The 144179-nt window shown below is 44.7% G+C and overlaps 4 protein-coding genes and 1 long non-coding RNA gene across 6 annotated transcripts; 3 read left to right on the top strand and 2 right to left on the bottom strand.

The window, feature by feature from the left end:
- The first annotated feature begins 2961 nt into the window (after positions 1 to 2961).
- TRIB3 (tribbles pseudokinase 3) lies at positions 2962 to 14407 on the top strand. Its single transcript, XM_067707738.1, has 4 exons — positions 2962 to 3204; positions 6585 to 6875; positions 9965 to 10257; positions 13064 to 14407. Exons 2-4 carry the CDS (start codon positions 6585 to 6587, stop codon positions 13551 to 13553), a joined length of 1074 nt encoding a protein of 357 aa, XP_067563839.1. The 5' UTR covers positions 2962 to 3204; the 3' UTR covers positions 13554 to 14407.
- Positions 14408 to 21746: 7339 nt separating this feature from the next.
- Positions 21747 to 40316, top strand: RBCK1 (RANBP2-type and C3HC4-type zinc finger containing 1). 2 transcript variants are annotated; one of them, XM_067707735.1, is made up of 13 exons: positions 21747 to 21814; positions 22411 to 22503; positions 23573 to 23717; positions 29953 to 30046; positions 30158 to 30356; positions 31547 to 31668; positions 31748 to 31921; positions 33126 to 33406; positions 34357 to 34468; positions 37108 to 37287; positions 38020 to 38118; positions 38463 to 38606; positions 39611 to 40316. In XM_067707735.1, exons 2-13 carry the CDS (start codon positions 22482 to 22484, stop codon positions 39689 to 39691), a joined length of 1653 nt encoding a protein of 550 aa, XP_067563836.1. In that variant the 5' UTR covers positions 21747 to 21814; positions 22411 to 22481; the 3' UTR covers positions 39692 to 40316. The 2 variants fall into 2 exon arrangements, with proteins under 2 accessions (XP_067563836.1, XP_067563837.1); XM_067707736.1 differs by lacking the exon at positions 21747 to 21814 and having other exon boundaries at positions 21836 to 22503; positions 33126 to 33286.
- Positions 40317 to 44576: 4260 nt separating this feature from the next.
- On the bottom strand, positions 44577 to 62187 carry TBC1D20 (TBC1 domain family member 20). The gene is made up of 8 exons (XM_067707737.1): positions 62052 to 62187; positions 55470 to 55655; positions 52023 to 52103; positions 49520 to 49706; positions 49238 to 49339; positions 48155 to 48296; positions 47138 to 47325; positions 44577 to 46875 (listed from the first exon to the last, which is right to left on the bottom strand). Exons 1-8 carry the CDS (start codon positions 62119 to 62121, stop codon positions 46620 to 46622), a joined length of 1212 nt encoding a protein of 403 aa, XP_067563838.1. The 5' UTR covers positions 62122 to 62187; the 3' UTR covers positions 44577 to 46619.
- Positions 62086 to 63852, top strand: LOC137207659 (uncharacterized). The gene is made up of 3 exons (XR_010935200.1): positions 62086 to 62217; positions 62649 to 62759; positions 63577 to 63852. It is a non-coding gene; the product is annotated as an uncharacterized lncRNA (long non-coding RNA).
- Positions 63853 to 72779: 8927 nt separating this feature from the next.
- Positions 72780 to 127430, bottom strand: CSNK2A1 (casein kinase 2 alpha 1). Its single transcript, XM_067707734.1, is given in 14 exon segments — positions 72780 to 74063; positions 74065 to 74141; positions 76329 to 76415; positions 77463 to 77611; positions 78442 to 78542; positions 80046 to 80147; positions 81058 to 81168; positions 85804 to 85887; positions 87382 to 87441; positions 89592 to 89642; positions 90157 to 90258; positions 94799 to 94910; positions 96928 to 97137; positions 127288 to 127430. Coding segments are annotated over 13 exon segments (1194 nt in total). The 5' UTR covers positions 97029 to 97137; positions 127288 to 127430; the 3' UTR covers positions 72780 to 74006.
- Between the last annotated feature and the right edge of the window lie 16749 nt (positions 127431 to 144179).

Below are 144179 nucleotides of genomic sequence, written 5' to 3'. Positions count from 1 at the left end.
TTCGTTGCAGTGCATGTGCTTCTCATTGCGGTGGCTTCTCTTGTTGCGGAGCACGGGCTCTAGGTGCGCGGGCTTCAGTAGTTGTGGCTCGCGGGCTCTAGAGCACAGGTTCAGTAGTTGTGGCGCACGGACTTAGCTGCTCTGCGGCATGTGGGATCTTCCTGGACCAGGGCTTGAACCCGTGTCCCCTGCATTGGCAGGCGTATTCTTAACCACTGCACCATCACGGAAGTCCCATTATATAGCATTTATATTCCAGGCACTTCACAAACATTGTCATTTAATCCTCATGACAAACCAATGAAGTAGATACTATTAAAATCTCCATTTTACAGATGAGGAAACTGAGGCACAGAGAGCTTAAGTAAATTACCCAAAATCTCCCTACTCGGCAGTGGTAAGATTTGAACCCAGGAAATGTGGTTTGACTATGACATAAGGATGTTTCAGTACATTTAATCATTTAATCCTGAAGACTACAATGCAAGGAAGGTATAATTAATCCCATTTTATAGATGCAGAAGCTGAGGCTCAAGGCTATTTGGCAGCTTTGTTGTAGACCCAACAGGCTCTTCACTTCTTTGCTATACTTGCTGGACCCTGTGCCGGAGATTCTTGGTCTAGGGTGGTGCTACTCCGTATGGTAGCCATTTGCCGCAGGTAGCTATTGACCATTTAAAAGTGTGTCTAGGGTGACTGAGGAACTGAATTTTTCATTTTTTTTAATTTTAATTTTAAAACAGGTAAAACATTTTCTCCATTAAACAAACCTTAATTGTTTTGATACTTTAACATTCTTTACCCACTGACAATTTTACTTTAACCACTGACAATTTCGCTTCCATGCTGATTTGTGTCCAAACTAAGCATAAAATATATGCCAGATTTTGAAGATATTAGTATGAAAAAAATTTAGGTTATCTCATTAACAATTTTTTACTATCTGTTGAAATTATAATATGCTATATATATTGGATTAAATAAACTATATTATTAAAATTAATTTCACCTGTTTCCTTTTATGCTTCTTTAATGCATAACTAGAAAATCTGAAACTACATATTTGGTTTTGTTATGTTCTATTGAAAAGTGCTGGTCTAGAGAATTGGGATTTGATACCCCTAACAGTGATAAGGTCCCCAAACCTGGGGTCCATGCCCAAGGTACAGTTCCAGTGACCATACCCACAAGTCTTGGAGGAGGCTTCTGGGTTGCAAAGATTGTGAAATGTCCCTGGACATTGTGGGCACTGGAGTCAGCTGCCCCAGTTTCAAATCTCAAATCTGCTTCATATACTAAGCTGGGTGGTCGTGGGTAAGCCCCTCACCTTGACTCATCTATAGAATAGAAGTGACATTGCCCTTTTCACAGTTCCTTAAGTGTCCCAGGGCCTTTGCACTTACTCTTTCCTCCGTCTTCTCTCACATCTTTGCACTCCTCACCCCTTCTCTTCCTTAAGATCTTAGTTTAAACATCAACTTCCTGATGAGCCTTACTGAAAATAGCCAGCCCTCAGTCATATCTGATAGAGAATAAATTTATGCTATTCAAGAAAATACATGACACATGACCTATTTTAAATGATCTTGGTTTATTGATTTTATTTTCCTGAGAATGGTCTGTCTCCCCACTGATTTATAAGATCCGTGAGGGCAGGGATTAGTCAGTCTTGTTACTGCTGAGTTCCCAGCACTTAGAACAGGGTCTGACACAGCATGAAACAAAGTTAGGAATGTATAAGCAAACGCAGCCACAGTCTGGCTTCAGAGAGGTGCTGGGAAAACAACATCCCAGCCTTTCCTTGTCCCCTACAGCTGTGGGAGGGTCCAGCTGAGTCTAGGTCCTGGTGTAGAAAATGAGTTCATTCATCCCTCCCAGGCATGGGAGTCTCCAGGGTTAAATGAGATCCCAGAACCCCTTGCTGTGCCCTGAAGGCTCTGAGACACAGGTGAGCTGGTCCCTGGAGTTCTGCAACCAAGGAAACAAAGGTGACTCCACCTGCCTCCCATCAACCTCTGCCTGGAGGAGTTATTTTTCGACACTGGTGAATTCAGACATCAAGGCCTTAAAGGGATTGGACCCCCGGGGCTGCAGAGGGATGCTTCACCAAACAGTGAGTGGCACCTGGGCTTCCCACACCTGGGGTGCAAGTCCTGTTACGGGTGCCGTCCCTCTCTGAGCCTCCACTGTCTCCACTCTGTTTACTGAGCATCTACCATGTGCCACGCATTCTAAGCATTTAACATTTGTTAACTTATTTAATCCATTTCCTGAGGTAGCACAGTGGGTCTGGGCACAGTGGGTCTGGGCACACTTAGGCAGACCGGTTCCAGGGGACTTGCTCTTAACTACCAGGCTGCACTGCCTCTATTAAATGAGTGCTGTGAAGCCCACCAGAGCCCAGGCCTCCCCAGGGCACCACAGTGGTTCTGTTGAGCCCAGAGTCAGCTCCTAAGTCCGCGGTCTTTGCAAAGCTCCTGGGTTGCTTTCCCATAGCTGGGCCTCAGGCTGCCCCTTAGCAGAATGCGGGAGAATGGAGTTTCCTGCCTGCCCAGGGTTCTCCTAAACGCTTAATAAAGCAATGGTGGGCAAGTGCTTTATTACCGCGGGGGGGGGGGCACCCAGAAAACTGTCACGGTTTGCTCTTTTTCTCCTCCGCCCCGTCCTGAGAAAGAAGGATGTTCTTCTATTTCACAGATGGGAAAACTGAGACTCAGAAAAGCAAAATGCTTTTTCCAAGGTGATAGGGAGAGCCAGCCACCGGCATCGCTTTGAATCTTCGAATACGGGGCGGGAGGGGTAGGCAGGGGGCGGGGGTGGAAACAAGACACCCCTAGAGGGCCGGGAGGGGTTCCGGGACCGCAAGCTGACCGCACGGAAGGGGTGGGGCGGGGCGCCCGCGGAGGTGACCCCGGGGGGCGGGGCTCAGGGGATGGTGCAATCCCGGGCCTGAGGGCATCAGGCAGTGGCTGATTAGCTCAGGTTTACATCACCCGGGTCGGAGCTGTAGCCCGGCGCTCGGCGTCCCCGAGATATTTGCAGCAGAAGCGGCGGCGGCTCCGCACGCGTCCGGCTGCTGGGGACCGAAGCCAGAGCCCGACCCGGAGCCGAGCTCAGCCACGACGGAGCAGCGCGGGCCACCCGCGGGTGCCTGGGGACTCTGAGCTTGGCCGGCACCAGGACTTCGTCGCGCGCGAGGGCAGGGTACCCAGCGGGGGCGTGAGGCTGCGGCCGGAGGGGCTGAGGGGCGGCCGGGAGCCTCGGGGCGGCTGGGGTTGTCGCGTGTCACACGTACACACACACACATACACACAACTTTTAAGGAAACCCACGGTCCGGGGAGCGACCTGGGCTGAGTGTTCCCGCCGGGCCCAGGTGACGCGGCCCCACAGGGCGTGGGGTCGCCGAGCGTGGCCGATCAGGCTGGCGGGAGGATGCGTACCCACCGGGCGTGGCAGCGTGTCCCGGGGGCGGAGGGTGTGTAGTGTCCGCATTTGTGTGAGTGTGCGGTGGGCAGGGGAGTTGTGTGGCTGGGTGCGGGGAGGTCTGTGGGGGTCACTGGGGGAGCCTGTCTACCTGTGGAATGTGTCCTTGCGGATCTGCTGGGGTCCGCGTAGGCCAGTGGGGTCCGGGTGGGGCTGTGTCTCCGGGGACCTTGCGAGCTATGCGGAGGGCTGAGTACCGGGCGGCAGGTGCGGGCCGTGCGGGGACGGCGGTGCCCGTGGTGGGCGGGGGGGGGGGGCGGCGCAGGGTCAAAGGCAGCCAGGACGTGGCGTGAGGGCATGGACCACGGGTGTGACGGGCCTGACGGCTACCGGTTTGCGAGCTGTAGGATGCGCGCGTATTCTGTTGTTGCCGACTGTGTGTGTTGTACCTGTTGATTCTGGGGTGTGGGGGCGAGGCCTCTTATCTCAGCCCAGGGGCCCAGCCTCCTTGCCTTTGCCCGCCCCTCCCAGGCCCCTCGCCGGCCCTCGGTTTCCGCTGAACCTTCTGCTCCGGGACCCCCGCCCCTCCGCCGCTTCCTCTCCCACGGCTTCCGATCCCGGCTGCCGAGGACGGGGCGAGGCCGCCCACTGCCTTCGCTGTGGGGGCGTGGGGGCGGGGTGGGCGGGGGGTCAGACTGAGCGTGTGGCCTTGTTGGTATCCGTCCTGCAGTCGTGAGTATGATAGTTGGGAGAGCTCTGTGCGTGTGCGTGCAAGCTTGCCGGTGGAGGGCGAGGTGTGTGTCTCTTAATAATGTGGGTGCCCCTCTCTGCCTTGTATGTGTGCCTTGGCTGGCTGGCTTGGACAGAGTGTGTTTTGAGGGGGCGTGTGTACACCCGTCTGCCCTGGGTTGTGTGAGTGTGTGTGTTTGGTATGACCCGTCCTTATTCCCCTGGGAGTGTCAGGGAACAGCAAGAGGTAGAAATTAGGGGCTGCCTCCATCCTACTGCAGAGATTTTAGTCTTGCCCTGTGGCATGCAAATTCCCTTGTTCACCTATAGACTCAGTTACCCCATCTGTCCAATGGAGCTCATCCCAGGCCCTACCAGGCTCTGAGCCCTGGATAGGGCAAAAGCAGCCTGGGGTGCCGATGTGGCCACGGGAGAGCCACTCCAGGGAGTCTCAGGCTTTGCAGGGCACGAAGCATCTACACAGACAGGGATCATCTTGCTCTACTCTCTGAATAGCCAGTGCAGTAAGGAGTGTCATCCTAACCTCATCCCTGCAGAAGTTTCTGAGACTCCCAAGGGTAGCACTTCAGCATCTTCAGCTGTGAGTAATAATGATAATAATAATAACAAACCAACAGTAGTGACCATTTCCTGACACCTACCCTGCAACAGGGCCATGTTAATTTATTTGTATTTTCATTTCATCATTACAAAAATCTTATGGGGTTTGCATCCACTTTACAGATGAGGGAATGGAGGCTCAGGAATTTTGAAGAACTTGCCTAGGGCTCGCCAGCCAGGAAGGGTCTGAGCCAGGATGACATCCAGGGAATATCTGATTACGGTCACCCCCTAATGCATTCTTACCAAGATGGGATTATGGTCTTTCATTCGAGATGGGGGCTCCCTCCCTCCCAAGGCAGCCCATGCATTTGGGAGCCCATGCATTTGGCATGATTGGAGAGATGGGCTTCAGTCAGAGAACTGACTGAGTGATGTTTCCCCCTAATCCTGCCTAGGACTGTTGGGAAGGTCTTCACATGGCTGAAGTCTATCTCCCTCTCACACCTCATACCTGGGCCTCCTTGTTCCTCATCTGGAGCCTGGATGGGTGGGCAGACGGGTCCTGGAGAGAACCTTTCCTCCCTGACATGCCTTTGCACTCTCCTCCACCCACCACACACACGGTGACACAGCTGTACCCGGGGTGGGGGTGCGGGGTGCTTCCTCTGAAGTTGAATGAGTGAATCTTGGGGCTTTGAGAGACCTCCCCTCCCTGCCTCATTCTCACCTGATGGTAAAACTGAGCTGGCTGGTGGACTAACTCTGCATGTAAACAAAGTTCACATTTTAAAAAAGAAATAACACCTCATCTGTTTTGAAATACTCAAGCACTAAGTGAATGTGGAATCTTTATTTTAAATTATTGAAATTGAAAATTCCCTTGCGTCCCTACCAAATCCCTTCCTCTTCTGGAGTCTCTCAGGAGGCCAGAAGCTACTGAATTTAGTCTGGGTCCTTCCAGACCTTTTCCTGTGCATTTACACACCTATATATACAAATATGCAGATACATCATATTACATGCTGGTGGGTTTTTTTACATAAATGAGATCATCTTGGGTACACTGTTCAGCAGCTAGCTTTGTTCACTTGACAATAAGTATATTCATTCCAGAACATCCATTCATATGTAAATTCAGTATACACTTCATTGATTCATCATCCTTCATCATCCCTACTCCCCCTCCCCCTCCTTGCATCCCTCCCTACCTTTCAGAGGTAATAGCTGCCTATACTACAGCACTCAACAGATACAGTGCAAAGTCTCTCTTCCTCCCTCTCACCAACCATCAAATCTACCTCTCCACTGTGCTTTTTTTTCACTTAACATTTCACTCTGGAGATCTTTCCAATTAGCACATAAAGAATTTCCTCAGTCTTTTATATGGCTACAACTGTTCCACATATAGAGAAATATAATGTATTTAACCAGTCTCCTAATGATGGGCATTTAATTGTTTCTATCACATGGGCTGTAGGGATAACCTTGTACTTGCATCATTGCATCAGTATGTAGAGAGTTCCTGGTCTTTTTCAGAGCTGTATAGTATTCCACTGTGTGGCTCTACCGTGATGTTTTAACCAGTCTTCTACTGCTGGACATCTGGGGGAATTTCCTGCTTTTTGCTGGTAGACGCAAGGCTCTGATTAGCAGCCTTTCACATGTTTAATTTTTTGGTAGGCATTTAAATTGGAGGATAAATTCCCAGAAGTGGGACACCCAGCCAAGGGTATATGCATTTGTCCATTTAATGCATACCGCCAAGTCACCCTTCATAAAGCCTGTGCCAGTGTATCCTCCACCAGCAGACGAAAAGAGGGGACACCGAGCAGCCTCATTTTAGTGCTTTTCTCCCCTTCTTTCTAGATGCAAGCCACCTCTCTGGCTGTTCCTGAGGGTGCCCCCTCCAGGAAGAAGCGGTTGGAGTTGGATGATGACCTAGACACTGAGTGTCCCACCCAGAAACATGCTCGATGTGGGCCCCAGCCCGGGCTGCCCTCCTGCCAACTGCCCCTGAGCCCACCCCCTGCTCCAGTTCACACCCCTGCTGTGACCACTGCCTCCAGGCTTGGACCCTATGTTCTCCTGGAGCCTGAGGAGGGCAGCCGGACCTACCGCACCCTGCACTGCCCCACAGGCACGGAGTACATCTGCAAGGTACATGCCCCAGGGACCACTGTCCCCAAGCATCACAGGGGGCTGGGAAAGGATTGCCAGGGCTGAGGGACCCTTATATTAATTTAGTTCTGTTTTTGTTGGGGAAGCAACCAGTGAATCCCCAGCTCTCTGTCAAGCTCCAGGCTGGGCTGAAACCGAGAGGTAAACCAGATGGTCCCAGCCCTGGGGGAGTTCACAGCTTAGGCCCCATAGTATGATAAATGTTGCTGGGGTGGAGCTTAGGGGCCATGAGAGCACAGAGAAGCCTCTAGTGTATTCAAAGGCAGAGTCAGAAAAGGCTGAGTAGGAGTCAGCCAGGGAAAAGTGGGAGAAGGGAGTTCCAGGCAGGGGAAACAGAGGCCTACAGGATTGAGGGCAAGGCACTTCAGAGAATTAAAAGGACTTCATTGTGGCCGGAGTGGAGAGGGGGTGCAGACAGGGCCAGCAGATGAGAGCTTGCAGCCACTGGTTGTGAAAGCATTAGGAAGAAGCCCCCACTAGGCTGTGGGGAGCCATTTAAAGTATTTGCACAGGGTAAGATGAGATATGGTAGACATCAGAACTCCTGGGAACCTGGAGGTCATTGGGCCTACCAGTGGCCATTTTACAGATGGAAAGACTGAGGTCAAGAGGAGAAGGGCCATGCATGAAGCCACATGGCATCAAGCCTGGATCCTAGGGCACAGTCCAGGGTTCCTGACAGAAATCAGAGTTCTTGGCAGAATTCAGGCAACAGGCAGGGCCAAGTGACCCATACAGGACACTGCCAGGTCTCAGCTCACAAGGACAGAGATGAGAAAGCATAATCGTAGGTGTTTACTGTGCACCAGGTACTATGTTGATTGTCTAGTCTGCATCACTCCTCTAATCTTCACATAGTCTATGAGGTAGCTACTATTATTGGGCCCATTCTAGAGATAGAGGACAGGCTCTGAGGTTCAGAAAGCTGTGGTTACTTGCCACCTCACAAAGCCAAGAGGTGTCAGAGCTGAGATTGGGCCCAAGCAGGTTAAGCCCAGAGCCGTGGGCCTCATGCTAGGACAGGTGGTTCAGATACAGGCAGGGCAGGTTTGCTCTGGTGGGCAGGGGTAAGGAGGATAGGGAGACCCAGGTACACAGGGAGGGGTAGAAGGGGGCTGGGTCCCCTTGGGAAGGCACAGAGAGGCAGAGGGACTGAAGCCTCCATCCAACTGGGAGGAGCAGCAACGGTGGCTCCAGCTCCTGTTGATGGGGGTGCAGCGGGCAGGGCCAGATCTGGACATCACACTGGGCTCTGGGCTGCCTGATGCTGGTCCCCAGGGCTACCCCAGGTGCTCTAAGGAACCCCTGAACTCTGGGTCCCCTTCCTGCAGCACCACAGGTTTTTTTCTGTTCCCCTGGGGAGGGAGGTCCATGCTGAGAGGAACGACCATGGCAAGCTGGAGCCAGAAGCACCGTGCTTTCACATGGCCCTGGACATTTAGGAACATGTAAAGAAATCTTCTGGGATGTGCCTGTTCCTATGTCCAGCGTGAGCTGTGGGGGCCGACCTGCCGTTTCCACATTGCCTAGGCTTTTCTGGTCGGTGTGTAGAAAGATCTACATCCTGTCTTCCTAGATTATTGCCTTATTCATTAATTCAGCAAACTCTCAGTGAGCACTTGTACGTGCCGTGCACCATGCACCATGTACCATGCTGTGGCTCAAAAGTAGACCAAGCTCTGCCCCCACAGTTCGCGCTGGGGGTGAATGAGTAAAATATACATCAGGTGATCTTAACTGCTATGGAGAAAAACTAGGAGATGGGAGAGAAGGGAGTGGGGAGGGGAGGGGGTGAAGGTGATCTTAGCTGGGAAGTCCAGAAAGACCTCTTTGAGGAGGTGACTTTGAGCAGTGACTAGTGCACTGGGGGAGCCAGCCCTGTGGGTATCTAGAGGAGAACATTCAGGTGGCAGGAAAAGCAAGTGCAAATGCTCAGAGGCAGGGATGCGCTTGCCCTGACTTTTAAAAACGTCTCCGTTTTTGGATTATTGCCTCCAAGCCACCCCAACTGTTTTGTTTTAACACATCTACTTACATTTTTTCATGGATTAAATATATATATGCTTTAGTTATTTATTTTTACTTTCTGTGTGTCACAGACAAAATAACAAGCAAAGGGTTTAAAGGCAGATAAACCAAAGTGAGTAGACTGCTCTACCACTGATTAGCTGTGTGGCTTCCAAGTCACCTTCCTCTGAACATCCTTTCAGGAATATGGCAAGGTTTCCATCTAATGTCCATAAAGCCCCTAGCATCTTTCCCCACAACCTCCCCACTCTCACCACGGGCCCCACCCTCCTCCCCCACCCCATTCTAGCCATACTGATCTTTGGCTGGGTTTCTAGAGCAGCTCAGGTTCTTTCCTGCCTCAGGGCCTTTGCACTTCCTGTGCCTCCCACCTAGAAAGCTTATCCCTTGGGCACCTCAGTCATTCAGGTCACTTCCTCAGAGTCCCTTCCAGACTACACTTTCTAAAATAGGTGCCTCCTGCCAGAATGCTCTTTATTCCAGCATTCCTTTGCAATTCTTATCAGAATTTGTAAGCATTTAGTTTTTTTGGCCTGTTTACTGTCTCATGTATTGGACTATGGGCACCAGGAGGGCGGGGACCATGGCTGTCAGTCAAGTTAGCGCCCCAGTGGCTGGTACAGGTAGGCATTCAATGCCTGCTTGTGGAATAAAGGAAAGGGTGGGTGGGCAGTGAATCCTAGAGAATGGTAGCCATATTGATGATGAGGGGAAGGATGAGTTACTTCTGCATGATCTCCTCTTTTGGATGCCCTCTGTTTGCGGGGGTTATTTTTGTTCAGGTTACCTGTTATTTTAAATTATCTGAGGTTTAAGGCCATATGAGCTCGCAGCTAAGAGCCCGGATGATGGAGAACAGGGATTCAGTCTCAGCTCTGTCCCTTGCTGGCCGTGTGGCCCTCCGCTTGGTCAGGATTGAGTGACCTGCTGCTGAAGTGCTGGGGCACAAGGCCCAGCACACAGTAGTTGGCTGTGACTGGCTGCAAGGCCGACCTGGGCCCCACGGGGTCCCCACCCGTGTTCACACCATGCTCCCACAGGTGTACCCGGCCTGTGAGGCCCTGGCGGTGCTGGAGCCATACTTGCGGCTGCCCCACCACTGCCATGTGGCCCGGCCGGTGGAGGTCCTGACAGGCACGCGGCACCTCTACGCCTTCTTCCCACGGCCGCATGGGGACATGCACAGCCTGGTGCGGCGCCGGCGGCGCCTCCTGGAGCCCGAGGCCGCAGCTCTCTTCCGCCAGATGGCCACCATCCTGGCACACTGCCACCAGCACGGGCTGGTCCTGCGCGACCTCAAGCTGCAGCGCTTCATCTTTACTGACCCGGAGAGGTGAGCGTGGCCACGGATAAGGCCTTGACTGATGTTCTGGTCACAGTTAGATTGAGGTTATGCATTTTTGGCAAGAATACCACAGAAGCCATAGGGTCTTCTCAGCCCATCCTATCAGGAGATATGGGCCGCTGATACGGATTGCTGTGATGTTAACCTCAATCTTTGGTTAACTTGGCTTCTGCCGAGTTTCTCCACTGGAAGTTTCCTAATTTACCATTTATAATTAATAAATACCTTGGGGGCTTCCCTGGTGGCGCAGTGGTTGAGAGTCCGCCTGCCAATGCAGGGGACACTGGTTCGTGCCCCAGTCCGGGAAGATCCCACATGCCGTGGAGCGGCTGGGCCCGTGAGCCATGGCCACTGAGCCTGCACGTCCGGAGACTGTGCTCCACAACGGGAGAGGTCACAACAGTGAGAGGCCCGCGTACCGCCAAAAAAAAATTAAAATTAAAAAAAATAATAATAAATACCTTGGGCAATACCTTGTAATTAATCTGTACTATGAGGTTCTTTAGGGCTCTGCATGTAAATATCCTGTTTCTCCTTAAACTTTCACCCACTAATTTCAGCCACCATCCATTCTGCCTGTAGCAGTTATTCCTAGGATGTTTGCCTAAGGGTGGTTTTCTAATTCCTTTTACATTCTATACTAAAATGAACATGCTTTTAGTAAGAAGTAGAATGTAAATTTTATAATGATTTTTAAGCTAATACACAGCTTCAAATAATTTTGAGCTTAGGGTAAGTACAACACCCCCAGACCACCCAGAAGTGAGAAAAGTACTTTCTTCCCTTTTCAAGGCAATAGTTTGAGAAGCACCATCAGAAGAGAGATGGTGGAATCAAAGAAACCTGGGTTCAAATTCTGGTTCTACTTTTTAACTTGCAATTTGTCCTTGAGCAATGGCTTCACCTGACTGAAGCTTGACTTCTTTTTTTTTTTTTTTTTTTTTTGCGGTACGCGGGCCTCTCACTGTTGTGGTCTCTCCCGTTGCGGAGCACAGGCTCCGGACGCGCAGGCTCAGCGGCCAGGCTCATGGGCCCAGTTGCTCCGCGGCATGTGGGATCTTCCTGGACCGGGGCACGAACCCGTGTCCCCTGCATCGGCAGGCGGACTCTCAATCACTGCGCCACCAGGGAAGCCCCGAACCTTGACTTCTTTATCTGAAAAATGGGCCAATAGTGCTAACACCTCAGCCCACCCCCTGTGCAGTGATTCACAGGACTAGTCAGCATTTTCAGACAGGCACCCAGGAAGTGGTGTCATGGGAACAAGATTAAAGCAGTGGTAATAGTATGCTTCCTATTAAAGTAGTCTAGAGTGCTCGGTGGGAGTTATTTATTTATTTATAATTTATTTATTTATTTATTTATGGCTGCGTTGGGTCTTCATTGCTGCACACGGGCTTTCTCTAGTTGTGGCTAGCGGGGGCTACTATTTGTTGCGGTGCGCGGGCTCCTCATTGTGGTGGCTTCTCTTGTTGCCAAGCACAGGCTCTAGGCACGTGGGCTTCAATAGTTGTGGCACGCAGTCTCAGTAGTTATGGCACACGGGCTTAGTTGCTCTTCAGCATGTGGGATCGTCCCAGACCAGGGCTCGAACCCACGTCCCCTGCAGTGGCAGGCAGATTCTTAACCACGGTGCCACCAGGGAAGCGCCGTGGGAGTTATTTAAAGCAGAAGTTGCAAATGGGGGTCTACACACCCTTTTTTTTTGCCCCACATTCCTGTTCGTTTGTGTTTTTAATTAAAATTGGTTGCGGGAATCCGCGGGTGGTCCAGTGGTTGGGACTCTAGGCTTCCACTGCGGGGGCCCCAAGTTTGATCCCTGGTCAGGGAACTGGAATCCCACAGGCCACGCGGCATGGCCAAAAAATTTTAAAAAAGAAGGGACTTTCCTGGTGGTCCAATGGTTATCCACGCTCCCAATGCAGGGGCCCCCCGTTCGATCCCTGGTCAGGGAACTAAGATCCTACATACCTCAACTAAGCCCGCGTGCCGCAACTACTGAGCCTGCACCACAACTAGAGAGCCCGTGTACCACAATAAAGACCCAGTGCAGCCAAAATTAATTAATTAAAAAAATAAATAAAATTGGTTGCTAACTTTTTAAAAGCTGGGATTTTTTTCATTAAACTATGATCTCTGACTTCTCTTGTGGAAAAGGGGGCCATGGAGCCACCTGGGAACTACATAAGCAGCTCGTAGCGCTGGCTCTGGGCCGGAGAGAGCTTCAGTCCCAGCCCTGCTTCCCGCGGCTGCAAAATGGCCTCTTCCTCATCGGTTGTATGAGGGTGAAATGACATACGCCAGGCAGAAGCTCAGCCCAGGGTCAGGTTCGCAGTGGCCACTCCAAATACTGACTGTAATGTTGTTAGTGGCGCCCTTTTTAGGCAGGGTTTGTGCTGAGATAGTTGGCACAGTCCCCACTTCCTACTTCTAATTTTGTTACCTGCCTAGACCCTAAGTTTGCATCTAGCTTAATAGAGGCTTAATGCCCTCAGCCACCTCACGCACCTCCCCACACCGGGCCCCCGCCCCACAGACTGTTGGGAAATGTGTTCCTCTCAGAGTCCTAGTTCAAATTTAATTGCTCTGTGACCTTAAGACATGACTTAATCTCTCTGAGCCTAGACTTCCTCATGTGTAATACGGCATTAATCAATCATCCAGCCTCACAGGACTGGCTCATGTCTGGCAAATGCCAGCAGGCACTTGGGAAATGGATGCCATTAAGTGTGACAATGTGGGGTGGTGGCGTGGGGGTCCCACTATCTGACCCCCTGTCTCTCCCCCTGCACAGGACAAAGCTGGTGCTGGAGAACCTGGAGGACGCCTGTGTGCTGACCGGGCCTGACGACTCCTTGTGGGACAAGCACGCGTGCCCAGCCTATGTGGGCCCCGAGATCCTCAGTTCCCAGCCATCCTACTCCGGCAAGGCGGCAGACGTCTGGAGCCTGGGCGTGGCCCTCTTCACCATGCTGGCTGGCCACTACCCCTTCCAGGACTCAGAGCCTGCTCTGCTCTTCGGCAAGATCCGCCGTGGGGCCTTCGCCCTGCCCGAGGGCCTCTCGGCCCCGGCCCGCTGCCTGGTCCGCTGCCTCCTCCGAAGGGAGCCAGCTGAGCGGCTCACGGCCTCAGGCATCCTGCTGCACCCTTGGCTGCGGGAGAATGTGGTCCCTACACCCCCCTCGCGATCCAGCGTCTGCGAGGCTGACCAGGTGGTCCCAGAAGGGCTGGGGCTGGAGGAGGCAGAGGAGGAGGGAGAGAGAGATGTGTGTCTCTACGGCTAACGCGACCCTACTGGACTCTCAGCCCCAGACTGCCAGTTGAGGCTGGGGTATCTCTAAGCTCTCTCCTGCCTCTTTGAACTGAGCCGAACCTTAAGTGCCTTCTGGGAGGGAGAGAGGAGGAGGTGTGCGTGGAGCGTGCTGGACGCACACACCTGTGCACATGAGCTCGTGCCTCACCGAGTCCTCGGGAGCTCACTGTGCCAAGTGCCACTCCCAGTGCTGGGAACACAGCAGTGAACGACAGAGACAAAACTCCTGCTCACAGAGTTGACAACACTTTCCAGGCCCACTGGGCAGTGTCTACACTGAGCACCCACAGTGCAGGTATCGGCATCCACTCATGCTGATGCCCAGGTACCTCTGACATGGGACAGTCCCTTACACAAACAACCGAGCTGCCTTTGTATCTTGCACCTTTTCAGAGAAAGGGAAGCATCCCTGTGCCAAAGGCTCCAGGCCCCTCCCCTGTAACTCAGGACTCTAGAGCCCAGACCATGCTGGGAATTGTGCCCCCAGCAGCTCTGTCCTCTTGGTCAAGGGCTTCTCCATCCAGGCCTGAGCCAAGGATTTGGGCTGGAAGATCAAGAGTGCAAATGGTGAGGCTGGTCTTCATCTAACTCAAAGAGTAGTTTGGAGTGAAGGGCCAGGCCTGTCCACCTCAGTGGCCCCTGACCTGAGCACCAGAGTTGGGGGCCGGGATCAGGCAGGTTCTGTCCCCTGACCTCCTGAAAAGTCCCAAGCTCTGTTCTGGGGACACTTGGGGTCCAGGACCCTATGTCAACACTGTGGGATTTGGATGCCATGAGTATATGTTTTTATCTTGTGCCTAATAAAGGAATTATGAAGTACTGTCATTTCTCCTGGTTATTTCATCCATCTTCTCCTCCCCATCTCTTATGAGTTTTGTCTGCCTCCAAACCAGCCCCAGGGTGAAAGGCCAGAGGCCTTGTGTGTCAATCTCAGCTTGAGTGGTTCATGAGAACAGAAGACCCAGTAGGTCTTCCCTCATTCCCTCTGTTCCTTCTGGATGTCTTGGTGTCTCAGGATACTTTTTGGCTGCATGTAACTGAAACCGTGAGTTAAAGTGGCTTTGAAAAGAAGAAAACGTATTTCACACAAAGCAAGAGGTCGACAGGCGGGGAATGGGCTTCACGCTGGTTGATTCGGCTCTCAGAGCTGTTAGCAAGGACCTGGCTCCCTAGGCTCATTCTGTCTCTTTGCTCTGTTGTCCCAGGTAACCGCTCGTACAATGGCTACGGCAGCCCCAGGTGTCACATAAGAGAGACCCATGACCAGAGGAAGAAGGAGGGTGGCGTGGTAGTACTTGAGAACTCAGTACTCTGGAGTCAGGTTACCTGGAATTAAATCCTGGCTCCAACACTCACTAGCTGTTTGACCCTCAGCAAGTTTCTGAATCACTCTATACCTCAGATTCTTAATCTGTAAAATGAGGGATAATAATACCTAACTCAGGAGAATCAAATGGGTTATTTTAGCTAAAGCACTTCGAATAAACAGCGGCTGGCATAAGAAGTCCTCAGTCAGAGTTAGTTGTTCTCTCTCTAGCTTTTCCATGGGATGGGGAAGTCTTTCCCAGGAGCACTCCTAACAGACGTTTTGGCCAGAACTGGGCCACTGTGACCTCCTGGCCAATCACCAGCAAGGGAAATGCAGTTATGTTAATTAATCATGCCAGTTCTCCAGCTGTAGGTGGGAGCAGCCTCCCTGAGGCTCATGCTACGTGTGGGGGGTTGGGAGGGTGGGGTAGTGATAAATGAACAAAATCAAATTCTGAGAAGGAGGAGGTAGCGGGAGAAAGCACGAGGAAGAGAACTGTGGTAGCTCAGCCAATAGCCTGCTAACCGCAGACAGGTGAAGGAAGCTATCCTAGATCCTCCAGCCACCAGTTGACCCCCCAGCTGGCTACAAATGCAGAGTTCAGTCAGGCTGACCCAGACCAGAAGAATTCCCCAACTGACCCACAGGATCATGGGCTAAATAAAATGATCATCGTTTTAAGCCATTAAGTTTTAGGATGTTTTGTTACACAGCAAATGCTAACTAATATAGACAGGGACAAGTCAGCCTCCTCTCTGTGCACCCAGCATCACCCAGAACAGGGCCTAGCTCTGTCTAGGGTCTCATGGAGCAGTCCCCAACTTCCACCCTTCCCCCAAGCCCTCCCATAGATCCTGCCCCAGCTCCCTCACAAGCTGTGTTCTCCCTGGTGCCTGTGGAACAAGGGCAAGGGGGGGCAGCTTATAGAAAACGGGGGCTGCCAAGTGAAAGGTCTTTATCTACATTACACGGAGAGACTCATCCAAGCCTCACGACAACTCTATGAGGCAGGTGCTCTTGTCATTTCACAGACAAGAAAAATGAGGTTTACTATTTATTTTGGCCACACCACGTGGCTTGCGGGGTCTTAGTTCCCCGACCAGGGATTGAACCCAGGCCCATGGCAGTGAAAGCATGGAGTCCTGACCACTGGACAGCCACTGAATTCCTGAAAAATGAGGTTTAGAGAGAGCAAAAGATTCATCCAAAACCACACAACAGAGAGAACAACTCACCTGGTTTTGCCTTGAAGCAGGAACTCTTGCCAAGGCCACGCTGAGGCAGCCACGAGAAAACTGTCACATAAAAATGCAAATCAAAATAAAAAATACACATCCACTCTCACCAAGCAATACAATGCGCATAACCACACCCCCGACTGCAATTAGTGGGGACTTTCATGTTCTCTTTGTATTCATTGAATGATCACTGTATAAGAGTTTTACAATATCAAAGGTAATACATATATATTACTTTATATATTACAGGGAGAGAGGGACTGTTAGAAATTTAACTGGGGATTTTACATGCAATTGGGAGCTCAACACAAAATATCACACTGTGGCCTGCCCGATTATTCATTCACCTAGCAATTCAACAACTATTCCTAATGCCAACCAACGGTAGAGCAGGTCCCGTGCAAGACGGATGCAACGTGGTCCCTGCCCTCATGGACTTCAGTCTAACAGAGGAGACAGATGTTAAACAGATAACCACACAAATGAAGAAATTAATTATACCTGGTATGTTCTTTGTGGCAAAGACAAGCGTCACCAATAAGTCCCATGCTCCCCTACGTGCCCTAGCCTCCCTTACAGTCACAGGACTAGTTCTGACCAATGGTATGTGTGTAGAAGTGACATGGGGTGGTCACTTCTGGGCTGAAGCAACTGAAAGCTGATGGGCCTCAATTCCCTGCCTTTCCCTTCCACAACTACTTGAGGCCATGCGTTCCCTTAGCTACAAGATAGAGGAGGACCACCAGATCCACGCTAGATTTTACTGAGCAAGAAATGAAGCTTCCTATGTTAAGTCTTTGCAATTTGCAGTTTGTCTGTTGGGCAGTTAGTGTTAATTACCATGACTAAGAAAAACTTGCCACAAGAGAAGGAAGGAAAATTCTCTTCCCCAGTAACTAGGCTGTATCAGTCTTTGCTGCATTACAAACCCCCAAACATAGTGGTTCGTGACTGTCTGTGTCAGCAGTTTGGGCTGGGCTCAGCTGGTCACTCATGCGGCTGCAGGCAAAGGGTGGCTCACCAGGACAGCTCAGCTTCACTCACTTGTCTGCCGATTGGCAGGCTCCAGGGAGCCTCGGCTAGGATGGGTCATCTCGGCTCTACGTGGTCTCAGCCTCCAACAGACTCAGCGCTGGCTCCTTCCTGTGGTGGTCTTGGGGTTTCAAAAAGCAACAAGAACAAACCCCAGTGCCCCAGCTGTGCTTCTGTCACATCGGCATGTCCCACAGACAGATCCAGGAGGTGGGGAAATTAATTCTCCCTCTCAGTGGGAGGACCTGAATATAATATGTGGCCTTTTTTTCTTTCTTCAATATACTACACGAGGTATACTTGATCAAGTGAGTTGACTACAGTGCACCTAAAACTGAACCTTGCAGGTACTAGATCCCTGGGCCAACTGCTTGGTGTCTCTGGGCCTCAGACTGTTCCCTTCCTTTTGTGTAGTTAAGCCCTGCCCTTCCCTTGAGGCTGGACCTAGAGACTCTTCAGAGTGGGCATGCACCCCCCTACATGCTGAAGCCCGAAGAACAGGGTTCTCGGAGGTGGTCAGTCAGTCCCCTAGGGTGCTTGTTTAAAATGCAGATCCCTGGACACTGCGCAGACCTAGTGAGTTAGAACACTCGGGGTTCTGCATCTTAACAACCACCCTGGGTTGGAGAACCTCTGTGTTTGGAGAAATCCTGCCTCCTTGGGGACTCAGAGAGCTCATGTTAGCGCCTCCCTGGTTTGTTTGCAAATGGGTATAAAAAGGGCATAAATTCTACCTGCCTGTAATGCTAGGATGGGCTCACAGATGTTGGGGGGGCTTTATCAGGTCAAAATCTCAGCCACCACCTAAGTTGTACCAGCATCCTGGGGAGAGACATGTAGCCCTCTTTCCCTCCTTGTTCTCTCTCCCCTCACCTGGCCTTGTGGCTCTGCACAGCACTTAGCACCACCTGGCAGGACATTCTCTATCATTTGTTTGCGGGAGTTTCGTAAGTCCAAGGATATGCTCTGTTTACAACTGTCTCCCTGGCTCCAAGAACAGTGCCTGGCACACAGAGCTGCTCAATAAGTGTTTGTAAATTAAAGTGGTTGCTGTGTAGACCCTACATGCCTAGAGCAGAGCCAGGACACTTATTAGGGATGGTTAATGTTTACGGGCACATACTACATGCCAGGCATGCTTCTAAGTGCTTTATATCCACTATCTCATTTGATACATGATAGCCAGATGGCCCTCGATGATCTGCAACACCTGGTATCCATGCCCTTGTATACAGTTCCCTCCTACCCTGAGCTGGGCTGACAGTGTAACTAATAGGAAACTGTGAAAATAAACGAGTATGACTTTAAGTACAGGCCATAAAATATATTTTGGCTTCTGCCTTATTCTTCTGGATCATCTGTTCTGGGAAAAGCCAGCTGCCATGTTGCTAGGACACTCAAGTACCCTAGGGAGACATACATGTGGTAAGGAACTTACACATTCTGCAAATAACCAGCACCAACCAGGCCTATGAGTGGGCTTTCTTGAACATCAATCCTCCAGCCTCAGTCAGGCCTTCAGATAACTGAAGCTCCAGCCAACATCTTAACTACAACCTCTGAGAGACCTTGAGCCAAAAACTACCTAAGAAACTGTTCCTGAATTCCTAACCCATAGAAACTCTGTGAGATCTACATGTTTATATCGTTTTAAGATGCTAAGTTTTGGGGTAATTTGCTATGTATCAATAACCAATACCTGATACAGATCCTAAAAACAGCCCTATGAGGGAGGGACAATGATGATCACCATTGTACAGAGGGAGAAACTGAGGCCCAGAGAGGGGAAATCTTTTGTCCAGGGCCACACAGATAGTGTAACTATGGGACTGAACCCAGGTTTGAATGACTACAGAGTCTACCCACTGGAATGAAAAATGTCCAAAGTGAATGCCAGCTCTGCGCTTGAAGGACGAAGGCTAAGACCAGAACACTGAAAGAACGTATCTGCCTCCAGTACAAATTTGTGCTGGTGAATTCAGGGCTCAGGTGAACGTGACCATTATAAAACTGCAGGCTCAGAAGAAGAAAACAAGGCAATAGGAGTGAAAACCAGCAGAAACAGACACTCAGAGTTCAGACAGCAATACTATCAGATAGACATTATAAAACAGAAACGTTTAATGTGCTTAAATAAATATATAACAAGTTTGAAACTATGGCCAAAGTATAGGAAACTATATCAAGTAACAAAGTGGATTTGAAAACGTAAAAGAACTTCTAAAATGAAAAATACAATAAACAAAATAAAAAATTCAACAGATGGGTTAAACCACAGATTAGATGTGGCTAAAGAGGGAACTAGTGAGATAGAAAGCTGACATTAATCACAGAGGCAAGAGACTCCATAAATTTTTACACTCAGACACATCATAGTGAAAATGTGAAAAGACAAAGAAAAAAATCTTAAAAGCATTCAGAGGGAAAAAAACCAGAGAGATTACTTTCAAGAGAACAGCAGTACAACATGGATGAACCTCAAAAGCATTATGCTAAATGGAAGAAATCAATCACAAAGAACCACATATTGTAAGACTAAATTTATATAAAGTGTCCAGAATAGGAAAATCTATAGAGACCAAAAGTAGACTAGTGCAGAGGGGGTTAGAGAGTAGGAGATAGTGTCTGCTATGGGTACAGGGTTTCTTTGGGGGGTGGTAAAAATGTTCTAAAATTAGGGACTTCCCTGGTGGTCCCGTGGTTAAGAATCTGCTTTCCAATGCAGGGGAAGTGGGTTCAACCCCTGTTCGGGGAATTAAGATCCCACATGCCGCAGGGCAACTAAGCTCACACGCTCTAGAGCCCGTGCGCCACAACTAGAAAGCCCATGTGCCGAAACTACTAAGCCTGCATGCCAAAACTAGAGAGCCCACGTGCCGCAACAAAGAGCCCGTGCGCCGCAACGAAAGATCCCGCATGCTGCAACAAAGATCCCGCATGCCACAACTAAGACTCGACGCAGCCAAATAAATATTTTTTTAAAATGTTCTAAAATTAGATCATGGTGATAGTTGCACAACTCTGTACTAAAAACTATTAAATTGTACACTTTAAATGGGTGGATCTTATAGTATATAAATTATTTCTCAATAAAGCTATTTAAAGAAAGAACAGCAGTTAGATTGACAGGTGAAGATGTTTTAACAGCAACAATGGAAGCCAGAAGACAATGGAATGCTGTCTTTAAGGTGCTGAAATGCCAGCTAGAATTCTATACCCAGCAAGAACGTCTCTCAAGAGTGAGGTCTAAATAAAGATTTTTCAAACAAAAACCAAGAAAGTTTGTCACGAGAAGACTCACCCTTACAGGGACTTCTAATACAACAGTTCTCAAACTTGGCTTCTCATTACACTCACCAAAGAGTTTAAAAACTCCTGATACCTGTACCCACCCCAGATATTCCGAATCAATTGATCTGAGATGTGACCTGGGCATAGGATTTTTAAAAGTTCCCCAGGTGATTCAAACATACAGCTCAGGCTGAGAACCTCTGCCTTATGGGATATATTTCAGGCAAAAAGAAATTGATCCCAGATGAAAGTCTGAGATTCCTTCATTCATTTAACGTAATCCATGGGCAACTATTATGTGTTCGAAACTGTTCTAGACACCAGGAACACAGCAATGAGCAAAACACCAAAAGTCCCCACCCTCTGGAAGAGGGAAACAGCCAAAAGATAACCAAGATAAAGAAGTAAAATATGCTGTTAGATAGTAATACATGCTTTGGGAAAAAATGAAGCCAGGAAGGAGAATATAAAATGCTAGATTTAGGTGCATGTGTGTGAAATTTCAGATAGAGTGGACAGGGAAGACTTTTGGCTAAAGCCCAAAATAAAGGGCAAGAGCAATCCATGAAGATATTTGGGCTATGGCAAGTGCAAAGGCCCTGAGGTGGGAGTGTGTCTGCCTTGTTCCAGGATCTGGAGGCCAATGGGTCTTGAGTGGAGTGAGCCAAGAGGATAGTACTCAGAGAAGGAGCGGCGGCAGTTGCAGGCCTTGGGGGGACCTCAGCTTTTACTTTGAGTGAGATGGGAGCTATTGGGAGTGTTTTGAGGAGTGGCATGGCTTGATTCTAACAGGGCCCTCTGGCAGCTGGGTGGAAAATGGATTGTAGTGACCAAAAGGGGAAGCCAGGAGCCCAATGAGGAGGCTGGTGCAGTACGCCGGAGGAGAAAGGATGGAGGTGGATTGGGATGGGGTGTGGAGGAGGTGAGAGGTGACAGATTCTGGAACTGTCGTGCAGGCCAAGCCCATAGGATCTGTTGATCTATGGGATGAGGGGTGGGAGAAAAGTTCAGGGGTGGGAAGACTGGAGGATGCAAAGAGCTTCCAGCCTGTGCCCGGAGAAAATAAACTTCATTAGTGGCCCAATCAAAAGGTGGAGAGTGACCGCCGAGAGGCAGCGTCCGGCTGGCTACGGGTGGGTTCCTGAGGCCGTCCGGCCTGGATTTAAATCCGGCTGCGTAGCCTCGGACAGATCAGAAACAAACAGAGCCTCTATTTCTTCTGCAAAAGGAGCAAGGACCGGCCTGCCCGCCGCAGACCTGGCAGCTGGACTGAGCAGGGGCGGTCTCCACGTCGCTCCCCGCCCCTCCCGGCCCCGCCCACTCCCCCACCCCTCCCGCGGCGCTGCTGGCTAAGCTGCTCCGGTGAGTGAGGGTCTAGGAGTCCGGGTCCGGCCGGGGGAGGGGTGGGAACGCCTCGGACTGCGGGACAGAGCGCCCCTGACCGCGGAGATCCGGAGTACGGACCGCCGCCGGGTCGCCGGAACGGCGGGGAGACCCGGATCCCGCGAGACTCTTCCGCCCCACTTCCGGGGCCGCCACTTTCACTTTCTTTTCCGTGGAGGCTGCTCCCCTCCGTCTCCTGACTGACAGGGGCCGCTGCGCCTTGGAGGGAGTTGGGCTGAAATCCCGCGCCCCGGAGGGCGCTTTTCCCCAGCAGGGAAAAGGGGAGGCCCTCCTCGGGGACTCCCAGCGCCGCGGCTGTGCGTCGTCCCTCCCCGCAGCCAGGCCTGTCCCGTTTCCTCTGTTGCCCTTTGCGGGCTTGCCGTGGTGCCCCCTTTCACCTCCCACGCGGGGTCCCGGCCCGTTCCCTACCCCAGGCCCCATCCCCGGTCCTCGGGTAGTGTGATGCTACCCGACTGCCACCGGGGACACCGGGGACACCGAGGCACAAAGAAGGCTTGGGCCGCACCAGAGGTCACCGGCCTGGACTGAGTTGCTCGTGGTCGCCCGTCCTCTAGCGAGTGACCGGGAGGTGGCATTTCCCCGGAGCTGCAGCCCCTGCCTGGGGGGATGGGCACAACCACGCCAGATGGACGAGAAGATCAAGAAAGGTGGGCACAGCCTGGACTGTGAAACTTCGGGAGGGGGGAGGGGCATTAACCCTGTCGTCCCTCTACCCACCTGCCCCTCAGTTTCCTCCCTTGGGGCCTGGTTCGTTCCAGGGGCCTCTTGTCATTCATTTATTTGATGCCCCTGAGGCCTCAGTGGGCCAGCTGTGCTGGGAAGGGTGTAGGGAGCTCCCAGAGGATACAGGAGACCACCCAGGCTGGTGAGGGAGCAGACCTCAAGGGTCATTGCCTTCCCCCTGGCCCCTTCCACCTAGCGCGGGAGAACTTAAGTTAGGTCATGTCACCAACCTGCTCACATACCCTCCTGTGCTCCTTGTTCTTAGAACAAAGCCCAGAGCAGTTGGGTAGCCCACAGGCCTGCTGGCTTCGCTGACTTCTGCCTTCCCCCATTGGGCCCCTTGGTCATTCTGCTTGGAGCCCCACAGGTTTCTGTTCTAATCCAGCCATTGCTTGCCCAAGGCCTTTCCCCTTCCCTTTCTCTGTACCTGGAACACTTTTGCCCAACCAGGTCTTGACATACCCAACTTCTCCTCCTTCACTTCTCAGCTTCAATGTCACCTCCTCCTAGAGGCTTTCCTGATTTCCTTACCCTGTTCATTTCCTTGGCAGCGTGGATCACAATCTGAATCTTTTCCTTTTGTTAAATTTGTTAATTGTCTTCTTACTGGGCTGGGAGGTCCATGAGAAGAGGGACCCTGTTTATCTTATTCACTGTTGAAGACCAGTTTCTGAGACAGTGATTGGCACACAGTAAGAATTCAGTAAATGTTTGTTGTATAAATGAGCGGAAGTATGGGGGGACCTGGGAGTATGAAGGGAAAACAGAACCAAATGAGCAGGGAGGGGGAGTGGGGAGTGGGAATGGGGAGTGACAAAGAAGGCCTCCCAGAGAAAAGGGACTTTTAAGCTGGGTGCTGAAAGATATGTAGGAGTTCACCAGGAAGACAGAGAGGAAGCAGCATGTACAAAGGATCACCTCCTTCCTCACCCCCTTAACCCCAGCTCCTGAAAAATAAACCCTGTGCTAACCTGCTTCCACTGTGGATTTCAGCTGAGGAGGTGGCCCAGAGACTCACCCGAGCAGTGGCTGGCGGGGATGAACAGGTGGCTATGCAGTGTGCCATATGGCTGGCAGAGCAACGGGTGCCCCTGAACGTGCAACTGAAGCCTGAGGTCTCCCTGACACAGGATATCAGGTGAGGAGTACGTAGCTGACCAGGGACTTAGGGCTTCCTGAACCCCAGTGGGCTGTGATATAGCCCGTTAAGTTATTCTTAATGGCAGGTTCTGGTGTCAGGAGACCTAGCTTCAAACCCCAGCTCTGTTACAAATCAACTCTGAGATCTAGGGCAGGTCACTTCACCTCTCAGAGTTTGTTTTTTTCATTTAAAAAATGGGGCAGGGCTTCCCTGGTGGCGCAGTGGTTGAGAGTCCGCCTGCCGATGCAGGGGACACGGGTTCGTGCCCTGGTCCTGGAAGATCCCACATGCCGCGGAGCGGCTGGGCCCGTGAGCCATGGCCGCTGAGCCTGTGCATCTGGAGCCTGTGCTCCACAACGGGAGAGGCCACAAAACAACAGTGAGAGGCCCGCATACCGCAAAAAAATAAATAAATAAATAAAAATAAAAAATGGGGCAATATCAGTAGCTGTTCTTAGAATTGTTAGGAGGTGTATTAGGGTGTTAGGTCTCATATAACAGAAAGAGACATATTAACAGTGGTATCAACAAGTTTGATGGTACACAGTCCAGATGTGGAGGCTCTGCTTCCTGCAGTCCTCAGAGACTCGTGCTTTTGTCTTGTTATGCCATTCATGGCCTCCATTCTGAGGTTCACCTTATGGTCCAAAATGGCTGTTCCAGTTCCAGCCATTGCATCAGCATTCTTGTCAGCAGGAAGGAAGAAGGGAAGAAGGGCACCCCCTCCCACTCTCCTCTTAAGAACAGAGCTCAGAAAGTTGTGCACACTTCTTCCACTTAACTCCCAAGGCCAGAACTTATTCTCACAGCCACACTCAGCTTGAAGGGAGGCTGTGAAATACAGCCAGGTGTTGCACTAGAATTCAAGGCAAGGGTTAACGGATACTGTTAGTCTGCCCCAGGAGGCTTAAACTTGATACTGAAATGCTTAGCGCAGTGCCTGGCACATGTTAATCACTCATTAAACATTGTTTTTTTCCTGCTTTTTTCCTGCTGTGTAGTAAGACAATAGTTTCACAGTTTCTAATTTTCAATGGTGGATCCCATTTGATTTTGTTTTATTGAGATATAATTGACAGACCATATTCAACAATTTAAACAGTTCACCAATTTAAAGTTTATAGTTCAAGGCTTTTAGTATATTCACGGTTGTGCAACCATCACTGTAACCAATTCTAGAACATTTTTTAAGAAACCCTGTAACCGTACTTTTTTTTTTTTTTTTTTTAATTTTTTTGGCTGCTCTGTGCCCTTTGAACCCATGCCCCTTGCAGTGGAAGCTTGGAGTCTCAACCACTGGCCACCAGGGAAGTCCCAAAACCCCATACCTGCTAATAGTCACTCCTTATCTCCCTACCTTTTTTTCCCCAATCCCCCCAACCTTAGGCAAACACTAATTTACTTTCTATCTCTAGCAATTTGCCTATTCTGGAAATTTCATATAAGTGGAGTCATACACTATATAACCTTTTGTGTCTGGCTTCTTTCACTTAGCATCATGTTTTCTAGATTCATCCATGTTGTAGCACGTATCAAAACTTCATTCCTCTTTATGACTGAATAATAATCCGTTGTACGGATATACCATATTTTCTTTATTAATCAGTTGATGGACACCTGGGTTGTTTCTACTTTTTCGGCTAACATGTACAACGCTGCTATGAACATTTGTGCCCAAGTTTTTATATGGACATATTTTTTCCCCAGTTTTTTATGGCTGTGTTGGGTCTTCGTTGCTGTACCTGGGCTTCTCATTGTGGTGGCTTCTTGTGTTGCGGAGCATGGGCTCTAGGCGCGCGGACTTCAGTAGTTGTGGCTCGAAGGCTGTAGAGCTCAGGCTCAGTAGTTGTGGCGCACGGGCTTAGTTGCTCTGCGGCATGTGGGATCTTTCCGGACCAGGGCTCGAACCCGTGTCCCTTGCGTTGGCAGGCGGCTTCTTAACCTCTGCGTCACCAGGGAAGCCCTCCCCAGTTTTACTGAGATATAATTGACATATATAGTTAGTTTAAGGTATTGTGACTTTTATAATAAGAAATATATATTTGTCTTCTTCCTGTTCTTGGTACAGAACTCCTAAAACACTTGGAATTTCTTAAGTGATGAGAATGATAAAGGTGCCTTTTGTTATGTTAGTGAGGTGACTCTTGGACTGCCCCTAGATCACCTAAGTATGGGGGCTGGTCATCAGAGGAACCAATCCTGTGATTAGAGGATTGGAACCTTCAGTCCCATCACCCTGATCTCGGGGGAGAGGAAAAGGGCTGGAGGTTGAATCGATCATCAGTGGCCAATGGATTAATCAATCATGCCCATGTAATGAAGCCTCCATAAACACTCAAAAAGGGTTTGAAGAGCTTCCAGGTTGGAGATTTGGAGAGAATTGCACCCCTTCTCACATACCTTGGCTATGCGTCTCTTCTATCTGGCTGTTATAGGCTTTTATAATAAACCAGTAATATAGAAAGTAAATATTTCTCTGAGTTCTGTGAGCTGCTCTAGCAAAATAATCAAACCCAAGGAGGAGGTCGTTGGAATCCCTAACCTATAACCAGTCAGTCAGAGAACAGGTGACAACTTGGGCTTTCAATTGGTGTGTGAAGTGGTGGGGCAGTCTTGTAGGACTGAGCCCTCAACCTGTGGAAGCTGACGCTGTCTCTGGGTAGAGAGTGCCAGAATTGAGGCCTGCTGCTGTCTGAAAATTGCTTAGTGGTGTGTGGGAAGCCTTCCCCCTCCTCCCCTTTCCACAGGTTGGAAATTGAGCCTCAGAACCATTTTAGGTGTATGACATAATGATTTAATATATGTATGTATTGTGGAATGATTACCACAGTAAGTTTACTTAACATCCATTGCCTCACATAGTGATAAATTATTTTTTCTTGTGATGACAACTTTTAAGATTTACTCTCTTAGCAATTTTCAAATGTATGATACAATATTGTTAACTATGGTCACCATGCTGTACATCACTTCCCCAGAACTTATTTATCTTAAAACAGGAAGTTGTACCTTTTGACCACCTTCACCCCCCTCCCTGCCAACCAGTCTATTCTTTTTCTCTGACATCGGTTTTTTTTAAATCCACAAATAAGTGAGATCATACAGTATTTGTCTTTCTCTGTCTGACTTATTTCACTTAGCATAATGACCTCAAGGCCCATGTTGTTGCAAAGGGAAGGATTTCCTTCTTTTTATGGCTGAATAATATTCCATTGTGTATATATACTGTACATGGAAACAACCTAAGTAACCATGAATGAATAAAGAAAATGTGGTGTATATGTATACAGTGGACACATATTTTCATTTCCCATTCTGTGGGTTGTCTTTTCACTGTATCGATAGTGTCCTTTGAAGCACAAGTTTTTAATTTTGATGAAGGACTGTTTATCTGTTTTCTTTTGTTGTTTGCGCTTTTGACGTCATCTAAGAAACCACTGCCTCATACATGGTCATAAAGGTGTATCCCTATTTATTTTTTTAAGATGTTTATAGTTATAGCTCTTACATTTAAGTCTTTGATCCCTTTTGAGTTAATTTTAGTATATGGTGTGAGGTGCAACCAACTTCATTTTTTTGCTTGTGAATATCTAGTTATCACAGCATTATTTTTTTTTAATTAATTAATTTATTTATTTATTTTTGGTTGCATTGGGTCTTCGTTGCTGCACACAGGCTTTCTCTAGTTGCGGTGAGCGGGGGCTGCTCTTCGTTGCAGTGCATGGGCTTAATTGCGGTGCGCGGGCTTCTCTTTGTGGTACGCAGGCTTCTCATTGCGGTGGCTTCTCTTGTTGCGGAGCACGGGCTCTAGGCTCTAGGCACTTGGGCTTCAGTAGTTGCGGCTCAGTAGTTGTGGCTTGTGGGCTCTAGAGCACAGGCTTAGTAGCTGTGGCACACGAGCGTGTGCTCCGCAACGGGAGAGGCCACAACAGTGAAAGACGCCCGCGTACCACACACACAAAACAACAATAACAAAAAAAACCCATACCACTACACACAGCTTGTTTACATCAGTTATGCTTGTTACTGCCACAGCATAATTTAATTAGCTGTTACATCAATCAATAAAACATGAGTGCTAAAAGAGAATTGTGTCTATGAAAACTAAGTTGATTGCTTTAGAAAGACAAGATAGAGATGAGGCACCAAAAAAAACTGTTATCATTTTAGGGTGGGACAGTTGTAAAAAAATATGGTAAAAATCCAGAAGAGCTCTGTACTCAGATGCTTTGAGAGTGTAAGTTTTTGCTCCACTTTAAAGAAGCTGATACTGGAAGTCATAGACCATGTATAAGGCGTGTGGTTCATACAAAAAGAAACAATCATGGGGAACTCCAGTAGCAGATTTGTACTCAAGAAAAGCCATTGACCTTTTACCTAGAGATTGGCCATTGAATGTGCATTTGTATCCTGTAAGGTAAAATTGTTAAAGTCTGCAGCTGTTTTTGCAGTTCTCTGCTTTAACGATTTTTCTGACTAACTGATCACCACTGATCCTGATGACATTAGATATAAGGGTTCCAACTGTATTTTTCTGTTATTGGTGTTAAGGTTATAGCTTTTAGATTTTGTTTCCTAAGTAAAATTCAGGCTTCTGTGCTTTGCCACTAGGTTGATTCTAAAAATGTAAACCCACTAAAATAGCATTTATAGTATTTTGATTATGGAAATATTACTCAGTATAGAATAAGTAGTGCAGTTGAAACTTTATGCACTTTCATGTTTCAAAACCCCTGTTGCTTGAAGAAGAATGTCTTGAAGGTTAACATCTCGTCCTTCTTTAAATTTCCTTTTACTTTTCTTCCATTCTCCTGCATCAGCCTCAGCTATTCTTTTTTTTTTTTTCTTGTATTTCAAAAACTTTTCACGTGGAGAGGTGGATGGTAAACTTTTGGTGTCTATACATGTCTAAAAATTTCTTATTTCCCTGTTAGTTGGCTGGGTGTTGAAAATCATTATCCTGAGGAATTTTGAGGTATTTTCTGGAGTATTTTTAAAGCAAGTCTCAGATTTTAGTTCATTCATAAGTAATTTGATATGTCTTTAAAAAATGACTTAAAAAAAACCCCTCAATACCATTATTACACCTAAAAAATTAACAATAATTACTTAAAATTCCCTAATACTGTATTTATATTCAACTTCCCTTGATTATCTTGTTAGTGTTTTTTTGGGGGTTTTTTTTGGCCATACCACATGGCTTGCAGGATCTAGTTCCCCAACCAGGGATTAAACCTGGGTCCCCAGAGTCCTGACCACTTGTAACTCCCTCGTTAGTGTTTGTTATAGTTGGTTTGTTCCAGTCAGGAGCCAAACGATATCAAATAGCATTTCTTAATGTTGTCTGAGTCTCTTTTATTCACTTTCTCTATTTTTAGTGCCATTAATTTTTTTGAAGAAACCTGGTCTTTGACCTCCAGAATTCTCCCACATTCTGAGTTTATGAATTGCCTCCTCATGGTGTAATTTAATATCTCTCATTTTCCTTGGGAACTTGTAGTTTGACCTGAAGGTTAGGATAGTAAGGAGTCACTGTTACATTCACAGGAATTCTTCCTCATTTTCTGATTGTTTCTTGCTGTTCTTGCTTTAAGGATGCGGCGTTTTCCCAAATCACTCTGGAGGTTCTAAGTGGGCTTTCCTGTTATTGTTCTGCACCCTAATTTTTCTGTGTCTTGGGATCAGTTCTGTTTTTTTTTGTCTTAGCCCTCCCTTTTCATGCTTTTGGTCTTCCAAAAAAGTTTGAGCATCTTTGAGAAGGTTGGTGTTTAAAACCGCTTTCTGTGGAATAATACTGTTTGGGTTGAAATCCTGCCTCTAACAGTTATTAATTGTTTACTTGGCAGAGCCACTGTAACCTATCTGTGCCTCCTGTTTTCATCTCTAAAATAGGGGTGACAACAGTACCTGCCTCATGTGTTCACTGAGAGGATTACATGAGTTAATACATGTTAAGTGTTTTGAAGAGTCTTGGCATACAGTTAATAACTGTTGTGGTTTGGCTAAGGAGCCAATAATAGCCAATAATAGAAGAGGTTGGAGAGCTTGGGAGGGGCCAGAGCATGGAGGCCCTTGCCATGCCACAGTGAGTTTGGATTTTATTCTGAGAGCCATGTGGAGCCATTGCAGGGGCCTAAGCAGCGAGTTCTGACACAGGAATCACAGGGGAGTGGGAATCCAGGAGCTGGCTGGCGGCTGAGGTTGGACCTGCGGCCCCTTGCCCTCCCCGCAGGCTGTGGGTGAGCGTGGAGGATGCGCAGTTGCACACGGTCACTATCTGGCTCACGGTGCGGCCTGACATGACGGTGGCCTCCCTCAAGGACATGGTGAGTGAGGGGGCACAAGGAAGACGCGTCAGGGCGGAGGTCCCCCTTTTGTCCTGCCCCTCTCTACTCTGCGCCTCCCTCCCCACACTCCCTCTGCATCCTCCCTGCCAGGTGTTCCTGGACTATGGCTTTCCGCCAACCCTGCAGCAGTGGGTGATTGGGCAGCGCTTGGCCCGGGACCAGGAGACCCTGCACTCCCACGGGGTGCGGCGGAACGGGGCCAGTGCCTACCTCTATCTGCTGTCAGCCTGCAACACCTCACTCAACCCTCAGGAGCTGCAGCGGGAGCGGCAGCTGCGGATGCTGGAGGGTGAGGCTCTGCTCCAGAGCGGCATGCACTCTCCTGAGGTTGTAGGGGAGAGGGAGCAGGGAGCAGAGCCCAGGGGCTTTCGTCAGGAACGTGCCTGGAAGACCTTATCCGTAGTGGGGAAGAGAGGACAAAGGACACCCCAGGAAGGAGCCATTTGGGGAACCATTTAGAGAACAGCTGGTCTAGGGGAGAGGGGCTGAGTTCAGTCCCTGCCCTGGCATTTATCAGCTGTGTGACCTCAGGCAAGTCTCTTCTCATCTCTGCTCTTCAGTTTTCTAAATCTGTAAATTGGATATGATAATAGCTAGTTTTTATTCTAAATTTTTTACTTCTTATTCTGAAATATTTCAGACCTACAGAAAAGTTGCAAAATTGTATAAAGAATTGTATAACGAATTCCCATGTGCTTTTCATGTGGATTCCCCAGATATTAACATTTGACTATATTTGTTTTGCTTTATCATTCTCTCAGTATTTATTTATGCATAAGTAATTTTTTGGAACTGTTATGAGAGTAAGTTGCAGACACGTTGTCCCTTTCCCCCAAATACTTGTGTGTATTTCCTTTAAAAAAAAAAAAAGGCTCATTTTCTCACTACATACACCTATCAAACTTAGGAAATTAACATTGATACGGTCCATTGATCTAATGGACAGATCTTGCTCAAATTTTACCAGTTGTCTCACTAATGTCGTTTATAGTGAAAGACCTGGCCCTTGGCCTCCGTGTCTCACAGTCTTTTTCAATCTTTGGTCTCCTGTCTTCCCTTGGCTCTCCTGTTGTTTGAAGAGTCCAGGCCAGTTTTGTTTTTTGTTTTTCTGTCCCATGTGCCCTCATGAATGGATTCAGATTCAGTATTTTGGCAGGACTACCTCAGAAGTGGTGTTCGACCTTCTAGGTGCTACACTTAGGAGCACAGGAGATCAGTTTTCAAACAGGGTTTTTAAGCTGGGAGGCCCCAGGAGCAGTCGTGGGTGGCGGAGGGGCTCTGACCCCTGGGAGCCAGGACACTCGGCCAGGTCTGGACCCACCCGGCAGGACCACCGAGCTGGAGACTCCTCCGGAAGGAGGGAGATAGAAGGGGGCGGGGTAGGGGGGTGGTCAGTGCAGAGCCCGGGGTTCCTGGCTGGCCCAGGGTGTGGATGAAATGGGCTGCAGGGATCCGCCACCCCTGAACCCTCCTCCCCAGATCTGGGCTTCAAGGACCTCACGCTGCAGCCACGGGGCCCCCTGGAACCAGTCCCCCTGAAGCCCGGGGGCCCCCAGGAGCCGGGGCGGGGGCAGAATGACGCCGCGCCAGAGCCCCCGCCGGTAAGCTGCCCAGTGCGCGCCCCTGCGCCCCTGACCTGCCCGTCTCGTCTCCCTGCGCTCACCGCCCCTCTGCCCCCAGGTGGGCTGGCAGTGCCCTGGCTGCACTTTCATCAACAAGCCCACGCGGCCCGGCTGCGAGATGTGCTGCCGGGCGCGGCCCGAGGCCTACCAGGTCCCTGCCTCGTACCAGCCGGACGAGGAGGAGCGAGCGCGTCTGGCCGGTGAGGAGGAGGCGCTGCGCCAGTACCAGCAGGTGGGCGCGGACCCCGGACAGACACCTGCAGACTGGACGGGGGAGGTGTAGGCCAGGAAGGGAGGCACCTCCACATTGCCTCTCCTCCCCCTGTTGCTGCCCCCTCCTGATCACACCACTGGTGGTGACCCTGCACTTGACTGTGACCGGCCTCTCCCTGAGCTCATCCTGTCGCTAGGACCCTGCTCCCCGGCTGTGATGCACATCCAAGCTTATCTGACACCCCCCCCCCCACAGTGGGCTGTGGCGCTGCCCCTGGCTTTGACTTACACTCTCACTGTGCACACGAGAGTACCGGGCTCTGACCCCAACATCCTAGCTGAGACCCTGACCACTCCCCCATCCGCCGCCCCTTTGTCCGCCTGTGACCTCGCTCTTGCTCCACTCAGCCCTGACCTCATTCTGAATCCTACTATTCCTGACCTCCCCTTCCTCCCTGGCTGTGGCCCACCCAGACTTCCTAGGATCTTGGACCTAGCCCTTCACCGCTCCCTGGGAGGTTGACCCAGCCCTCCGTCCTGCTCCTCCCACAGTCCCAACCCCATCATGTTACGCACGCATTGATTACACAGATACCTAACCCTGAGCATTCGCCCATTCTGATCGGATGCTCCCATCCCCCACTTGGACCCAGTCTGCCCTTGTCCCATCCCGGCCATGACCTCACTGCTGGTCCCATCTACAGCTTTGGCCCGGACCCTGTTCTCTCTCCCACCTTGCTCAGCTCCCTCGCTTTATCACCACCTCCCATACCCCTGACCTATTCTGTGGCCTCGACCCGGCTCTGCCTTCACCCCCCTGGCCCTAGCCCTGCCCTGCTTCTTGGCAGAGATGGGAGCCCTGCTACTCCTGACTCCCTGCTCAGACCCTGGCCCCTTCCTTTCCAAACGCCATCGCTCCCTGGCTTGACACTTGGTTGCAGCCTTAACCTGCCAGTGCCTGGCCCGCCTCCTGCCCCACCCCCACCCCACCCCCCCTGTTTCCTCGCCTCCCGCCCCGCCCTGCTCCCGGCCCCTCCCTTCCCAGCATCGCCTGCGCCTAACCTCAGCCTGCCCAGTCCCACCCCCACCGCAGGATTCTGCTTCGCCCCCCCCCCCCACCCTCCCCGCCAGCCGGCAGGTTTGACCCATCCCCTGGTCCTGCGACCTTCTGGCCCGCCCCTGAGACCCTGACCCGCCCCGCGGCCCCACCCCCGTGTGCCCAGCGGAAGCAGCAGCAGCAGGAGGGGAACTACCTGCAGCACGTGCAACTGGATCAGCGGAGCCTGGTGCTGAACACCGAGCCTACCGAGTGTCCCGTATGCTACTCGGTGCTGGCGCCCGGCGAGGCCGTGGTGCTGCGTGAGTGTCTGCACACCTTCTGCAGGTGCGGCCCTGACCCCACCCCCAGCGATGTAGTTGCTCACGGCTGCGCAGTACCCATGGCTGAAAGGGGGTGGGGCGCAGTGCTCTTACAGCTCCTTGGACGCCCACAGAAACCTGCGAGGTAGGCACTCTCTCCCCTTTTTGCAGAGGAGGAATGTGAGGTACAGAGAGGCCAGCAACTTGCTCAAGGCCACACAGCTCAGGCATTCTGTCGCCAGAGCATGCGACCTTCCACACAACCGCCAGGCCCATGTAAGGCCTGGGTTCTGGCCTGGCAGCCCGTGCCAACCCCGCCCTGACCCTCGCTGGTGGACAGTCTGCCCTCTGAGGCTCCACACCTGGCCCTGGGCTGTGGAGAACGTGTCCTTCTTCACAGCACACATTTGATGAGTTTTCCTGGGTGCCAGGGACTGGGCTAGGCCTGGGGATCCAGGAGTGAACAAAAAAGCTCATTTTCCGCCTCCTGAAGCTTACATTCCTGTGGGCAGGCCGATGTTAATCAAATAATCACTGATATAATTGTAAATTGTGCCAAATGCTAAGTACCAGTGGATTATGGTAAAAGTAACAGAGGCCCTGCCCTACAAGAGGTCTGGGAAGCCCCTAGGGAGGCTGCACTTGAGCAGACCAGGGGGTCCAAAGTGGGTATGTGCCTGGCCTGCCTGTGGCAGCAAGGGGTCAGTGTAGCTGGAGCAGAGGGATGGAGGGGGTTAGGGGATGGGGACAGAGAGGTATTAGGGAGGGTGAGTCACCGGGGCTCTCAGGTTTGCTCTGGGTGGGATGGGATGGGAGGCTGCGGGGAGGGACATGGTAGACCCAGGGAGCCCAGTGAGGAGGCTCCTGCAGTCCTGCAGGTGAGGTGATGGGACCTGGGCCGGAGTGATAAGGGTGGCAGTGGGGGGGACAGAAGTGATGGGTTGGTGGAAGGGATCGGAAGGAAGGGAGGTATTGAGAAGAAGCCCGCCTGGGGTCAGGCCTCACCATGTGAGGGCTGGAGTTCTGGGGGCTGGAGTCCTGGGGGATGGGGTTCAGATGACCCCTAACCTCCCCACCCTTTCATACCTCTCCCAGGGAGTGTCTACAGGGCACCATCCGCAACAGCCAGGAGGCTGAGGTTGCCTGCCCCTTCATTGACAACACCTACTCATGCTCGGGCAAGCTGCTGGAGAGGGAGATCCGGGCGGTAAGACCTGGGGGAGGAAGGGGCACACCCCCTGTCCCAGGGAACTGGGCCCTGAGCTGGCAGGTGGGAACTGGTTTGAGAGTCCCAGTCTCAGGCACCGGTCATTTATCAAGAGCTTTTTCCATGTGGGATGCTGGAAGCCCAAGGGATGGGCAGGACAGGAACTAGGGGAAATAGCTAGTAAAGAAAACACCCTTATGAAGAAAAGACAGCAGAGCAGTTAGCAGGGGGGAATTCTGGGGCCAGATGGCCTGGTGACCTCAGGTCAGATACGCAGCCTCTCTGTGCCTCGGTTTTCTCATCTTGGTTGGGGTCAGAGACTTAGTTTCTATTTCAAGCGTTGTGAAGATTATAGTGGAAGACACGTGTAAAGAATTTGGAGTAGTGCTTGATACGTGGTATCAGTTAGCCCTTGTATCAGTTAGCTTCTGCTGTGTAACAGATTACTCCAGACTCAAAACAACCGCCATTTATTTAGCTTATGAATCTTCAGGTTAGCAATTTGGGTTGGGCTTAGCTGGACTGGTGTGATGGTCTTATCTGTGATGGCTGGGATGACAGGGCCTCTTTCCACTTTGGTCTCATCCACCCCAGGCTGGCCAGGGCCTGCTCATGTGCTGGTGTCTCAAGGATCCAAGAGCAGCCAGTGCAGGGGCGCTTTCCAAGGCTGCTCACTTGCTCCTGTCCCTTTGGCCAAAGCAGGTCACATGCTTAAGCCCAGAGTTTGTGTGGGAGGGAACCACCCAAGGGTGTGGAGTTGGGGAAACATGAACAAATAGGGGCCACTCCTCCAGCAACCTTTCACAGGGCTGTATGTGTCTGCATGTGTGTGTTTTCTGTTATTATTAATGTTATTATTATCGAGTTATGCCCCTGACTGCTGGTCATCTTGAACAAGTGCTCTCCCTTCTCTGCGCCTCCATTTACCCATCTGTAAAGTGGACTGTTGGACTTGATCATTGGTTTTTAAACTGCTGGGGAATGGCCTTCCCAGAATTGGGCGTCTTGGAATTCCCAGGCCAACATGGAGGCAGGGCCAGAGGTGGCTGAGGTCCAAATGAGAGACCCCCATCACCGCATATACAAGACCCCGTTTCTCCACATCACTTCTGCCTATTTCCCACGATGCTGCTTCTCCGAACCCCCTAAACTTTACCGAGTATTTCCTGGCACCTAAGGGGTTCTGCCTCAGGGGAAAGAGGGCAGACAGAAGGGGTGGACCTTTGGGAACTCGCAGCCTTTACACTAAGAGAAGCCCCATTTTTAACTGTTGTTTGTGGGGCAGCTGAGAAGGGCAGCTCTGGCTTCCTTACTCTTGCCTGGAGAGGCCCCAAGACATAGATCATTCCATATGTCCTGGCACCCACAGTCGCTGCCCAGAGGCTTTCCCTATAAAACCCACCTCTTCCAAGGGGCATTGTGATGGGGCCAGAGTTCATGCCAAGGAGCTGCAGGGCTCATGCTTCCCTGGAGCCCCTGGACGTTGACCGAAGCCTCGGAGAATAGTCAAGTGTGGCAGAGAAAGAGGAAGGGGCAGGGATCAGCAGAGTAATGCAGTGGAGGTTGTTTTACAAAAAACATGCCTAAACCACAAGAACCAGAACAGAAATCAAAGAGGAAAATCACGCACCGACTCTGCCATCCCAGAGAATCTCTGATGGCATTTTCTCCTGTTTCCTTTGGTGTCTCTGGATAGACATGTTTTTTTTTCTTTTTAAATTAACTATTAAGGTATACCTTGCACACAATAAAATTTGTCCGTTGTAAGGATGCAGTTAGATGAGTTTTGACAAATGTAACTCTTAAGACTATCACTCAGTGAAGATATAGAACATAGGCATGATTTTTACCTCATTGTAACCAGTGTAGGGACAACAGCTTTTGCTATTTTGCTTCAAAACCTTCCTAAAGATTATTATAAATCTCTATGGCATACATCCTGTTTAGTTCTCCTCTCTTAATAATTCCAGTTTCTGGAATTATTAATAATTAATATCAATAATTATTAATTATTATTAATAGTTCCTTCCAGTTTGTAAGGAATGCTTCAGGGAACATTTTGCATGGTGTCTCTTCCTTCTTATGTATTATTTTCTTAGGATAAACTTGTAGAAGTAGAATAAGCCTCAAAGGGTCAGAAAAGTTTGGGATGGTTGAAACATTATTGCCACGTGGCTTTCTCAGAGTGCTGTGTACCAGGATGCTAGTTTAACCACATCTTCCTGGAATTGCTTGTTATTGTCCACTTTTTTCCCTTTTTAAAAGATTGTGGTAAAATATGTATAACATTTACCATTTAACCATTTTTTAAGTGTACAGTTCTGTGGCATTGGGTGTAGCCACATTGCTGTGCAATCATCCATCTCCAGGACTTTTAACCTACTTTTTTTTTTCCTTTTTTTTTTTTGGCTGAGCCATTCGGCTTGCGGAATCGAACCCATGCCCCATGCAGTGGAAGCACAGAGTCCTAACCACTGGACTGCCAGGGAATTCCCTTAACCCACTTTTTGAATGGAGTTTTTAACACTGCTATGTTGGACTTTATGGGTTGGGGGCTTCCTGAGGGATATTTGGTGGCCAGGAGGGCACATTGTCAGGTGTTCTGAACCCAGAGCACCAAGGTTGTGGTCTGCTGGCAGCTCCTGAGCCCTGAAGATTACCAGCGATTTCTGGACCTGGGCATCTCCATTGCAGAAAACCGCAGTGCCTTCAGCTACCACTGCAAGACCCCGGACTGCAAAGGATGGTGCTTCTTTGAGGATGACGTCAACGAGTTCGCCTGCCCTGTGTGTTTCCACATCAACTGCCTGCTTTGCAAGGTGGGGACAGGGACCCACACTGCCCAGTCACTCTGGTCCTGCCAGGAGCTCACTGCCATTCCGAGTTTGTTCTCCTGGGAAGGGAGCTGGGATACTGACCTGGTTGCAATGACTTAGAGCTGTGTGTCAGTGGCCAGGCTTGGCTTGGGCCCTGGTCTGAGCCTAAGCCTTAGACTGAGCCCTGAATCTGGACTGAGCCTCTGAATAATCCTGGCCCCAGACTGAGCCCCGATCCTGGCCTCTGATGAACCCCGATCCCTCACAGACCAACCCCAGCCCTAGCCCCAGACCGAGTGTCAACTCCTGTCCTGAACTGAGCCCTGCCTGACCCTCACCTCAGGCCGTCCCTGCCCTCATCCTCTCAGCAGGTGACCACAGTAGAGACTGGTCTTGGGCGAGTAGGCAGGGCTGAGCCTGCTCGCAGCCCTGCAAGCTCACTCTCAGAGCATTAGGCCTACAGCCAGGGCAGAGCACAGCCGGCGACGAGGGGCTGCGGTTTAGGGATTTCTGTGCCTGTCAGGACTTAAAATAAATAGGTATATATGATTATTATCATATGTGCTGACCCTGGCTTCACCTCCCTGGCCTCAGGGTGTGTGTGGTTTACAAAGGAAGGCTCTGTCACTGACACCACGTAGAAGCATTAAGTGCTTATGTGGATGCCTGCTCCGGCCCTCACCTCTCTAACTCCCTGGGGAACTTTCTCACCTCGAGCCCCTCATCCTGCTGCAGGCCATCCACGAGCAGATGAACTGCAAGGAGTACCAAGACGACCTGGCCCTGCGGGCTCAGAACGATGTGGCTGCCTGGCAGACGACGGAGATGCTGAAGGTGAGGCTGGGTCAAGGCTGAGGGCCGGGGATCTGAGTTTTGGGGAGGGATGGGGGACTTCTCTGAAAGGACTGTGGTTCATCCAGCCCTGGAGGCTTGAGCTCCTGCTGGCATCACTCCCATCCAGAGATGGAACTCAGGACAAGTGGCGAGCAGCAGGGAGTGTCCGGGTGGAGAGAGGAGACTGCAGACGCATGGGAGAGGAGGCTGCATGCAGCCGGGCCTGGGTGGAGCAGCATGGGAGAGTGATTCTGCGACTCAGGGGGGTGGCCGGTTTCTCTCTGCAGTGGGGCGGGCGCCAGGGAGCGGGGCTGGGCCTAAGGTCAGCACCTGCTCTGCTGCAGACCATGCTGCAGCAGGGCGAGGCCATGCACTGCCCACAGTGCCAGATCGTGGTGCAGAAGAAGGATGGCTGTGACTGGATCCGCTGCACTGTCTGCCACACCGAGATCTGCTGGGTCACCAAGGGTCCTCGCTGGGGCCCCGGGGTGAGTCCCCAGGGAGCAGAGGTCTCGGGGTGCTGTGGGAGAGTGCCTGAGAGTAGAGATTGGACAGGTCAGCCCATGGGCCAGTTCTAACCCCACTGCCTGCATTTGTGTAGCTCGTGAACTAAGAACGTTTTTTACATCTTTTAAAGTGGTTGAACATATCAAAAGAAGAATATTTCATGACATGTAAAAATTATATGAAAGCCGAATTCTAGTGTCCACAAGTAAAGTTCTGTGCGAGCGCCGCTCATTCGTTTGCATACTGTCTGTGGCTGCTTTGGCACTACAAAGGCAGAGACCGACTGGCCGGCAAAAACTCAGGGAACTGTCTTGCCCTTTACAGAAATGTTGGCCCAGCCCAGCCCTAGAGGACAGCGACCAAGGGTGCGGGTGGGAGTCGGAGGTAGAGGGGTGGGTCCCTGGCTCTGGCACACACTGACCATGTGGTTAGGCTGTTACTCCCTTCTCTGAGTCACAGCTTCTTCGTCTGTGAAGTGGAGATGATAGCTGGGCCTCAGGTTTATTGTCAGAATCAAATGAAAAAATGCAAGAGCAGTGCTTAGCACGGGGCATCTGTCACATGGTGAGCACGCGCATGGTGGCTCATGGTGGCTGTCGTTGGGAGGAGTGTGCCTGGAATTGGGGCTCGGCGTTATCCGTACAGGCAGACAGTGAGACAGGTGGAGGCTGAAGGAACACACACTCATACCGCCAGTGTGCTGACCCACCCCGAATATGCAAAAATCCATCAAGTCCTCTCTGTCTCCAGACCACAGAATTGAGGCTGCTACGGGAGCCCAGAAAGGCCGCCCAGAAAGGCCTTAACGGCTGCCTCCATCCGGTAGCTGGGGCTGAGAGGGTCATCTTAGCAGGGGGGTGTGCCCGACCCAAGGCCCAGGGTGGGAGTCTGTGCTTTGGGGGTGTGATGGAGTGCATGGCGGAGGGGGAGGGGCCCGCTGTCTTCACTGTCCTGACCTTTTCTCCTCTCCCCGCTCATCCTCTAGGGCCCGGGAGACACCAGCGGGGGCTGCCGCTGCCGGGTGAATGGGTCTCCTTGCCACCCCCGCTGTCAGAACTGCCACTGAGCTGAGGATGGCCTGGTCCGCATGCTGACCCAGTCCCACATCTGCAAGCTGCTGTGGGACAGGGCTGGTGCTTTGGCTCTGATTTCTGGCCTGGGAGATGCCTTTGCGCTTGGCTGAGACAGGGGCCCTGAAGAGGCCAAGGCCTCAGAGCTGTGTGGATGGACTTGTTTGCTGTGGGCATTGCAGAGGCCCTGCCTGAGCTGGCCATTGTCCGCGGCTGTATCTGCCCCAGTGCCTTTGCCCTTCCTCTGGGGCTTGCCAGCTAGACCTTTCATCTCCTCTCTGTGGCTCCCATCTCTGCCTAACCCAGCTTTAAACACAGCCCTGGCCGGAGGCCTTGCTGGATGGAGCCTCAGAGCCCCGTGTGAGTCCACACTTCCCTCATCCACCTCCCTCGTCTGCAGGACGCTGAGCACTCACAGCCTCCCACCTCCCCTGTTGGCTTTCTGGGGGTGACTTTTCTCTGGCTTTGCTGTTGGAGGCCTGGGGCTTCTTAGAATTGCTGCTAATTCTGCTCAGAGCCAAGAGGGAGACCTGGCAGTTTCTAAAGACAGCCCAGCCGGCCCAGCTTCCGTATCTCCCTCTTTGCCGCCTGTGTAAACTAATTAAAATGGTTTCCCAGGAAGGGATGAGTGTGATGTCGTGCGAGGGAGCAAAAGGGTCATGGGCTGTGACTCCACACGGAGACAGGCAGGATCCAAGCTCTCTGGGAATTGCAGCCAAAAGTTGATGTGTTGGCCCCTGTCGGTGTAGAACGAAGGTGCGGCTGAGCACTGGGATACCTGCACTGGACTGAGCACCCCTGCGCCCACTCGAGGGGCAGGATGCTCTGGGTCAACGTTGGCCTGGACAGGCAGCTTGCAGTGTTGAGAGTCCACAAGGCGGGGTCTGCAGGTCAGCGTGGGCTTCAGGGGGAGGGAGGGAGGGGCCGAGGCAGCAGCTACAGGCTGGCAGGAAATTCTTGCTGCAAACTTCTGACCTCTCAGTGGGCACCCAGTATTGGAGAAGAGATATTTCAGGAAGAGGTGAACCTGCAGTTGCGGGTGAGATTGTGATCCTAATTTTTAACATCTCAGACAAGATGGCACAGTATTGGTCCAGTGCTGTTTACTATGCCCACTCCGCTGGTCAGAGATTAATAAAACACGGTTCTGGGCATCCATTCTGTTTTTACCTCATCCTCTGACCCCTCCAACACCCCTCCCACCCCCCACTTTGAAGGCCAGCACACTGTCTGAGCCGGGATGTGGACCATCATTACAACAGGCGGAGGGCGTCTCTGCGACTCAAGGTGTGGCCTCCAGGTTCCAGGAGTTGGGGCATGTCATTGGGGCGGGGCGGAAAGGGCTTATTCTAGACCCTGGAAGGCACCCTGTCGTTGGGTGCCAAGGCTCAAGAGTTGACCCCAGGCTCTGTGAGCAGAGAGGTGAGAGAACGTGAGTGCCTGCCTGCTCTGCATTGGCTGATGAGGGGCACCCCCGCCCCGGGAGCAGGAAAGTCAGGCAGAGCCACGACTGGAGGAAACGGCAAGCTGAGCAGAGCTGCCAGAGCTGTGATGCAGGAGAGCGCGGGGCCCAGGTCAGGGCTAACCGCTTGCTCTCACCGGCTCCTCCCTCCTCCCTCTCCTGCCAGGGCCTGTAGGGGAAGAAAGCAGACCATTCTTTTGGTGCACAGGTATAAACCAGCAAGCCACAGTATTGTTTTAGAAATTTGAATTGGTTGTATTTTTAAATTGGAGATGATACATTAAAATCTAGATGCCCAAGTTCTCTTGCAAAAGTCGAAGCTTGGTAATCCTGGCTTCTCATTTCCACATGGCAGGTCCAGGGTCACGTGATGTTCCTGATCTAGTTCACCACAGTCCTCGTCACCCCCAGCTCTCCTCACACGGCCTTTCCTGTGCCCTTGCACCATTCTTTCTCCCATGAGTACTAAGAAGTGTTGAGACATTTCTCTACCCATGGCTGTATCAACTGAGGCTGGCAGAGGGGGGGGACCACATGGGCTGCGTGTGTCTTTCACTTGGCCCACTCCATCTACACCAAGGCGGGCATCGAGTTTATGTCTGCTGCAGCCAAATGGGTCAGGAGGGCAAATGGAGGGGCGCAGGGCTGTCCCGGGGTTCTGACCTTCAGCGCCATACTTCACATGCCAGTGGGTGAAGGATCTAAGATGGGCAGGCTCACAAGTGCTCCCTACTGCAGGGTCAAGTGGAGGTGCCTCCCCCTCCCAAGGGGTCACCCCAAACTGGGCCCCAGCACCAACTCTCCAGGGCGGACTTGAAACCAAACCCCACAGGCTCTGGACTCAGACCATCTACCTGAGGAAGCAGCCGGAGGTCCCAAATGTGCTTGTGTGACACAATCTTTTTCTCCAGGGATGGGGAAGGCAAGGGGAAGCACGTTGCTCAGATAAAGAGCAGCTGCTAATGTGGGCAGGAAGCGGTGGATGGGCCCCACAGCCCATGCCAGAGTAACATGTGTCTTCTAGTGTCCGGGGCTGCCGTGAAAGCCACTCACTTAAAAAGCAGGAAGCTGGAGGCAAGCCCACAGCCTTGCCAGCTCACAAAAGCTGCTCGGCAGGGCTTCCCTGGTGGCGCAGTGCTTGAGAGTCCGCCTGCCGATGCAGGGGACACGGGTTTGTGCCCCGGTCCGGGAGGATCCCACATGCCGCGGAGCAGCTGGGCCCGTGAGCCAGGGCCGCTGAGCCTGCGCGTCCGGAGCCTGTGTTCCGCTGCAAGAGAGGCCACAACAGTGAGAGGCCCGCGTACCGCAAAAAAAAAAAAAAAAAAAAAATAGCTGCTTGGCAAATTCCAACCAACTGTAAATCTGCAGAAAAGACAACTAGCAAGTAAAGGGCCTTTGTGAGGAAAAGGCAGCAGGGAGTCACCAGCAGCAAAAGGAAGAAAGCAAGCAGGCTGAGCCTCAGGCCCCATCATCCTTTAGTTGGATTTGGCAAAAGCCTCTGGCCTATTCTTCCTTTCAGTCACCACTTAATCCGGGGATGAGCTCCCCGGGCCCAAGTGCAGGGCTGGCTTAAGGCATTTATTGATCCATTAATGTTCACTGAAATGGAATCAAAACACTTGCACAACTTCAGTTTGTAAAGCATTTTCACAAACATCAGTTCATTAAAGCGTCCATGTGGGATGGGACCATCCCTATTTTACTGTCATTGACAGTTCTAGAGATGTAGTGACTTGAAGAAGCTCATATAACCAGGAAGGAACACACTTGCCATCATGTCACCAGGAACTCTCTCCAAACCCAGTTTTGGTCATGGCCCATCCTCATCCCCCAAATTGCCTACAGAGAGTCCCAACTCCCTTCCACAGAGCTCAAAGCTCTCCCTGGCCTGACCCCCAAGTACCCTTCCATTGCCATTGCCCACTCCATCTTTCTACAAAACACCCACACTTGTTATTCAGCTTTTTTTTTTTTTTTTTTTTTTTTGAGGTACACGGGCCTCTCACTGTTGTGGCCTCTTCCGTTGCGGAGCACAGGCTCTGGACGTGCAGGCTCAGCGGCCATGGCTCATGGGCCCAGCCGCTCTGCAGCACACGGGATCCTCCCAGACCGGGGCACGAACCCGTGTCCCCTGCATCAGCAGGCAGACCCCCAACCACTGCGCCACCAGGGAAGCCCTTCAGCTATTATTTTTACACTAATTTCCCCTCAGCCTTGCGTGTTGTGCAGTATTTTCTGACACCACTTCTCTGATTTCCAACACCAACTGAGTGTCCAACAATTCAATTCAGTTCTGACACTAACTACCTGGAATTAGCATCTGATGCCACAAGTTAAAGGGCTCAGTCCCACAAGACTGTCCCACTTCAGACCCAGCTGCAAATGCGGTGCCCAGACTACTCACACTTCTGCCTGGCCAACTACAAGTTCAGTGGTTTCTACAAAACCCTCTCAGTTTCAGTAATTTGCTATAAGTACTGACAGAACTCAAGAGAACACTTTACTTACATGTACTGATTTATTATAAAGGACACAACTCAGGAACAGCCAAATAAAAGAGATGAATAGGGCAAGGAACGGGGGGGAAGAGGGTGCAGTGTTCCCAAGCCCTCTCGGGCCATGCCACCCTCCCAGCACCTTGATGTGTGTGCCAACCCAGCGGCTCTCCCGATCTCTGAATCAAGAGTTTTTGCAGTGCTCAATGTCCAGCCTCCCCTCCCCTCCCAGGAGGTCAGTGGTGGGGCTCAAAGTTCTCACGCTCTAATCACTTGGTCTTTCCGGTGACCTGTGCCATCCAGGGGTCCCACCTTAAGTCACTTCATTAGCATAAACTCAGGTGGGATCAAAAGGAAATCATTATGAACAAAAGACAATCCTATCACTCAGAAAATTCTAAGGGTTTCAGGGTAAGTGGGGACAAAACCCAAATATTTATTTCACCACACATACCCTTCCTTCAGTTTTCTATTTATCAAAATTCTCTTTACATTCAATCAACTATGAAACTGCCACTGAAAACCAATTGCTCCTTCAATGCAGTTCTCTGGTGAGGTCCCAGAGGCAGGGCGGTGTCCTGGCCAGCCCTGTGTCCTCCACAAGTCAAATCAAAGGACAGCATGGGCAGCTGGCCTACGGTGATGGGACACGGTCGGGGAGCTGAGTGATGCCTGCTCAGCCTTCAGCCCCCTTACGTCTCCCCTCTGGGCCAAGGAAACAGTGGACCCAGGCAACGTGGGTTCTTGCCTCGGGAAAAACAGAAACAGGACTGCAGGTACTGTCCAAGCTCTCTGGGCAAGTCAAGGCCAACCAGGAGTCCACAGATACAGCACATCTCCAGGTCAGGGGTGGAAGGGAGGGAGCATCAAGGCCAGATGTCTAAAGCTAAAGCCACTCCAACAAGGAAAGAATGACAGAAGCGATTAGTAGCCACATATGGCTGTTTATTTCATACAGGGCTCTGTACAAAATATTTACACATATTCCTTACAGAATAGTAAACCACTTGAAGGTAAAAAGATAATGATTTCTTCTCATTGGCAGGGGATAATCCTGATGTCAGAAAAGCTATAAAACAAATGAACTTCCTCCTTCCTAGGCCACAACAAAAGTCAATGCCACCTGCTTCCTGGGATCCAAAAAGCCATGGCCTTGGGACCCTGATCACATGCACCTCCCTTCCTCTTCCCCATCAATTCCTTCAGTATTTACAGACACGCCCAAGGGCCTGTGGCAGGAGGGGCCGATGCTGCCCATTTGGAAAGATGACAAGAGGACAAATTTGTTGCGGGAGAAGACTGGGAACTTCTGTCACGTCATCTGGATCCTGGAAGAATTTCCTTTGTCTTGATAAATCTACCACTTTCTAGACTCATCCATCCACATCACGCTAACCCCAGGTGGGACTCCTGCTATGGAGAATGACCTGCCACTTTGAGCTTGTTTTGGTTGTAAAGTGCTTAGTGTAACTCGGTGTGGACAGATGCCTCTCCTAACCACTCTGCACACCGTGGGCATATGGGGAGGACGTGGAGGTCTGGGTGTGGTGGGGTGGAGTGCTTCTGGCATGTTTACTTTAAGAAAACACCTGCCAAGAGAGAACAGTGCCTGCAACAGACCAGGAAAATAAAAATACATGGCTGCTTCACACTATACACCCCAGTTCTTCAGAGCAGCAAAAGGCACTTTTTTTCAAGCCACAGTTAATCTAAAACAAACCTGGCTTCGCTTATAGGAAAAGCTGTACCAGAGGAAGTGAATATCCATCTTGTCCTTAAGACCTGGAGAGTCCTTAGGAAGCCTCGGTCTGGCTGTCCCAGGCTCCCGCCACACGCTTCAGGATGCGGTTTGTCCCCTTCTGGGTGCGGACGAGTTCCCAGTGACATTTCCTACCAGGAAGGAGAGACCAGCAGCTGAGGAGATAAGTTAAACCCACAAAACAAAGCCAAGGTTGTGAGTGGATGCCTATTTGGGAGTAGAAGGGTGACTGGAGGAAAACAGGAGGGAAGGAAGGGAAGCTGGAGAAGAAGAGGGCACGATGGAAGTGTGGGGCTGCTTACAAACAGCAACTCTGACTAAAGTGAAACGTTAAATATCTAGTGGAAAGGAAACTTCAGGGTTTTAGAAGCTCATCCTTCTGACGAGAACGATTTTTTTTTCCATGAAGGAACTATTACTTTAAAAGTGCGGGTACTTTACATGTTGGGTGTGTGTAATTCTAAAAATAGTAGTAAAAGTGTCTTTTATATGCATTGTCATGTGGCTTGTGGAAGAGAATAAGGAGAAAAAAAAAAAAAAGGCAGGCAAAAACCAGCCTATGTCTGCGCCCTAAAACGTAACATTCCTTCCTGTTTGACTGGAAATGCCCAAGTGATTTCTAGCCTGAAAATAGGTAGGATTTACCTAGTAACCTAGTTCACATGTGTCTCTTAGATTTCTGACCAGCTAATGGAGCTGTTCTTAAAAGGGGGCCAATCTTGCTCCCAGGCTGGCCTTCTCTGCCCCTTCGCCTTCATTCCAAGGTCTGACTTCTTTAGCAGCAGCTCCGTCCTTCTTTGTCTGGCTGAAGCAGTCAGAACGGGAGGAGCTGCCAGGAGGGCATTCAGTGGTCCAGCTTACTACGAGCAGCCAAGATGCTCCCCAGTGACCAGGCCCAGCGGGTTCCTAAGGCAGCCGGGAGCTGCAGAAACCCACTTCCCTCAACACAAGAGGAGGCAGCAGAGAGCCCACTCAGAAGCCCACTGTGAGGCAGAAAGAGTTCTGTGCTCAGGACCCGAGTGCCCAGCGTCACGCAGGCTCTGCTACTGGCCTCTGAGGCAAAGGCATCCACGGACGGGGGGAAGGGTGCAGAAATAGAAAACCCTCGACAGAAACCCTTTTAATAAAGGAAATTCCACTCCCTCCCAATCTGTCCATGGAAGGGTGAGACCTTGATGTCATGTAAGAGGAAGTGTCTTCTCAGGCATTTAGGGAAACAGCTGCAGCTGAAACTTTGGGGCCCACTCCAGGGCACTTTTCACCACAGCCAGAGCGGCTGCTCCAAGTGCCACCGTCAGTCCCATCACTGCCAGCTTCACAAAGCGGTTGGTCCTTGGTTTGGTCAGGACATCTTTTGTTCGCTCCTCAGGCCGCAGAAGTCCCCGAAACCGCTGCCGCAGTACCATGTCAGGCCTCTGCTGGGCTGATGCCAGCTCAAAGTCTTTGAAGGTAGAGGCTGCCGTTCTGCAGAGGAGAAGGAGACAGAAGGGAATGGGATGAGAGAAGGAGGGAAAAAACTAGATTAAATAGGCTGAGGGCAGAGACATCCATTGCTCAGAAAACTCTTCTTATAAAGACCCATGAAGTCTCAAGTGGGGATTCCACTAGCATAAGCATAGGTCTCTGGAAACACCACTCCCAGCCCCGTCCCCACCAGACACAGTCTTCCATCATTTCTGCTCACTAATGAACACCCCTGTTCAACCGGTGCCGTGGCCCCACTCACTTCTCAGCTTGCTGTTGGGCAGCTGCCTCCCGAGCAAGTTCGGACGGGGGGAACTGAACAAAGAGGTCTCCTGCTCTACTGATCAGTGTCTCATAGGGCAGGTCCTGAGGGATCTGGGACAACAGGTGGTGGACTGAGGCCATGTCGCAGTCACAATCCAGGACTTCCTGCTCTCGATACAACACGATCTGTGGGGAGCAAGGCCTTGCATCAGAGACCAGAACATACAGGGCCTTGGCCACTTCATTTCATTCTCCTTAGAGGTGAATTTCAATTGGTACCAAACAGGGCTCACCCCAAAGGTTCAGCAAATTCTTGTATTCATCTAGGAAATAATGATGTACACATCTGAGCACTTTTCCCACTGGGAAAACCCTTCCTGCTGAGGCAAACTTCCACCCCATAACGTGAAAGGCTGACCAATTAAATGAAGGAGGTTCTTTTAGGAGGAAGGAAAGAAGAAGGATTACTGGAGATTCCTAGCTCCAGCACAGAAGAAATGGTTCAAAACAGCAGAAAGAATGGTCTTGCTCTCTTTAAAGGACAATGAAGAGTGCTGTGAGTGCCCACCTCCACCCTCACGCCGGATGGTTCAGGCCCCTCTGATAACCAGGGCCCCTCAACCCCGACTAAAAGCCATCTCAACTTTCTATCATAATGCCACACTTCTGCTTTTCTTAAACCCGGAGTTGGGGTTGTACGAGCTCCAGGAGTTGTCAACAGAAACCCTGATAATTCACAATGCACACGAGCATTTTAAAGGTTCAGAAGAATCAAGCAGTAAACAAATCTAACAATTCTGTTTAACTAGCAGTTCCCAAACTTACTGTTACACAGAACATTTTTTTCTCCCATGACTCTCCCATTAACACTCCACAGAACAGTGTCCAGAGACGCCAGCCTGGGGAAGTGCTGTCTTTGGCATCTTTCCATAATCACCAGGTTTCCCTTTAGGGAACACGATCACGCTGGATTTGAGGATGCACACCAAGCTGCTGGCTCATGGTCTATACCTACCACAGCTGCAAAGTAAATGGGCATCAGTGGGTGGCAGGCCAGGAAGAAGTCGTATAACCGCACGACGTGCCTGAAGTCAGACAGGACGTGCCCAAACCAGGTGATGAGCCAGCTGAGCGCAAAGATGGTCCCCACCTCGGCACTAGGAGCAAGGAAGTCCAGATGTTAGGTTCCCTGCTGAGTCATCCCTTCCCCCTCCCTGGGCCTTCTTTGTCCTCAGTGCTGTGTGAAGAAAGCATTTGAGAAACATGCTTTTTGGAAAATTCAGCCACCTACAAATTCAGCATCTTCTCCTCACAACACAGAAAGTCCTTACAATATACCCAACATCATGACACTAATACCACAATTGGGTCCTGGTGGCCTTATCTCCCTGGGTGCTCTCCTAATGGCCAACAAACGTCAACTAAAGCAACAAGAATTAGCTGTTTTCAGAGAACTACACCACCATTTTCCTTCTGAGAAAGTCCATGCTTTGGGGGGGCACAGGCACATATTCTCAGGCTTGAAAACACAACTGTATTAATTTTACAGTTAACATGAGGTGACTGAAACACCTTAAGACACAGCCTTTTTTTTTTTTCTTTTTTAAAGAGAGGCAGGCATTGGCCAAGGACACATTTCCAACTAAACAGAAGAGAAAAATCATATGAGGACTGCAAAGTGTATTTCTTCCCCTTGGCATGTGGTGAATAAAACCACCCACAGATGGCCTTGTCTTTCTCACCTCTGGATCCTACAGAACTCTGAACTTCTGTTGCAGCAGTAACCTCAAAGTCTACCTTGGTGTACTTACCTTGTCCACCTCCCTCCACTAGAGGTAAGCTCCTCAAGGGCATGGGCTGTGACCTCTCTTATATCCCCCAAGAAGCACAGCACCCAAAGAGTGTTCCAAGACTGTGCACAGAACTGAATTATCCAGACTGCTGATGACTGGAAAGGACAACTCGGAAGAACGTAACACTACTCGACATAAGATGATGATGCAACTGAGCTACACTTGTGAAGAATAGACAAAGGCTAGGAGAAAGCCGAAGAGGGGTGTGTGTGTACGTACACACATAAATGTAGACACATATATACCTCTGCATGAAGTCATGGAGGTCTGGATTCACCTGGTCAATGATGGGCATCAGATAGTTTAATATATGCTTGGTGTTGTCCATTGTTGGATCCATGAAATCCCTAGAAGGAGATAATTCAATGAGCTTGGTCAGACCAAATACTGGGATCAGGGTTTGGGGGCAGTAAGGTGGAGTGGGGTTCAAACCACTGAAAACACTGACTAGGAAATGGGCTGAGGAGTTATCCCCAGGGGGACTTGAGGAGTGATACCCATCCTCTTACGCTGCTTTGTGCTGGTACCTGAGGTGATGGGTAGACAATTTTTCTACCAGGGATGTTGCCAGCTTCTCGCCTACCACCAGCAAAAATGTGACCACGATGTCGTGGTAGCCCTGGTAGTAGTGCAGCTGAGGGTTGCGCTCCAAGATGAGGAGGATGATGTCGATCAGTTCTTCCTGGAGCCCTTCTCTCTGTTCTTGTGGCATGCCTGGGGAGGGGAGGGCAGGGGAGATGCGCTTGAACATGGCAAGCAGTCTAGTAACACAGAGGTTAGGAAGACGGTCAGCAGTGGATTAGCAGAGAAAGTGTTTAATAAAAGAAAATTAATTACAACAATCTGGCAACACATTCAAGATACACACACTGTTGATACTGCCTGACATGTAGGAAAGAGCCACAGACTGGCTACCTTACAGTGGGGGAACCCAACCAACACCATCTTAAAACCCGGGTCACCACAGGTCATGCTACCAACAGTGTGACTAGTGGACAGCACGTGCCTCCTGATGTGCTGCAGGGAAAACTCAGCACCACTTTGGTGGAATTCCTATCAAGAGTTCATCACCTGAACCTTAAAAGGAGGAAACACCAGATAAACCGAAACTGAGAGAGATTTTATAAAATAACTGGCCTGTCATAAAATACAAAGGGACTATTCCAGAATAAAGGAAGCTAAAGAGATATGAAGACTGAATGGAAAATGCATGAATTTGTATCTCCTTTTCCTATAAAGAACATTATTGGAATAAATGGTGAAATCTGAATAAAATCTGTATTAGCAGTAAATACTGTCAATGTGATACTGATTTTAAGTGTGATTATGTAATAAGAGCCGTGTTTTAAAAAAATATACCCTGAAATATTTAGGGATAAAGGGGCACCATGTGTGTAATTTATTCTTAATAGTTCAGAAAAAAATTTGCGTGTGTGTACCACAAAGGAGAGAGAGAAAGCAATACTAAGGTAAATATAGTAAAAGGTTGACATATAAGAAAATCTGTGTAAAAGCCACCTGGGGAATTCCTTGTCCTACTTTTGCAACTTTTCTGTAGGTATGAAATTATATAAAAACAAAAAATGTAAGAGATGCATGTTGCCCTCAGAAACAAACTAAATATCACAGGAAGTACTGATGTCCTTGATCCAAAGACGCAGCTGGAAACAGAAAAGGCTGTCTCGGGAGACCTTCTGGCGCGCGCGCCTAGTTCTGGCAGCGGTCAGTGTGGCTCCTCGGCTCATCTGGCTTTTAGTATAAAAATGCCAACCCTTGGCCTCATGACCTGTTTTAGAAGAACGGCACACAGCACAGATTTCCTACACCATTAGGTTTTCCAGTCAAAAACAGATCTTACGAGAGAAAACAGCTAATACAAGAGCCCAGACTAAACCGAACAAAGGTTTTTAGGTGAGAGTGAAGCTCATCTCTTGCCCGTTTCTACCTACCCCTTCTCAAAAAGGCACACTCTAAAAGATAAAAAAGAACATGGAGTAAACCAACTACTATGGATAGGTAAAGTAATGAAAGTAGCGAGAGAAAAAAAGTAAACCTTATTTGAATTTTCAGTATAAAAGAGGTCAGCTAAGCTCAGAAGAACGTGAATGTAAAAAAATATGAAACCACATGGAAAGTTCAGCCTACAAGAATAATATCATAGACTGATGTCACATAAGTGGAAGAGGAATAAAGGGCTCAGAGGAAAAACAGGTTACCTAGGGAAAAATATGGAATGCATCTGTCTATGTGGTCTCCTCAAGACCAGCAGGATAGGAAAAGAGCCTTTCCAGGAACCAAGGGTGCAAGCAGGAAAGAGGCCCTTTAACAGACAAAATCCAATGCCAGAGCATGGGTTCTGAAGAGTGAGAAAATGGGTTTAGAGGTTCTTGTTCCCTCCAGCAATTCTCCTCTCTTCATGGACCTAAGGTGGAGTTGCCAAAGGAAGAGAAATAGATGAGGTTTGCTGGCCAGTTTCCTTCATTGTGAAACTGGAGACAATGGTTATTCTTCTCATTATTCCTGGGAATGGGGAGACAATTTTAGGAACAGACTCTTTAAACATGTAGTGATTGGCCTTCCTTCCAGTCCAAGGGCCCCAATATACGTATATGCAAGATACCGCTATGTATAAATGAAGATATTAATAGTTCTTGTTATAGTGACCACTTCCAAACCAATCGGCTCTTTAAAGCCAGACCGATGGCTCTAGCAATCCCTATAAAGTCTCCTCTAAGGCTCTGAAGGGGGAAAAACCCTCTTCTCTCATCTACCACCTCTAGGCCAAAAGACATTATTTTAGGCTCAGGCCTTCACAGTGCGGTTCTGAACTGACTGAGACAGTGAAAGAATGACGCGGCAGATGAGGAGCACAATGGGTCCCTGAGGAGGTAGGGTCCTGCATGTGGTCACGCTCTGTGCTGGGATGGAAGCTTCCTGGGACAAGCAAGCACCAACACAAGAAAGTAAGTGCAACTGGGACAGAAGCCACCCCGCCACCCCCGACCCAGGAAGACCGAGAGCGCGTCTCACCAGGAGGGAACCTCCGTAAAGACCGCCTGACATCCAGGAGCACTTGTTGGTAGTCCTTGCTCATCTGTCGTAGGTCGTTCCCTATTGAAGGAAAAAGAACATGTTATTACAAGAACGTCTGGGAAGCCACATCAGGAGCAAAACATCCTGGCATGACATAAAAGGCCTGAAAGACATACTCGGGCTTTTCTTGAAGGGGACATGACTCAAGATACAACATTTGGAGAGGAATCCCTGGTTTAGTTCCAAACACGCTGTTTCACGCAAGTCATGATGACCATAAGAGGAGGGAACACAGATTATCCAGGAGGCTACAGGGTGCAAAGAGCAGCAGAGGAGAAGTCAGGAGGCCAGGAGTTGCATGCAGGCTGCTACTGTGTGTCACCGGGAGTTGCTCTGAATTTCAAAGCCCACATCTGTACAATGGGGATTACTCCCTTCCGTGTGTACCTCTCAGATTACTGTAAGGATCAAATAAGATCATGAATGTGGAAACCACAGACCACTGGAAAAACTCTAACATCTGTAAAGTCTAGGGAACACTGAGCTGTTCAGAAAGGAGTATTAAGATAAACTCACATAAAAAAGAACCTAACCTCTCTTGACCCTGCAATTCTAAAACTAAGACACTGCAAGCAGGAGACAGTACTTGTGTTCAGTTGTTAAGCCCAACTGAAAGTAAGGAGGCAGTCTCTAGCTGTTATATATATAAAAGTGTACATTTCCTTCATAACCGAAATCAAAACTTACTAGAGGAGCCTGTACAATACTTCCGCATACACAGACTTCATCTTATAAAGATATGGGAAATCTGGAATCTGATGGAACACCATCTCAGGATTTAGAGTGTGAATACAGCAATGCCTTTTCCTTCCAACAAAAAGATCACTGCTCTGAGGCGGCCCGGTTCCAAAGATAATAACAAGGGGCAACTTAAAACATCTACTCAGGAGGCTTCCCTGGTGGCGCAGTGGTTGAGAGTCCGCCTGCCGATGCAGGGGACACGGGTTCGTGCCCTGGTCCAGGAGGATCCCACATGCCGCGGAGCAGCTGGGCCCGTGAGCCATGGCCACTGAGCCTGCGTGTCTGGAGCCTGTGCTCCACAACGGGAGAGACCACAACAGTGAGAGGCCCGCATACCGCAAAAACAAAACAAAACAAAACAAAAAAACATCTACTCAGGGACTTCCCTGATGGTCCAGTGTTAAAGAATCCGCCTTCCAGTGCAGGGGATGTGGGTTTGATCCCTGGTCGGGGAACTAAGATCCCCCATGCTGTGGGGCAACTAAGCCCACACGCTACAACTACCAAGCCCGCGTGCCTCAACTAGGGAGCCTGAGTGCCGCAAACTAGAGCCCTCACCCTCTGGAGCCCACGTACCACAACCAGAATGAGAAAACCTGTACGCCACAACTAGAGAGAAGGCTGCATGCTGAAACAGAGCCTGTGTGATGCAATGAAGAAGAAACCAGCGCTGCAACAAAAGATCCTGCGTGCTGCAACTAAGACTCGACGCAGCCATAAATAAATAAATTAATTTTAAAAACCCATAAAATAAATAGGTATACTAAAAAATAAAACAAAAATACCATCTACTCGGCTGTACCACAACACTGTGAACTTTTTTCAGCAGAGGCTGTTTTAATCATCTCTAGTACCTGGCTCACATTAGGAGCACAAATAGTACTTGCCAAATGAATGAAAGAATCCCCAGCACCTGGACTTTTGCCAAACATAGCAGGAAAGCAATAAATTTTTGTGGAGTGAATAAATGACAAAGTGGATTCACTGTTTTGCTGTACTTTCTTTTGTATTCTGCGGAAGTTTTTTTTTTTTTTACTACACGGGCCTTGCAAATAAGTACAGTTGCCCCTCAGTATTCAAGGCGGATTGGTTCCAGGACCCCCAAGGATACCAAAATCCACAGATGCTCAAGTCCCATGTATTAAGTGGTCTAATATTTGCATATAACCCATGCACATCCTCCCATATACTTTTTAATTAATTATTATTTTTTTTTTATTGGGGTATAGTTGTTTTACAACTCCCGTATATTTTAAATCACCTCTAGATTACTTATAAAACCTAATACAGGACTTCCCTGGTGGCACAGTGGTTAAGAATCCGCCTACCAATGCAGGGGACATGGGTTTGATCCCTGGTCCAGGAAGATCCCACATGCCATGGAGCAACTAAGCCCGTGTGCCACAACTACTGAGCCTGTGCTCTAGAGCCCGCGAGCCACAACTACTGAGCCCATGCACCACAACTACTGAAGCCCACATGCCTAGAGCCCATTCTCCGCAACAAGAGAAGCCACTGCAATGAGAAGCATGCACACCATAGCAGAGTAGTCCCTGCTAGCAGCAACTAGAGAAAGCCCGTGCGGAGCAACAAAGAACCAACGTGGCCAAAAATAAATAAATTAAATATAAATAAATTAAAAAAAAAACCTAATACAATGTAAATGCTATGTAAATAGTTGGAGAGCACAGCAAATTCAAGTTTTGCTTTTGGAAATTTCTGGAGGTTTTTTTTTTTTTTTTTTACAGAATATATTTGATCCATGGTTGGTTGAATCCTTGGACTTGGAGGGGCCAACTGTAACAGTTTTTCATAGAATTACAGAATTTTAGAATTCAAAATGGTCTTAGTATTTCCTCATAAAAAGTTTTTTTGTTTTTATAAGGACCGTAGAGGTATTACCTCTTCCTATAGCCCCACGTTTCTCAAAATGCAGTCCATGTGTGTCAGAATTAGGTGGGATTCTTGTTAAAATACATATTCCTACAACCCACTTCTAAGTGAATGTAAACTGGAATATACATTTTTGTTTGTTTGTTTCTTGGCCATGCCATGCAGCTTGTGGGATCTTAGTTCTCTGACCAGGGATCAAACCCGGGCCCTCGGCAGTGAAAGCATGGAGTCCTAACCACTGGACCACCAGGGAATTCCCAGAATATACATTTTTTTTTTTTTTTTTTTTTGCTGTATGCAGGCCTCTCACTGTTGTGGCCTCTTCCGTTGCAGAGCACAGGCTCCTGACGCGCGGGCTCAGTGGCCATGGCTCACGGGCCCAGCCGCTCCGCCGCATGTGGGATCTTCCCGGACCGGGGCCCGAACCCGTGTCCCCTGCATCGGCAGGCGGACTCTCAACCACTGTGCCACCAGGGAAGCCCCAGAATATACATTTTTAATAAACTCCCCTAACTAGCCAGTAATAGCTAGCTACCTACCTACCTAATAAAAACTCATTCCATTTTTTATTAAAATTCTACTTACCAGTTTGGTCTTATTTTCAGAGTAGGCTCAAGCATATCCTAAAATGCTTTAGGTGTTTACTCATCTACTCTTGGTTTGAAATGAGCATAAAAATCAAAGACCCTGGCATTCTTTTTCCCTGCCTCCTAGACAAGCTCCCCTTCACAGCACCTCACCCCTAATTACCTGATATAGGAGGTGGATCATTGGTGTTGACATTGAGGAGCTTGGGCCACACTTTCCGCCTGATCTCATCAGTCAGGAGCCCTCCTTCACTGATAGCCATACGTCTAAGGGCAGCCACATCAGTGGGATCACTGTTCAGAGCCTGGTAGATCTCTGCCACTTTCTTTTTCCTTTTGGCATTAAAGTCTGCAAAACAGAAGGGAAAAGGGCATTAGGCACATATTCAGCATTTGTACATTTTCTCTTCAGGGCTCAATCTCCTTGCTTGGTTTGAGGTAAGGTAGGTATATTTGAAGTCAATCTACCGATATTTCACTAGCACATAGTGTACAAAACACTAAGGAGATATGCCATATAAGTAACAAAAAAGGACATACAATTATAATAAATGCCCAGTACATTCAGATATATCTAACAGGTTTTCCTAATAGAATGACTGTGCTTTCTTAATGCTAAACTTTACAGAGCATACATCTCTCTCTCTCTTTTTAAAATAAATTTATTTATTTATTTTTGGCTGCGTTGGATCTTCGTTGCTGCCCACAGGTTTTCTCTAGTTGTGGAGAACGGGGGCTACTCTTCATTGCGGTGTGTGGGCTTCTCATTGCAGTGGCTTCTCTTGTTGCAGAGAATGGGCTCTGGCACGTGGGCTTCAGTAGTTGTGGCACATGGGCTCAGTAGTTGTGGCATACGGGCTTAGTTGCTCCACAGCATGCGGGATCTTCCCAGACCAGGGCTCGAACCCATGTCCCCTGCATTGGCAGGGGAATTCTTAACCACTGCGCTACCAGGGAAGTCCTCAATTTTACTTTTTTAAACAAAACCACACGTGGAAAAAGTCTCCGGTTACACACTAATACAACTGGTAAAACATCAGAATCACATGGAGATATTTTCAAAAGTAGAATGTCAAAGGGTATACTTGGGTCTCCAGTGTGGCTAGTGGTAAGAGAGGCATGATACTGCATACAAAGCAACGGTTTCTCAAGAACCATATTAATTACTGATGATCAGGAAGTACTGTTTTAAGGATCTTATATCCTTATGTGGTAGTCTCTTATTTATACACAGGCATTTTGCTGTGTTTAAATTACTTTTTTAGGAGACTGGTCGAGAGTTTGTGGTTAATGTGCATCAAATTATAATGTTTCTATCTAAAATAATGGGGTAATAATAGGCTGTCAGAGTTTTCACCAGAATGGCTGAGTTTAGGAACAGCAAACACAAGAAAAGTTAAACTAGACAACACCAAAGAGATGTCACAAAGCAGTGCACTATAATTGCCCAAAAAAGGTATGTGCAGACACCAAGAGTTCAGACAGCTGTGGGTCAGGCTAATCTGAGAATGCATTACTGAAGAGTGCAATTTAAAAAGAAAGGGGAGGATTCTGAGAGGCTGGGAGGAGAGCTGAAGAAAGGCGTGGAGACAGAAGCACAGGCCCTTTCATTTAACAGTAAATGAACTCATTAAAAAATATTTATGGGGACTTCCCTGGTGGTCCAGTGGATAAGGCTCCATGCTCCCAATGCAGGGGGATGGGGTTCAATCCCTGGTCGGGGAACTAGATCCTGCACGCATGCTGCAACTAAGAGTCCTCACGCCACAACTAAGAAGCCCACATGATACAACTAAAAGAGTCCGCATGCCTCAACTAAAGATCCCGCATGCTGCAATGAAGATCCCGTGTGCTGTAACTAAGACCCAGAGCAGCCAAAATAAATAAACAAATAATTTTTAAAATAAAAATAATAAGTATTTATGTAGCATATACTAGGTACAGGGCACTGGAGTTAATGTAAAGTGGAAGATAACACTGGAAGGTAGGTTAGGCTTTAGAGAGGAATAACAGTGGAAGTAGGTTAGGCTTTAGAAGGGACTAACATCAGAAGGTAGATGTCTGTTTTAGAACAGACACTAAGCGGCTTTCCTCAGTACTGTTCTATTCTGAGGCAACAGTCTACAAATTGTTTCCATGATAACAAAACAAAAAACAAACAAACAAACAAACTGTTTCCATGATAAAGCTGCACATTATTAACGCAAATGAAAGTTGGTACTAATGGCCCTGGTTACCTATCTATGAGAACTGTGACATAAACCATATAAACAGAGGCACCAACTGGTTTGGAGTTAACGTGCAATTGGAGGTGCAGACAGGACCAGGTGCTTTTTCACCCCGGCAAACCTGTTCTCCTGGCTAGACTGTTATTTTCCTTGGTGACCTAGTAGGGGACCATCTGTTCCAGTTTGTCTGAGAGATTTCTGGTTTACACCTATAGTCCTGGCATAACTGTTCATAGCAAACTCTTCTTCCCATCCACACTCTCAAAAATGTCCCAGGTTGGATGCTAAATTAAATGGTTACTCTACCTAGAAATCATGAAAAATCAAGTCTCAATTTCCTGTCAGCACAGCACCTAACTAGTCAAATGTTTATTTACAAAGTGCTTCAAGTTCTTGGCTTGGGCGTGTCTTACCATCCATCCATCTGTCCATTGATCTATCCATTCATCAGTCGATCATTTAATGAGCAACTACTTGTAGTAAGCACCATACTGGGATAAAAACATGAATATGACTCTCTCCCAGCCCTTGAGAGGCTCACAGTAGGGAGCGACATAATTATTACACATGATATAACAGAACCATGAAGAATCATGAAAACCCAGAGGAAAGAATAACTACTTCTGAGGCAATCAGGAAAGGCTTCACCAAGAATATATTGTGGTACCTCCTTAAAGAAAAGTTTGCACATGGAAGAGTGTGCTGAAGGGAGAGCATTCCAGAGAGTATGTGCAAAGACCTTGTCACATGAAAGAAACATCATGCCCTGAAAACAAAAATTCCAAGAGGCTGAAGTGTTAGGTAAAGGAAGAGAGGCTGGAAGGACTGCAGTAAATGCAGCTAATAGAAGAGTCTGGACTGGATTTATCCTCCACTGAAGGGGAAGACAGGGAGGGATTTTACTTTGGGTCAAAGGGCCATCCTTTGGAAGAGAAGGCTCTATGTTCCCAAAGAGGGATCACTGAGACACAGAAAACAGAAAAGACTTTATATAACAACATAGGCTGAGACAAAATATGTGCAGGAATTGAATTAATTTCCAACAAAGAAAAAAATCAGATATTAAAAAATTTTTTTAATTTAGAGTGCTCTTGTACTTTCCACACATCATAAATTAAGAACACTTAAATGGTAATACTAAATATTTACCGAGGCAGCTGACATTCAGAAACCTTGTTAACCTATTTTCTAAGAGTATGGAAAATTTTCCTCAAATTTTCAAGACATATATCCACCCTACCCCTCTTTCCACTTAAGCTATTCAGCGATCTGGGGGAAAAGGAAAATCACTGTTTATATCTTGGAGGAAATAAAACTGTTTGCAATCAGCTGGATTTCCAGTAGGTTTTGGTAAATAATATGCCAAAATTTTAACTAAGTCTGAACCCAAACCACAGCTCCAATACTTATTTCTCTAAAAACTCTGTTTGGATTCTACTTAAATCCTGCATTTCAAAATTTACTGCTATCATCTGGATTCTGATGCTCTGTGGGAACTCAACACATACGAGCGGAACAGAACAAATAATTTAGCTTAGCTATTGTTCCTCTGGAAAAATTGGCCTATAGTAAATGGCATTATTTTCCCCATATTACTGTTAAGAATATCCACACCAGAAAACTCTACATAGATTTGTAGGCACTTTGAACTTTTTCTAAAGCTATTGGTGATTCCCAGAGTAGAATGCTGCTCAATTGTGGATTTTAGTAGCTGTCTGTTCAGACCCCAATATCGCCTTTCTCAATCCCATATTCTAGCAATTAAATGTTAGTGGCAGATGAAGAAGGCACTCCTACGTGTGCTACACCCACAAATATTTCATTGCACCTAACGTACATACAGGCTTTGACTGTGACATAAAAAGGGAGGAGAAAACAGCAAACTCAAGTGAGCTAGAGATGTATAAATTACATAGTGATGAATTCAACTGCTAGACTACACAATGAGGGAGAAGAGGTTCTGCAGAGTCTCAAATGCACAACTAATTTACACGTCATATCCTCTTCACCTCAGAAAAAGGAAAGTCAGAGCTATTCTTGGGATGCTTGGAAAAAAGGTTAAATTAATGTCTAACTATTTTAAGATAAATTTTACATATGGATTTTGGGGTAGGACACATTGCTGGACTTGAGAATACGATATTTGGGCTTGGGATAAAAGCCCACATTTTCAAATCCCCTTGAATCCTTTCTTCTCCAATTTTTTAATTGCTCCCCTTATAAGGGAGATGTATTATATATTCCAAAGCTGATATCTTCCAAATTTCTTTATAATAAAGGTCTTGGCTTTCGTAACCATGACAGAATGAAATGACTATTCTAGAGCCGGCTGCAAAATATAAGACGCTGCTATAAATAAATCCCTGCTGCCTGAAAAGTAATTCATTCAACAAAGGAAAAAGGAATGACATTGGTACTACTTGGCCTGCTCTCTATTAAAACGATCATTTAAATAAGGAGCACTGAAACAGTATTTCTTAATAACTCAGATAAAGATGGCTGAGTCTGTTATTGTCTCAAACCTCTCCCTACTCTGGCTACGGAACTCAGGTAGAGATTTCTGCTTCCTTAGAGCAACAGGTATCTTCAAAAGCATCTGGCTTGGGGAACTTAATACACAGGAAAGGGCAATGGCTAAAAATGAGCACTAGCTATGCTTCCTCTAAAAGTTTTTCCATATCAGCAAAATACACATCAGTGACTTAGATCAGGTAAATGATCTACACGCTTTATAAGTGAATCTTATGTGCAAGAATAAAATTCCATAATGATTATTTGGTTTAAGTTTGCATGTCAAGAAAGCTTTACAGACTTTAAACAGAAGTTAAACTTAAATAGGCAGAGCTAGCCTTAATCAAAACCATGAAAGAGCAAGTCAGAAAGAGATCCTCCCAGACAGACACCCCCTGCTCCACCCTTGAACTCCTGATGTTGACATTGGAAATTAACTTAAAAATTTATGCTTGAAAAAAAAATTTATGCCTGAACTTCATATCTGTACCAGAGAAATACAGTGGGAGAGGAAAACCTTACCTTATTCTGAGTAAGGTTCCTATTAAAAACAAAGTAAAAGAAACTCTGTTTTTGGAGGTACTAATTAGTTTCAACAAACAGTACCCAAATTATCAGAGATTCATTAACTACCTGAAAAATTAAGACATGCACATATGAAGAAAGACTACCCCCAAAATGGAGAAAAATATTCTAGACAGTAAACCAATCTAATCGTAACCTCTACAAAAGAGAGTTAATAGTATTAGTAACTTTGTCAATTCTCCTATGATTAAAAACAAAACAAAAACAAACAAGAAAAACAGAAAAACAAACTCCTCTCATCTCTAAATTCCTCCCACTTATCCAAAGAAGCAAAATCAAGCAAACAAGGATAAAGTCTCGCAACCTAGGCACAGCTGCACTACATCATGTCACAAGACCCATACCACTTGAGGCAATGACTATTATGCCATGAAGACAGATGTTATATAAACATCAGCAAAGGGTTACAAGGCCAAAGGGCCTAGAGGAGTAATACGAGGAATGAGCTCCATTTCCATGCAGCATTAGAATAGGAGAAAAGGGCAATAACAAAATGAACCCAGAGAAACAAAATGTGAAGAACCAGGTGCTTCATCAAAACGTGGGTTGAATATGTGGTTGGTTCTATTATGGGCACCACCCACCAGAAGATGGAAAAGTGGGAAAGTTACCTTAGTCTTCTCCATTTATTAACTGTATGTAAAAGATATTTGAAAACAGCGCACAACGAAACCATGATTTCATGGAAATTAGTATAAGACAGTATAAAAAAATAGAGAGACTCGTTTTTTACACAATTAAACATTAAAATAGGTGGCACAGGATGAGACAGTAGATTGGTAGTTGCCAGGAGCTGTGGAGAATGGGGCCTGGGGAATGATGGCCTTTCTTTTTGGCATTAGAAATGCTCTGGAATTAAGACAGTGCGATGGTTGCCCCACCTTGTAAAAATGTACTAAGAACCACTGAACTGTACACTTTAAAGAGTGAATTTCGAGGTAATTAAAAGAAATATGTGGTCCACGGTCACCGCGTCACTCCAGACTGCGACCGATGAATGAAGTTTGGGAAACCGGCCTGACCACTACTAGGGAGGCGGCCCCCGGAGCCTGCGGACGTGGCCGGACAGTCTCGGTCGGGGGAGAGGCTTGGCCTCGGTTCTCAGGGAGACCCAATTCTCCTCTCCAGATGCGACGAGGTGGGACGCGGGGCCCCCGCCCGCCCCGTCCTTCCCACTGGGGGTGCGGGTCTGCAGCCAGGGTTCCTCCGGTCCCCTCAGCATCCGCTAACCCCCAATTCCAGGATCTCTTCCACTTCAGACGTGACCCGGGTCTTCAGCCTTTTCCTCTCTCGCACCTCGCGCGGTCGTCCCGGGTCCCCCGGCCCCCTACTCCGGCAGCTGTCCCCTGACCCTAAGGCCGCCCCTGTCCCTCAGGCCGTCCTCGCAGGCCGCTTCCCGGCGCCCCGGCCGGCTTCCGTACCTGCCTTCCCCGCGCCGCCGTCCCAGCGGCTGGAGGTGGGGCCATCATCCTGCGCACTCCGGACGGCCATGTCCCGGGGGCCCGGGCCCGGGCCCGAGCCCCGGCTGGCGGCGGAGCCGACAGAAGACGCGGCAGCGGCCGCGGGATCCAGCGCCGGCTCCGCAGGGTAAGCTCGGCTTGGTCAGCCCGCGGCGCGCAGGCGTCCCCGCGCGGGCTCCGCCCCGTGCCAGCACGTGACCCCGCTACGCCGGGCGGGCGGCGGCGGCGGCGGCGGCGGGGGCAGCCGGCGGTCACCCGGGCCCGCGCGCAGGCGCCCTAAGCGGGGAGAGGAAGAGCGCGGGGAGCGCGCCTCGGAGAGTTAGTTGCAACTGAATTTGCAGAGCGTGGCACTCTTGAAGAAATGTGTTCAGGAGCAGATTTAATCATTTCTTTTGTTTCTCTTATCTGTAAAATGATACTGATGATAATAAAACTACTGAACTCACAAGAGTTCTTGGGAAGTGCTCAGAACACTACCAAGCATATAGTAAGCACTCCATAATTGTTCACTCTGTTTTTGCTTACCAAGAATTTTACCTGCTGTCTCATTCCCCACAGGTACTCCTGTCATCGTACTTGGTGACTTCAGGGTTTAGCAGAACCATCGCATACGGTTATGCAGATTGTGCACCGCACAATGCCAAAGACGCTGTTCACATAGACGGTTATGTAAGCAGTATTCCCTTTGAGTTATACAAAACTGGCCATTCATCCAAAAGGAGCGTCTGTCTTATCAGGTCGTTGACCGCCTCGTCTCCAATGACAGTCCTTTCTCTTCAATAGGCCACTCATTCCCTTGGTCACACCCCTATCGTTGTGGCCAGAAACTGCCCCACCTCTTAAATCTCCAGTGCTAGGCCTCCCTCACTGAAACTCCCCGTGATTCTGGTTGCTGGATGACCCCTACCATGACAATTCTTTATTCTGAGGCGTCTAGCACATGGAACCCATTACTCCGGGCCCGTCTTGGTTTCATTCAGGTTGCATGGTCCACCATCACATTTTAAGTCTTCTTTTATGTCCTCTGGGTAGCATTCATGAGCAGAAATTACTCTGAAGTTCATTTGATTTTTAAAACTAATACTCAATGTATTAAATTTAGAAATCCCCAAACCTTGTTTTTCCTTCAACTGACAAATTTTACAATTCCATTCATAAATCTAGTAAATTTTAACAATCACTTTGGTACTGTAACTGAGCAGGACCCTATGGGGCCTTCCCAGGACAGACTCCCCCACCATCCCCAACCCACCAACCATGTCCTCTGCCTGCCCCTTGTCTGTAGAAAAACTTTAGCCTCCTAGGCCTTCCTCAAGTTCCAAAAAACAAATTTAATCTGAGAAGTGAGAAAAATACAGAAAGAAAGGAAAACAGTCAAACGAGGCAAAATAATAATAGTTTAGCCATTGAACAAAGTCAAGGCCCTTTAGTTCCTCCTCAAGGGCTGTAGATAATATTGAGCCATATCCTTTGAGTTGTTTTGCAGATACTGAAACCCCCACGAGGTGGAAGAAGTTAACTGTATGCTGTCCATAGACCAGTTGGAACTAAAAGGTTGATGATGTTGACTCCCGATCATCTCACCACCAACCAATCAGAAGAATGTCCATGAGCTGATCAAGCACTGCACAACCCCCCTCCCTCACCCTGTCTTTAAAAACCTTTCCCTGAAACCCATCAGGGCATTTGTCTTTTAAGCACCAGCTGCCTGGATTCCTTGCTTGGCACCCTGCAATAAATGCTGTACTTTCTTTCACCACAACTTGGTGTCAGTAGATTGGCTTTACTGTGCACGGGCAAGCAGACCCAAGTTTGGGTTGGTAACAGTACCATTAATAAACTTAGTCAATTAAGTTCCTTTGAACATTTGTAGTCAATTGATGTAGGTCAGTTGATGTAGGGAAGAGCATTCTAGTCTGAGAAAATAGCACAGGCACCATCTTGAAGCTAACAGAAAGCAAATCATAGTCTAGAAACTACAAGTGGTTTAGTGTTCTTATAGCACAGCATGAAAGACAAAGTGAACTTTGACACTAGTGAGGGCAGAGAAGTGTGCAGGGACAAGTTAGACAGAACCTCTTAAACCATATTCAAAGAGTTTGGACTGGATGGAGTCAGCAGGGTGAATTAACGAATTTTTTAGCATTGAATGTGGTCTTTGATGTCATCTAGATTAATCCTTATCTCCAATAAGAATCACCTCCACTTATCCATACAATGTTTATGGCCCAAACCAGTGCTAGGCTATGAGGTGGGCCGTAGAGTGACAAATGTTGAGTTGCTCAACTTCTAAAGGGGAAGAGACAAGTAACCAGGCAATTGCAAAGCCAAGTGAAAAGAGGTCAGACAGAGGCAACCTAGAAATCTGGGAGAACATGGAAAATCCCAGAAACCAAGAGATTCATGATTGAGTACAGGGCACAGGGGCATCTTAGGTCACTCTGGCAGGCAGGATTCTAAGATGGTCCCTAAGATTCCCACCCCATGGTATACGTGCCTAATTAATTCCCTCCCCTTGAGTGTGGGCAGGTCTTGTGACTATCACAGGATCTCAGTCTCATGATTCCAGTGATGTTATACGGCAAAGATGAAAGGATTCTGCAGAGGTAATGAAGGTCTCAAATCAGTTGACCCTGTAGTCAAAAGAAAGATTGGCCTGGGTGGACCTAATCGATCAAGTCCTTTGAACAGGGGTCCCCAACCCTCGGGCCACGGACGGGTACTGGTCCATGGCCTGTTAGGAAGCGGGCCGCACAGCAGGAGGTGATCAGTGGGTGAGCGAGCGAAGCTTCATCTGTATTTACAGCTGCTCCCGATCGCTCACATTACCGCCTGAGCTCTGCCTCCTGTCAGCATTATGGTGAGTTGTATAATTATTTTATTATTTCTATTATTACACTGTAATATATAAAGCGCACAATAAATTTAATGTGCTTGAATCATCCCGAAACCATCCCTCCCCACTGGTCCGTGGAAAAATTGTCTTCCATGAAACCGGTCCCTGGTGCCAAAAAGGTTGGGGACTGCTGCTTTAAAAGAAGGTGCAGGCCTTACCTGGAGAAATTCAAAGCAGCAGATATTCTCCTGTAGGCCTTTAATCAATTTGTGGTATTTTGTTAAACAGCAAGTGACGGGAAATTTTACCCCCCCCACCCCCCAAAAAAAGCACAGGCAAAAAGATTTACTGGCTCAAGTAACTGAAAAGTTCTTGCCCTTCTGCGTCCCCTCTCTCTCTCTCTCAGCTGCCCATTTCTTCACGTTGACTGCATTCTCCCACAGGCCCTGGGTTCATGACTCTGGCAGCCCCAGCTCTCACATACTTTCTGCATCTGACCCTGTGAAATATAGCTGAATCGTCTTTGTCTCAGAATTTCCAAGAAAAGTCCCCAGACCCTGGGACTGAGAGTAGGCAAGAGGTGGAGATTAATTTGTGATTGCCCTAGGGTTTACAATACACATTTTAAATTAACCAATTTGCCTTCAAATATCCTGCTTTCATGGATAGTATAAAGACCTTACAACTGTAGATTCCCATTTCCTCCCTTCTGTTCTCCATGCTGTTGTCACATGCTTTGCTTCAATTCTGAAATCCTTCCTTCTCTTCCCCTTCTACCCGGAACCCCGCCTCACCTCACACTTGCAGACAACCGCTTAACTACATTCTGTCACTAGTTAGTTTGCATTATCTAGAATATTATATGGATGGAATGTATGTAGTCTTTTTTGTCTGGTATTCACTCAGCATAATTATTTTAAGATTGACCCATGTTGTTGCACTTATCAAGTTAATTACTTTTTATTGTTTAGTATTTCATCATATGGATATATCAATTCATTTATTCACATTTAAAAAATTTAACGTACACTATAAATACACAATTCATTGCTAGTTTTTTTGCTTTAGACCTGGGGCCAGCAAAGGATGACCCACATGCATGCCAAAACCAGCTCACTGACTGCTTTTGTATGGCCCCTGAGCTAAGAATGGCTTTTACAATTTTAAATTATTGGCAAAAAAATCAAAGTAGAATAATTTGCGGCACATAAAAATTATATGAAATCCAAATCTGAGTCCATAGTTTTACTGAAACACAACCATGCTCACTTACCTATTGTCTAAGACTGCTTTCATGCCACAAACAGTAGATTGCTTGCAAGAGATCATATAACCTGCAAAACCTAAACTATTTATCTGTTCCTTTACAGAAAGTTTGATGACCTCCTACTTTAGACTTCAATTATTTTTTTAAGGCAATTAAATTTTTTAAAAAAATTTACTTTCATTTATTCCATTTCCAGTACTCTTAATTTCACTGTGTAGATGCAAGTTTCTGTCTGGCATCATATTCCGTCTGTCTGAAGAACTTCCTCTAATATTTAATATTCCTTTAATATTTCTTCTGGCAATATATTCCCTCAGTTTTTCTTTGAGAAAAAGCTTTATTTCTTCTTCATTTTGAGAGATATTTTCAGTGGGTATAGGATTCTAAATTGACTTTTGTTTTTCTTTCAGCACTAAAGTCACTCCATTGTCTTCTAGCTTGCATGGTCTCTGATAATTCTTAGCTTCCTCTGTAGGCAATGTCATTTTTTCCTCTGAGCTGCCTTTAAGATTTTTGTCTTCTGTTTTAGCATTTTGAATATGATATGCCTAGTTGTGTATAAGTTTGCTTGGTGTTCTTAGAGCTTCTTGGATTTCTCTCTGGCTTGGTGTCTGTCCTTTGGCCTCTTGTGCCCCAGCAATCCACCAGAACATGCCCTGGGTAGCTGCCGCAACTTTGGTATGGGACCCAGAAGGAACTACGTGGAGCAAACCTGAAACCAATCAACACAGGAGCCCAGTCCAGCCCAGTCAATCCTCAACCTGAAGCAGAGCTGCTTGGCTGAACCAGTTTAGGTCAGTTGAACTATAGCTGACCTAGAGATCTGTGTGAGGATAAATGTGTTTTTTGTTGAAAGGACCAGAGAGCAAAAAGCAAGAGAAAGAAAGTTTATCTATAATGATTCGTTAGAAACCTGGACAGGGATTCCTGGAAGCACAGCTATGAAAAGGCAGTCCAGGAAGCAGAACTAAGCAAGAGACGTGGGTTCTGATGGCAAGTGCGGGCTCTGGCAGCTCGAACCTGCTAAGGCTGGACCTCTCTCAAGCCAGCTCCAGCAGTCCCTCCTCTGGGAAGGCTTTCCTGACCATTCTTCCTCCCCCAAGAGTTCAGGACTTCTTTCTTCCTAAGGAGTTTTTGTACAACATCACAAACTCCCTTCCCAGAAGCAACTACAGCTAATATTTTGTTTTCCTCTAATCTTTTTACCCAGAAGCAGCCTTTTCTTTCAAGTGCCAGGGGATTCTTTGTTTTTACCTTCAAAGGCACTGAGGCTGTCTCCTATCTCCCTGGGGGCATTCAAACCTTAGCCCCTATGCTCTGAGGCCCATCTGTATCCAAGCCTTGTGTTGGGGGCTCACTGTGACTTCAATACCCACTTACCTTCAGAATGAATGCTGTCTTCCTTTCTGCCACCTGGGAATTTCCACTTTTTTCTTTGAAATTGGCTATTTATTTGAAAGTAAATTATGTCAGTCAGCATCCTCACATATTTGGAGCAGGAGGTGGGTACTTACGAGTTAGCTCAATCCACCATGCTGACTAGCAATATGATTTTTTCCTGGGGAACAATTTGTTTCCTGCCTTTCTGCTTGTGTCTCATCTCTCCCAATCTCCAGTGTTTAGCGTAGGACCAGGCTCGCAGACATCAACACGTTTGTTGAGCGGCATATTTTATAAACGAATTCTGGAAAGACCAGTCAAGAAAATGAGTCCATAAGAAACTCTGATTCTGGGCTGAGGGGACAGAGCTGAGTGGGTGAGCAGGGAAAAGAATGAGGTGTGGAGAGCTGTGGGTATTTAGGTTTCTTCATAGGAAGCTCACCATGGAGTTCCCAGAACTGTTCAACACAGAGGAGCAAAGTGCTCCCTTTCTAGATAAGTCTACAAATGTTTAGCTGTAGCCGAGACTCTGACTCACAGGGTGAAATCAGGAAACCAGCTGCCAGCTGCTGCTGCTTTTCCTTTTCATCATTAGAGGAGCCAAGAAAATTCTGTCCAAGCAGATGATGCAAGAGTAAAGCTGACTCAGAAATACCCAATCCCCTCGGGAACTTCCCTAAGAAAGGGACTGTCCATCCTATAAACTCCCATCTGGAGGTGCCTGGGGAAGAGCTTCTTACATTGAGACCACTAAGAATCTCTGGTGATTATGACCACAGGGAGGCAAATCCAGACTGTAATTTGCTATAGTGCAAAAATATTTGGCTTTCAGTAGAGAAATTAAAAATTCAGAGGAGATAAGAGTGATAGACTCTTAGAGGAGAAGAGTGAGAGGGGGTGAGAACAGGGCAATGCTGGCCTTCATGGAAATTAGAAACAACCTGCATCTGTTGAAAACCTGTCATTTAATGCATGGATTTTTTTCTTCTAGAACCAGGTATTTTACTGCCATCTACTGTAAAACTGTGGAAATAAATGCACAAGTCTATGGCATTCCTATAGACATGGAATCTTTTTCTGCACGTAACCTGCACAACTATACAGTTCAGAGTGGAAGTGAATATTTAGCCCAACTCTACTGTGTGCCAGGCACTTTCCAAACATTTATCATCTAATCTTATAACCACCTTGTAAAATAGGTATTAACACCCCAATTTTACATATGAAGAAGATATTAGAACCTCTGGGGCAGGGAGGAAGAGAAGAGGGGCAAAAGGGGCTTCGTCTGTATTGGTAATATAGACTTAACTTGGGCAGTGGGTTCATGGGTGTGTTACAGCCTCTTTACAACTTGGTACATCTAAAATGTTTTACAATAATAATTTAAGTCAGTTTTGAAGATTCAGAGAGGTTAAATTACTGAGCCAGAACTACACAGCCAGCCATAACTCTTATCAGAACCAGGGCATTTATAGTTCTACTAGGTTGCTTCTCTGAAGTGGTAAATTTAGCACAGAATCCTAGTAGAGTTATGAAATCTAGAAAGCACTCGTCCACATCGACTCCAGAACCAGACTACCTTGTGACACCCTCTGTATCTGTTCTACTTGGAGAACAGCCTGAATTTCATATTGTTATATACCAATGGTGGAAAGCAGGGGATATTGTAGCACCTAATTCTACTAAATTGGTCAGGATCGTTGCTCAGCCTTCAGCCACTCAAGGTTTCACCAAGGGCTCATTAAATTATTAAATAATTAAAATAAATTAGTAAACATTAAATAAACATTTTGTCATGTTAATCCAGTCTGGCCTGTGGCTCATAATTATAGCTGCACATCTACGAACAAGGCTCTTCTCATCTTGAGATGTCCTTTATTCAACAACGCTCCCACTAATTTATTGTGTGTGGAGGAGGGGGAAGGTGGAACTGGGAGTGGAGGATGGAATTACTATTTATTGAGCATCTATTATGAGGCTGGTATGATGCTAAGCATTTTCCTCGTGCTACTCCATTTGATCCTCTTCAATTCTGAAGGATATTAACACACTTAAAAGTTTTTTATGAGGATGCACAGATTAGTAAGACATACAAGGTCATCAGGGACTTTACATGCAGGTGGGGAGAGAGACAAAAATAACATAAGGTCAGGTGTTATAAGGAAAAAGGGTGCAGGGGTAGTGACAGCAGTGGGGGAAGCAGAGAGAGGTGACCTTTACATAGGATGGAGCATCAATCAGCACAAGGGAGGAGGAAATTACCAGCAGGGAAGTACAGGCAAGGACTGTTACGATTAAACAACTACTCAAACCCAGTTCTAATCTCAGGAGAGAAATCTGCTAGTGGGAGTGGTGACAAAACTAGATGTTTTCAAGAGATACGCAAAAGGTCAGTTCTAATTGTAACCACACTTGACAACAGGTGAAACAAGATGAAATTTAAAGATTGAGAGGAAATAAAAATGTCCAAATCTGTCAACCAATCCACAGTTTTCTCTACTACTGTAGGACTACAGTAATTAGCCATACCCTGAAGATCTAATTTTACCAAATATATTCCTCTGTCTCTAATAGGCCCACTCCAACAACTTAATCTTCCTATCTGTCTCATGGATAAAATAAGAGTAAATGTGAGAAATTAATGTTCATGTAAGTTAGGCATTTCAGATATAAGATATTACACAATGGTTCCTTTTATCTAAACCACACTTCTCAACTCCCAATATTATTAACATACGGATGCACTGAACATTTAAAGGAAACTAAGAATTTGGGATAACGGCATTTCCTGATTTCAACTTTTCAACTGTTGTTAAATGAGAAAGAATAAATGAAAATTCAAGTATATACTGTTGTAGAATTTACTCATTTGACATTAATAAGCAAGTAAACTCTGTTCACCTCTTTTACCAGCCCTTTTGGTAGTTTCTATTAAAGCTGCCAAGTATGTCCCCATTTGCTCACCAGCATATGCCTTCATTCCAGGCACCAAGACTGCACGTTGCCTCCTGCACTGGAGGTCTCTCCAAGGCTGACCTTCCACAGGGCTTACTGCCATTCACTGAGCACTGGCCTTTTCTGCTAACAAACCAACTGTCTCCATGGACCTCTGTATTTACGCACCAACTCAAACTTTCTAAAATCAGTGTCAGAGCTGAAAAGGAACTCAGAAGACATCTCATCCAGACTCCCCTGACTGAACACACACTGGTCCCAAGAGAGCCAGAGGAGAGATCATACTGTGAATTACTTGCAAAATCAGGGCCAAGGACTAATCCCCCATACCAGGGGCCAGGGGTATTAGGTTGAACAAGGGCATAACAGGTGCCAGACACTTGACATTCACTCTCATTTAATCCCAAAGAAGCAGTGGCTCCATTTTATAGATGATGAAACAGATTCAGAAGTAACTTGCCAAGTAGCCAAGTATGTGACGAGGGCAGGAATGAAACCAGTCCTGTTTAGCAACAACATCATGCTCTCTTCACTGTCTCTCAATGTCAAAAACTCCTACACTTCAGTGCTCCTCAACCAACCTTAATTCATCCCATTTCACATCTCCATCAGCCCAGTATTAAATTCAAAGCACTTGAGAACTAAGCCATCTGTCACACACACGGTGTCGGTTGGAGAAGCATATTGCTCAGGCTGCAGGGACATTTCATTTGTTTAAATGTTTTTATTAAAAAAAAATTAAAGACCTTCATGGCACAACTTCTTCCCAGCACAGTTATGTTTTAGTTATACCAAATACAATACAATTACAACCAATAAATCATCAAGGTGGGGAGGGGGAACTTATGACTTCAAACTTAAAAGGGGGGAGGGAGCACTTCAAACAAAGTTAAAAAAATACTTAACCTTTCAGAGTAATTGCCAACACAAGTGTCTTAGATTGGCTTTCCATTTCCTGCCATCTAATCAATGCAGACACAGGTAGTGCTGAGAAATGAAGTGTCCCAATACAAGGTATACAGATGAGGTAATTTACAACAACACAGAAGTTGTTACTCTGTAAACCCTTGCCCCCCACCCACCCACCCAATTGGGTCTTTTTTTTTTTTTTTCATGCTTCTGCAGTGACTCCTTAAGTAGCATTTTAAATACTTCTATTTCTTTTAAAAGGCTCTTGGGTGGCATTTCAGAGTCCTCTGCATTCACCTTACGTTTCTTGCAAGGTCTGATGCATGTTAGGAGGTCCAGCTGTTTGCAGCTCCCCACATCAGCCTCAGCTACACCTAGGTTCTCTGAGCTACAAGGGTGGGATGTGAAGTCTTGATTTACAGCCCTCCTCCCCACCTCAAAAGAAATAATTCATCAGTCATAAGTGTCCTGTTCAAATCACAATCCAGTGCAAACGTAATCTCAAACTGCATCTCTGGCACATCTGGTGCTTTGAGGTTCTACACAAATTCAACATGGTAACCCCCACAGCATTCTAGGGCATAAAAGGGTCGAGAACAATAAATATCCACTGTAAGTGGCCACGAAGAAGATCACCCTGCCACATAGAATGTTTTCCCTATGGTTGAGAAGCACTATAAAAGGAGGCTTTAGCTTCCTCTAAAGTTTACCATTATATTCACTAAAGCCACCACCTCTGATAAAGTTACTAGAGCTAAGATGGGTTACAAAGTTAGATAAGTTCATTAAATTCAACTCCTCAAACAATTATGTTTATCTATGACGCCCAGGTGAGAAAGACTTGTGAATCTATAAAGGTAGGAGAATGGGGAACTAAGACTTCAGGCCTTAAAATATGTTGGAAGAATTTTTCCTAGTCCCCACAAGCAGCTACGGTAATGAAGCAACAGGAGAAAATACAGAGCTGATGGTTTTGCTATTGTGCTTAAAAAACTAGGCTTCCTCAGTGAAGCACCTGATAAACTTAGGTGGCTGGATTACAGTGGAAAATCCACTTTACACACACAAACACACAAAAACTGGCGACTCTTCCCATCCCCAATCCCTGCACTGCTGAGACACAAAATGAATTTATGGCAAACGATCCTTAATCCCCAGAGACGCTTTGGCTTGTGGAGCTTTTTTAAGGCCTCTCTGCCCGCCTGGTACCATGGGTTGAACGAGGGTTGTATAAAAATGGGGGGCTTGGGAAGCCTCCACGGTACAGGGCTGCAGGCCCCTCAGATGTGAACGTGAGCCACCCACCCAGCGAGACCTTTACACAGGGAACTTAAATCTAACCTTGATAAATAAAACCAAACGTTTATTTACACCAAAGAATTCCAACACTGGATCTTTCACATATGAAGGACAAAGTATTATATATATACACACAGCAAGGGGTGGCAGGGCTGTAACAAGAGAGTTTAGTTTTCCCACAATTACAGGTCTACCATTTCAGTTTCACTGGAGATAGTGGCTCTGCTCCTACCTCTCAGGTACATTTACAAGACTGAGGGGCAGGTCTTCTCAATGGATGGCATGTGAGGGAAGGGGAAGGTAGGAGGAAAAGGTAGAAAGCTTAAAATAAAATGCAGTGGCCACATCTCTCACTAGCTCTTCAAGAGTTACTAGCATGAAACCAACATAGACAATGTTTTTTTCTTTTGTAAATTATACCCAGTAACTAACTGAATTCAAAAGGGCCAAGTCAAAGAAAATTGAAAAAGACTTTGCCTTCCCCCTCCTACCAGCTATAGAGCATGTTGGGAGATGAAAGGGGAAGAGGACCAAGGTAAGGAGCCTGGGAGGGACAGTATTAAAGTTTTAAACTGAACTGAAACTAAATTATAAGTGAGTTGGATTTAGGTTAGGTCAATAAGACATGATTCATACTGAACAGACGTTTTCAGGACCTGTCTGCACTTTGGGTAGATTTTCAGCATCTCAGTGTAACTAAGACATATTTCCACTAGATTCACCAGTATAACCCCACTGAAGCACTTTTGGAGTAAAGTGATATAAGTGACTAGCAGTACACTGCTCTTATAGGTTGGGTCCTTCCTTCCTCCTTCCTTCCCACTCCCTTCAAGAAGCTACATTTTTGTAATCTCTGGAGGAGAGCATGAAATACAAACCCCTCGAAGTGTGGGATGGTAGGGGAGCAATGGTGGGCATGGGAAGAGATCTCCACCCAAGCGCAGCAGCCAGATTGAGGCTGGTTTATCTTTGTTCTTTAGTGGTGAGGAACTGAATTTGGAAGGGGAGAAAAAAATTTGTCCGTGAAATATTCCACCTGCAGATAATTTTTCAGGGAATCCCCTGAGTTATGAAAAGTTCGAGTTAAAAAAAAAAGAAAGAAAAAAAGAAAATCAGCCTATTATAATTTTTTTTTTTTTATGACTGAACTACTATAAATCCACAAGCAACAGTTCAGACAACGGTGCTTCTGAAGTCTTTCACCCCCCCCCCGCCCGCAGGCGCAAGCTGCATCGAGGGAGTGAGTGACTCCCCAGCCTCTGCTCAGGCATCAGGAGACAGAAGGGCCATTACTGCTGAGCGCCAGCGGCAGCTGGAACAGGCATCCCGAGGGGGTTGGCAGCAGCAATCACTGGTGAGCCTGCCAGAGGTCCAAGGGGTGAAGGGGTTGGCACTGAAGAAATCCCTGAAAGACAACAGCTGACAGTGAGCTAGAGACACCATGGAAATCTTAGTCACCAGTTTTTCAGAGCACCTATCGCAAAAGTGACACAAATTCTCATTTTATTAAAGGCCTCTCCTTAGATTTTTACAAAGTAAATCTAATTTCAAATTAAATCTTCACAAATTAAAATGACAAGCTCCAATAAATTTAGTAGACAGGTAAAGAAATCTAAGTTTGGAGAGTTTAAGCGGTTTGTCCAAGGTGCATGGCTAGTAAGTGGCATCTATGCTTGGATTCCAACCCAAGCCTGTCTAGGGCAGCATGTCCAACCAAACTTTATGCTCTGTAATCTGTACTAACGGCCACTAGCCATATGTGACTACTGAGCACTTGCAATGTGGCTAGTGTAGCTAAGCAACTGATTTTACAATTTTATTTGATTTCAGTTAATATAAATAGCCACATGTGGCTAGTCACTATGAACTGAACAGTAGAAGGCTGGAGTCAAAGTTCATGCTCATGACCACATTCCCTTGTTAGCCAGCATTTTCAGTGCAGAAAGGATCATTTCTCATCTGTAAGCTAAAATAGTGTTTTAGGATTTACTTCCATTTAGTTTCTTCCACCCATGATCAGATTACCTGTTAGACTGCCCTCAATCAGCTAGTTCTTTACATTTTCAAAATGTTGTATATTTTCTGAATAGCCAATATAGTTACATGACTTAAAAATAGCTGAAAAGAGTACACAGAGAGAATTTTCCTTGCCCTGTCACTTGGCCAACTTATGGCACCACTTTTGGGGTGTACCCTTCCAGAAATATTTTATGCATATACTTAAATATAATTTTATAAAAATATGCATATAAGAATCACATATAAGAATGTGATTATATATTCTTGCCCATTCCTGGTCTTGGACATGGTCCTGCATCTTGCTTTCTTCATTTCACATTACTACTTTGGAGTTGAAACTAGACAAGAACACGAAACACTCATTCTTTTCTCTAGCCATATAGCATTCCACTGAATGGATGCCCTGTAATTCATTTTATCAGTTCCCTACTCTACACGGAGCTGTTTTTAATGTTCTTTGATTACAGATAAGGCTAGAATGAGTAACCTTGGACATATATCATTTTGCACGTTGGCATGATACCCAGAGGATAAACTCTAGAAGGCAGCTAGTTCTTTAAAAAAAGAATTCAGACAACAGCAATTCTTTGAGGGTGTCTAAGTACCCTCACGATCACGAGTATATTCATGTGGACGCTGCCTACATATATAATTCTTAGGGGACAGGCCTATGGCTTCTTTTGGGTAACTGTGGTTTCTTCTGGGTAAAAACTCGCTCTAAATCATAATGACTCAACAACATTAAAGATAATTTCATATAAAACATTATAATTTACTAGGTACACTGTAGTTGCTCTGGAAAAACTCAGAGAACCATTCTTTTTTTAATTAATTAATTTTATTTATTTTATTTTTGGCTGTGTTGGGTCTTTGTTGCTGCGCGCGGCCTTTTCTCTAGTTGCAGCAAGCGGAGGCTACTCTTCGTTGCGGTGCGCGGGCTTCTCATTGCAATGGCTTCTCTTGTTGCGGAGCATGGGCTCTAGGCGCACAGGCTTCAGCAGTTGTGGCTCGCGGGCTCTAGAGTGCAGGCTCAGTAGTTGTGGCACACGGGCTTAGTTGCTCTGCAGCATGTGGGATCTTCCTGGACCAGGGCTCGAACCCATGTCCTCTGCATTGGCAGGCAGATTCTTAGCCACTGCGCCACCAGGGAAGCCCGAGAACCATTCTTATACGCATATATACCCATGTACAAACCCCATCTCTACTCTCCCTCATTTTCTTAATCTTGTTTCTGAGGACAGCATCACCTACTGTCACTCTAACCTGTGAGATGAAAGGATCTCTTTACTCCTCATGGCTTGTTGAGACTTTCAAGTCCCAAATAATTTTTGTGATTCTGGCCTGGAAGAGACTGTTGATACTCTTACTCAAGGCAGGGCCATTAAGGTATACCAGGTTTCAAAAGCATCCTGAAACCTGGTGGGGAGAGCCATACAGGGCAGTATGTCAATAAGGTAATCATTATAGAGAAGAGGGAGGGCCACAGAAATCAGGTCACAAAGAGGGAGCAAAATTAAGAATGATAACTGACTTCTATCCTTTCTTAAAAAAATAAATTTACCAATGAACTGACCTGACATCATATTGGCGCTGCTGACAGGCGTACTGCCCCCTGGCATGCTAGATGAGCCCATTCGAGCCTGGTCCTTCACAACAGTGTCTAGAAAAGAGACAAAAAGGTTAGATTCTGTTATGCTTGAAGGATTAAACTAATGGGCTGGGGCCTTAAAGCAGTCATCCTCATTCTTTACATTTTATTTGTATTCCATATTATTCCCTTAGTAATAGAATTAAGGTGTCAACTGCCTTCACTATGAATTGAACAAGTAATACAAAATAAAACTATCTTTCCTGTCAAACTGTGGTAAAGGCCAACTACTAAACTAAATAGTAGGAAAAGGAGGTAATTATCCATAGTAGAGCTAATTTAAAACAAAACCAATCCTGTTAGAATTTAATGACATAATACAATTTACCCTTACCCAAACAGAAATATATTATCAGAGTGAATTGGTTTTACTGCGGTTTACAGCTTGGTGCCAAACAGGCCAAAACTACAGGCTTGTGCAAATTAGTGCTATGACCACAGACTTCACTCTACATCTCCATCAGCCTTTCAGTCTGCTTCAGGTACAGGAGACTGAGCAAGAGTGTAATTGATTCACTAAAATACCACCCAACCACTCCCCAAGGAACAACCCAACACAGTGAGGATGGGGTGCAGCTAAGTGGCATTTTCATTCATGACAACAGTTAGCTATACTCACACACCTAGGTCAAGGTGTTCATACAATAAGGTTTTCAAGCCTTTTTGGCTCTCTCCAACAAATGATTAACAAGAGACGGGACAGATATAGGGCTGTATGTTCTAATCCAACCACTCCAGACTAGCCACTGAGAAGTGTCACCCACGCAGTAAGAAAAGCAATTTATTTAGGAGTGATCATGAGTCAGGTACTCTGTGTTAGGTAAGAATCCTCTCAACAATCATGGTCCCCACTGAAGAAACCAAGGCTCATTGTGGGTGAAGTAACCTTGCAGCAAGCTAAGTACAGGAGGTTGGAATTCCAATTCTGTTCTGTAGGGCTCTGGGCCCAGGGCTTTCTTCACAGCATATATTCTCCCCTGCCTGGTACAATCTACTGGGCAGGCCTGCACAGGCTCTGAACAGGCTCTGAACAGCACAGGACTGAACAGCTGGACTCACAGAAATAGGGGTGCTCCATGGCCTCTCTTGCGGTGAGCCGTGACTGGTGGTCGTACCGCAGCAGCTTGTCCAGGAAATCCAAGGCCTCAGGGCTGACAAGGTGCTGGTTTTCACTGTGGACAAAGCGTTCCCATCGCTTACGGGAATGTCTGCAGAGCCAAAAGGGGGAATGAGAAATGGACCAAGGGGCAGAGAAGCCCAACATTTCACTCCTACATTTTCCTTAGTGGCTAGGATTCCAGCCAATCACAAGAGAAATAAAAACTCAAGAGACTAGTCTTATACCGCTCTGCCACTGCAGAGACAACAAAACTAATTGGAGAGACTGGAAATAGCAGTGTTGCAGAAAAGAGAAATCTGGGTCCCCATAATTTTATGAAACGTAATTCAGGTTACTTTACAGGACTGAATGCTCCTGCACAGCAAGGAGGGCCAGGTGGCTGGGCTAACCAGGCCTCCCTCCCCATCCCCCACACCCCCTTTCCTGGCATCTCTGCCACTTGGCCAGGAAAAGCCTTTGTATCAAGAAAGTTCACCTCTTCCTGTTAAGTGGTGAATGAGTTAGTATTGTGTCTAGTCACTATTTTTAGAGTCTGTTGTCTGCACATCAGTCTTGAAGCATGTACTTATTCTATGACTATTTCTTTCTCTTAGAGACAATTCTGTCATTTAGAGAAGCAAGTTGAATCAGGAGATTTTGATTTCTGACTCAACTATAACCCTTCTACTAGACTCTACATAGTCAGGAATCTTCTGACTACAACCTCCACACTCAGAATCCTGTAAGTGCATCTGGGGAAATGGCCATTCAATCCAATGCTTTTATCACACGCCTGCCTATGCAGCATTCTGTAGCAGTGGACCAGAGATACCTCAGCAGTGTTGGCAAAGAGAACATAACTATTCTGGGGATCCAAAGTACCAGTTTACACCCAAACTGCTTAAGGCACAGATGCACAGATTTTATTTTGTGACTTACCTGCCCAAGATATCGTTAAAACGTGGATCTAATTCAATGTTGTATTTGTCAATATAGTCATATAAATCTTCTGTCCCCAGAACCTTGGCTATCCTCACCAACTAGGATTGAAGAAGACAAAACCCACACCAAACGCATATTACATGATTAAATCAACAATTAACCATGACTGAATTAACAGAACGGATCATCATGGCTACAGGTATGAATGTTACAACCAATTTACTTCAATTTTTTTTGCACAACATGAATGGATTTCCACATAACGTTCCCTAAATTATTACTGATGTGAATGTATCAAACAGAAAAAGCAAACCACTTTATAACCTGCTTCCTTCCTTCTGGTGAAATCTTATTTTTTTCCCCCTTACAACCCAGCTGAAGATGTCACTTCCTTTGGGAAGCTCCCCCCCAACCCCATATACTCAGACCACTCATTCCCATTACAACTGTCTTTTGTATCTTGTCTACACTTCTACTCTGACATTTACTACTGTAACTTACTTTCTTATATGTTTGGTTCCCTTGCTAGACAGACTATGAAGAACTTTTGAGATGAGGGGCTATTCTTTCTTTCTGTCTATATTCCTCAATTCTGCATGGCACCTGATAAAGTGTTGCTGATTTTAACTGAATTCACATGGTATTCTTCGACTCATGTGAAAAATGGTCATCATACGTATATAACATTCTCGAAATGATAAAATTGCAGAAATGGAGATTACAACAGAGAAGCATAAAAGAGGGGGAGGGGAACTTGGTGCGACTATAAAAGGGCAAATGAAGGATCCTTGAGGTGACAGAGATGTTCTGTACCTTGGTTATATTGATATCAACATCCTGGTTGTGATACTGTACATAGTTTTGCAAAAAGTTATGTTGGGGGAAACTGGATAAAAGGCACACCATATTTCTCTGTATTAATTCTTACAACTTCACATGAATTTACATTACCTTAAAATAAAGTTTAATTAAAAAAAAAAGTCATTGTGGTCAAACAAGGCAACAGTACCTTCCACAAGGCCCTAGAATCATTCCAGGTTCCCTTGAATGAAATGGCCCCTTGATCTACAAGGGGAAGTGCAGCTAGTATAAAAAATACCATCTATATTTCTACTGACATACATCAACTCAATCTGTATGACGAGACAAAAGGATCACAGAAATACCACATATAAACCAACATGTTGGAGAAAACATTCCTAATCCTAATAAAAGTTCACATTAGGAGATTCTAAGGTAATATCCTATATTTTAAACTATTATTCTTTGAATTGTAAAATATTTCCTAAAACATGTATATACAAGTATATCTCACAATTAAACAAGCAATGCAAAGGAAAAACTCTAATTTCAAAAGCTGAACCAATAGTTCCCAAGACACCAATCCGAGGATCAATGTCAGGTTGGCTGACAAGCAAATATTTGAAAATTATTCTAGGGTCCCACTCTCAGATTCTAACTTATTAATTTAATAGCTCTCAGGTGCGGGGGGCCAGCCATCTGTATTTTAGCAAGATCCACTGCAGTTTCTAATGGGTAAGCAGATCTGGCCGTCACTTGGTAAGACCAGTAAATTTCCTAATAGGAACAACATATATCACCTGATCATAATTGTCATGTCCATGGAAAAATGGCTCCTTCCGGAAGATCATACTTGCCAGCATACAACCCAAGCTCCACATATCCAAACTATAATCATACATCTGCATTAAAGAAAATGTCGTCATCACACATGAAATGACAAGAATGAATCCTGTCACTTCAAATTTTTTTAGAAAAGCTTTTTATTAAAAACAAACCACTCCACTGACTTAAAGTCCAAATACCAAAAACATGTTTTTCTTCTATGCATTCCCACCCATGCTCCCCCACCCTCATTTTAAATCTGTACATACTATTTTGAATTACTTTCTTCACTTACGTAAGAACAACCCAATTGTCAGCCTATGGAAACCTTCTAACGTGTATCATTTTTTTATTGCATGAATGCTTCAGAATTTAATCTTTAACTTCTCCTACAACAGGATAGTGTTCTGTTTTTCACCATTATAAATAATGTTGTAAAGAATATTCTTATGTATAAAATGTTTTTTGAACTCAGGGTTATATCCTCAAGACCCCAGAAAAGGAATTTCTAGGACAGAGTCTGAACTTTTTAAGGTATCTGATAACACCTGGGAGGACTGGGGCAGGAAAGGTATTCCCAAGGATTTTGTTTCCGTGAGAAGAGTGCTTTCTTTTCTTTTTTGGTAGAGGGAAGGTCTTTATATCTAGATATAATTTAAGAAGAGAACATTTTTTTCAGTTTACTTTTAAGGTTGGTTAAATCTAGCTTACAATTCTCAAACTAGCTTTGTAATTTCTGATTAGAAAAAGTGTCTTTCTCTTCAGTTAGGATCAAATGCAGATCTATTCATATTCTACTGACATTATGACAATACAAACATAAGTTGTGGCAGATGAACTGAAGTGATTCATATTTTACATTCCTATAAAAGGGATAGCCATGGATGTGCATAAATGGCCTACTCAAAAGTGCAAAATGACATTTTTTGCAAATTATGTGCAAAATAAACACAAGGACCAAAATTTTATCTGCCCTCCTCTTCTCACCTGATAGTCTACAAGTAGCTCAGGACCTTTGAAATATCGGGAAGCAACTCGGACGTTATATTCTTGGCCAGGATGGTAAAACTCAGCCAAACCCCAGTCTATTAGCCGTAGCTGAAATAAGAAGATAATAAATAATGAGTGACTTCATCTTTTGAGTTACCCCTCACACTGCCATTAGAGCACTCTTTTTATTTGGCTGCGCTGTGCAGCTTGTGGGATTTTAGTTCCCTGACCAGGGATTAAACCCGGGCCCTCGGCAGCAAGAGCGCAGAGTCCTAACCACTGGACCAGCAGGGAATTCCCCAGAGTAATCTTTTTAAAAATAACAGCCATGTCACTCTCTATTGAAACCCTTTCAGTGACCACCTATTGCATTTAGGATGAAAATAAAACTTCTTAGCTTGACATACAGGGTTCTCTCCAGGATCTAATTCCTTTGCTCTAGTGTGACTTACAGTTCCTGAAAAATACAATCTCATTCTGTGCTTCTGCACATTTTTTTTTTAGTGATTTTTTAAAAAACATCTTTATTGGAGTATAATTGCTTTACAATGGTGTGTTCGTTTCTGCTTTATAACAAAGTGAATCAGTTATACATATATATATGTCCCCATATCTCTTCCCTCTTGCGTCTCCCTCTCTCCCACCCCTCTAGGTGGTCACAAAGCACTGAGCTAATCTCCCTGTGCTATGTGGCTGCTTGCAAATTTCTTAAACTGCTCATCTGACTAGAATGTCTCCACTATTCAATATAGACTCCTACTGTGGTGAACATCTCATCTTTTGAGTTACTTAAGTTAGCTCCTTTAATGAAGTCTTTTCTAATTATGCAAATAGAAGCAACTATTGTCTTTGATATGCCCCCCTACCCAACCAACCTTAAAATTTCTTTAATAGAACCTACAGCTCTTTACTGAATATTTGTTTGCTACCTTTTAAAAAAAGATGGACTGGGGACTTCCCTGGTGGCACAGTGGTTAAGAATCTGCCTGCCAATGCAGGGGACATGGGTTTGATCCCTGGCCTGGGAAGATCCCACATGCCGCGGAGCAACTAAGCCTGTGTGCCACAACTACTGAGCCTGCACTCTAGAGCCCTCAAGCCACAACTACTGAGCCCGCATGCCACAACTACTGAAGCCCACGTGCCTAGAGCCCGTGCTCTGCAACAAGAGAGGTCACCGCAATGTGAAGCCCGCACACCACAATGAAGAGTAGCCCCCGCCTGCCACAATTAGAGGAAGGCTGCGCGTAACAACAAAGACCCAACGCAGAGAAAAATAAATAAATAAATTTATTAAAAAAAAAAAAACTGAGTAAAGAAGAAAACGTTTTAAAAAAAAAATATGGACAGTAAGATCCTTGAGGGTAGGGACTGTTTTATTCACCTTTGCTAATTTTTAGAATTCAATGTAATGCCCAGTACACAGGAGAAAACCTAAAAATATTTACTGAGTGAATGCAGTAAGAGAAAAGCCACACAAAACAGCTCTTACCAAAATGTATCCTGAAAGTGGAAACAGTAGTAGCAAGGACAAGAGGCAACCTTAGCAACTATACCCCAATTAAAAAAAAAAAAAAAAAAAAGGCAACCTTATTTGCCCTTTGTGTGCAAACCATGACCATGATTTGAAGTGTGAGCACTAGGGTCTGAGTAATGCCTGACTGCTCCAGTACTGTCTCCAAAAGTTCACTGTTAATTAGGTTCAGTGTCTTCTTTTAGTAAACAAAGGGAAATATAACAAAAGGTATGAAAGAAGATATAACTTTTTTATCATCTTTCTCTTCAACCTCTTAATATCAGTGCTCCAGAGCTGTCCCTGAGCTTCCTGTCTTACCAATAAGTATTCCCAGATGACCATTTCTGGTCTTGTGGCTTCACACACAGTATCTCTGCTTTTCCCACCTACACTCTCTAGCCCACACATATCACCAGCCATCTCTCTGTGATCACCTAACAGACATCTCAAAACTAAACCTCTGGTAATTCCCTGCAAAACCTGTTTCTCCCAGATTCCTCCTCCTCTGTTACCTTCCATTTATCCTGTCATTCAGGTCAAAAAATTTCACCCTGGACTCTTGTCTCCCTTTCACCCCAAGTCTAATCTGTCAACAAATCCTGTTGGCTCTACCATATTCTGACCATATCATCACATCCACTGCCATTGCTCCGGTCCATGCCATCACCAATCTCTGATTTATTGCAAGAGCTGCTTTTCTTAACTGGTCTACCTTTCACTTTTACCCTCAATTCTCCACACAGGAACCAGAATGATCCTTTTAAAAAGTATTTTTATTTAAAAATGATTATAAATTCATAGGAATTTGGAGATGTTCTGTGTACCCTTCACCAGTTCCCCTGATGGTAATATCTTACATAACTATAGTACAATATCAAAACCAGGAAACTGACAATTCAGAGACCTTTCTTTTTCAGCAGTTTTACATGCGTAAGTGTGTATAGTACTACACAATTTTATCACATGTGCAGCTTCATATAGCTTACACCACAAGATAAAGGACATCACCACAGATGTCCTTTGTGCTATACCTTCCTCTCACTTTCTAACCCCTGGTAACCTCTCTGTTTTCTAACTATCGTTTTGAGAGTATTATAGAAATGGAACCATCAGTTTAACTTTTTGAGGCTGCTTTTTTTCACTTAGCATGAGACCCATCCAAGCTGTTACATTATCAATAGTTCTTACTAATCAGTAACAATACTACATGGTATGGATACACCAGAGTTTGATGAATCATTTATGCACTGAAGGTTTTTGTGTGGACCTAAGTCTTTCTTCAAAAATTTTACCAAAAATTTTACCATTTGTCCTTGTAAAGGAGTTTGCCAACTCCTGATTTATGACATCAAACCCAATTTGAAAACCATGTCTAAGTCTTTGTTTCTCTGGGATAAATGTCACTGCTGGATTGTTTATAGCTTTTAAAGAAACTGACAAAACTATAAAACAATAGTTTGACACTTTCCAAAATGAGTATGCCACTTGACATTCCCATCAGCAATGTATGAGAGACTGAGTTACCCTGCATCCTTGTCCGTATTTGGAACTGTCACTATTTTTTATTTTAGCTGTTCTAATAGATGCGTAGTGAACTTTTAAATACTCAAGTGAGAACTTACCAACCCTCTGCTCAAATCCTGCAAAACCCCTGTGTCTTCGGAGAAAAGGCCTGACAGTGATCTTCCAGGTTTTGCATGATCTAGTTCTATTTATCTCTCTGATCTCCTTTCCTTCCCCTCTTCCCCGTGTTCATTCCATCCCAGCTCTATCCTTGTGCTGTTCCAACACGCCAGGCACATTTTTGTCTCAGGGGTTTGCATCTGCTATATCCTCTTCCTGAGACTGCATGGTTGACTCCCTTCAAGCGTTCTCCAAAACGTCACCTTCCTAATGAAACCTTCTCCTTACCACCTTGTTTAAAACTGCAACACCCTCTGCCACTCCCTATTCCTGTTTTATTTTTTCTTCCACATCACTTTTTTTTTTTTTTTTTTGCGGTACGCGGGCCTCTCACTGTTGTGGCGTCTCCCGTTGCGGAGCACAGGCTCTGGACGCGCAGGCTCAGCGGCCACGGCTCACGGGCCCAGACGCTCCATGGCATGTGGGATCTTCCCGGACCAGGGCACGAACCCATGTCCCCTGCATCGGCAGGCGGACTCTCAACCACTGTGCCACCAGGAAGCCCCTTCCACATCACTTTTAACTTTCTATCCTACCAGTCTCCCCCAGTTGTGAACTCCTATGGACAAGAATTTTTAATCTATTTTTGTCTCACACATATATCCCCAGCCTCCAGAACAATAACCTATTACATAGTGTGTGCTTAAAAGAATACTAACTGAATGAACAAATCACCTATATCCCCAAAGCCTACAACAGAGAGCCATCACTGCATAAAAGGTGGGTTTGGGTCACCTTAAAAAACAGAAATGTAACACTGCAGCTTTCATTAAAAGTACTTGTAGAGCTCAGGGGCCTCATGATACTTGCTAATAAGCAGCAGCATTTTCTGAATATTTCATCCATTTCACAACTGTACACACTTAATTCTCACAATAACCTAGTGGCATGCAAGACAAATATTACTTGTATACTCACTGTATAGGTTAAAAAAAAAAAAAAAAAAGGCAGATGAGGAGAAAGGCATTTCCCAAGAGAGTAGTTTTTCAATAAATAAGACTAGAAACCAGGTTCCCTGCCAAAACTAATGCTTTACCCACTACACTAATCTGTTTTCTTTTTGATAGGAATATGAATGAATGAATAAAGTTTTAATCATTGTGATTTTTAAAAAAAATTTATTTTATTCTAGTTGATTGACAATGTTGTGTTAACTTCTGCTGTAAAGAAAAGTGATTCAGTCATACATATACATACATTCTTTTCCATTAGGGTTTATCACAGGATACTGAATATAGTTCCCTGTGTTATAGAGTAGGACCCTGTTGTTTATCTATTCTAGAAACTCCCAGTCCATCCTTCCCCCACCCCCCCGCTTGGCATCCACAGTTTGTTCTCTGTGTCTGTGAGTCTGTTTCATAGATAAGTTCATTAAAGTCATATTGTAGATTCCACACTGATTTGTTCATTCATTCATTCATCAAATATTTATTAAGTGCCTAACAGGTACCACGGACTATGACAGATGCTAGGAATAAAATGTTGAAGATGGGTTGTTAACTCTATCGTGTTGATAAATAAGACTTGTCCATCTATCACTTTACCTTTCTGTGCTCATGATCAATCATGACATTATGGGGCTTTACATCTCTGTGCATAATCCCCATGCTGTGACAATAATCCAGGGCCTGTGGGAGGAACAGGTAAGAAAGGAAAGCGTTAGCTTGTATTAGAGTGATTTTTTAGTTAAAGTCCCTTACCTTTTGCTCCACAGTTTTCCTTCTAGCCTCACAACACTCCTGAGAGTCAAAGTAAGAACAATCACTTCCGCAGGTACTTTTTAGAGACTTGTGCAAACCCATGCATGGCCTCTAAACTTCAAATCCTGTTCTTGCACAGTTGTTTCAACATCCTTTTTGTTAAAAAGACTCAAAGCGTACACCAATTACATGACTTCCAATTTCTCCCCCTTACCCAAAGCCTGGATTATTTTCACAAACACGAGCCCCTCAAAAGAAGAAAACTGATCTGTACTACAAACCTTGTATTCAAAGAACAGTAATTCTTTAGCAGCTAAGAGTATGCAGTAGAGGTCGGCAAACCATGGCCCATGGGCCAAATACGGCCTGCTGCTTGTTTTTGTGAATGCTTAATTGGAACACAGCCACATCTATTTGTTTGCATGTTGCCTGTGGCTGCTTTAATGCTACAACATCAGAGGTGAGTAGTGTGAGAAAGACCCTATGGCCCGCAAAGCCAAAAATTTTACCGTTTGTCCTTGTAAAGGAGTTTGCCAACTCCTGATTTATGACATCAAACCCAATTTGAAAACCATGTCCAATCTCAAACTAGTAAGTGGCATAACCTCTGGGGCTTGCTAATCCAGGCCTTCAAGTCAGCTGATGTCATTGGCCAAGTTCTTGTCCTTTCTGAAGGGCAACTTGGGTTTCTATGGTTCCCAGGGTTAGGCAAGCATATCCTTAACTTTCGGAAGTCCTGCTTGCCACAAGAATGCACGAGATCATTGAATGAATGGAAAGATCAAACATTTCTGCTGGCATAGTCTCTTCAGGGTATTTCTAAGGTTCAAATGCAGGCTTTATGTCAATCCTCATTTAGTAAGACACTAGCCAACTCTTAGCAATCTTCTTATCTATAAAGCTGATCTTCTGACTACTGGAAGCAATATATTTGGTGATCCCACTTCAGGAATCAAAGTTCATTCTAAATCACCAATCTCTAAGCACAGATTTACATAATCTTTAGGACAATGGTCCTTTGAGGGCTGAGTTCAAGCTTACTGTTTTACTTGTTCAATTTTAAGTGAAATAAAGTACACCAGAAGCCATTACACCAGGAGTTTTTTTTTTTTTTTTTTTTACAAGTTTTGACAATTTAACTGTAACTTTCGTAAGAGCAAGATAGAGATATTTGTTAAGGAGTCCCACCTCTCTTCTAAATACCCCTTCCAAAGCATTATAAATTATATTCTTACTAGACCCTTATTCCATAACCTTTACATCAGCATAAGAATTCTGATGCTACTAATTTATTAAAAATTTATATAAACAGACCGCCAAACCCCATATTTTACAAAGTTAACCCACTGGCTTTTCTACAGTCATTTCGATTATTTAACAAAGGGGAGATCTAAAGATATTTAGTATTCAAGGTTCTCTTACCTTCAGAATCTCATACATGTAAAATCGAATATCATAGTCTGTTAACGTCTGGTACAATTGCTGTTAAAGACAAATGCAACATTTGAGCCATGAAATAGTACTGAAAGGAAGGAAATTTCTCATCCTCATTTGTAGTAATTCAAATCAAGACTGGGCTCATTTACCACTGTTCTAAGATCTGTCTGTTCACCAGTCTCTACTTCTCCAATATGAAACGAAAGAGATACTTTGGGTCTTTAACTCTATATATAAAAGTGAAGAATTACTTAAGTTCATATTGCTGAAGCTATAAATCTACTTTTGGGAACAAACCAATTTACATATGCAACACGCACTGATATACATTTGTAGTTTTTCATTTACCTCCAGATCTTCTCATAAAACACGTGGGCAAACACATAGCCTCCTTAGTAGGGAATTAATTCACCTTTGGCCTACAGTTACAGGCACTGCAGATCACCAGTGGGTATGCAGATGTATTGCTGTCAAATCTGCTGAGCCAATTTAATAGAACTGTCCCAATTTGAAAGTAAACTCTGAACATGTCATGAAAGTAAACTCTGAACATGTCATGTATCTTTTCCAGTTTCTAAAGAGTTTCAGACTTAAAAAAAATGTACATATCATTAAATGGTCAGTGGTGTCCTCTGACAACATTTTCCTTGAAATTATCATTCTGATTCTAACACAATTCTTCTTCCTTTTTTCCTCCACTCAGCAAAAGAATTCACTCATTTATTGATATCTAACATTTCTTTTTTTAAAATTTATGTATTTATTTTTGGCTGCATTGGGTCTTCGTTGCTGTGCGCGGGCTTTCTCTAGCTGCAGCAAGCAGGGGCTACTCGTTGCTGCAGTGCGCGGGCTTCTCACTGCAGTGGCTTCTCTCGTTGCAGAGCACAGGCTCTAAGCACACGGGCTTCAGTAGTTGTGGCACACGGGCTCAGTAGTTGTGGCTGCCGGCTCTAGAGCACAAGCTCAGTACTTGTGGCGTACGGGCTTAATTGCTCTGTGGCATGTGGGATCTTCCTGGACCAGGGCACAAACCCATGTCCCCTGCATTGGCAGGCAGATTCTTAACCACTGCACCACCAGGGAAGACCCATATACCTAATGATACTGGCCTGGTGCAAAGGCAAGTCAAATACCTTTACAAATTAAAACCCAAGAGAGTGCCTACGTTCTTCTGTTGTGCTGGAGTTGAGAATTGTTGAAATTGGCCAGAAGTCAGAGTATCTGTTGCAGAGGTTTGCGCTTTACCAGATTTTACACTACCCTTCCCCACCCATCTCTTTTTAAGATCTAGAACCCAAAGATTCTGAGGAATCCTAAGGTATAAGCAAGCAGTCTTTGCTTTTATATATAGACAATACATTTCTTCTTGAACTTTGTCATTTTAAAGAGGAATGTCCTAAGGCCGGATCCTGACTAAACATGAGCTGTTGCTTTCATTAAGTATGACATCACCGGAAACTGTCAAACGAATGGTAAACTGTCAAATGGTGAGAAATAAAAGTACTGGTCATTAGAAAGAGCACTAAACAAATAAAAAGGCAAAATACCAAGATATGGAAAGTGAGCACTGTTTGTACAAGAGTATGACTATATTTAAATTTAGCACTGTAAGGGGACTTCCCTGGCGGTCCAGTGGTAAAGAATCCGCCTTCCAATGCAGGGGACGTGGGTTCGATCCCTGTCAGGGGACTAAGATCCCACATGCCTCAGGGCAACTAAGCCCGCATGCCGCAACTACTGAGCTTGCGTGCCTCAACGAGAGAGCCCACACGCCCTGGAACCCGTGCACCACAACTAAAGAGAAAACACGCACGCCACCAACTAGATAAGTCCGTGTGCCTCAACGAAGATCCCGCGTGCCACAACTAAAACCCAATGCAGCTGAAAGGAAGGGAGGAAGGGGGGGAGGGGAGGGAGGGAGTGAGGGAGGGGGAGGGGGGAGGGGGAGAGGGAGGGAGGGAGGGGGAGGGAAGGGGAGGGAGGGAGGGGGGAGGGAGGGGGAGGGAGGGGGGAGGGAGGGGGAGGGAGGGGGAGGGAGGGGGGAGGGAGGAAAGGAAAAAAAAATTAGCACTGTAAGGATGAAAAGCTCTTTTTAAGTAAGTTAGAAGGAAGCTCTTCTAACAGTAACATCCCTGAAAGACTTTCTATGTGGTCTAAAAACCCAACAGCTTGAAATGGTTGGTTATACATTATACCTTGAAGTCTGTGTTGTTTACGTGTTCAAAAACCAAGGCGGGAGTTCGTGACTAGGGGAAAGAAAAAGAAAACACACATTAGTAATAGCCCTGGCAGCTTTAGTGGGCACAATGTTTGCGGACACTACGTGGTGAATTTGGCAGTCCTTGCCTCAGTAGTAGGAAACCCTCTATTGCTATAAGCCCTCCCCACTCTGATCATCACCACACTTAGGTCATATTGGGGATGGATTTCAAACAGAAGACATGGAGCTGAAGTCTCACCAGGCTCTAGGCAGCCCAACAATGCGCCCATCGCCCATCGGCATCGGACCTGAGTTTGCAAAATGGATTAACACATTTCAGTTTCCAGTGCTATCAGTCTCTTAGCCTAGAAGAATAAGAAATAGTCTGTGGGTGGAAATCTCTTTGAAAGAAAGACCCAAGCTAGTTAAGTGGTATAACTGATTAAGCACTTTTAAAGCAGGACTTAATGGCAGAGGGAGGAACAAACAGAGGCCAGTTGTGCTCAGGGTCAAACACCACCTCAGCTCTGGTGGGCCTTACTAGCACCTATTACACTCACCACAGGGTCTTTTACAATGTCTGCCAGTGTGATGATGTTGGGACCGCCTCGCAAATTCTCCAAAATCTTTATTTCACGCTTGATTTTCTTCTTCTTTACTGGCTGAAAGGGTAAAAGTGCATCATTAAAAACAATTATTTCAGGATATTCCAACAGGTAATGTAATACATGAATGGCTTACTTATGAGCTCCTTGAAGGAAGGAAATGTGTCAGATTTATCTCTGAATCCCCCTTCTCCTAGGCCTGTGCCAGGTATTTTGCAGGTACTTAGCAAATACTGAATTGAAAGCAAAAAAGATTTCCACTCCAAAGACCAAAATTCTGCAGAATTACCATTTAATTCCAATCATCAGTCCTAATGTGTTAACTTTTAAAAACTATACAAACTAGGAATGTAAATGGTAATACTAAGATATATCTAGAAAAATCTTTTTATTAATTAGCATGAAACATGGGGCTCTTTCCATTCCTTCCTCTAAGTCTTATAAACACCCTACAGAAATGAAGGAGATTAGGACCACAGCAAAGATGGCCACACCATCTTTTTTTTTTTTTTTTCCTTCGCTGTACGCGGGCCTCTCACTGCTGTGGCCTCTCCCGTTGCGGAGCACAGGCTCCAGATGCGCAGGCTCAGCGGCCATGGCTCACGGGCCCAGCCGCTCCGCGGCATGTGGGATCTTCCCAGACCAGGGCACGAACCCGGATCCCCTGCATCGGCAGGCGGACTCTCATCCACTGCGCCACCAGAGAAGCCCGGCCACACCACCTTTGTGCAGTATAACCTTTTGGGTTAAATGTGTGCCTAATGTGAATCCTTCTTTCATTGCCTGCTAGCTGTGTGTCTATGGGCAAGTTATAGAACCTCTCTAAACCTTTCATTACGGGTAAAATGATCAACAAGAGTACTTATCTCATAATATTATTGCAAGAATCAAATGAGGTACCTGAAAAGACCTCAGAATATGGCTGAGACGTAACACATAATATCTGTCTAGGCTTATAACCAATATATCCTCCACGTTCCTTTATCTTCACCCATCATTTCCACATCTGCTCTGGTATAGAAATCTTTCTTGTTTTTTTTTGAGAAGGGCTTTGGTCCAAATGCACCTCCTCTACAAAACCTTCTTTCTAAACAGTCTAAAACAGTGCTGGTCCAAAAGAAATACAATGCAAGCCACATGTGTATTTTATTTTTTATTTTTTTGGCTGCGCCTCACGGCTTGTGGGATCTTAGTTCCCACACCAGGGACTGAACCTAGGCTGTGGCAGTGAAAGTGCCGAGTCCTAACCACTGGACCGCCAGGGAATTCCCCACAGGTGTATTTTAAATGTTCTGGTACCCTCGTTTAAAAAATATAAAGAAACAGACAAAATTAATTTTAATAATACATTTTAGTTAACAAAAATATAACCAAAATGTTATCATTTCAACATGTAAATCAATATAAAAAATTACTAATGAGCAATTTTATATTCTTTTTTTTTTGTACTAGGCCTTTGAAATCTGCTGTATTTTACGCTTACAGCATATCTCAGTTTGGACCAGCCATATTTCAAATGCTCAATAACCACGTGTGACCTGTGTCTGCCACACTGGACCAGGCAATCTTTCCTATTGGTGCTGATGACCTCAGACTACTGACACACTGCATACGCTTCTTAGAAACTGTTGTAAGTATATATCATCTCTTCATTAACAAGACTACTGGTTACTAAACTTTGATTATCAACCTGGGTTTTTTAATATACAAACTGTATAGATCTGCTGAATCAGAATCTTGAGAACAGAGCTGGAGATCTATTTTGAGACACTTCTTGGGTTGATAATCCAGATCTAGGAACTACCAAACAATACTGTAGACTCTTTTAACCTTTTCTTGAGTCCTAAGCACATGGTACAGCAGGAAGCAAGCACATTTTGGAAAGACTGTCCTCAAACCCTGGCTTTGTAGCTGTGTAGCTTTGGGAAAAGCACTTAAGTGTTTCTGAACTTCACACTTGCCTTGCAGAATTGTGATGTAAATACTACAGCTACAAAAGGGCCCAATGCAAAGTAGACAGTCAATAAATGGAAGCTGCGAATTCCCTGGCGGTTCAGTGGTTAGGACTCCGAGCTTTCACTGCCGAGGGCCCGGGTTCAATCCCTGGTCGGGGAATTAAGATCCCGCAAGCCATGAGGCATGGCCAAAAAAAAATTAAAAAACATATTAAAAGTAAATAAATAAATGGAAGCTGTTTTACTAATAGTGAATTCCACATTTAATTCAATCCATGGCCTCAGCCTTGCTTCTATTAGAACTCACTACACTGGCTAGGAAACAAGCTGATCACAAGTTTTCTATTTGCTTCGACTACCGGATCTTTCTGATCTGCTGGAGTGTCTAGGAGATGTTTCTACTCTCCAGGAACTAATCCATCAATCTCTCTCCTGTTTTCTACTGAATCACTATATCCCAACTGCTGGTTGATGGCAAAAAGCTACTGGTTTACAAAAATTTTATTCTACAGAACTCTTAAAATCTCTAAAATTACAAAAGCTAGACAGACCAGGCAGGTCACTTAAATCCTAATTTAATGTGATCAATGCAAATTTTGTCTAATAAATGGGGGAAATTAAAAAACTTAAATATAGTTATGAATGAACTTTATAATTATACCATCTAGCTACACAGTTACAGTAACATATACAGTACAGTTAGGAAAAGACTGAGCTAGGAAAAAAAATCTTTCCAAACCACCCATCACTTAAGACCATCAATGGCTCCCAACAACCTAGATGAGATAAAAATCACAGTTTTCAAGGCTGGAAGGAAATGGAGATGTTATCTTTTCCCAGGCCATCATTAATTTAATCTCCTTTTCCAAGTTTACTTCCCATGTATGATCACATGACAGCTTCCACATGAAACATTTCTCTCACTTATTTCTTCCTCTTTTCTTAATCTTGTGCATTCTAGATTATGCTTCCCTTCCATGCTCCCATGCACACCAATCCAAATCCTTCTCCCACTCAGGGCCTGAAAACAGCTCCAGGGAGCTTTGCCTAACCATCTCTACTCTCTTCTGAACTGTAAGACTCACTATTTATGCCTTTCAGATGACTCTAAATAATGTATCACCTCAGTCTATCATATACTTTTCCAAAGGAATATCATCTTACAATTACACAGAACTTCCGTTTCCAAAGTATATATCTATATACAATTTTGTATTCGATCCTGGTAACTCTCATTTTCACAGATGAACCAATATGTCTTAAATAATTAAAAGGACTACCATGGCTAATTACTTTTAGAGTTTGGATTAGAATCCAAATGTCCCGATTTCCAGCCTAGTTCTCTTTCTACACAAGATATAAATACTTAAACTTTGGTTCCCGAAAGGTATGCCAAAACAGGTGTTCTGTGGGATTTTTAATTTTTGAAGGAAAACGCCAATTAATACTTGCTGTCTGTCAGTCACTGAGTACACTACCAGCCTGAGGTAGTTCAGTTTCAATATTAGATTGCACTACATTCTCTTTAATGGCATATTTTTGTGCAACTGGGTTTTCAGCAATTGCTGTGACAAAAAGCAAGTATTGTGCAAAAATCAATGTGGAACAGGAAATGAGGCTGTTGGTGTCCAATCTGATTCCAACATTTGAGAAGTTGTGCAGTGACTAATAGGTATACATATCCCAATAGTAATTAATTATGGTTATATAAGAATAAAATAAAATTACTTTTCTCTTTCAACTTATGTGTATAATTTTTTAAATGGCTAACAGTTGAAACATAAATACTTTTTTTAGTTATCTGGACTTAACTACTTAATAAACAAAAGTGTATTTCTTTTGGCTTAGGGGTACCATGAGAGTCACTGAAGCAATATGGGTGTTATAAATTGAGAAAGTCTGGGTCCCTCTGCTTCTCGTGTCAAATATGAAAAGTTCCTGTGGCAAGGAACTGTATGCTAAGTTCCTGGTATATGGCAGTGTACAGTACAGTTATAACTAAATCACAATTTGCATACAGGTAGCCCATTGGCCAAACCTGGCCTGTACGGTGTTTTAAAACACTCGAGCCAACATTTAAAAGCCAGGGGAATTAGTATACAAATATAAATGTCTAGCTTCTTTTTGCGAAACAGTACCAAAAAACATTAGACTTGCACTATTGCTGGGCAATCATCAGCTGGAGCTGGAGCACATGCCACAGTACCCATCACTCACATCTTCTAATCATGGGCACTTAAATCAGACTAGCTGCATTAATGTGATCCACCTGTCCCCTAAAAGTCTGCATTTGTGGCTCCTCATCTTTACACAGTAGAGCTAACAACTCATTGAAAACAAAAGCATGGATTAGAACTAAAAATGTAAGAAATAGGAAATCAGCGTTAGGCAAGATCTAGGACAGAGAAGACTGAATCTTTACTCCCTCCCTCTGCCACAATCTAGCTGTACGATTTGAGTCAAACACTTCTCTTGCCTCAGTTTCCTGATCTGTCAAATGAAGATAATCTCTTCTATCGACTTCAAAGGAGCAATAAAATCAAGGTGTTAAAGCACTCCAAAAACCCTTTCAAGCGCTACTTTAAAAAAAATTTCTAAACTCCAAAAACCTGTGAAGTTATAATCTCTCTTCTTGTACTTACCTTGAGAATTTTAACAACAACTTTTTCATTATTTGTGATGTTGATGGCTTCAAATACTTCACTGTATTTACCCCGGCCTAATTTTCTAACCAGCTGGTAGTCATCTTGATTTCTGGGAACAAAAAGAGTCAGTCACAATGATTTTAAAAGTTCAAATTATCAAGCACTAATTCAACTTACAAAACTATAGCCAGTAGAGTAAAAGAAATAAAACGTATTTCAAATAATTTCCAAATTGGCTTCTTTGTATTTTTAAAAAATTTGGCCAATTTAAAATGTGTGTTCCAAATCCTAGCATTAAAAAATTTAAGACTTTCAGTTATTCTTTCAATCCCAAGTTGTTCACATCTCTATTGACATACCACATGTAGACAGCTTGTATTGGGGTTTGTTATGTATGTTTGTCTCCAACAACAGACAGCTTTCCCTTGGAAAATAATTTATATATATTCCTGTCCCTCAGTGCCTGGCTCAGTGTTGGCATCTTACAGGAAGTCAATACAAGAATATTTCAATTCAGCCACACTTTGGGAGCAGCCAATTTTTAATGGGTCTCTTTGCAGATAAGTGGCTTTCAAACATATAGGTTTGACCTCCAACTTGCCCTCCAAAGCTCTGAGGACAGTCCACGTAATGAAGTTTGCAAACCACACTACAGATCATGAACCACAGCTAGGTGTCCCTTCCCCTACTTTTATCCATATTCCAAGACTACTAAGCAACATCAGAGGTGAAAAAGAATAAGGGAAATGCTAACATTTTTCTCCCTGCCTCTGCTTACAACTTAGAGGAATTTGCTCTAAAGAATGAGTCTTTTCAATAAGATCTAAATGCTATTTACTCCTGCTGGAGGCACTGAAAATGCAGTGTAAAAAATGTAAAAAATCAGCCATTCATTTTCCTCAAGCAAAAAAAAAGGAAAGTGAATGAACAGAGAAGGTAAAGGGTACTAAGGACAATGGACAATGTAATAATCATGGCAGGTCTAGGGAAGGAAGCTCTTAGTTCTGGTTGAGCTCTTTTCCTGTGGGAGGGCACAGAAAACAAATGCAAGCAAGCAAATTGCACCACGCCAAAAACTCAAAGGGTTGTTTAGTGCCATTTAAGCAGAACTAAGCTCAAAGCACTTAATTTGAAGAGAGTTGAAATTTCTGCAGTAAAACTCAGGTATTCCTAGAGTCCAAAGCATGTGATGTAAGAGGAAAATTGTTAGATTATCAATAATGGTAACATTTATTGGCACTGTACCATGGTTCTTGATGGTATCTTTGAAGCACACTGTGCCTCCTTGTGCAGAGATAATGTACTTACCGTTAAGAATCATGGCCCAATCAGCATTAAAACACACCCTATGACAAATTTTGAAGACCATTTACATGCTATGAAAATCACATGTGGACAGATATAAAATATAGTGTATGGGCGCTGCAGCTTTACCAAGTTTTCAAATTGCTATCTTTTGCATTTGAATATCAAAATAATTTTAGCACAAAAGGTACGACCTGATCAATTAAATACATACTATGTTGGGACAAGAAATGCAAACATCCAAATGAGACTGCACAGAAAATCAGGAGGGCAAACACAGCTGTTCAGGCAGACTGCAACTGTTCAGGATGGAATTTGGGCTGAATTCCACGTTACACATGGCTAGCCTCATGATAAGGGCAAATGTTTTAAGGGTTTAATTTTGCTTCTCATCAGAAAGAGGACACCTTTCTGGAGAACTGTTTTATCCTTCAGTATCATCATGGGAAAACATTCTCTGACCTCAAAAATACTTTATGTAAGAGCCTGGTGTTTTCAAAGTCTCTCAAGTATTAATTCTCACCTAACTGCAAAGCCCTTAGCTGAGCAAGCTAATAGATAACTCTGTGTTACCATACAGAATATATACATCGGAGAAAAAAATAAGAGACCGAAATGTTTTTAAAATGGTAAACCCATCAGAACTGTTAACTGACCAAAGCCAATACCCTGTTTCTCTACTGTAGAAGAAAACAAAAATTGCGTTCAATCTTGAGGTTTATAACTGTACAGTCAGGGAAGTTTCCTGTTGTGAATTACTCAACAAATCCACAAGAGTCAGCCCTTTGGGTGAGTACAGTGAAGTAAACGGAAATTATTACCCCCATTCCACCACATGTGACTCGTAATCCCAGTACTCTCGGGGTCTGTGTGTATTAACATCTGTGTAAACTCTGGCCCTGCTTGGCACGGGTCCCGACATGTCAGACAGGTTGGCGGACAAAGCTGGACTTGATGTTTGGAGAGATGGCAATCACTGTATTGAGAGGCAGCTGGGGGTAAGACCTCGTTTCAGAACTGTTTTCTTCAAACTGCAGAAACAAAACATACAAAGGCCAAGGAACCATTTTTAAAAAGCATATAGGAAGAAAAAAAGCATCCTGAGTAATGGCCTCAAACATACCTCTGGCTCTCCTACCTGTTAACCGATGAATATATCCCAACTGTGCCAATCACAGTGTTTCCTGAAACATGGGGAAAAATTAAAACAAAACACCCAAATCCCAAGAAATATACTTAAACGTATACTGGCCCTAATCCTATTCTACAAAGTAGCCTGTTACCTCTTCATCTAAAGTTTGGATGCTCTTTAAAAGATAGCCTGAAAGGGAAGAATGGCATTGTGGATAAACCCGTCAGCATTACTACTATTTATACATTCTACAAAAAGTGTTAGCAAGGGATTCCCTAGTGGCACAGTGGTTAAGAATACACCTGCCAATGCAGGGGACATGGGTTTGAGGCCTGGTCCGGGAAGATCCCACGTGCCTCAGAGCAACTAAGCCCGTGCGCCACAACTACTGAGCCTGCGCTCTAGAGCCCGCGAGCCACAACTTTTGAAGCCCGCGCACCTAGAGCCCATGTTCCGCAACAAGAGAAGCCACCGCAATGAGAAGTCCGTGCACCGCAATGAAGAGTAGCCCTGGCTCGCCGCAAGTAGAAAAAGCCTGCGTGCAGCAACGAAGACCCAATGCAGCCAAAAAAAAAAAAAAAAAGTATTAGCAAGAACAGCACTTTCCTTTCAACAGCTTTCTACAGCTCAAGTAAGGGTGCTAAAACACTCTAGAACGGTGGCAAAGTCCAGAGTACAAACCTTAGCCTGACTAATATTTGATGAAACCAGGAAGAGAATAAAGACTTGTTCTCATACATCAAAGTTCAACGTCATTTTATTATCTGGGTAACTTTACATACTAATACGTAGGTCAGTGATCACCATTTGAAAGATACACTTGCTTTCATTAAAAAGAAAAAGAAACCAGTAATTTCCTCCTGATTTATTTAATATAGGAGCAAGCTTAATAAAACTGGTGGAGGGCTTCCCTGGTGGTGTAGTTGTTAAGAATCCGCCTGCCAATGCAGGGGACACGGGTTCGAGCCCTGGTCCGGGAAGATCCCACATGCCGCAAAGCAACTAAGCCTGTGCACCACAACTACTGAGCCTGCGCTCTAGAGCCCGCGAGCCACAACTACTGAAGCCCACATGCCACAACTACTGAAGCCCGCATGCCTAGAGCCCGTACTCTGCAACAAGAGAAGCCACCACAATGAGAAGCCTGTGGACCGCAACAAAGAGTAGCCCCTGCTCGCCGCAACTAGAGAAAGCCCGAGCGCAGCAACGAAGGCCCAACGCAGCCAAAAATAAATAAAATTAATTAATTAATTAAAAAGTAGGTAAATAAAAAAACTGGTGGAAGACAGTAATATATATTGGCTGAACTAATGCAGACTATGACACTGAGGAAAAGCTGGTAAAATTTTAGAAATGCGCTTTCTACCAAATCAGTAAACTAAGTCTCCTTCATCATGTCCCCCCCACCCCCACCCCCACCCCATCCCCACTCCAATCTCCTTATCTCCATTCTCTGAGATTCCTATAACATTTGTAGATTCCCTTTACTCTGCATTTAGTTACAAATGTATTGAGGGAACACCCTTCTTCTGTTTGTTTGATGGGATGCTGTCTGATGCATAAATCACAGGATAAAGCCAATCATATTTTAAAAAAATATATTGAGTCTCCAGATGTTATAACCTGAGGAAGACACATCACCCACGCATTTTCTGGCCAAGACTGTGTAATCTCAATCTAATTACAAGGCAAAGACAAACAGAAAATGAGGAAGCTTCTATTAAAAAATTCAGGGGTGGGGAGTAATACACCGTGCTCTTCAAACATGTCAATATTATAAAAGATAAAGGAAGGCTAAAGAGACATTACAACTAAATACAATGTCCTACTCTAGACTGTATCCTGTACTAGACATGGGAAAATGCTATTAAAAATACTATCAGATCAAATGACAAAACTGGATTTAGATTAGGTGTATACAAGAATGCACTCACACATGATAAAGCAAATGGGGTAAAATATAACAGTAAGTAAATCTGGGTCAATGGGGATACAGATGTTTCTTTGTACTATTTTAATTTTGTTGAAACATATATTTTTAAAAATTGTGGTAAAATATAAATATAAAATTTACCAAAATTAACAATGTTTAAGCATACAGTTCAGAGGCATTAAGTACATTCACATTCTAGTACAACCACCACCACATCCTCCATCTCTAGAAATTATATAACCATCATTTTATTTTTCGTCTCTGAGTTTGACTACTCTAGGTACCTCATGTAAGTGTAATTGTAGAATATTTGTCCTTTTACACTTGGCTCATTTCATTTAGCATGTCTTCAAGGTTCATCCATGTTTGTAGTATATGCCGGAAGTTCCTCCCTCCTTAAGGCTGAATATCTCCATTGCATGTATATACCACATTTTGTCTATCCATTCATTCATCAATAGACACCTGGGTTGTTTCCACCTTTAGGCTATTGTGAATAACGCTGCTATGAACACTGCTGTACAAATACCTTCTGGAGTTCCTCCTTTCAATTCTTTTGGGTGGAATTGTGGATCATATGGTAATTCTATCTTTAATTTTTTGAGGAACCAGCACACTCTTTTCCACAGTGGCTGCATCATTTTATATTCCCATCAGCAATACACAAAGGTTCCAATTTCTCCACATCCTCTCCAGCATTTATGTAATTTTTTTTTAATAGCAGCCATCTTAATGGATATAAAGTGGTATCTCACTGTGGTTTTGACTGGTACTTCTCTAATGATTAGTGATGCTAAGCACTTTTTCAGGTGTTTACTGGCCATTTATTTATCTTCTTTGGAGAGATGACTATTCAAGTCCTTTATTTTTTAATTTTCTTTTCTTTTGCTTGTTGAGTTGCAGAAGTTCCTTATATATTCTGGATACTAATCCCTTATCAGATGTTATTTGCAAATACTTTCTGCCATTCTGTGGGTTGCCTTTTTATTCTGTTGGTGGTGTCCGCTGATGCACTAAACTTTTAAATTTTGATGAACTCTAATTTGTCTATTTTGTCTTGTCTGTGCTTTTGGTGTCATATCTGTACTATTTTTATTTCTGTCTCTTATAAATTTGAAGTTACTTTCAAGTAAAAAGTTTTTTAAAAATGTGTATAAGAAAACTGAGGCCCAGAAAGAGGAAAATTTACCTATAATCACATAGCTACTTAACAGGAGAGTTAAGGACTGGAAACCAAACTTCTGATTCTTGTGATGATAATCTTTTTTGCCATGTAATCATAAACTAGTTAGATAACAACAGCTAACATCTACAAGCATTCACTACGTGCTTTATGTGAATTATTTCATAACCCTTACCACACAAGGAACTGGTAAGGACAGTTACCATTACCCCCATTTTACAGATGAGGAAAATGAAGTAAAGAAAGGTTAAGTAACTTGCCAAAGGACACACAGCTAGAAGGAGCTGACGACATTTAACCAGACTACAAAATAGAGATAACTGTATTCACCTCTAAGGTTTGTGGTGAGGATTCAATGAACTAATAAGTGTAAAGTGTTTAGAACTGTGCCTATTTGAGACCTCTATGAGACTCACAACCATCTACATGTTCTTTCCAATGTTGTATTTAAGCTGGAGCTTAGCTACTACACCAAAAAGTAAGCCAGAAGAGATGTCTCCTTATGCCCACAATTTCAGCAGCTTAAAGCTTTTAGAGGAAGAGCAAGAAAGACTAGGATGGGGGTTAATGCTATCCTCCAAAAGTGTGACAAACAATGATACTCCCACCTCCCTCCCCAGCAATATATGAGATCAAAAGATCCATTTGTCTACCTACGAATTCTCCAATTCATAAAAGCCCCTATAACTTGCCTCTGTTCAACTCTGGGGTCCCATATGTATACAACTTAAATGGCCAGAACACAATAAAATAATTCAGATACTTACTAAAAAGTGGACCAAAACTGTCTTTAAAATTATTTCCAAATATTTATTTCTTTGGTTTTATAAAACCACCTGGGTGATAATAACCTAATGTATCTTTACCTAATACCGATTAATTATAAACACACACACACACCCAAACAAGCAAAAAACCAGAAAGCAGACACTTTTATTGTAACTTTTCTTCTTCCCAAAGAAACAAGGTCATTTGTGCTTTAGGACTGCTGGCTTTTTTGGTGACTATTATCACTGCACTAACAACAGCAAAAGACGCTAGGGAGGCGGGTAAAGGTGTGTGTATGTGCGCAAACAGCCAAAATGGTATAGACAACAGCATTAAACCAGCAGAAATACTGTCCCAGGAATTTATGAATTTTAACGATACTAAACTCTTAAATTCTTACCTTCTTCTCTGAAACAGTATCTTTCTCTTCAGTCTCTATATTCCTTTATAGGTATTTTATTCTTTCTGTTGATATTCTGTAAGACACCCTGGGTCTCAAAGCTCTTCCCCAATGAACTTAAGAAGTTTGTAAAATCAGCACAAATTGAATAAATGGGATTAGATGCAATATGCAATGTGATGAAGCAAGCAGTGGAGTCCTGGGTTCAAATCCCTATTTGGCTACAGGACCTCTACTGGGGTTCTTCCAGCTTTGATTCATCACTTATAAAACCTGCCTAATTGCACTTGCAGACTGAAGGGAAGCTCAAGCGAGATGATCTTCCAGAAAGGGCTCAAAAACACCGAACACATGTAAATTATTATTAAATGATTACTATGCCATTGCTCCTTAGTGAAAACTAATAAGCAGAAGCCTAACCTTAAAAAGGCTGTGGTTTTCTCTCCTAGTTTTCTTCAAAGTACAGAAATTATAGGAGCTGTGGTTAACTCCCAGCCTCTGAGGGCCAATTCATGGGTGGACATGCCATTACAAAATGAGACCTCATTTCTCCGTGGAAATCATCTGACTCACACGGAAAATATTCCCCAACTCCCATTTATTAGCCCATGTATCAATCACACTCTTATGACCCAGTCTTCTGCTCTCATAAGGCCTTGGCATTCTCTGAGAAGCGTAGAGCAAGGCTATTCACTGATGAAACTCTGAGATTCTCAAGTACTTGTTTGACTGGCCCTTGCAGCTTTGTGCCTCATCAACTGGGACCTAATTTATGAACTGGTGAATTTGATTCTCCACTGGGAGGACAACGAGCTATTTTTGCAGTAACCCAAAGAGGTGCTTCACTTTACTGTCATGCATACCAAACAATCTGCTTAGAGTAAGAGAGTCATTCACATGAATTCCAAATAGTTGGCTTTCATTAATTATGCGGGGAGAAGAAAACAGGGGTGGGGGATGGTGGGGTGTGTGTTCTTAAACTATAGCTTAGCAACTTCAGATAAATAAAATGGTGCAGGGAGGGATGAGGGAGGGTGATGGAATGGGGTAAAGAGGGGATGTGAAAAGATAGAAAAAAGAGGGCTTCCCTGGTGGCGCAGTGGTTGAGAGTCCGCCTGCCGATGCAGGGGACACAGGTTCGTGCCCCGGTCCGGGAAGATCCCACATGCCGCGGAGCGGCTGGGCCCGTGAGCCATGGCCGCTGAGCCTGCGCGTCAGGAGCCTGTGCTCTGCAACGGGAGAGGCCACAACAGTGAGAGGCCCGCGTACCGCAAAAAAAAAAAGATAGAAAAAAGAAGATAAACATTATTCTATTCAGAAATACTACTTCACTTGTACTGCTGTAAATGTGTATGTATATTCACATGCAGCCTAATAGGAAGGAAATACAGGGACAAGCCTAAATCTCTCAACCACAGATTTGGTTCTTTCAGACATTCCTTCCTTTGTTCATCCCTTAAATATATGAGCATCTACTATCAAAAAGTATTATGCTAGGCTTTGGGAATACAATAATGAGCAAGGCAGAACAGTGAGACCAATGTGCCTTTAAGATTTTATCTGCAGATTAAGGATAATGGAAATTCATTGAAGAGTTTTAAGCAGAAAAGTGACCCATATGTACATTTTGAACAAGTTTACTCTGGCTGGGTGTGAGACAGGCAAGAGAGAATATTTTCAGGGAAACAGAAAGCTATCAACAGTAGCCTATGTAAGACAGATGATAAAGGCCTGACCTATGGTGGTAGCAATGGAGATAAGTGAACTAATATGACGAACAAAATTTATGGTGTAAAATCAATAGCTCTGGGTGGACTGGATAATGGGGTAAGGAGTGGAAGTGACTTTTAGATTTCTGGCTAGAGAGACTGTTGATGCCAGTCATGGAGACAGAAAACATTCTGGAAGAGCTCACAAGTCAGGTTTTGAACATAAGGTTAAAATGGCTCTTTGACATATTAAAAAGGGTACTGAATCGGCAATCAGGTATTACAAGTCTGGAGCTAAAAGAGTTTTTCAGCTTTAAATACCTGCCCCCCACACCTCTCCTCCAGAATTCTATGTGGCAGGCATTTCTTTTCCTAATCTACAGATAAGAAAACAGCCAAAGTAAATTCAGTAGCTTTAGCAAGAATATCCAGTAGAGATGGAGCTGGGATTCAAAGCCAAAATGGCTGGCCCTTAAGGTTCATGTCTTTTCATTCCTATCGAACTGAACTTATCACTTTCTACATCATACCTTAATTTCCTTATTAGACCCTTAGCTCCTTGAAGTCAAGATCCATTATCTAATTAATCTTTTGATTTTACAGTACCCAGCTGAAGTGTCTGCAATTTATATGATGTCCAGTAAATATTATTTATCAATCAAATCAATGTTGGTTTATTTTCAAAAAAATGAAATAAAAATGAAGTTGCCTCCAAAAGGCAGAGTACCCCTAAACACTTCAGGTCATCTGGTACATAGCTAGGAAAACTAAAAGACTAACTCAAGAGTTCTTGAGTAATTTTCTCTTCACTCCCCGCCCCACCAATATAGCTTCTTCTATTAAATAACAGGGCCACAGTTAAGATTGGTATTTTTCTCCCACAACAATTAGAATTAAAAGAATACTGAAGAAACTCTAGTTTAGCAATTTTTATAATGGCTTATCCGAAAGTTGGGAAAAGTGCTTGAGTCCTGAGTATCCTGAAGGTCAATTCTCCTATCTACCATTCACAATAGAAGTATACCTTAAAAAAATATAACTTACAGAAAAAGTATTACCATTTATTTATTTATTTATTTGCGGCACGCGGGCCTCTCCCGTTGCGGAGCACAGGCTCCGGACGCGCAGGCTCAGCGGCCAGGGCTCACGGGCCCAGCTGCTCCACGGCATGTGGGATCTTCCCGGACCGGGGCACGAACCCGTGTCCCCTGCATCGGCAGGCAGACTCTCAACCACTGCGCCACCAGAGAAGCCCTAATTTCCATTTTAAATGACCTTACTTAGTTCCTACTGTCCTCATGTATTGCATAAAAGGAGATGTAACTTTCATGGCTAATAATTTCAGATCACTAATTCTATTTTAAAAGCCCTCAGACTGACTCTGAAGTCATGGCTAAGTTTTGTTTGCTCAATGCTTAGCCTAATAAAAGCCAATTAATCAACTATGAAAAATTATCTTGTCAACAAAATTTTCCCTACTAAAGTCAGACCACAACCAAAGCCAATTATTAATACATGGCTCTGCTTGACCTATACTTTAATAAAATGCAAGGAAAAGAAAACTTCACTAAATCATCAGGCTAAAATATGTACTGTGAAAGTAATAAGTTTATTGACATAAATGTAACAGAACTAATTAATTTCAATAAAAACTCCTTTTGTCCTCTTCAGTCAGTCTCTCCCTCTAATCTCTTCTACTCCATGTGATTTCTGTTTTTCAATCTGGCAACTAAAAAAGAAGATCAGAGGCTTAGTGAATGGACCAATATCAGAAAATGCACAAGTCTAATCAGTCATTTGTACTAATGTAGTTTTATAGATCAATTTTCTAGTATTAGAACTAGAAAAGATTATTCTGGAACTCTAAATTTAAAATATTTTCAAATTGTGAAACAGTTTTATTATGTCTTTTAACCCTAATATTTATTAGGGTCTCCATCTTAAGAAAAAAAAAGTTCCCCCTCCCATCCCTAGATCAACCATAGTTAATGAACAAGAGCTCATACTCGTCCAGGCAGGACAAAGAGTTCTACAGTAAAGAATGCGGAATGTGCTTATATTGCACTGACTGCGTGATTTAGGACCACTTGTTTAGAGGAAAAGCAGTTGTATGAGGAAAAACACCTTTGAAGCACTGCAGCAGAGAATGAACTCTTCTTAGCAATAAGGCAGCAAAAACTGGTAAGAGGATTTGTGGAACAAACTATGTATATGTTTTTGCCTTGTGGTAGAAGCAAAGACAAACATTTAGTCATACAAACTTGTCCTTTCCCCTTTCAAAGTGGCACTGTTTAGAAGGTCAAATGAACACAAAAAAAGCATAAATAGTTAATACTATCTGAATTACTTGTTTCAAATGTCCATAGTTGCCCTTAATTTCCAATTATCTCCTCCTTTCAAAATCAAGAGCAGAATGTTCATTCATTAAGCATTTATCTAATACTTGTTATGTACCAGGAAACATGCTTGATTGCCAGGAAGGGATACTTTCTCTAGGCCCTGGAGAATAAAGAGAAAGTAATTCTGCCCTCCAACAAAGAAAACAGACTATTAAAATCTCTGATCAGTGCTTGAAAGAATTAAGTCAGGGTGCTCTGCAGGAACTGAAGGGAACTTAAGTCACCCACCAACCCATTATCATCCATTCAATAAATATTTATGGAGTACTTCAATGTTTGGGGAAAGGCAGTTAGGGAAGAAATAACATCTACGCTCAGTTTTGAAGGGTGCACAGGAATTATTCAGACGAGAAACACCAATACAACAAATTGTAAAGCACAATTCTTTAAGTTAGGAATTTTAAAGACCTATAACTTTGTATCCCCAAATGACCAAAAGCTGGCACACCCTGTTATCCTCTATAAGAAGCACATCAGATCAACAACCTTTTAATATCCACGGTGGAAAACACTAGTGCATTCTACTCAACTGTTACTATATGTGGCCCTCTCCCCCGAAACAATGATTAATTCACAACCACTGCACTTTAGATCTCATTCTCTTCCTTTCTCCACTCCTCTAACAAATCAGTTCTACTGCAGAGGTCACAAAGCAAAATGCCTAGAAAGGACAAGTAGCTAGAGTTTGTAGACAATCCCTGAAAGTGTGACTGCTTCTCAGTTTTCAAAGTGAAGATTTCTGCAGGTAACTTTCCTGTCTTCAGTAATGGCAGGCTAGGTTATTTAGGTCAACTCTCCTAGTGAGAACCAAAGAGAATGGATTAAACACACACACACACACACACACACACACACACACACACACACACACACACACACACACACACACACACACACACACACACCTACCTCTCTCTTACATTCTTAAATAAGACCGACAAGCATATAGCCAAAAGTGAAGAGAAAATGAGAGCCCAGAGAAGTAAGCAAGCAAGGAAGCCCAAAGCGTCTTTGTTGATCCCTGAAAATTAGAATTTTGTTCTGACAGAAACCAAAGCCCAGGGCTCTCACAAGGTGAGGAGTCCCTCCTCATAATAAATAAATTGAAGGTAAGAAAGAAGAGAGGGAGGGAGGATAAAGACGAGGCCCTCATCGTAATAAGCTGAGACTTGAGAGTTACAATCTTAGGGTGGGAGTGAAAAGGGAGTAGAAGATCCAGGGAAGAATTATAGCCCTATAGAGGGAATGTCTGATCTGAAGCTTGTTTTAAGGTGGTCCCTGGACCAGTAATGTCCACAGATACCTGACATGAACAAGCTTGCTGTGGGCTTCAAATGAATCCTACAAATAATTTTTCATATACAATATCCAACTTGTAATCAAAGACAACTAGGTGTTGAAGACTCCAATAGTTAGACTGGCAGAAAAAGAACAGACAACAGAAAAAACCCCACAGAGACTTAACAACTATGTTGACTATGCTTACAGAAATAAGTTTCAGAATATCTGCAGGGAACAGGATACTTAAAAAGTAACAGCAGATTTCAAAACATGGAAGAACAAAACAGAACTTTCAGAAATAAGTAACTGAAATGGACTGATTTAACAGTAGGTTCAGGGAACTCTCTGGTGGTCCAGCGGTTAGGACTCCATGCTCTTGATGTGGAGGGCGCTGGTTCAAACCCTGGTCAGGGAACTAAGATCCCACAAGCTGCGTGGTGGGGCCAAAAAAAAAAAAAGTAGATTCAAAAGGATGAAGAGAAAACTAAGGAACTGGAAAACAGGCTAGAAATTATCCACAGTGTAGCAGAAAGGTCAAAACTATGAAAAAATAAGAGAAGAATAATACTGTGAAGTGGTCTGATATACTTTTAATTGGAACTAGAAGAAAAGGAGAAAATGGGACAGGGCAGAGGCAATAGTTGAAGAGGTTAAGTTGAGAAAGTCCCAGAAGCAATTAGACACAATCACATTCCAGAAGCCAACAAATACCAAACAAGATCAATAAAAAGAAATCACAACTAATCATGCAATAAAACAGAAGAAAAACTGAAGATAAAGAGAAATTTGAAAAGCAAGCAGAGAAGACAGACTGCATTCAAAGAAGCAACATTAGAACAGTTTTCTCCAAAAGCAACAATGAAGCCAAGACAGTTTAATACCTATAGTGTGCTGAGGGAAAAACCCGCCACATTAAAATTCTACATCCACGGGCTTCCCTGGTGGCGCAGTGGTTGAGAGTCCGCCTGCCGATTCAGGCGACGCGGGTTCGTGCCCCGGTCCGGGAGGATACCACATGCCATGCAGCGGCTGGGCCCGTGAGCCATGGCCGCTGAGCCTGCGCGTCCGGAGCCTGTACTTCGCAATGGGAGAGGCCACAACAGCGAGAGGCCTGCGTACCGCAAAAAAAAAAAAAAAAAAAAAATTCTACATCCAGTAAATATCTCTAAAGAAAGAAAATAAGGAACAATAACCCCATTTGGAAGGTTTGACTTGAAAGAGAAAATGAAGAGCAAAATTTATGGAAAAGTTCAAAAAAACATCTTTGATAAGTTATGGCTCCAAGTTACAATATTTACGATGGTATCTTACTGATAGAACAAAAATACCATGTATTTCCAAACTAGAAAGATTGGCGGTGGGGGGGAATGGAATAAGAAGAATCAAAAAAAAGGTAAGAAAAAAGAAGAAAAAAACCCAGAACACAAGAAACAGAGAAAAAGTTACACAAATATGACTAATTATATTAAATATAAATGAAATAAATCATTCTGGTAAAAGACAAAAGACTGTCAGACTGGATTAAAAAAGAAATCCAAATGAACCAGAATAACCAAACCAGTCTTGAAAAAGAAAAATAAAGCTAAAGGAATCATATGATCTAATTTTAAGTTATTTATTGCAAAGCTTACAGTTTTTAAAACTGTGTCATTAGCAAAGGGATAAAACATAAATCAATAGAGCAGAATGAGGTATAGAAATAGACCCACACAAATATGGCCAAATGATTTTTGACAAAGGTGGAAAAGCAGTTCAAAGAAGAAAGGATAATCTTTTCTGTAAATAGTCTTGGGAAACTTGGACATCCATATACAAAATCACGACCTTCAATCTAAACCTCACACCTTATTAAAAAAACAACTCATAATGGATTGTGGATCTAAATGTAAAATGATCAAACCTTTATAAGAAAATCTTGTGATTTGAGATTAGGCAGAGTTCTTTACATGACACCAAAAGCACAATCCATAAAAGTAAAACCTGAAAAATTGGACCTCATCAACACTAAAACATTTCTGCTCTGTAAAAGACACTGTGAACAGAATGAAAAAAATGCCACAGATAGAATATATTTGCAAATCACATACCTGATAAAGGATTTGCATGTATGAAATACAAAGAACTCAACAATAAGAAAACACTCCAATTAAAAAACAAGCAAAAGGGGGCTTCCCTGGTGGCGCAGTGGTTGAGAGTCCGCCTGCCGATGCAGGGGACACGGGTTTGTGCCCCGGTCCGGGAAGATCCCACATGCCGCGGAGCGGCTACGCCCATGAGCCATGGCCGCTGAGCCTGTGCTCCGCAACGGGAGAAGCCACAACAGTGAGAGGCCCACGTACCGCCAAACAAACAAACAAACAAACAAACAAAAAACCAGCAAAAGATCTGAACAGACACTTCACAAAAGATCAAATTAAAATGAGATCCACTACAGAGTTATTAAAGTGGCTTAAAAAAAATTGACGACACCAAAAGCTGGTGAGGATGTAACAGAAACTAATTCGGAGCAACAGAAACTAATTCATTCTTGATGAAAACGCAACATGGTATGGCAATCTTGGAAAAATTTGTCCACTGATTATAAAGCTAAATAAACACCATGTAACTCAGCATTCCCACTCCTAGGGATTTACTCAAGTGAACTGAAAATCTATGTTCACACAAAAACCTGTATGCAAATGTTGACAGCAGCTTTATTCATAATCGCAAAAAAACGGAAACAACCAAGATGTCCAACAGGTGAATGGATAAATAAATGGTGGTATAATCATACAATGGGAAACAAACTATTGATTTGTACAACAACATGGATGAATCTTAAATATATTTTGTTAAGGAGCCAGATCCAAAAAGCTAGATATTGTGTGTTTCCATTTATATGACATACTGAAAAAGGCAGAACTATGAAGACAGAACATGAGTGATTGACACATGGAAATACAACTGTTCTGTTTAATACTGCAAAGGTGGGTTTATTACTCTAAGTATTGTTAGAACCCATAGAACTGTGCACCACGAACAGCAGACATTTCTGGATGCAAATTCCTAGCTCTGTCCACTAAGAGCACCTAGAAGTAGTGTCAATGAGTAGCAACAAGAATAACTAGTGTCCAAATATTGGTTTCTCAATACCTTTATCCAATAAAAGGAAGGAGGGCTCTTTAGAGAAATGGCTGATTCTAGGATCGAGGCAGGGAAAATATAAGATAGCCTGGCAAATCTTGTAGTCAAAGGGACATGGGAGCCAACCTGAAAGAGTTCCAAGTGCAAAAGCTTGAACAATTTGAATAAAATATAATGACAGTATTAGATAGTAACCCCAAAGAATAAAATAAACATCCATGAGTCCACACTATATAAATAAATGATTTAATAAATTAAAAAAATCTTCCTTACACAAGAATTCAACTTACACATGTAGAAAGAAAAAAAGAAATAGAAAATTACCATTAGATCAGCACAGTAATTGCCACAGGCAAGATCCACTGACTGATGCTAAAATTGGTTAGTAAAATTTTTAAGAGAACAGGATATTTGCATAGCCTCTAAGTATCTCCTCCAGGATACTCACTAACTACTATGATGGTTTTAACATATGTCCACAAATTATTTGATATGCCTCCCTCGAGGAGGTGGAGCTTAATGTTCCTTCTCTTGAAGGTAGGTTGGACTTAGAAAAGCCCTTCCAATGAATAAGTATGGAAAGGGAGAAATAGCAACTCTACAGTGCAGAAACCTGGTAGACACTATCTAAACATCACTAAAGATAGGTTATGTTAATATCATATACCCTAAATACGTAATGAGAAGAGCACATCACCTCTGTGGCATTCTCAAAAAGCCATAACCATAATCTAATCATGATTAGAGATCAGAAAAAGATTAGAACCTAAATTGAAGGACATTCTACAAATCTCACCAGTCTTCTCCAAAACTGTCAAAGTTTTGAAAATCAAGGAAAGACTGAGAAACTGTCACAGACTAGAGGAGACAAAACAACTAAATGTAATTTGGTATCTTGGACTGGATCCTGGAACAGAAAAAGGACATAACTGGTAAAATCCAAATAAAGTCCACAGTTTAGTTAATAGTACTGTATCAGTGTTAATTTCTAAGTTTTAATAAAGTGTCACGGTTATGTGATACGTTAACATTAGGGGAAGCTGGGTGAAGGGTATATGAGGATTCTATCTTTGCAGCTCTTCTGTAAATCTGAAATTATTTCAAATTAAAAGTTAAATGTGAACAATACTAGGTACTAGAGAGATCTTACATTGCTAGTAGGAATGCAAAATAGTATAACAAAGCCCTTCTGGAAACAGTTTGGCAATTTCTTAGGAAGTTAAAAATTTTCACGTAACCCAGAAGCCCCACTCACTATGTTCATAAAAGCCTATACATGTAGATTTACAGCAGCTTTGTTCATAATCACCAAAGAATCTTAAATGGATAAGCAAACTGTGGTCCATCCATACAATGGAATTCTACTCAACAATGAAAAGGAACTAACCACTGATACACACAGCTCTGACGAATCTCAAAAGCAATACTGAGTGAAAGAACCCAGTTTCAAAATATTATATATTGCTTGATTCCATTTATATAACATTTGTGAAAAGATAAAACTATAGTCACTGAGAACAGAACAGAATAGAACAAAATTTGCCAGAGAATAGGGGTGGGAGGCTGGGTAATATGAGGGAGGTGATAATAACTGTCCTGTCCCCTTGTTGTGATGGTGGTTACTTGACTCTCTGTGTGTCAAAATTTATAGAACTGTACACACAAAAAGGAATCAATTTTACTGTATACCGATTTAAAAAATAAAATTAAAAAAAGGGGAAAATCCTATCATATGCTGTATCCTAAAACATAGGATAACATGAAGAACATATCTGAAATACTTAGAGGAAAAAGACTTAGGAAAACTGATACAAGAGGAAATGAAAATCCTGAATATTTAGCCATTTCCATTTCAATCAGTATTGTAACTGGCTATCAGTTTTCAACCTCCATTCTATCCTAATGTCTTCCTACTGCACAGCTTAGTATTTCCATAACACTTTGTAAAAAGTTTAAAACTTTTAAAAATGTTAAGCAAATGAGTACTGAACATGCTCCCTCCGCCTTTTCTGTGCCATTATACTTTATGCCCTCCACAATACAGCTTGCTAGGGGAAATCCTACTCACCCTTCAAGAATCAGCAACTTTTACGTCCACAATGAAGCCTTCCACAACTCTCCAAAATGAACCAAAATACTTCCTCTATGGTGCCAAAGCACCCCTATATACTCATTACATTATCACATGTGTTTTGTTTACATACTTCTCACTCATTAAACTATCAATTCAAGGACCTGAACCATGGTTTATTTCTCTTGGTATATACCCTGTGTTTATCACAGTGCCTAAGCATGTTGATATATTCCATAAATGTTTGATGAACTTATATTAAGACAGTAATAGACAATATTTTGGCAAAAATCAAATTTCCTTGCATACGGACCTGCTCCTGTTCAGAACTGAGAAAAGCAGTTTGGCTGTACAGGTATAATGGATATTTGATGTGCAGCCAATTTTAAAGATGCTCTTTGGTCTTGCATGTAAATTTTATCACATAACAGTCATACTATCACTTCCCAATGAGATGTGAAGCCAGTCAGTATGTGTGAGAGATGTTTCTTTGGAACCACAAGTTTTATAAGGCCATGCATTTTACCCAGGTGATGAACACAGTGCCGTACAATCCTTGATAGAGCTACAGAAACAGTTCAGTACTCTATAACTGAAAAATGTGAACCTTGCATTTAAAAGAACAGGAACACTGGAGCCACTAGGACCAAATATGACCTTGGATCTGTCATTTAACCTATCTGATTACAGTGAGGAAACTGCAGAATATAAGGTGTAATATCCTCTCCCTCTCCCTCCTTTACTATCATGGAGATAGGTTACCCAGGAGATACTCCCTGCAGGTGATCAATAAACAATAATTAATAGGGTGGGTTGTCCTAGACTTGCCAACAACAAATAGGCTGGAACAGAGGGCAGCAAACATTTTCCAGCTTCCAATTCTAAAGAAATGTGAACGCCTATGCCTATACTACTCCTTGGGATTTATATTTATCACTTTTAAACCTAACAAGTCTAAGACCTAGGTAATACCTTTCCCATTTTACATAAGGTGAATCTGAGCAATTTTTACAGTGTCACAATGAGGTGGTGATTTTAAAATATTCTGTCTAGATTCACAGCCTATTCGTTCTGCTTTATAGCAAACATATATGTCCTATTTGGCTCACACAGTATTTTTTCTTCCAATTTTTAAAACAGATAAAATCCACACAACATCACATCCATCATTTTAAAGTGTACAATTCAGTGGTTTTTAGTATGTTTGTAGCATGCAACCATCACTACCATATGATTCCAGAACATTACCTTCACCTCCAAAGAAAATGAATATCCCATAGCAGTCACTCCTAATACCCCCTCACCTCTTAAGAACCACTAATCTGCTTTCTGTCTCTATAGATTTGCCTATCCTGGACACTTCATAAAAACAGAATCACACAATATGTATCCTTTTGTATCTGGCTTCTTTCATTTAGCATGTTTTCAAGGTTCATCCATGACATAGCTTTACAGTAGTTCATTCCTTTTTATGGTTGAATCCACTGTAAGGATATACCACATTTTGTTCATCCATTCATCAGTTGATGGACATTTGTTTCCACTTTATGGCCATTATGAATAATGCTGCTATGAACATTCTTGTGCAAGTTTTCCACAGTGTTTTTAAAAAGTGAATCAGATATTAAGTTCAATTATTTGTTAAAGATTTTCATAATAAATATTTCTAAGTGTGACTTGGTTGCCAACATTAAAAAACAAATCAACCTTCAGTTTCTCTTAAGAAGGAAGGAGAAAGATCTGTCTTTCTGGTAACAATGATTCTGCATTCCTGCACTGACAAAATCACTTGGATCTGCTAACGGTGATTACCCAACAATGGGCTCTAAAACCAACCTACTGGAAGATGCCACAGGTAAACCTGGACAACTCTATACATTTATCTTACTGGCTCGACTCCTGCAGGTATTTCAGTTAGCAATCCCTGCTCTATACTAAATATATAAATTTATAAATATATAAGTAAATTAAAAGTGATATATTTTAAAAAGGTAACTGGGGAAAAATATGGGCAAAGAAGACATTCAGCATTATCAGATGCAACAGCAAAAGCCGGTTTAAGCTCTCAACTTAACACCATTTGCTCCTTGATTTAGTTTTCATTACTAGTCCAGTTAGAACTTAACAAAAAACACCTTGGAGTACTTTGCAGTATGTTTTTTGCCAATTAAGAAATACAGACCTAACCACAGATTTACAGAAAATTTCTAATGACCAAGACCCCTCCTCTGTACTCCAACAGCACACTTTGCTTACCTTTTCCATCTAGCAGTGTCACTGTACTGTTTACACATCTGTTGCCCGAGCTAAACAAAGCTCCAAAAGTAGAGAATAGTGCCTTTGTATCCTGAGGAATCTACCACAGAAGCTGACATAGAATACCGTTCAGAAATATTTGTTGAAAGAATACTGTGACACCTGAGGAACAAAAACAAAGTAGGAGGTATAACTCTCCCAGACCTCAGACAATACTACAAAGCTACAGTAATCAAAACAGTGTCCTATCGGTATAAAAACAGACACACAGATCAGTGGAAGAGAACAGAGAGCCCAGAAATAAATCCACAGACCTACAGTCAATTAATCTTTGACAAAGGAGGCAAGAATATAAAATGGGAAAAAGACAGTCTCTTCAGCAAGTGGTGCTGGGAAAGTTGGACAGCTGCAATGTAAACCACTGAAGTTAGAACACACCCTCACACCATACACAAAAATAAACTCAAAATGGCTTAAAGACTAAGACATGACACCATAAAACTCCTAGAAGAGAGCATGGGCAAAACCCTCTGACATAAGTCATACCAATGTTTTCTTAGGTCAGTCTCCTAAGGCAACAGAAATAAAAACAAAAATAAACAAATGGGATCTAATCAAACTTACAAGCTTTTACACAGCAAAGGAAACCATAAACAAACAAACAAACAACAACAATGAAAAGACACCTTACAGTCTAGGAGAAAATATCTGCAAATGATGCAACCGACAAGGGCTTAATTTCTAAAATATACAAACAGCTCATATAACTCAATAACAAAAAACAACCGAAAAATGGGCAGAAGACCTTAACAGACATTTCTCCAAAGACGACATACAGATGGCCAGGAGGCACATGAAAAGATGCTCAAAATCACTATTAGAGAGATGTAAATCAAAACTACAATGAGGTACCATCTCACATCAGTCAGAATGGCCATTGTTAAAAAGTCTACAAATAACAAATGCTAGAGAGGGTGTGGAGAAAAGGGAACCCTCCTACACTGTTGGTAGGAATGTAAGGTGGTACACCCACTATGGAGAACAGTATGAAGGTTCCTCAGAAAACTAAAAATAGAATGATCTAGCAGTCCCACTCCTGGGCATATACCGAGACAAAATTATAATTCAAAAAGATACATGCATCCCTATGTTCACAGCAGCACGATTCACAATAGCCAAAACATGGAAACAACCTAAATGTCCATTGACAGATGAATGAATAAAGAAGATGTGGTACATATATACAATGAAATACTACTCAGCCATAAAAAAATGACAAAATAATGCCATTTGCAGCAACATGGATGCAACTAGAGTGCAGTTATCATAGTAAGTACAGTAAGTCAGAGAGAGGAAAGACAAATACCATATGTTATCACTTATATGTGGCATCTAAAATATGGTGCAAATGAACCTACCTACAAAACAGAAACAGACTCACAGACATAGAGATCAGACTTGTGGTTGCCAGGGGGGAGAGGGAGAGGAATGGACTGGGAATTTGGGGTTGGTAGACACAACCTATTCACTTAGAATGGATAAACAACAAGGTCCTACTGTATAGCACAGGCAACTATATCCAATCTCCTGGGATAAACCATAATGGAAAAGAATATCTGAAAAATAATGTATGTATGTGTATAACTGAGTCACTTTGCTGTACAGCAGAGATTGGCACAGCGTTGTAAATCAACTACACTTCAATTAAAAAAAAGAATACTGTGACAAATAAGTCATGCAAGTGTTACTGTATTAAAAATAATAAAAAGGGGAAACTGTTATTTGGACCATACAAATTATTTCAAAATGGAGTTTATCAATGGGATCAGAGGTCCCTTAACTCCCTAAAGTATATACAAAGTAGCGTTGTGCAGGTACATTTTTTTGAAGAAAAGATCAGAGCTTTCATTACAGGCTCAGAGAAATCTGTAAACCCCAGGAAAATTAAGAATTGCTGAATTAGACAAAAGGAAAGGTACATTTTTCACACTGCAAAATATCAATTTTAAAAGGTTAACTTGATGGGAATTCCTTGGCGGTCCAGTGGTTAGGACTCCGTGCTTCCACTGCAGGGGGCACGGGTTCGATCCCTGGTCAGGGAACTAAGATCACTCAAGGCAAGCAGCAAAAAAAAAAAAAAAGGTTAACTCAATAATTTACATAAATACTAAACAATTAAATTTCTCGAGTTACGCATATCCCATTTTTTCCTGAAGGAAGAGAGGAAGACAATGTATCTTAGGCTTCAATTTATATTCCAGCATGAGACCCATGCTTGATGAATGATTAACAAAATGTCAGCTTCAGAAAAGATACAGTGGCATTCAGAGTCAGGTGAGGACACCAGTTTTACACAAGGGAACTTCAGTTTTGCCTTCCATTACTGCTTAAAAAAATAAGAAATTGAATTTCTTTACAAGTGTCCAAACTTTAATCGTTTAGTCTTACACTTTAAAGTATATCCCGAGGGCTTCTCTGGTGGCGCAGTGGTTAAGAGTCCGCCTGCCAATGCAGGGGACATGGGTTCGAGCCCTGGTCTGGGAAGATCCCACATGCCGCGGAGCAACCAAGCCCGTGAGCCACAACTACTAAGCCTGCGCTCTAGAGCCTGCGAGCCACAACAACTGAAGCCCACGTGCTGCAACTGCTGAAGCCCGTGTGCCTAGAGCCCGTGCTCCACAACAAGAGAAGCCACCACAGTGAGAAGCCTGTGCACCGCAACAAAGAGTAGCCCCCGCTCGCCGCAACTAGGGAAAGCCCACGCACAGCAGTGAAGACCCAACACAGTCAAAAATAAATAAACTTATTAAAATAAATAAATAAATAAATAAAGTCTATCCCCTGAAATATACATGGAAAGAGAACTGCTTGAGGGTCAGAGACTTTAAAATGGTTTTTTCTAAACGTAAAGCCAAGATTACTTTAAGATTGGAATCCCCTAGAGTCTTAAAACTGTTAAGATACTCAATTACTGAACTTTCTGAATTAGGGCTTACAGCTTTTAAAAAGTCAAAACACAAAGAGAAAATATTTATATGGCAGACTTGGATAAAGGATCAAGACCTTTGGACCTAAGATCATTGGCTTGGAGGCCCTGTACCCTGCACAAATGGCCAGAAGGCTGAGGGGACCAGAATCTCAGCACTTCTGTAACTCTCCCTGATATAGTCCATTGGCTGGAAAATTCTGATTTAATTAACCTAAAGAGATCGTAAGCTCAATAGTCAAAATCCATGCAAGTAGGCTGAGAAAACTATCATTATTTCATAGCTCCCTTTTACTTCAAGAGATAAGCAATCACCTTTTGCAGTTTTCAAGTATAGTTCACTAATATACTACCATTCCTTCTGGGAGATCATCTATTTGGAGGTCATTGGCACAAGAAAACAAAAAACAACCTAAACCTCCTAACCCTATAGCTTGAAATAAATCAAAAGAAAATAGATTAGTGGGGAAAATGAATGTAAGATTAAATGAAGCTATCTTTTTTCTCTACTTTATCAAACTAACGCCATATAAATAGTTTTTTTTTAACTGGGGAAAAATACACAGGCCAAAAAGGTTAACAATTAGCTCCTTGACAGTTCCCCATACCCAATCCAACCCTCAAATCCCAAGACTCCAAGTGCACATTGAATAAGCAAGAAAACTACCTGTTCAAAGCCAACAGTATAAGTTTTTTCGGGCCCTGTTAAGGGTCTGAATTCAGAATATAAATATTCACAATAACACCCGATAACTTCATGAAGTTATCAAGTTACTGCTTGCATAACCCTGCAGGATTTTCAAGATGTTATAATCTTAATATAACACTGGGCCTTATTTTTATTCCCATCTGCAAAACTTACAGGCTTCTTGCTTTAAAGACAATACACTCAAGCATTTCCATAAAACAAACCAGCAAGTACGGAATCACAAAAAAACATTAGCATTTGGGCCTTCTGTGTGAATTTCATTTCTCCACCTTTAAGCCAGAAAAGGAATCAAAGTGTCAGTGTTACATAAATAACAGAGCAACAGTGGGAGGTCTTCCAGTGAAGGGAAGAATTATAAGAAAACCTAAGCATGGTAAAGAATATGAAAAAAATTATATATAAATAAATATTATATTTTTATATATATATATCTGAATCACTTTACTGTACACCTGAAACACTGTAAATCAACTACACTTCAATAAACACAAAAAACAAAAAAACCCAAGCAGTTTGATTTGAATTAACAGTTATATCTCAAACACTTGACATTAGTTTGAAGTACAGTAGTCTCCAATAATACAAAATATAATAAACGATGGGCAAAGAAGCTATCATCTGTGTATCTTTTTACCAGGCAACACGAGCGAAATAAAGTCACAATCTGAAACTTTATTCCACTGGCCACAACCCTCTGGAAAAAAAAAGATTCATTTGCGACCTAGAGCAATCTAAAGTAGAATCCATCTATGTATGTAATAACTATCATTTGAATGCCTCTTATAAACCAGATATGGTATGAGATGTAGATTCTCTTTTTAGAAATAAACATAGATTCAGAGGTTAAATAACCTGCCAAAAGTCACAAGGATACTAAGTGGCAGAGGCCAGATTTGAACTCAAGTCAAATGTTAGGTTTCAAAGACTAAATAGGTTATTTTCACTAATTCAACACTATTTCCCCAATTCTGCACACTGATTCAACAACAGCTTACCTTTGTAACATGACAAGGAAATGGATTGCTTTAAATCTGGAGGCAAGGTGAGGCGTGAGGGATATGAGTTTCAACAATCTGGAGTCTTCATTATTCTCCTATCTGAATGGGCTGGCCACCAGGTCACAGTGGTATACAAAATCACGTTTGAAAAGATGAAAGAACAACTCCCAAGGCAGATGGCTATTTGTATTCATTCTATAGAGTCATAAATACAGAGTACTGTAAAGTACTGATAAAGACAGGTTCCTGCTCTGCCTAAGCAGTATACGTATGATTTAAGAATACAGAGCAAAGAAAGCAAGTTAGTGGATTACCTGAGAGAGCAAGACACAGAGAACATGTTAATGCACGAAAAAGTTCTCCTTCAAACACACAATACAAAAGTTAATTCCCAAACTGTGATCAAAGAACCACTGGGAATAAGGCCTCTGATCCCAGGTTCACAAGTCTATAGGTGAGCAAAGCTTGAACTTCCCCCAAGTCTGCGATGGGAAGATTCACTTCTCTCTCTAGAAGCAAGAGAACCCTAGATTCACCAAGACTAGATAACCACTTTGGCAATGCACACTGAAGGTGAGTAACTGAGGCAATCTACACTGGGCATGAGTTACATACTGACCCACCCCTAAGCTGCAGCAATTCAGTACCTCACCCACCCAGCAGGCCACACCAGAAACAGAAGTACAGGTCAAAAGGCCTCACTGAAAAATAAGAACTCCTGGCAGCAAAAAATGAAAATAGAGTAAAGCGTAGCAGCACTGGCAATGAACACACTGTCTTCACTGACAGGGAAAGGAAAGGCACCTGGCATTTTATAAATTATCTCCTTTAATCCTCAGAGTTACCCTGAGATAACATTAGCTGGCACTTTAGCTATTAATCCTCACAAGAATATTCTGAGGTAAGTACTGACCCCCATTTTACAGATGAAGAAACAGAAGGCTAATAAATAAGTTGTGCCGGGCTTCCCTGGTGGCGCAGTGGCTGAGAGTCCGCCTGCCGATGCAGGGGACACGGGTTCGTGCCCCGGTCCGGGAAGATCCTGCATGCTACGGCTGGGCCCGTGAGCCATGGCTGCTGAGCCTGCGCGTCCGGAGCCTGTGCTCCACAACAGGAGAGGCCACAACAGGGAGAGGCCAGCGTACCGCAAAAAAAAAAAAAAAAAAAAAAAAGTTGTGCCCAAGGTAGTTGTTATCCTAACTGCAGAGATGACAAAATCCAGGCTTAAGAGTAAGTTAAATAACCTTGGTTACTTAACCCAAACTTGGTCTATCTCACTCCAAAGCTGGAGCTCTTTCCAACTATCCTGCTGCCTCCTTCCCCCAGTCCTCCCAGTAATCTGTTAAAGAATTCCATTCAGAATGAGGAATTCTCAATCCACTGCCCACCAAATTTCTGCAGCTGTTTCAGAAACTATACCTAAGATACAAAGCCAAAGGCATTTTCATAAGAAAACACTCCAGAAAGCTACTAAGTTATGGAATGATGCATTATTACAAAATGTCACTGGACAAATTTACAATGTCTGGGATAATTTAGCCTCAGCACAGCACCTACCTGAAATGTAGCAAGAACTCAGGGCTTGTTGAAAGAGTAACATTGTTTAAAACTGGTTATAAATTCAATAAAGCCAAATGGCTAGTTTGTACTTTCTGATATGACATGATTAAATTTTTAGGAAAATAATTTACACATTCATTTTTAACAAGGTTGCTTTCTTAAAAATTATATAATATTAATGAGCTAGCTAAATTGAGAAATGCCCATTAGTGCATTAGTCATAACTTCAGAAAAATTTCAAGTGTTCACTTTCCCAAGCAGATTAAAATGTTTCAGCTAATAAAAACCTGTCAGAAAATCCACAAGACCAGAAAGTATGGAAAGAAAAAAGTGGCCAATATAAAGGCATTTAAGATGTGACACATAAAATTATAAAACATTATTCTAAGTGTACCCTGGTATTTAACCCTAAAACCCTCACTTCAGATGACACATATTTTCTATGCAAGAAAACACTATCATCATTAATGTAAAAAAAGCTTGCCCACGACAGTAACCATTACTAAGAACACTTCTTATGTCTAAGGCTGAAAGACACAGAATTTGTAGAAACCAGTGAAATCTCACTCCTAGTATAATACTGTTAATTCTTTCACCTTAAACTTTTAAAAAGACTCAGTCTTTGGGCTTCCCTGGTGGCGCAGTGGTTGAGAGTCCGCCTGCCGATGCAGGGGACATGGGTTTGTGCCCTGGTCCGGGAAGATCCCATATGCCGTGGAGTGGCTGGGCCCGTGAGCCATGGCCACTGAGCCTGTGCGTCAGGAGCCTGTGCTCCGCAACGGGAGAGGCCACAACAGTGAGAGGCCCGAGTACCGCAAAAAAAAAAAAAAAACACTCAGTCTTTGATTTCTATAGTGTAAAGGAAAAAAAGTTTGGTCAACAAATTGGTCAGCTGCAATCTACCCTGGATCATACCAAATATTTAAGAAAAACTACCAGTTGTCTATAACCCAATGTAAATATTTGTTACAATGACAAATGACAGCAGTTCCTTTTCTTAATAATCCTAGAGGAATTTCTTCATTTGAAAAGCTAGCTGGCCTAGATTTCTCTCTAATAAGAAACAACTAAATGATATAGTACTCTTTCGAAATTATCCATCTTAGGAGTTCAAAGAAATTTAGGTGTATGAACACACTAACACCCTTGTGAAACAAACTTGGCCCAAGTCACCCAATGAATTGTGATAGACCAAGGATCAAATCCAGTTTCTCATTTTAAACCAAGTATCACAAGCATTACCTTAAAACACTAAGTCCTTACCTAATCCAATGCCAAATCATATCATTCTCAGTTTCTGAACTTGTATAAATTGTACTGTAATATTTATGTAAAAGCTGTCATACAGTTGTCAAAACAATTATCATAAATGTTATAACAGTGAACATCTTTTGGGCATTTAACTGTGTTAGGTACTATGCTAAATGTGTTACGTGCATTATCTCAACTAATCTTCACAATGACCCTCATGAGGAAACTGAGGCACAGAGAGATAAGCTACAGTAAAATCTAAAAAAAGGACAAGGCAGGGGTACACAGGGAATATAGTTTAAAAGCCATGAATCCCCATTGCCTGGACCAGGATTCTAGGCCAGCTGTAGGGCTGAGATACTTGGTTTAGTCACTTAACCTTCATGTGGCCCAATTTCTTTTACTCTAAACCTAAAAGTCAAACAGATAATCACAAAAGTCCTTCGTACCCTGAAATGCTCTAATTCTGTAATCATGCTTCTATTCAGGTAACTAACTCAAAGAGAAACTGCCTTATTTCCTCCATCCTCTGAAGTTCCCTTCACTCAAGTTGAGAGTCCACATTTTATGAATCTAATCAATAACATACAGATAAACAACAAAAAAGCCTTTCTTAAAAACTAGAACTCTATTCTGCAATTATGATCCCCAAAGTTTATTCTTTTTTTTTAAACTGTATTGGCTTTTTTAGAAATTGAAGTATAGTTGATTTACAATATTGTAATAGTTTCAGGGGTACAGCAAAGTGATTTAGTTATACACCCAAATCTTATTAACCTCAAATGACAATGACAGGGAGAAAAGACCTTACAACAACTTTGGGTTGGGGTGGGAGGTATGAAAGACCAGACAGACTACTGTATATAGTAGTGGTTATCCATTCATAAAAAATAATCACTCATTTCCATCTCTTCTAAAAAACAGGAATTAAGTCTATAAAGGGTTGTCAAATAAACTCAATGCCTTATTCAGCCGATAAAAATGAATGAAGGAATTATCCAAGACGTTTATTATAGGCATGGAAGAATTATCAATTTATAGAAATTCTACCAGAATGACCTAGAGCTCTAGAATCTACGCTTTACTGAGCTGGTCATTTAGCCCCTTCAAATTGCATCTAATGACAGTAACAGGATGCTTAAACATCTAGGGAAGAGGCCTAGGTTCCACTCAACATCATTATTCTGTGAAGTCTTCCAGAACCAAATCACTACAGAATAATCTTTGCTGCCTTTTTTCTCTAGAAAATAATCCCCCAAAGATTCTTAAATAAAATCAGCAAAACCCCTCTAATTAGTTTTCTTTTTCTTAAAATTTTTAAATTTTCTAATTGGTTTTCTATTGTTGCTGTAACAAACTACCGCAAACATAAAACAGCACAATTTATTATCTTACAGTTTCTATAGGCTAGAAGTGAGGTAGGCTTGGCTGGATCCTCTACTTATGGTCCTGCAAGGCCAAAAATCAAGGTGTCCATAGGGCTGTGTTCCTTTGTGGAAATTCCGGGGTGGAGAATCTGCTTTCAAGCTCATTCAGATTGTTGGCTGAATGTGGTTCCTTGCGGATGTACGGCTGAGATTCCCATTTCCTTGCCGGCTGTCAGCTGGGGCTGCCAGCACTCCTTCTTGTGCTTTCCACGTGGTCCCCTCCAGTAATGGCAGGGTGAGACCCTCTCCTGCTTCAAATCTAACTCCAGTTGGATAAAGTTCTCTGCTTTCATGTGCATAGACTGGACCTACCCAGAAAATCCAGGATAATATTCCTATCTTAGGATCCTTAAACCACAGTTACATCTGCAAAGTCCCTTTTGCCACAAAACAGTAACAAATTCAGATTCCAGAGGTTAGGGCACATATATCTTTGGGGGATCATTCTACCTAACACAGTCCACCCTATGGGCTCCAACGACTCATATCTCTCCCAAATGCAAATATATCCATTCTATCCTAAGGTCTCATTCCATTAAAGTCCAACTCAAAGTCCAAAAATCTCATCTAAAGCTCATCAATTCAAAACTCCCAAATCTCACCATCTAAATCAAATGTGGATGAAGCTCTGGTTGTAATACATTAAGTGCAACCCCTGGAGCACAATTCCTAGGGAAAAAAAAAAAAGTTATCTGTTCCCAACATACGACGGTGAGACCAGCATAAGGCAACTTATAGACATTCTAGTTCAAACAGGAAAAATATAAAAGAAAGTAGGGAAAATATAAGAAAAAGCAGATCCATCGGTCCAAAGCAGTTTCAAAATGTGGGCAAACTCCATTCCATTTCAAAGCCAGGGTAAACTCTTCTGCAGCCTTCGACTCCACCTCTTCGGGCTCTTGGTTCCACCCTCTGAGTCATTCTTCTTTTTTAATGAAAAGGAGCACATTCACATCTAAGTAGTTTTTTTTACCAGCCTGCTTCCTACCAGTATAACTGGGGGTGGGGGTTGGGGGGGTGGGTTGAGAGCTCTCTTTAATTTACTACTTTGTGTTTTTCAATCCAAGCTGGCACTGTTTTTGCTAGTATAAAACGCTCAAGAACCTAGTGGGCTTCACATGAATTTCACATGAGCTCACTGAGACTCACACCCCACAAATAAACCAGGCTGTACCTTCAATACTTTGCTTGGAAATCTCAGCTAAATATCCAAGTTCATCACTTATAAGTATTCTTTTCCACCTGACCACAGGTCACAATTCTAAGCTTATTTGCCACTATGTAACAAAGATCCTCTTTCCTCCAGTTTCCAATGCACACCTCACTTCCACCTCAGCCCTCACTACTTCTACTAATGATCTGTTCTAGGTCTTTTCTATTATGCTCCTCAAAAATTTGCTGGCCTCTTCTACTGCCGCTTTCACATTTTTAGGTAACAGTACCCCACTCTTGGTACCAAAATCTACACTAGTGTTCTATCGCTGCCATAACAAAACCACAAACGTAGTGGCTTTAAAACAATAGAAATTTATTGTCTCACAGTTTCTGTAGTTCAGAAGTTGGGTGGGCTTGGCTAGGTCTTCTGCTTAGTGTCTCACAAGGCCAAAATCAAGGTGTTATCCTTGCGGAAAACTGGGGAAGAATCCACTTTCAAGCTCATTCAGGTTGTTGGCCAAATTCAGTTCCTCGTGGTTGTAGGACTGAGGTCTCCATTTCCTTGCTGGCTGTCAGCCGGGGCTGGTCTTTGCTACTAGAGGCTCCCCGCATTCCTTCTCATGCTTTCCATGTGGCCCCCTCTAGCAACAGCAAATGGAGTCCCTCTCATGATTCGATTCTGATTTCCCCTTCTGCCCCATCTCTCTCGACTCCCAGCTGGAGAAAGTTCTCTGCTTTTAAGGGCTCATGTGATTAGATTGGGCCTACCCACTAAATCCAGGATGATCTTCCTATTTTAAGATATTTAACTACATCTGCAAAGTCCCTTTTACCAAGTAACATATTTACAGATTCTGGGAATTAGAGTTTGGACATCTTGGGGGTGGTGGTGGTGGTCATTCTGCCTACTACAAACCCAAATCCTATGTCAAGTTTTAAACGTAGTTACCAAAGAAAACTTCTCCTTTCTCCAAAAGAGTATGTGAAGTAAAGCTATATGTTCAGAGACAGAGACAATGGTAAAATCAAGGACTCTCACCCTGGAAGAGTGTGGCTAAGCAATAGAACCAAAAATACACTGTAAAAAAGAAGCTACTTGTTTCATCCCCAAACAGCCAGGCAATTAAACCATTAGGTAGAAAATAACCTATTGCTCCCCCTTAAATGTGTGCTCCTCTTCTCTACTGTATTCCATATAACAGGATATAACTAGGCATGTTTGGTTTTTGCATTTAAACAAAAGTTACCCCAGGGTGACCTAATTTTGTAATCAGCTGATAAACCAATCTAAGCAAACTTCAAATATTTTCATTCTTTCTTCAAGTCATACACCCACCCCCAATAGCAAATGAAAGGCAAGTATTTCAAAGTCACAGAAGGATACAACTACCCAGGTAAAACTGCTGGTGAACTTTTAAAAACGACACGAGGCAGAACTAGTATTGGTCCTGGTCTTTCAGCTCAAGGTCCACCAAGCCAGTTAAGCCAACTGACTTAACAACAAAAGAAAAACACCTCAACAACTACAAATATAATTTTCTGAAGCCTTGCCTATTGTCAGATTATTGACCATAAACTTTACCTAGACTGAAGGAACCCCATATATACCAGCTAGTCCCTTTAATAAAAGTGACAGGTAAGGTCTATGGAGCACTTACTACCTACCGGGCACTGTGGTAAGCACTTGACACAAATTATCTTATTTGCTCCTCACCATAAACTTACCGTCTAGGAAATATTATCACCCCCATTTTACAGATAGGAAAACTGAGGTTTACAGAAGTTAGGTCACACAGCTAAATAACAGTGGCACTTATATTTGATAATCCAGATATTTACTGCCACTTCTTAAATGGAATGGGGTCTTCCAACTCCTAGAAAAATCTTCCCTTTCTAGCTTTCTTTTCATTTCCTCTCCTCACACCCACTTCTCAATAGAATTTAGAAGCTGAAAGGTAATCAGGTCTTCCTCAATTAATTTGCTACCTCCTTTCCAGAACTCTTTCCTTCCCACAATAGCAACAGCCAAGAAGCAACTTCTCCTGACCCTTTCTTCCCAAAAACAAACTACATAAGCTCCACCCATCACCTGCCAAGGTTAGAAATGTTCCAACGCTGCAAAAATATAAACCACCGAAAAACAAAAACAAAAGTCCTACTCTTCAAAGGTCACAAACTAACATGCACACTCTTAGCCAACCTTTCATTCTACATACCTCTCCTCTTCCATCCAGGCTCCCAACTAACCCTTAACTCCAACTCCACCCGTTCTGCCCCACTTCATGGTCCCTTCCCCTTTATCCTCAGCGACCTCGCCCCGGGTCCCCTTCACCTTGCACCCCAGGGTGCAGGTGGGAAGCCCAATTTCGCCTAGAGGGACCTTAGAAGGCCCCCACTACAGCTGCTCTGCTCCGCGGGAGGGTCCACCCCAGCCTACACTGCGGGCACCACTCCCCTAGGCACCCTCCCCCAGCATCCCCCCCCGGCGGCCCCACCCCTCCAGCTCGCTTCCCCCTCTGCCGACCTCCTCCTCCAACTTGCCCCCTAGTCCCCGCCCCAGCCCAGCCCTCTCCCCCGCAACAAGCTGGACTCTCGAGAGCCAGTTCCCACCCTCCTATCAGCCTCTGCCCCCAAGCCTCACTCCCCGCCCTGGGGGTTAGCCCAGGGCCTCCCCGATGGGCTGCAGGAGCCTCGGCTAGTGTGTGTGTGGTGGGGGGGCAGGGGAAGGCGAAGGGCCGCTCGGGAGTCTGCTGGAAGCGTTAGAGGCGGCCGCGCCCCGCTGCCCCATCCTGGGCCCACCCGCAGCCCCCAACGACCTCGCCTGATGGCTCCCACGGTACCTGTGGTGGAAGCTGCAGCGGCGGCGGCCGCTCTCCCCACTCTTCACACAGACAATATGGCGGCGGCGGAGCAGGAGACACACGGCTCGGCCGCCAGCCGCAGGGACCAGAGCGAGGCTGCAGCCGGCGCTGCCGGAAGCGGAAACCCCTCTCCGACCGGGAGGCGGGGCGGGACCGCTTCCGACTCCTCCCCCAGCGGAATCTCGCAGAGTGCGGTGCCATGCTGGGATGTGTCATTGTATCCCTAGGAGTTCAGTTCCGGACTGGGGCGCAAAATGGAACAAGTTCTCAACGTAAAGCATAATAAGGAGACTTGCAGTAATTAAGCGCATTTTATTTCAGTACCTGTACGAACTTACGAGAGAGAGAACACGAACCTCCCACTAAGTGTATAATTGGTTTGACCCAAGGTAAGATGGCGGTCCCTAGGTTTCCCGCACTTCACCCAGCTGGCGAGTTCTACCAGTCGGCAAGCCGGCCCGCCTTATTTGGAAAGAAGCATGCGCGACCTTCAGAGCTGGAGAGCGAAGCGTTTTGGGAGTTGAAGTCTGCTGCTCAGGCCCCTCGTCTAGGGTTGGGGTTCCAGCAGCACGTTTTTTTCTGCTCAGACTTCGAGTTCCGGAACAAGTGAACGAAAGTTGGACCCCGGGAGTGGTGTGGCGCAGCAGTCGAGGAAGTGACGGTACTAGCCCTCTAGAGACTGAGACCCAATTCATGCCTCTTACAGGAGCACTTTGCAGAGCTGCCCATCTAGAATAAACTGTTTTCCCCTTTCGATCTGCCTCCCTCCACCCCGCTTGCCTGGGCAACGGCTCCAGGGCAGCTATAGGGAAGTTTCTGTCTTGCAAAACTGATCATGACGTCCTCTTGGTTAAAACCTCCCAAGTCTTTCCTTTGTGCACCAAAGATAGCCCAAGCTCTTCTCTTGACATCCAAGTTCCTGCATAATTTGGACACTTCCTTCGCCCCCAAGCCGCCTCTTCTGCCCCTCTCATTTCAGTTTCATGATGCTCCCACCCACTAAAACTGCAGACTATTCTTGGAACTTGTCAGCCTCCCTCTCTTTGCACTGGCAGTTACATCTGTTACTGTCACCTCCTGGACTGGCTAACTTCTGTATGTCCATCGGGCTAATCCTTTCCTCTCGGGATCTTCCGTACCTTTAGTTCCCTCAGACCTAGGCACCATCCCTCAGCAACCTGACTGGTCCCTAGCCTGCCTGTTCCATCAGACTGTGAGCCCCCAGTGGACAGGGCTGAGTCTGATGATCACCCTGTTCCCTGCAGGCCCTGCTAAAAGCTTGTGTGTGTGTTACCGAGAGGAATTAAAGTGTTAGCCTCACCTCTGGTAGGGCAGAGGTGTGAGGTCTGGAACAAGTGTTAGAAGGTTGGGTTATTTTGGTACCTGCTTTTATCCCTGAGCTGCCTCAGAATAGCAGCTACCCAGGATGGGCCTCCCCACTCTCTCCAGCCCTCCTTTTCACAGTTCATCAGCTGACTGGCACCTCTGCTCCCAAAGAGACAATCTCCTCCCCTGTAGGATGAGGTGGTGGCAGCTGCAGACATATAGTGATGGACTCAGGGAGGTGGCCATGACCTTTTCTGAGCCTCATCTGTCAGACATGTCTGTGGCATTTGACCCCAATGGGCTGAGAGTACACAGAAATGGCTCTCTGGGTGCCCATAGGCTGGTTATTTCTCCATTATGGGTCTTGGTTTCCCCACTTGTGGACTGAGAAGGTTAGACAAGATGATTTCAAGGTTTCTGTGAGGCCGTCTTCCAGGAAATGAGGCCTTCACTTAGCTTTTGGATAATGTCTTTTCAGCTCTTATGGCTCCTTTTCCCCTATCCTTATTCACATTTATTCAATTCACAGCTGTTGATCACTTGCCATGAGCCAGACAGTGTGCTAGATGCTGGGGATGTGGCATGAGCAAGACAGATAACAGTTTCTCATGAAATTCACCTAAAGTGATAAACAAATAATGCACAGATAAAAAAATGAATAAGTACTGTGAAGGAAAAATATAAGTAGCTGTGAAAAAGCATGAGAGGGGAGAACTTTAGCTTGAGTGGTTCAGAAGGTCCCTCTGAGAAAAAACAGTGAGAACAAAGGTCCTGAGGCAGGAAAGAGCTTGATAAGTTTGAGGAAGGAGGCCATGGGGGGCTGAAGCACTGTGAGTGAAGGGAAGAAGGGTAGGAAATATGGTGGGAGAGGTGGCCAAGGCATTCAGGCCATGATTAGGAGTCTGGAATTTCATCTGAAAAGAGTGAATGATCTTTCCTATGATCTTGGCCCCTCCTACAGCCTCAGTTCTTCATTCTTCTACCCAATTCCATCCTCCATCCCTGACATCATTCAGAGGGCTCACCCAGGCACAGACATACAACCCTTTGCACTTTGTAGGACACAGTTGAGACCCAGCCCCTGCCTTTTCTCAGGCTAGCCTGGTATAGGTCTCTGGTTCCAAAAAGCTATCAGTCTCCAGTGTTCATTAGTTATGGAGCCTCCAAAGACCAGCTCAGTTATCTTTAATACTAACTTGCTGACCCCCATAGCACAACTCTCAGGCTAGACTTCCTTCAAACAACAATAACAACAGCCACAACCACAGTTAAGATGTTCACAGTACTTGTCCTGCGCCACACATTGAATGCTCATCATCTCATTTAATCCTCACGTCAGCCGGATGAGGTAGGAACTAAAAGTATCCCACTGTACAGACCAGGAAACTGAGGCTCAGTCAGATCACAGGACATGCCCAAGGTCACATACAAGAGATGGAGCTTGCATTCCAACCAGGGCCATAGGCACTGCGTAAGAAGAGCCTCAGCATATCAGCTTTCTATTGTTGCTCAACAAATCACCCCAAAACAGAGTGGTTTAAAACGACAATAAATTTTTGGTTATGTTTGTGTGGATTGGCAACTTGGACATGTCTCAGCTGAGACAGCTCTTTTCTGCTGTACATGGTCTTGCCCAGGCTTACTTCTGTATTTGCAGTCAGTTAGCAAGTCGGCAAGCTCACTGGTCCTATATGGCCTCATTCACAGGTCTGGCAGGTGGCTGGGCCTGCTGGCTTGAGTGCCTAGGTTCTTCTCCATGTGGCTTCTTCAGCAAGCTAGCTCAGGCTTCCTCATGATGGCATCTGAAAGGAAAAGAACGAAAGCAGCAAGGCCTCTTGAGGCCTAGGCTCGGAAGAGCTGTAGCATCACTTTCACTGCATTTTATTGATCAAAGCCTGTCACATGGCCAGCTCAGATTCAAGGAGACTAGAAATAGACTCCATCTCTTGATGGAAAAAACATCAAAGTCATATTGCAAAGAGTCGTGTGGGGGTGGGGGGATCATTGTGGCCATCTTTGTAAACAACATAGTACACTAAGTGACCATGGGTACAAAACTGGTTAAGTAAGTTATGGTACAGCTAAACGTGGTGCTATTAACAGGGAGAGCACTTAGTATGTGTCAGACACTATACAAGATGCTTTACGTGTGTTAACTCATTTAATCCTCACAATAGCCCTATGTGACAGTTACATGTTTATCCCCATCTACAGATTAAGCACACCAAGTCTCAGAGAGGTTAAACCATGTGTGCAAAGTCACACAGCTAGTAAGTGGCAAAGCTGTTAAAAGTGATGAGGATCATTTAATTTCTGGACATGGAAAGCTGGCCTTGCCATACTATTATGTGAGAAAAAGCAAGAGACAAAACAAAAGTTTGGTGAGAACACATTTTAAAAACACACTTAAAAATGGGTATATGTAAATGTATTATATAGTTTTAGACAAAGTTCAGGAAGGATTTACCACAAACTTTTTTTTTTAATATTTATTTATTTGGCTGCATCAGATCTTCGTTGCGGCGTGTGGGATCTTTAGTTGCGACACGTGAACTCTTAGTTGTGGCATGTGGGAATCTAGTTCCTTGACCAGGGATCGAACCTGGGAGTATGGAGTCTTAGCCACTGGGCCACCAGTAAAGGCCCCACAAACTCTTAATGGAGCTTATCTCAGGAGACAGGAAGAGAAGAGAACTTTAAACACTTCTGTCTGCCCTGTGTGAATTTTTTGTTTGATTTTTTCTTTTTGCAACACACATGAATTTTTATTTCAACACTGAACAAAGAAAAAAGCATTTTTAAAATGTTCTTCAACTTGTCTCTCACTTCTGTCTATTTGGTTTTTACATTTACTGTTTTTTTTTTGTGTTTTTCATTTTGACACTACCCCAGCCCAGCCCCTTTTCAATTCTGGCCTGAAGTTTTGTGACTACTGTAGGGGCCCCCTCCTTTCTCCCCCTCCCATGTGCTCTGCACACTGCTACTGGAGGAAAGTTTATTAACCACCATGTACCTTTCTTGCTCAAGAGTTTTCAGTGGCATTGCATCACCTTCAGAGAAAGTCCAAACCTCTTGGCCTTGTGTATATGGCATGTGTAAAGTTGACTCCAACTTGGTTGGATTCCAGCTCTGTCATTTACTAGCAGTATAATCTTGGAGAAGTTATTGTATTTGACCTCTCTGAGCCTTAGTTTCCTTACCTGTTAAGAAAAACAGAGAGGGAGAGAGAGAAAAAGAAAGAGAAAGAAAAAAGAAAGGGGAGAGGATATTGATACTGAATATAGTTCCCTGTGCTATACAGTAAATCCCTGTTGTTTATCTATTTTATATATGGTAGTGTGCATCTGTTAATCCCATACTCCTAATTTATCCCTCCCCACTTCTCCTTTGATAACCATAAGTTTATTTTCTATGTCTGTGGATCTGTTTCTGTTTTGTAAATAAGTTCATATGTTTTATTTTTTAGTTTCCACATATAAGTGATATCATATAATATTTATCTTTCTCTAACTTACTTCAGTTAGTATGATAATCTCTAGATCCATTCATGTTGCTTCAGATGGCAATATTTCATTCTTTTATGGCGGAGTAATATTCCATTGTGTGTGTGTGTGTATACACACACACACACACACACATACTATTTACAATAGCCAAGAAATGGAAGCAGCCTAAGTGTTAGGCTGCCTAAGTGTTAGGCTGCTTCCATTTCTTGGCTATTGTAAATAGTGCCACTGTGAACATTAGGGTGCAGCATGACCTATCTTGCAGCAAATTAGATTACTATTCAATGACTCAGTCTCTCCTGCAGTCAGGACTGATTGATACTCCCTACTCTGTTGATATTAGATACAGCCACGTGATTTGCTTTGGCCAGTGGAATGTGGATGAAAGTGACAGTGTGCAAGTTCAGCTGAGGCCTTAAGAGATCTCTCATGTTTTCAGTTGCCCCCTTGGAATTTCCACCTCTGCCTTAAGGATGGGGCTGTCATTAGTGCATTCCATCTTTTGAAACAGAGTTCCTATCGAAGTTGCCATAGCAAAGTCTGGGATAAAAATAGTTTTGTAGTTTAGTGTTTAGTTTGTATTATTATTATTATTATTTTGGCCAGCTGCACCACATGGCTTGCAGGATCTTAGTTCCCCAACCAGGGATCGAACCTGGGCCCCTGGCAGTGAGAGCGCAGAGTCCAAACCGCTGGACTGCCAGGGAATTCCCTGTATTAAATTTTAAATTGTATTTTTTTTCATGAACTCTATCTCTTTTGAATGTCAGGAAGCTAAAGAGGAATAGAGTGCTCTGTGTCAATTTAGGGAAGCAATAGCTTCCATCCAAATCCCCAACATCAAACAGTCTGGTCCAGAAGAATGAGAGACACATGGAGTAGCCAAACCCAGCAGAACCCAGGCAAGATCAGCCAAACCCCAAATGGTTTGGGGGAGGGACAGGGAGAAATCAATATTTGCTGCTGTAAGGCACAGACATTTGCGGTGGTTTGTTATGTAACATTATTATTATGATACACCCATCTCATAGGGTCTTTGTTGGGATTAAATAAGTGATACGGTAAAGCCCTTAAAAATATGCTGGGGGCTTCCCTGGTGGCGCAGTGGTTGGGAGTCCGCCTGCCAGTGCGGGGGACGCGGGTTCGTGCCCCGGGCCGGGGGGATCCCACATGCCGCGGAGCGGCTGGGCCCGTGAGCCATGGCCCCTGAGCCTGTGTGTCCGGAGCCTGTGCTCTGCGGTGGGGGAGGCCGCAGCAGTGGGAGACCCGCGTACCGCAAAAAAAAAAAAAAAAAAAATGCTGACATAGAGCAAGGGTACAATCAATGTGAGTGATTATTATTGGGGGTGCAACTGTGAACAAAACAGTCCCTGTTCTCACAGGTCTCATGTTTTGTGGAGAGATGTGTCAGATGGTGTCACATCTGACATGTGGAGAGTTGTTATGCTTTGTCAGATGGTGATGAGCGCTGTGAAGGAAGATGAAGCAGGGAAGGGAGAAGGGGATGCTGTGGTGTAAATTCAAATAGGTGGTCAATGAAAGCCTTGCTGGGAAGGTGATTCTTGAAGAAACACCTGGAAGAGGTGAGGCAGGGAGTCATGAGGGTATATGGGAGAAGATTGTTCCTAGTAGAGGGTGGGCAAAGACCGTAAAGTGGACTCATGCCTGGTGGGTTTAAGGAACAGCCAGTAGATAGGGTAGCTGAGCTGAATATGACATCAGGGAGATTCCCCTGGGACTAGTTCATGTACAGTTTGTGGGTCATTGTAAGGACTTTGGCTTCTGCTATGAGTGAGGTGGGCCGTATTGGAGGGTTTTGACCAGAAAGAGGACAGGACCTGCTTTGCATTTTTACAGGATCTCTGTAACTGCTGGGTGTAGAATAAATGGAATATAAATGAGGGCTGAAGCAGGAAGACCAGGTAAGAGGCTACCGCCACAATACAGACAAAAGATGGTGATGGTCTGAACCAAGGTTAGACTTTGGGGTTATTTTGAAAGTAAAGCCAAAGGGACAGATTGAGTATGGAGTGTTTGAGAAAGAAAGGAATCGAGAATGACTCCAAGGTTGTTGCCCAGAAGAATGAAAGAAGGAATTTGCCATTCACTGAGATGAGGAAGGCTATAGGAGGAGAACTTTGTTTCAGGGGAAAGGAGGGGAGAATTACCAGTTCCATTTGGAACTTGTTAAATTTGAGGCACCTATCAGACTTCCAAGTGGAGTTGCCTAGTTAGAAGTTGCGTGTATGAATCTGAGCCCAAGCTGGAGTTGTAATTTTGGGAGTTGTTATGGACTGAATTGTGTCTCCCCAAAATTTATATGTTGAAACTCTAATCCCTCAATATGACTGTGTTTGGAGATAGGGCCTATAAGGAGGTAATTAAGATTAAATGAGGTCACAAGGGTGGGACCTTAATCCGATAATCCTTATAAGAAGAGGAAGAGACATCTGAGTGCCCCCCATCTCTTTCTTTTTCCCTGTGTGTATGTGTGTGTGTGTATTTGTACAGAAGAAAGGACATGTGAGGACACACGAAGAAGGTGGCAAACCAGGAAGAGAATTCTCACCAGAAACCAACCCTGCTGGCACCTTTATCTTGGACTTTCAACCTCCAGAACTGTGAGAAATAAAAAATACATTTCTGTTTTTAAGCCACCCAGTCTGTGGTATCTTGTTATGGCAGAGTAGATTAATACAAGAGTCATCACTGTGGAAATGGTTTCTAAAGCCATGAGTCTGGGTGAGATCTCCAACAGAGTGAGCATAGACAAAGAAGAGGGCAGGACAAAGGACTGAGACCCCAGCCCCCAATGTTAAGAGACAAGGAAGTGGCCTGGGAACCAAGGAAGGAAAACATTTCAAGGGGGGAGAATTGCTGACCTATGTCAAGTGCTGCTGAGAGGTAAGGGAAGATGAGATGAGGACCAAGAACTGATTCAGCCAAGTGGAGGGCATTGTTACTTTGACAGGAAAGAGTTTAGGTAGAATGATGGGAGCAAAAGCCTGATTGGAGTGGGATTAAGAGAGAGTATATAAAGATTAAGATATAAATACATACATACACACATAAGGGGAAAGGAAAGCTCTTAACAGTAAAAGGACAACTAATAAATACAGAAAAAGAGGAATTAGAAATTTACCATTTGGCAGCCACCCTAGTAATAATTGTTTCAGGAGAGAATCATTAATGGATGCTGCAATAGTGGATTAAAGTTTGACAAGAAACAGGATCTCTGCATAGTCTTAGAGTATCTCCTCACAAGATACTTATTAATTACAAAGAGTAAAATAGTAACTTTACAGTGGAGAAACCCAGCAGACACCAACCACATCAACCAAGTGATGAAGTGAGCATTGCCAGTAATGGGGCAAATTGACCTCATGCCCCGCCTCATGTGATGCACTGAGGGGATCATAGCATCCTTTCAGTGGTGTTTCTGCCAAAAATGTATAACTGATTTATGAGGAAACATTAGACAAACCCAAATTGAGGGATGTTTCTGCGGAATGACTGGCTTGTACTCTTCAGAAATGTTGAGCTCATGAAAGAAAGAAAGACTAAGGAGCAGTTTTAGATTAAGGAGACTAAAGAGATACAAGAACTAGAACGTGATGTGAGATCCTGGACCAGGAAAAAATTTTCACTTAACTGTAGAGGATATTAGTGGGACAACTGGTGAAATTTGATTAAGGTCTGTAGATTAGATAATTGTATCAATGTAAAAATTATGATCTTGATTATTGTAAGAGAATGTCCTTGCTTTTAGGAAATACACACTTGTTTTTATGGGTAAAGGGAATCATGTCCGCAACTTACTGTAAAAGAGTTCAGGAAAAGGAGGAAGAGAGAGAGAATGATACAGCAAAGGTGGTAAAATCTGGGTGACTGGTATTTGGTTATTCTTTGTGCTATTTATGTACCTGTTCTGTAATGGAAGGAGAGACATGGAGGCAGTGGTATGGACAATTTTTGAGGAGTTTTGCTGTGGGGCTGAGGATGGGGTGGTAGGTGGAGAGCAAACTGGGGTCAAGAGAAGTTACTCAAATGCAGAAATACTAGCATGTTTTTATGTTGATGAGAATGATTCAGTAGATTGGAAATGATGATGATGATGCAAGAGGGAGAAGAGAGTGGCTAGAAGGGAGGAAGATGGTGGGATCTGTACACAGTGGAGGGTTGACCATGGCTTGGAGCACAGGTAGTTGGTCCCTGGTCACAGAAGAGAAGGCAGAGTATTTATAAGTGGGTACCAACGAGGGTAGGCAGGTAGCTGTGTAGTGGAAGTTTGTGGAAGTATTTTCTAATTGCTACAGTTTTCCCTGTGGAATAGGAAGCAGGGTCCTCAGCTAAGAATGAGAACGGAGGAGAAGGTGATAGAGGTTTGAGGAGAAAAGAGGAAGGAATTGCCTGAGGAGAATTAATGGACAGGGAACTCTAGCGTAATTGTCAGGCAGAGCTGAAGACCTCATTGAGACTAGCCATCATGTACGTAAAGTCAGACGAGCCCACGTGGTGGTGTGTTGATCCCTAGGCACATTCTACTGCAGGAGAACAAGCACAGAGGGACAGAGGGTGTCAACTGGTGGGTGTTTAGCCAGAGAGGGGCAGGGCCATCTCGGGTGTGCAGTGCATGGGATTGATGCTGCCCTGTGGCTTTACTCAGCAAGAAAACAAAGGAGGACACAGGGGAAAAGGTGATAGGCTCAACGGATCAGAGCTCCCAGTAGGGCCGAAGAGTCGTTGGCATTGAGGTACTGGATAGAGTGAGCTAGAAAGATAGGAGGCAACTGTCATTGAGCTGGCTGCTAGAAATTGAGATAAATGAAGGGGTGCAGGTAACGAATGTGACACATTGCCTTCCCTGGGCCACCATGGTAGAAAAGCCACCTGTTGGCGCTTCCAGCCGACAGCCAGCCATTGAGCCTTCAGATAAGCATGGCCCCTGCCAACATCTGACTGCAACCAAGCAAGAGCTGTCCAGCTGATCCTTTCAAACTCCTGATTCACACGATAGTGAGGAAAAAATGGTTGTTTAAGCCACTAAAGATTGGAGTGGTTGTGATCCAGCAATAGTAACCAAATAGAACTGCTGGGTCCACTGGAGTGTCAAGGGCCTATTAAGTTCTAATGCACTAAGGCATGGGTTTTCTGTAATCAAGTAACTTCTCCTCTGGTAGTTGGGGACACCAAGGTTCAGAGAGGTTTAGTGACTTGCCCAAACTTGCACAGCTAGTGAGCAGTGAGTTGGGCTCTGAGCCCAGGCATTGCGGCTCAGAGCTTGTTCTCTCACTAACCCAGCATACATCCTGTCCCCAGCGCACAGCATGGCATCTGGCACACGTAGGCTCATGCTGAACAGCAGACTGAGCTGTGCCTGGGATTTCCTCTGCCTTCCATCCCCAGATTCTCTCTCCTCCCCCACATTCTTCTTCTAGTTGTCCTGGGTGTCTTAGTCCACATGGAGGAGGAGATGGGCAACCCTATCTTTGGGTGACCATTCATGCCTGCACTCTGCCATTCAGCAGGTTTTCCCAAGCGCCAACTCTGGGCAGACACTTCTACGTTCTCAGTACACAAGGGAAACAAGTCAGTGTCCTTGGCCTGGTGGACCTAAGTCAAGCGGGGAGAAGATAACCAGATAAATCTACCATCACAAACTGGGCTTATTGCTAGGCTATGAGTGAGTGGTGTATGAACATGCATAGCAGGAAAAGCTGTCTTAGGTTAGGGAGGGAGGAAGAGTTTGCCCAGTGAAGGCAGGGAGGGGGCCGTGACTGGGCTGACCAAGGAGGAGGAGCAGCTTGGCCGCAGATCCTAAGAGAGGATCATGCTGTTGCATTAAAGGCATGTGGAGGAGGCCAATGGGACCTGAACGTACATGGGCATGTGGAGGAGGCCAATGGGACCTGAACGTACATGAGGCGGGTGGGAGAGTGGAGGGAACATTGGGAGAAATGAGATGAGGGAGGTGGGCAGAGGCATTTGGCTTAAGAACAATAGGGAGCCATGGAAGGTTTAAGCAAGGGGGTGACTTTATATGATTTTTCACTCATAAAAGATCTCCTTGGCTTCTAGGTGGGGAGCAAGGAGGAGGGGAGCAGGGGGTGGGCTGTGTGAGAAGTGATGGTGTCATAGACTTGAGTAGAAGCAGTAGGGGAGACGGAGAGGAATGGATTGATTTGGGCTGTGTTTTGGAGCTGGAGTCCAGCACAGGGAAACGGAGGTCCGGTGCTTCCACAGACAGCCCCCCAGCTCTCCCAGCCCATTGGGGGCTTTCAGATACTTTTACCTTGTGGGAATCACATGTGGGTGGTTGGATTGGGGAATGGGTGCCTAGGGCAGGTGACCCTGACCTTTGCCTGGTGACCTGTGAGTCTTGAATTGGGCTTTGGAGGAGCCATGGGGACCTTACGGGGCAATGGAGTGTGTCCTTAGAGGACAATCCCATCATCCCTCATTTCACACTGGGTAGGTCACTTCCCCTCTATGAGCCATAGTTTCCACATTGGTAACATGGAAAGGGACAGTACCTACCACACTTTGGTGACATTACCCCCATTTTACAGGTGAGACCACTAATCCTCAGAGAGGGGGAGCGACTGTCCAGGGTCACACATGAGTAAGTGACACAGAACCCAGGTCGTAACCTGTTCTCTTGACCTCTCTGCTGCCCCATGTGCCTCCACCCTTTCCTGGGGCCTTAAGGCCTGAGGATGGTTAGCTCGCACAACATGGTCTTTCCAGGAGACCAAGGAAATCCACTGCTGGATGCTGGGGGTTAGAAGCATGGGTTTGGATTCAGTTTCCAGTCCCACTCAGGGACCTTATTCTGCTTGAACCTCAGTTTCTCCCTCTGTAAAATGGGGTAAAACTACACACTGTGTAGCACCTGGTAGGGGAACTGCAGATGTAATGATTCATACATGCAAGTCGCTTTCCTAGCACAGTACCTTTTGAGGGGCCGGCATTCCTCAGTGCTTTGCTGCTGCCATGATTGTCATGCAGTATAACAGTGGGTTGAATTCGGAACCCAGTGTTCCTTTTAATCATAATTATAACGCTTCTTTTCTTTTCTAAAATGAAATTCACAAATAACATAACCTATTGACACACATATTTTTAAACATAAATAATACCTTAATTGTAATATAAAAGAAAGTAAAATGAAAGTAATTTAGAATAAATCAACATATAAATGTTTGGGCACAATAATGTCACAAAGTACAGTCAGTCCTCCATATCCAAGGATTTAACCAACCTCGGACTGAAAATATTAGAAAAAAAATTTTTTTTTTCAGAAAGTCCTAAAAAGCAAAACATGAATTTGCCACATACTGGCAACTATTTACGTGGCATTTACATTGTATTAGGTATTATAAGTAATCTAGAGATGATTTAAAGTATATGGGAGGATGTGCGTATGTTATATGCAAATACTACATTGTTTTATATAAGGGACTTGAGCATCCGCGGATTTTGGTATCTGCGGGAAGTCCTGGAACCAATCCCCCTCGGATACCAAGGGACGACTGTAGTCGGGAAGGCATGGACGACTGTAGTCGGGAAGGCAGCCCACTGTGAAACTGTGGGCTGAATCAGGAGTTCTGACAACTCAAACCCACAACTGCATGGCCATGGTGGTCCAAAATGTGAGTGGTTCTAGGAAAGTTTTGAACCAAGCACAGCCTGGTCTGTTCCCAACTAATGTGGTGGTTGCTTTCCTGGCAGATTCACTGTATATTAAAACCAAGCAAATACTATGCTGGAAAAGGCAAAATTATAGACAATAAAAAGATCAGTGGTTGCCAGGGATTTGGGGGGGGAGGATGAATAGATGGCGCACAGGGCATTTTTAGGGCAATGAAACCCTTCTGTGTGATACTGTCATGGTGGATACAAGACATTGTGCATTTGTCAAAATCCACAGAACCTTGCAACACAAAGAGTGAATCTTTTTTGTTTGTTTGTTTGTTTGTTTTTTCGTGGTACGCGGGCCTCTCACTCTTGTGGCCTCTCCCGTTGCGGAGCCCAGGCTCCGGACGCGCAGGCTCAGCGGCCGTGGCTCACGGGCGCAGCCGCTCCACGGCATGTGGGATCTTCCCAGACCGGGGCACGAACCCGTGTCCCCTGCATCGGCAGGCGGACTCTCAACCACTGCGCCACCAGGGAAGCCCAAAGAGTGAATCTTAATGTAAGCTATGGACTTTGGTTAAAAATGATGTATCAGCATCAGTTCATCAGTTGTAACAAATGTATCACACTAATGCAAGGTGTTAATAATAGAAGAAACTGGGTGTGTTGGGGAGAGGAAGTATAAAGGTACTTAGTATAATTTCTGCGTAAATTTTCTGTAAACCTAAAACTAAAACAAAGCCCATTAAAAATTAACAAAACAAAACAAGCCCCCCCAAATTCCCTGGCAGTCCAGTGGTTAGGACTCTGCACGCTCTCCCTGCTGAGGGCCCAGGTTCAGTCCCTGGTTGGGGAACTAAGGCCCCACAAGCTGCGCATTGCAGCCAAAACCACCCCCCAAAACAAAAACACAACACACACACAAGCCCCCGCACATTGTGTTTGCTGTGAAATAGAATTTGGTCCCAGCCTCAGATCATTAAAAACAAGGTTTTCACCTACGTTAATTAACAAAGGGACATTTGAATACCACGTACAACTTGGGATCTGTTGCAGGATGTCTGCACTCCTGCTCCCCTCCTGCTCTATGCTCGGGGCACCCCCAATCACTGGGGGCTGCCCAGTGCTCCTGGAAGTGCTGCCCTACTTGGGATTTTGGCACTGGACCCGTGCCCTCTGTCCCTTGACCTTGAAGAACATTCTTTAGAACTCACAGCCCCCTGCTTGCCGAGTTTGGGTGATGGAGGCATCGTGGCCAGATTGAAAAGTCTCCCTAGCCTCAGGAACCCCAAGGTGTCACCATGAACACAGATCACTCCTCAGCTTCCAGAACTCCTACTTCGAATATGGATCCCAGCCCCTTAACTCATTGTGTGAGCTTGAATGAGTCATATCACTTTACTGAGCCTCAGTCTCCCCATTGGTCGGAAAGAGGGTGATAACACCTGCCTCACAGAGTATATTCATTTGTTCAGTAAATATCTACAGAGCACCTACTGTTTGTATTGGGGCTATAACAGTGAACAGAACAAACATCCCTTCCTTATTGGAACTCATGGTCTCATAAGGAGGATAGACAAAAATCAAATAAATGTATAAGATAATGTCGAGGAAGAGGAAAAAGAAGACAGGGTCATAGAAAGAGAGAAGGGCCAGAGCTCCTTGGTGAGTATAGTCACAGAAGGCTTCCTGAAGGAGGTGGCATTTGAACAGAGATCTGACTGAAGTGAAGGAGTGAGCCTTGCAAGTCTGAGGGGAGAGCTTTCCAGGCAGAGGGAACAGCAAATACCAAAGCCCTGAGGTGAGAATATGCTTGGTGTGTTTGAGAAGCAGCAAGGAAGCAAGCTGGCAGGGAATGCATGAGTGAGAGGGGAGAGGAAATGAGGACAGGAAGATAGGGAGAGAGCCGACTGCAAGGAATCTGGGTTTTATCCCAAGTGTAGCAGGGAGAAAACTTGAAGTTATTCACTGAGGAAGCCCTCCTACGTTGTGTGTCCTTGCATATGAGAAAAGTGGGCAGGAACACACTGAAGCCACCCTCCTGTCCATGACCCTGTCTGTGTCCCTTTGGTGGAAAGTGTCCTTCCTCTTCCCCTGCGCTGATGCTGCAAGTGGCGGCCAGGTTGTAGTTCCCATAAAATAACACAGGGTGGCGACCCTGGGTCATGTTTCTAAATAGTAGGTTATTGATTCCAGAGCGGTGGTTCCCAAACTTGGACATCATCAGAATCACCTGGAGGGCTTGTTGAAACCCAGATTGCTGGGTCCCACTCTCAGAGTGTTTGATCTGTAGGTTTGGGGTGGGTCCCAAGAGTCTGTGTTTCTAACAAGTTCCAGGTGGTGCTGATGCTGCGGGTTCAGGGACCTCACTGTCAAAGCCCCTGGTTGGAGGCCTGAGGTGGTAGCTAGGAGGGCAGCCCTCGTTTGAGGTGGGGTGGGAATTCCCTGGCGGTCCAGTTGTTAGGACTTCGCGCTTTAACCGCGAGGGCACAGGTTCAATCCCTGATTGGGGAACTAAGATCCTACAAGCCATGGGGCACGGCAAAAAAAGAAAAGAAAAGAAAAGAAAAGAGGTGGGGTATCAGAGATGTCTGACCAAAACACTCCAGTGCCTTCTCATCATATTTAGAATTAAATCTAGTTCTCTGACCAGGTCCCTCTCCACCCCCATCATGATTCAGGTCCTGGTTTCTTTCCTTACCTCATCTCCTGCCTCTCTCTCTCTCCCTTCCTTCCTTCCTCTTTCTTTCTTTCTCTTTCTTTCTTTCTTTCTTTCTTTTTCTCTCTCTCTCTCTCCCTCCCTCCCTCCCTCCCTCTCCTTCCTTTCTTCCTTCCTTCCTTCCTTCCTTTCTTTCTTTCTTTCTTTCTTTCTTTCTTTCTTTCTTTCTTTCTTTCTTTCACAAGCTGTTTATTCTTCATATTATAAAACTGCTTTCAGGGCCACATTACAGTAACATGCACTTGGACAAGAGAAAGAAGCTATCACTTGGTACAGACAGAATAGGAGCTTTCAGACAACCAGGAGAGCAATGGAGAGCTGTCCCCTTTCGAGGTGGTAACAGAAAGTAGAAATTCTGTTTCAAAGGTCAGCACTGCAAATACAAAGCACAAAATTGGTCTGTCATCTCCTGCTGCTTCTTAAACAGTGACCACACTGTTTTGCTCAGTTCCTTGAAGCTAGTTCCTGCATCAGGGCCTTTGCACGTGCTGTACCTCCCACCTGGGATGCCTTTCCCACAGCCTGTTCTTTGGTTGGCATCCTTTCATTCCTCATGCCTCAACTTGAATGTCACCATTCAGAGAGCTTTTCTTCTGCTGGCGAGGAAGCTGTTGGCCCTGCTGCTGTTCATCCCTGTTCTTTTCCTTTTGAGTGCTTGTGGTGATTTGTAATTGTTTAGCCCAGTGGTCCCCAACCTTTTTGGCACCAGGGACCGGTTTTGTGGAAGGCAGTTTTTCCACGGACGGGGTGGGGAGGGATGGTTCAGGCGGTAATGCGAGCGATGGGGAGTGATGGGGAGCAGCAGATGAAGCTTCGCTGACCTCCTGCTGTGCAGCCCCGGTCCTAACAGGCCACAGACCAGTAATGATCTGCGGCCCGGGGCTTGGGGACCCCTGGTTTAGCCTCTATCTTGGTTAATTTTCTCCTGTCTAGATTCTAGGCCCTTGAAGGCAGGGACTGGATCTCTCTTGCCTTCTGCCTTATCCCAAGTACCCAGGACAGTAGGCCCCCAGGAAATAGTTGTTGAATAAATAAAACCAAAGACTTTTCCAGACTCTACCAGAGAGCCAGTGGGTGAGTGGGGACTCCATGTAAAGGATACTTATGGATTGTGTGATGTTCAGCATCGCCTCACCCTAGTCCCAACCCTGACATTCAGAGTGTTCTGGAAGGAAATAAAGATGAGTAAGATGATGTTTGTAAATAGTTTACAGCCTTGTGAGTGTTCCTAGCTCACTGTCTACCTCATTTAGTTAGCGTAGGGGCTGCTGGGAGGGACTCCCTCAGAGTTCTGGGTTTGGTGGGCAGAGACACTGCACAAATAATAAATTTATAAATCCTTTCTACCTCTATTACTGTATTGCACCCTCAGGTTAAAAAAAAGTATCCCAAACTTGGCAATAAAGCAAAAAGAGAGCTGCATGTCCTTTCAGAAATATGCTGGAGCATTGTCCAACAGGCCCACCCAAGGGTTATCTAACTCTCTAGGGAAATAGATCTTTATTTGACTTGTCACTTACTTACTTGTTAGGGCCCAAATGCAGGGAAGTTATGTAATCACTTGTAGATTTATCTTGCAAATGATTTTTGTCCAGTAAAAAAGATCACCCCGAAGGTTACAGTTCTTTTGCCAGTTTCACTCTGCAGTCATATTTCAGCATTTTGTCTTTCATTGATTATAAACA

The sequence above is a fragment of the Pseudorca crassidens genome, chromosome 15 (assembly GCF_039906515.1).
Source record: "Pseudorca crassidens isolate mPseCra1 chromosome 15, mPseCra1.hap1, whole genome shotgun sequence".
NCBI classification, from domain to species: domain Eukaryota; kingdom Metazoa; phylum Chordata; class Mammalia; order Artiodactyla; family Delphinidae; genus Pseudorca; species Pseudorca crassidens.
This window is presented reverse-complemented; position numbering and strand designations above follow the sequence as displayed.

Coding starts and splice junctions, on each gene's coding strand:
- RBCK1 (XM_067707735.1), top strand. CDS start 22,482: ATGGACGAGAAGATCAAGAAAG. Junction 30,047..30,157: donor TGGCCTCCCTCAAGGACATG/GTGAGTGAGGGG, acceptor CCTCCCTGCCAG/GTGTTCCTGGACTATGGCTT. Junction 31,669..31,747: donor CCGCGCCAGAGCCCCCGCCG/GTAAGCTGCCCA, acceptor CTCTGCCCCCAG/GTGGGCTGGCAGTGCCCTGG.
- TRIB3 (XM_067707738.1), top strand. CDS start 6,585: ATGCAAGCCACCTCTCTGGCTGTTCCTGAGGGTGCCCCCTCCAGGAAG. Junction 6,876..9,964: donor GCACGGAGTACATCTGCAAG/GTACATGCCCCA, acceptor ATGCTCCCACAG/GTGTACCCGGCCTGTGAGGC. Junction 10,258..13,063: donor ATCTTTACTGACCCGGAGAG/GTGAGCGTGGCC, acceptor CCCCCTGCACAG/GACAAAGCTGGTGCTGGAGA.
- TBC1D20 (XM_067707737.1), bottom strand. CDS start 62,121: ATGGCCGTCCGGAGTGCGCAGGATGATGGCCCCACCTCCAGCCGCTGG. Junction 48,297..49,237: donor CTCCATGACTTCATGCAGAG/GTATATATGTGT, acceptor CCTTGCTCCTAG/TGCCGAGGTGGGGACCATCT. Junction 46,876..47,137: donor GCCCAACAGCAAGCTGAGAA/GTGAGTGGGGCC, acceptor TCTCCTCTGCAG/AACGGCAGCCTCTACCTTCA.